At 37.8% G+C, this 144,179-nt stretch overlaps 1 protein-coding gene across 1 annotated transcript; it reads left to right on the plus strand.

The window, feature by feature from the left end:
• The first annotated feature begins 7,677 nt into the window (after positions 1 to 7,677).
• On the plus strand, positions 7,678 to 58,864 carry LOC101424515 (glutamate decarboxylase 1-like). Its single transcript, XM_004448775.3, has 15 exons — positions 7,678 to 7,731; positions 9,907 to 10,023; positions 11,015 to 11,257; positions 25,269 to 25,359; positions 28,584 to 28,696; positions 28,985 to 29,100; positions 30,644 to 30,723; positions 33,094 to 33,148; positions 33,656 to 33,772; positions 34,571 to 34,635; positions 34,734 to 34,812; positions 37,884 to 38,033; positions 54,158 to 54,265; positions 55,665 to 55,754; positions 57,683 to 58,864. The coding sequence occupies exons 1-15, from the start codon at positions 7,698 to 7,700 to the stop codon at positions 57,854 to 57,856; spliced, it is 1,632 nt and encodes a 543-aa protein (XP_004448832.2). The 5' UTR covers positions 7,678 to 7,697; the 3' UTR covers positions 57,857 to 58,864.
• The last annotated feature ends 85,315 nt before the right edge of the window (positions 58,865 to 144,179 follow it).

A 144,179-nucleotide genomic window follows, 5' to 3' on the forward strand; every position in this document is an offset into this window, starting at 1 on the left:
GTTCATATCAGTGAAAGCATGCATGACTGGCTTACTTTATTCAACACGAAGTCTTCGAGATTCATCCATGTTGTCACATGTGTTAGTATTTAATTCCTTCTTACTGAGTATTATTTCATCGTACGTATACACCACATTTTATTTATTCATTCATTCACTGATGGACACTTCGGTTGCTTCCAATTTTTGGCAATAGTGTATAATGCTGTTCTGGACATTGGTGTGCATACGTCTGTTCACATCCTGCTTTCAGTGCTTCTGGGTATATTCCTACTAGTGGGATTGCTGGATCATATGGCAATTCTATACTTACTTTCCTGAGAAATTGCCAAGCTGTCCTCTACAGTGGTACCATTCTACATTCCTACCAGCAGTGGGTGCGTGTTCCTATTCTTCCACATCCTCTCCAACACTTGTAGTTTTCTGTGTTTTTAATAGCAGCCAGTCTTAATAGGTATAAAATATCTTATTGTAGTTTTGATTTTAATTACCTTGATATCTAGTGATGTTGAGCATCTTCTCATGTGTCTTTTAGCCATTTGTGTTTCCTCTTTGGAAAAGTGTCTATTCAAATCTCTTGCCTGTTTTAAAAATGGGTTGGCTTTTTATTTTCAAGGTATAATATATCTTTATATATGCTGGTTATCAACTCTGTAATATTTTTTCTTCACTTTTTTGGCCATTTTATCTTTTTTTTGGTATTACTGGGATTATTTTCAGATTTTTTTTTTATTTGCCTAATGACCATTTTTAACTTTTGTTTCTTATTTGTAAGATTCATAGTGTCTAAGCTTTGGAGGCTTGAGAATGTTGAAAGGGACTGATTAAAAGATATTAAGAAAATTGATTTGATTACGCCCCTTCTTTCTCTCTTTCATCTGGATTACTGGATTAAGTTGTATCCTTAGACCAGTCATATTGTAATCAGCTAGGTACTAGTTTATTTCTTCTTGGTTTGCTTAAGTAGACTCATTTGACACTTGCCTTGACTTTCCAAGGCTGTAGCCAGTCAATCAGAATAGAGGCTCTGCCTCTGAGTTACCCTAAAACCTGTGAAATTCAACCTGGGATTATCTGTCCCTATCAGTCCATGTCTAGAAATCATTATTTATAATACTACCTTTGAAAAAATGTGGGAACTTTTCAGAAAAGAAATATAAATCACATAGATCACAATATATCTAGAAAAATGGATGGCAAGGCAATTTCCTCTATGTAGAGAGCCATATAGAAATGCCTCAAATAACACATTAAATTGGAAAGGGAAGAATGCGTATTGCTTTACAAATTACATTTTATGTTCAGGTGAAAATCATACATTGCCTGAAAACAATTTAAGGTATCGAATATTTGAGAGGGTCTACTAAAAAGTTAACTAGCTGGGAAGAAATGTATGTTAGGTTGTTTGGGCAAAATGAAGAGGCTAAGGTTGGAAGATCTGATATTTGTTCTGGGTCAAATCTCTGCATTGCTACTTGCTAACTGTACTTTTTAGGGTAAGCTAAATTTCCTAAGCTTTTGTGAAATAGTTTCTGTACTCTATATATTTGGTTAGAATTACATGTTTGAACCAGTGGTGATGCACCAATAGAAAATAAAACAAAACTCCTTGATCAACTTTAAAGGTTAAGGTAAGAAAAGAAAAATGTTCAGTCCTCTAGACCCCAAAATACAAAGAACAATGTATTTTTTATATGGTTGTGTTTTTTTTTCTTCTTTCAATATGGGTAAATAATAAGTTTCAAAGTGCTTATGGGAAGATTAAAGTAAAATGAAAGATGAATGAATCACATGAATTGTAAAGACTAGATAGTTCCACAAAGCTTGAGCTCTTTTCTATGTACCTTATGTATTTAGAACATCCTGCTTCATGGTATTGTTAAAAACAATTTCTCAAAGATGAAAAGAAATAATCCCAGAAGAGATTAGTGACTTATGAAAACAAATGAAGTCAAACCTTAAATATGTTTAAAGTAAATACACATTAATTTTTTTCTTGGTATTTACTGAGTTATCATATCTGTGATTATGTAATCTGTCTTCAAATTCATCTTTGCTATTTGAACCCAGATGCACAGAAAAAATAGTAAAGATGGCCTAGGTGAAAAGGATAACTTAATTCTTCCTTGGATTTTACAGTGTGACTAAGTACTGTGAAGATGTTTAAAGAATTGAATGATATTTGCCACCAGAAAAGTATATAAGGGTTTGAATAATATTTTTTCCTATCTTCAAAGTTCCTACAATCTAATTTAAGAGATAGAGTATCAATATACATAAAGTTAAAAATTAGTAAAGCAATAAAATATTACATAACAAATGTTGGCACAGTCTTATACATTTATTTCCAAATGTCTTTTAATTCATGGTCCAAATATCATTTTTTTTCAATACTCCCACTTAACAAATGTATAAATGTGGGCAAGGCACATAGGCTTTTTGTACTTCCCTTTACTCCTCTGAAAAATAATGCTATAATAGTATCTATACATGGTGTAGATTGCTAATTTTTCCCGATATCCCTTCTCCTCATCTCTGTTTTAATAAAGGCAAACCTCCCCACCACATACACTGAGTGTTAGCAAAGAAGATGTCCACCCAGCAGACTAGAATTTCTATGCTAGTTTCCCAGCAACTCTATGTGGCCATGTTGGGAATATCTGGCTACATTACTTATTTCCGGCCAGAGGGTTGTGCACATGTTCTAAATCTCATCTTTGTGTAGTATGCTAACTTTTCTCATCTCCCCTTTCCCCCTCCTTTGGATGAGAATTCTTATGCAGTGCTAGTGAGGCAGCTGTGTGGAGGAAAAGCGATGAAAGCAGTAATCCTCACCTGTGCTATCCAAGACAGTCACTAGCCACATGTGGCTACTGAGCACTTGAAATGTGCCTAGGGTGACTGCAGAGATGGCATTTTAAATTTATTTAATTTTGATGAATTGGAATTTAAAGTTAAAAATAGTAATAATTTAATTATTGGAAACAACTTGGGCATGTTAATTCACTTTAACAACTGAAAATATTGTGTATTTGAACTACAGACCAAATATTGCCAATGAAATTTAACATCCTAAATGAGATGCATTGCATATTGAAATGATAATGTTTTGGATATAATAGGTTGAATAAAATTTATTATTAAGTTAATTTCAATTGGTTATTTTTACTTTTTTCGAATAGAAAATTTAGTTTTCCACATATGACTCTCATAAATTTCTAGCAGACAGGACTGATCTACAAGATAAAAGGAATCCATGTCTTTGAATGACCTCGTGAAACCTAACAGTGTTAAGTCCCTGAACAACTTGCCAGTTCAGACTTCTAAGTCTTCTGCTTGGTGTTAGTCAATATTATTTTGGTTTCTGCAAAGCAGCCATACACTATTTTAACTAATAAACTACTTCACATAGTTGTTGGGAAGATTAAGTTAATTATGTCAAGGCCTTGAAATAGAGTATGCAACATATTCCGCCTGCCAAATGCTCAACATATGTAATTATTATTATGTGTATTACTTGAAATAAAATCTTCACTTCCTTATAATTCTATAACTTTTTATATATTTCTATTATGTAGTGCCATAATCCATTCAGTTTTCATGTATTTAAACTGCAATTCACATTGAAGAGTTTTGACAGTTGGCATATGTTCCTGTGTCTACAATTTCTTTTACTCTCAGAGACCATAAAAGAATCTTGCACAAAGGCATACTAAACACTTTCAATCACCATTCCATCATCATAACCATAAGGAAACCATGATCATGTCGCTCACTAGCTCACACCCTTCTTTGGCTTTCTATTACTTTAAGCAAAAACACAATGTGACTTTCTCATTTCCCATGATAATTTCACCCTGCTAGCTTTCTGGCTGTCCCAGACTCTGGCCTTTAATTTCCCCAATTAGTAATACTTCTTCCTACCTCATTTGTTTGAGGTAGGAAGCATTTGTTTCTGATGCATTCATTTTATTTTTCCTTGAAAGCACTTCTACTTCCTCATTGCCTAGCTCAATACTACAAATCACTGAGATTTCAGCTCACATATCAGTCTCTTTTAGGATTATGGATGGTTGTATTAGTCAGGCAAAGGGGTGCTAAAACAAAGTACCAGAACTCTATTGGCTTTTATAAAGGGTATTTATTTGAGGTAGAAGCTTGCAGTCACAAGGCCCTAAAGAGTCCAACTCATCGAAAGAGGTACTTTCTCACCCAAAGTCTGTTGCCATGTGTTGATGCAAGATGGCAGACGATGTCTGTGAAGGTTCAGCCTTCCTCTTTACTCTTAAGGCTCCATGGTCCCAGCTTCTTCCAATCTCAGCTGTAGGCTGGCATAAAGCTCTTCTCACTCCCCATGGCTTGTTTCTTTCCAGGCTCAGCTGCTCTGTTCTCTTCACAAGATCAGCTGTAGACCATCAGGTTCATCTCTCTTCCCAGGGCCTCTGCCTTGTCTAATGAGCTGTCTCTCTTCCTCTGTGTTGTTTTCTGTTTCTGTTCTCTGTGTCAACTGCCCTGTAGCAGACAAGACTATTACAGCCCACCAAGGGGGCTGGGACTCAATGCTGAGTTACACTCTAATGATGTGGTTGAATCAAAGCCCTAATCTTAACATAATTTGATCAAATGTCTCAGCTGAATTTAATACAATCATGGGATCATCACGTCCAGAGGAACAAACCAGTTTACAAACTTAATCAAAATCTCTCTTTGGAATTAATAAATAATATCAAACTGCCACAATGGCCTTTCAGACTACAGTAGATTTCCTGCTAAATGTTCTCAGAGAGCATGGCATAATCTCCCAACATGTTTTCCCATGTCCTTGCTAGAGCCATGATTATAATCTTTTTATAAAATATAGCTCTTTTCACATTATTAAAATGACACATTTCTTTCTGTCCATTAATCTCTTTTCTGGTAGATTTTAATGACCTTGAGGCAAAACTGAATGCACGTTTTGTACCTCTCACCAATATCAAGACAGAATTTCTAATAAATGTATTAAACCGCCAAATGGACTATATAAAAATTGACAAATATTTGTTATCTTAATTCAGAAGAATGGTGGAGATAAGGAAATATTTATAGAATTATTAAGATAGAATTAATTATTGTGAGCAGTTAAAAGAGTAGACTTTAGAACCAGACCAGTTGGGTTTGAATCCCAGTTCTGCAGCTTACTAGCTGTGCCTTGGTAAGTGATGTGATTCCTCTGAGCCTTAGGTTCTTCATCTGTAAAAGGGAGAAAGTAAATGGCATTGTATCTTATCAGGAAAATAATTGAGTTGTTATATGTGGACTTTGGATTAGAAGAAGGAGGAAGGAAGGCACTTAAAGTAGGTGAAATTCCTGAAATATAATGTGGGGAAGTAGGAAAAGGTAAGGTTTATAGGAGAGTGTGAACTACTTTTGAAATGCAGGCATTTTCTGTAGAGGAGTGGAAGAATGGAAGGAGGTGAGGCAAGAAAAGGGCATTCCACAATTGAGGTCTGTATTAGTTGATACATATGAAATGTTATGAGTTTTATTATAGGAATTGTTTTTTGTGGCTTTGGAGATTGGCAAGTCTGAATTCTGCAGGGTAAGCCACAAATAAGGAATCCAGTTAAGATTTCAATGAATTTCCCAGGAGAAGCTGGCCTTTTCCTGTTTGGATGAGACTTCTCTTACTGCTAAAGGCAGTCTCCTTTGTCGATTGCAGATATGATCAGCTAAATATACAATCAACCAATTAATGATTTAAATCCATGAAATATTCTCACAGTAACAATCAGAACAGTGATTGCTTGACCAAAGAGTTGGACACCATAACCTGACAAAGTTGACATACGAACTTAAATATCTCAGGGTACAACTTAAGGATTTTATAGTATAATGAATGGGAAGTCATTGAAAAGTTTTGGTTAGAGCAGTGGCGTTATCAAAACTGTATTTTTTATTTGCTTGTTTGTTTTAGAAAGGCTTGTCTGTCAGAATTGCCAGAAAAAAAAAAAAAGATTGTTTTGAATGATTTAGAGACATGATCTCTTTTGATACCATCAGCCCATGAGTAGGTGTTGGTACAGTGCTGACTCCACTGATGGAGGAACTGAGGAGAAGGGGGATATAATACAGAGCAAGAGAACAATAGCACGTCTACGAGAATTCAACATGTGCTATTTAACATATACAAAATAAGAAAATTCTCATGTGCTTTGTAGAGAAAAATTTTGAGTTGTTCTAATTTCAGTTTATGTGTGTATGAAATTAGGTTAAAATAAAAAAATAATAATTTCCCTTGGCCTTGGGAGGGTTCATTTTATGCTCAGTTGTTAAGAAAAGGTCTAAGTGTCAGAATTAGGACTTGAAGGAAAGGAATGGATGGTGGCTGGAGGGCTTATGACCCAAAATCCATTTCCTCCGAATTGGGAGTATTTGAATCCTTTTGAACACGGAATGTTAGGGTTATAATGTTGGAAAGAATAGAATGTGCAAGAATGAGGATGGGGAAGGTAGGAAATTCTGTAGGACAAGGTCCTTTGGGTGCTAAAAAGGCAGGACCTTCTACTGCTTTTCCTAACTGTGTACTAACTCACAGTTAGTACAAACAGTGGAAAATTGTGATGGATTTATTAACAGCAACGAGTGTCAGGAGGAAAAGTTCATCTTCCCTGAATGAAAATAACGGGGCTATCTTCCTTAGACATAGTGACCCCATTAGAGCAAAGAAGCTCTGCGGGCCATTGAAGGAATCAGAAAAACAGCCATGGGCTCCTTAGATCTAGTTTTCTCTTGTTTCCCACCTCTACACCACATTCACAACCATTGATCAGCCCTGCTGGAGAGCAATGAAGAAAGGAAAAGAAGACGTAGTTTTCAAATCATCAAATATATATTTTCATTTGTTTGTTAGAGGCTCTAGGAATCTTAGTGAGGAAAGTTGCAATGGCTGGCCTAAATTAGGTTCAGAAATTGTCAATGGATTTCGGTAAACCACAATAAGTTTTCTATTATTATTATTATAGTGAATTAAGTGTTATTTAATCTGGTTTTAAATCGCACCTAAACGCCTAGGATAGAGGCTAACATTGTCCTAGGTGCTTATATTAAGTGAATGGTCTTTTTTTAACTGATTAAAGCTCGTTTAATGAAGAAAAACAATAATGACCAGCACTTTACTCAGTAGTTGTAATCTCTAAGGGATAAGTTGATACTTGATGAATTCTTGAGAAAATGTGTTTCTGAAAATGGGGCTCAGAAGTGATGATCATTTTTGGATTTTTAAAATATTTTAGGTTTTCATTTCAAAAGCAAAAGTAATTCCTGTGTTACAAGGATATGAATTGTGTTATTAATATCTCCATTCATTTTTTTTTCATTTCTAACTTAGAAAAAGTATCTAATACTTTACTCTGCTGATAGAAAGTTGTCAGTTTTCAAGGGGGAAGTTGGAATGCATTTCTTTGTTTTGATTATAGCAGGTGATGTTCCAACACACATGTAACACAACCATCTCTCAGATAATTCTCCAGATGAATAAAAGCATTGTATCCCCACCCATTTTACAAATAATAGAATTGCTTCAGATTTCTAAGCCTTCAAAGGAATGACTTTTAAAAGAGTCCATATTGTAAATTACAACAGTGACAAGTCCTTCCTGGTCATGTTCTTTTCAATTGCATAAAAGCACTCTTGTCCAAATCTTTTAAAAGCAGCACATGGATTTCAGTGAGTGTGGATATAGCCTGGCAAGTAAGTTGAAATTTCACGAGAGGAAATGGGGAATGTTATTAACTGAAGAGTAGATATTCCTAAGGACTCTGAGGAGGATTTTACTACCTGTGAAAAATGTAAACTATCAAAAAACAGCAGTCTTGCTTATTCATATGATTATTAACATATTTGGACAGAATCATATTAAAAATATTTTATTTATACATTTAACACAAATACTTTATTAAGGAAATGAAAACAACATAGTTTTGAATTGTAGATTAGTGTATAAACTACTAATGGAATATAATTTTCATGGAAATATATCAAATTTGTGAGTTTCTAAAGAATGTATTTATAAATTTTCTTTAATACTACTTCACCTGTTCAGAAAAAAGAATGTTGTTAAGTAAAGGATTTTTTTGTTTTCACTTTTCTTGTGATTTTATTTCTACTGATTATTTAAAAGAAGTGATGCTACTAAACCTTTAGTCTCTTTAGTACTTATTTCATGTTTATAGTATTGAAACTTTAAAAAGACATCAGTCCTCCAGAAACAAAAATAGACAAGGGATTAATATATGTCTCCTGGTCAATGTGTAATATGGAAATTATTTTTAAATATACTGCATGATTTGCAAATCATCTTACATTTCTTTAATTTTCTCTGTCTTTGATTATATGCACATTGTTATATAGCAGGATTTTATTCTTTATGGAAAAAATTATAATAGAACATTTTTATCTATACTATATAACATTTAAAATGCTCCAAAATTATAAGTGTTTTAAAAATGAACCAAATTGATCTTGCTTCAGCCATAAAAATTGCAATTTCTTGAATATATATGTTTATATTTTAAGAAAAATTAATTTAAACTTGAAACAATATTGCAAAATTTATGAAATTAAAACTACAAAATTAAGCCAGGAATCATATCCCAGTCACTTTATGTTTTCTGTATATAGCTCTGGCTACTGTACTCATTTTAATTTAATGAATTATAGCTTTTATTTTGCTTCCCATACTTTGCTCAAACATTAAAAGATACTTAAGAATAACTTGTTTACTTTGATTACAATGTCTTGTTTACTTTTTGACTTGTCTTTCAATCACCGAGAAAGACATGAAAAGAGATTGTCACACTGAGAATTAAATGGCTAGATTACCAAATGCTTATGCTTCAGGTAAGAGTGTGATTAACAAATATGACCCCTTTATTCTTTTTAATAGATGTATTCTATATGACATCCATTTATATTGAAGAAATTACAAGTTCCTTCAGTATTTTTATTGAAGAAGACATCAGGACTTATTATTTTCAAACATTAATTTTAAAAGAGGATAACTTAATGGTCTTTGGATTCTATCAGATCTGTATATACATACATTCACATCCCAACATAATACTCTTTCTGTTAATAATGATAGACCTGCATCATAACCTTATGAGAATTGAGTGAGAATGCATGTGAAATGCTTAGAGCAGTACCTATGGTACATATCAAACGTTGGGTATTACTCTTACTTAACCCCTATAAATCTGTATAGTAGAAAAATATCTGTATTTGTATCTTTATCTGTATTGTAGAAAAATAAAGCCCTTATATTATAGGGATTAAATGTGCACCAGGTGAAATGAGTATAGAATTTCTTTTTGGGGTGATGAAAAAAGTTTTTCTAACAGGAGGTAGTAGTGGCAACACTACATTGTAAAATGTAATTAATACCACTTTAAAAACGGTTAAATGGTAAGTTTTATTATGTTTATGTGTATGTGTGTGTGTGTACTTCAATTTAAAAAACCTGTGCAAGGAACTTAGGGCTCTTAATATTATACTAAACCTTATTTTATATAGTTAACAATTAATAGCAGGTTCATATTACGTAGTAGACATTGTAATTTATAGTTAAGAATGATATTTCTTAATTATTATATTACTAACCCTGTGCACTAACTTTTTGAGAAACTAATGAATTATTCAATAATGATATATTTTGTTATCCATGTGGTTATTAAAGGAAACTTACATTACTTCAGTAGCGTTAATGTTCCTTTCCAGTTTATGCCTATCCTTTAGAGATTACGTGTGGATGGGACTTGAGTTGCAGTCATTATGAATTTTTAGAGGCATAAATTTGATTAAAGATTAGAGCAGTACATATATATTATCAGCACATTTTAATAATAAATATTTTCTTTTTATAAACAGACAAGAAACAGATGAGTAAAACATCCATTCATAATTTTCAGTCACCTGAGAAAGACATGAAAACAGATTCTCACACTGAGAATTTAATGACTAATTTAGCAAATGCTTATGCTTCAGGTACGAATGTGATTAACAAATGCTATCCCTTTAATTTTTTTAATATATGTATCTATGTGAAATATATTTTTATTGGAGAAATGACAATTTCCTTAAAGATCTAATTTTAAACTTACTTTTAGAAGTATAATAACAGGTCAGTTTTTTGGCAAGATGCAATCAAATAAGATCCAAATCTAGAAGAATTTGAAGACCTGTTGCTTCAGTGGCACTAATATACGATGGTTTATTTTTTTGGTGAAAATTATTATTGTTTCAAATTAGTTAAGTTAGATTTTAAGTGTGGTCCAGGTGGAGGTCAGGTGGGAAATCGAGAAAAATGCGTGACAAAAAATAGTTGCTCACAGGTCAGAGACAGAGAAGGGTGCCAAGGGTGGGGGTGGGCGACAGGAAGCTTGATTGCCTGAGGGGCTCAACCAATGAGTGGGGAGCACACGGAGCAGAGCAAGAGGGACCGTTGGGCTTGTGTCTTCAGTGTGACCCAGGAGAGGAGGCTAGTGGATTTTCCACAGAAATCAAGGATTAGCAAGTCTAAAGGAAATGTGTGGAACAGAGAAAGGTTCTGGGAGTCTCGGGGCTGTGGGGATGGTTTGCTTTTCATTTGGGACCAGCTGTGGGTTCTGAGTGAGGTGTGTGGGTGAAGTGGGTAGTGGGGGTGGTGGCTGCAGATGTAGGCTTGAGCTCTAGGGAGTCGAGGCCCCCGAGAAGAGAAAAGTGTTTATTAACCAGATCAAACCTCAGTGTTGAGGCAAGTGGTTTAGCCAAAGTGAAATGGATGCCATGGCAGCACACAAAAATTTTGATAGTTATGGCAGTTATCCAACGAGATCTTGAATGAAGATTATTAATAGCATTGGGGCAAATGCGACTTCATTTGCTATTTAACATGAACCTTTAATCTCTTTAGTTTCCAGGGACAATAACTCTCCCTCAGAGATTTTCTTCGCCACTCTAGATACTGGAACTGATATTTTTCACTCTTTTCCTCTAGATTTGTTGCCATCCAAGAATGGTGAAGATTTAACAAACAGATTTTTGCTACATGTGGTAGATATTCTTCTGCATTACATTAAAAAATCCTTTGATGTTAAGAGTAAAATATTGGACTTTCATCATCCTCATCAACTCCTTGAAGGTTTGGATGGGTTCAACTTAGAACTGTCTGACCACCCTGAATCTCTGGAGCAGTTACTTGTTGATTGCACAGACACCTTAAAATATGGGGTTAAAACAGGTGATTTTCAAATTGGTGTGCCTGAATTGTAGACTGACTGAATGACCTTTAAGTTAACAGGTATTGAAATAATGGAAAACATTTTATTCATTTTTATTTAAAAATTTGTTTAGTTTATCTTCAAGGTGGTGTAATCATATATGATTGGTTATTAATTACCAAAGGAAAGTAAATGAAATGGTTTTGGTTGGGAGAGTCATATTCTAATGGTAACTAAGTGTATCACTTTTATTTACCATTTGTTTTCGTTTCTCAATTTTCATTTTAACATATTCAACACTGATGCTCAAAAGGTTATATGTCTACACTAGTAAAATATATAACACCAAAATTAACCAATATAATGGGAAATAGAATTTTCAGATTAAGTTAACTTTTCTGTAACTTGCTTCCTAACCATTGAAAGCAATGATATTTCCAGGACCAAACAATATTTAAATAGGCTTTAAGAGCCCCATTTTCTAAAATCTTAAACATATACCAAAAGTTGTATTACATATGGATATCCAATTTTCCAAGCACCAATTGTTGAATAGGTTATTCTGACCCCTCTGAGCGGGTTTGACAGCCTTGTCAAAAGTCACTTGACCATAAATGCGAGGGTCTATTTCAGAAGTCTTGATTTGATTCCATTGATCAATCTGTCTATCTTTATGCCAGTGCCATGCCGTACTCGATAATATGCTTTAAAGTTTGGAAGTGAGAGTCCTCCAATTTAACTCTTCTTTTTAAAGGTATTTTTGGCTATTTGGGGGCCCTGACCCTTCCAGATAAATTTGATAATTGGCTTTCAAATTCTTCAAAGAAGGATATTGGAATTTTTATCCAGATTGTGTTAAATCTGTGGACCAGTTTGGATAGAACTGACATTTTAATGATATGTCTTCCAGTCCATGAACATGGAATATCCTTCCATTTATTTAGATCATCATTGGTTTCTTTTAGCAGTGTTTTATAGTTTTCTGAATACAGGCCCTATATGTCCTTGGTTAAATTTATTCCTAGAAATTTTATTCTTTTAGTCACTACTGTAAATGGAATTTTTTTCTGACTTCCTCCTCAGATGGCTCATCAGTAGTGTATAGAAATGCTATACATTTTTGCTTATTAATCTTGTATCCCACCACTTTGCTGAAATCGTTTATAAGTTCTAATTGTTTTGGTTTGGATTTTTTAAATATAAGATCATATCATCAATTAATAATGAAAGTTTTACTTATTCCTTTCCTATTGGGTGACTTTTATTTATTTATCTAGCCTAGCTAGATGCTCTAGTTAGAACTTATAGCACAATATTGAATAACAGTGGGGAGAATGGACATCCTTGTCTTGTTCCTGATCTCACTGGGAAAGATTTCAGTCTTTCATTATTAAGTACAATGTTAGCTGTGGGTTTTTCATATATGCACTTTATCATATTGAGAAAAGTTCCTTCTATTCCTATCTTTTGGAGGTTTTTTTTTTAACCAAGAAAAGGTGTCATATTTTGTCAAATATATTTTCTGCATCAATTGAAATGATCAGGTGGTTTTTCTTCAATTTATTAATGTGGTGGATTATACTGATTGATTTTCTTATGTTGAACTACCCTTGCATACCTGATATAAAGACCATTTGATCATGACGTATAATTTTTTTTTTTTAATTTTTTTATTTTTTATTGAATTTGTAATAATATTACATTAAAAATATATATGTGAGGTCCCATTCAACCCCACCCCCCCACCTCCCCTCCCCCCCCCCCCCCAACAACACTCGTTCCCATCATCATGACACATCCATTGGATTTGGTAAGTACATCTTTGGGCACCTCTGCACCTCATATACATTGGTTCACATCATGGCCCATACTCTCCTCTATTCCATCATGTAGGCCCTGTGAGGATTTACAATGTCCGGTGATTACCTCTGAAGCACCATCCAGGGCAGCTCCATGTCCCTAAGACGCCTCCACCTCTCATCTCTTCCTGCCTTTCCCCATACCCTTTGTCCATTATGTCCACTTTTCCCAATCCAATGCCACCTCTTCTATGTGGACACTGGATTGGTTGTGTCCATTGCACCTTTATGTCAAGAGGAGGCTCAGATTCCACCTGGATGCTGGATGCAATCCTCCCATTTTCAGTTGTAATCACTCTAGGCTCCATGGTGTGGTGGTTGTCCTTCTTCACCTCCATCTTAGCTGAGTGTGGTAAGTCCAATAAATCAGATTGTAGGTGCTGGAGTCTGTTGAGGCTCAGGATCTGGCTATCACATTGTCAGTCCAGAGATTCAAATCCCCTAAATATATCTTAAACCCCAACATTAACTGCACCTCCAGCACATTAGCATGAAAGTCTTATGAAGGGAGATCCCATCTGAGTCCAGATTCATCACACATAAACACCATTTCCAAAGAGGGGCCATCTGCCCTGGTAGTTAACCCCATCGGCCATGACCATAACTCCCATGGGTCTCTTTAGCCCTCAAAGGAACCAATATCTGGGGGTTGTATCTGCTTTATCTGTCTCTCTGACTCTGCTCAGTTGTGCATGAGGGCAAACCTTCTGCCAGCCTCCAGACTCTTTTTTAGAAACTCGTAGCCATATAAACTCATTTCTCCTTTCCATTTCCCCCTTACTTTAGGTCAAACAGCATTTTAAAGTCATGGTATTTTATGTAGACATGGATATTCTGCTGATCCGCATTGAACCTTCCATATAAGGTCATTTTCCAGTTGCATCATCAGTTGGTAGTTGATAGTGGTCCCTCGTTGCCAGGGAGGCTCATCCCCGGGTGTCATGTCCCACGCTGGGGGGAAGGCATTGCATTTACATGCTGAGTTTGGCTTCGAGACTGGCCACATTTGAGTAACATGAAGGCTGACAGAAGGGAATTCCCAGGCACAAAGTTGCTCTAGGCCTTGTTATTATTTTGGGTTTATCAGCTCACAAGCATAGTCATTAGTATCAGGGGCTCACTGTTGAACCCTCACTCCCTCCCGGTCCCCACCACTGTACCTGGGAGACTGTCGCTGCTCCCCTAGGGACCACGACAGAGCACCACTGGCCGGGAACCCAGTACCCCCCCTACTGTGGTTTTTAATTGTTGCCACTATGAGTATATCCAAACATTACCATGCACCCTGGACATATGTTCTGTACAGCTCCCTGTCAGTCATATATCATCTGTCATTGGTATCCCATACCAGTATCCCTCCATTGCCATTGTTGAAACACTCTGTGATCCAGAACTCCCCGAAATTTGAAGCCCAATATAATGTCATGGTCCCTTACTAGGGAATGGCATATAGCGATGAGTTTAAAGGATAGATAAAGAACTTGGATAAAGTTAGATAAAGAACTTAGATAAAGAATGTTGACTTGAAAAAATTCCACATCCTATTTCCCCCCCCCCCCCTAATTATTCAGCTTTTCTTCACAGGAGTCCTAGACCACAGCAATGTATATATATAATATACAGCACTCCCACACATCCACCAGAAAACCTTTTCCCTTCCACAGTGATACTCTTACGCCCTATTCATATCATATTTACTTAAAGTGATGTACAGAGTCTGAGACATTAGCTTTCTAACAAGGTGACATCTGTATTTACATTATGGTGCATACTTTAGGATACACAGTTCTTTACATTTTTAGTTATCCTATGTTTTACATTATGGTTTACATTATCAGTCTGTCATCTCCTATATGTTATGGTGTAATATTACATGTTTTATATCCATCCTTGTGTACTCTCAAGAAACTCCTCTCTTACCCCCCATTTACTTTGGTTCCACACATTTAACGTCCATTTTCCCTTCCACCTTAGTGCCCTCAGTGATAGCCAACCTCCGTTTCCTGAGGAGCCACTTCCAGAGATAGATGGAATAGTGTTCAGGGCCTAACTTGCTCAACTGCCCCAATGCCCTGGGAGCCACCCTTTCTCTCGAGGGATACAGTTCCCTCTATTGGATGGCATTAGTCCTCCCCAGGATGTGGGTCCACCCCCACTCTCACTACTTGGGTTTCTACCCCATGGTGTCACCCACTCTGGCAGAATGAGCATTTAGACATTCCCCAGGAGCCCGTCCTGCATCAGACCCTCCCCTCCGAGCATTCTAAACAGGTAACCCTCTTTATTATATTTTGATATGATTTTCTCGGCATTTTACTCTCCACCAACACCTGACCCTCTCCTGGTTCGTATGCTACCCCTCCCTCCCCCCACTTTTGGGCAACGTTACCCACCCGTCCCTCCCCAGCCACCCTCAAACCCGCAAAGCCCCAAGCAAAGGCAACCCCTTGCCCCCCTTTTATCTCTTCTTTGTGTTCATACTTACCACCATCTCGTCTTAAATTCCACCCCTGCAGACATCGGCTCATATCCTTCCTCCATCCTCCGATTTCCTGCAAGCCTATCGTTCAGTCTCTTGCTATCTAGGGCAGCTTGTTTATTTCATATCATTGAGGTCATGTAGTATTTGTCCTTCAATGTCTGGGTTGCTTCACTCAACATAAGGTTCTCAAGATTCATCCATGTTATCACATGTGTTTGTAGTGTGTTTGTTCTTACAGCCGAGTAGTATTCCATTGTGTGTATATACCACATTTTATTGATCCACTCGTCTGTTGATGGGCATTTGGGTTGATTCCAACTTTTGGCAATAGTGAACAATGCTGCTATGAACATTGGTGTACATATATTGGTTTGTGTTCTTGTTTTCAGTTCTGCTGGGTATATTCCCAGCAGTGGTATTGCTGGGTCATATGGCAAATCTATGGCTAGTTTTTTGAGAAACCGCCATACTGTTCTCCAGAATGGTTGGATCCTTCTGCATTCCCACCAGCAGTGGATGAGTGTTCCCCTTCCTTCACATCCTCTCCAGCACTTGTATTCTTCTGTTTTTTTCATAGCTGCCAATCTTATGGGTGTAAGATGGTATCTCATTGTGGTTTTGATTTGCATTTCCCTGATAGCTAGAGATTTGGAGCATTTTTTCATGTGCTTTCTTGCCATTTGTATTTCTTCTTCGGAGAAGTGTCTGTTTAAGTCTTTTTCCCATTTTTTAAATGGATTGTTTATCTTTTTATTTTCAAGATGTAGGAGTTCTTTATATATGCAAGTTATAAGTTTCTTATCAGATATATGATTGCCAAATATTTTCTCCCACTGTGTGGGCTCCCTTTTTACTTTCTTGACAAACTCCTTTGAGGTGCAGAAGGCTTTAATTTTGAGGAAGTCCCATTTATCTATTAGTTCTTTTGCTGCTCGTGCTTTTGGTGAGATATTCATAAATCCATTACCTATTACAAGGTCCTGTAGATGTTTCCCTACACTGCTTTCTAAGGTTTTTATGGTCTTGGCTCTTATATTTAGGTCTTTGATCCATCTTGAGTTGATCTTTGTATAAGGTGTGAGATGGTAATCCTCTTTCATTCTTCTACATATGGCTATCCAGTTCTCCAGACACCATTTGTTGAATAGGCCACTCTCTCCCAGTTGAGAGGGTTTGGTGGCTTTATCGAATATTATGTGGTTGTATATGTGAGGTTCTATATCAGAGCTTTCAATTCGATTCCATTGGTCAATATGTCTCTCCTTATGCCAATACCATGCTGTTTTCACCACCGTAGCTTTATAGTATGTTTTGAAGTCAGGTAGTGTGATTCCTCCAATTTCGTTTTTCTTTTTCAGTATGTCTTTGGCTATTCGGGGTCTCTTTCCTTTCCAAATAAATTTCATAGTTAGTTTTTCTAGTTCCTTAAAGAAGGCTGCATTGATTTTTATTGGGATTGCATTGAATGTGTAGATCAATTTTGGTAGGATAGACATCTTAATAATGTTCAGTCTTCCTATCCATGAACAAGGAATAGTCTTCCATTTATTTAGGTCTTCTTTGATTTCCTTGAACAATCTTGTATAGTTCTCAGTGTATAAGTTCTTTACCTCTTTAGTTAAATTTATTCCTAAGTATTTGATTTTTTTATTTACTATTGTGAATGGTATTTGTTTCTTGATTTCCTCCTGATCTTGCTCATTATTGGTGTACAGAAATGCTACTGATTTTTGCGCATTGATCTTATAACCTGCGACTTTACTAAACTCATTTATGAGTTCTAGAATCTTCGTTGTAGATCTCTCAGGGTTTTCTATGTATAGGATCATGTCATCTGCAAATAATGAAATTTTGACTTCTTCCTTTCCAATTTGAATGCCTTTTATTTCTGGTTCTTGCCTCAGTGCTCGAGCAAGTACTTCTAAGACAATGTTAAATAGGAGCGGCGACAGTGGGCATCCTTGTCTTGTTCCTGAGTTTAGAGGGAAGGAGTCTAGGATTTCTCCATTGTAAACAATATTGGCTTTAGGTTTTTCATATATACTCTTTATCATGTTCAAAAAATTTCCTTGTATTCCAATCATTTGGAGTGTTTTTATCAAGAAAGGGTGCTGTATTTTGTCAAATGCTTTTTCTGCATCAATAGATATAATCATGTGATTTTTTTCCTTCAATCTGTTTATATGGTGTATTACGTTGATTGATTTTCTTATGTTGAACCATCCTTGCATACCTGGGATGAATCCCACTTGGTCGTGGTGTATAATTCGTTTAATGTGTTGTTGAATACGATTAGCAAGTATTTTGTTAAGTATTTTTGCGTCTAGGTTCATTAGAGAAATTGGTCTGTAATTTTCCTTTCTTGTGATGTCTTTGTTTGGCTTTGGTACTAGGGTAATGTTGGCATCATAGAAGGAGTTGGGTAATGTTCTTTCTGTTTCGATGGTTTGGAATAGTTTCAGCAGGATTGGTGTCAGTTCTTTCCGGAATGTTTTATAGAATTCACCTGTGAAGCCATCTGGCCCTGGGCTCTTCTTAGTTGGGAGATTTTTAATAACTGATTCTATCTCTCTGCTTGTGATTGGTTTGTTAAGATCATCAATTTCTTCTTTTGTCAATATGGGCTGTTTATGTGTTTCTAGGAATTTGTCCATTTCCTCTAGATTGTCATTTTTGTTGGAATATAGTTTTTCAAAATATCCTCTTATGATAGTCTTTATTTCTGTGGGGTCAGTGGTGATATCGCCTTTCTCATTTCTTATTTTGTGAATTTGCATCTTCTCTCTTTTTTTCTTTGTTAGTGTTACTAAAGGTTTGTCAATTTTGTTAATCTTCTCAAAAAACCAGCTCTTGGTCTTGTTTATCTGTTCAAGTGCTTTCTTATTTTCTATTTCATTTAGTTCTGCTCTTATCTTTGTTATTTCCTTCCTTCTTCTTCCTGTTGGGTTACTTTGTTGTTGTTTTTCTAATTCCTTCAAATGTGCAGTTAGTTCTTCAATTTTTGCTCTTTCTTCTTTTTTGATATATGAATTTATGGCTATAAACTTCCCTCTCAGTACTGCTTTTGCTGCATCCCATAAATTTTGGTATGTTGTGTTATCATTATCATTTGTTTCAAGGTAGTCATTGATTTCTTTTGAGATTTCCTCTTTGACCCACTGTTTTTCTAAGAGTGTGTTGTTTAATTTCCAAATCGTGGTGTGAAATCTGGGCTTCTTTCCCTTGCAAATCTCCAGCTTGACTCCACTGTGGTCAGAGATAATGTTTTGTATGATTTCAATCTTTCTGAATTCGTTCAGCCTTTCTTTGTGGCCTAGCATATGATCTATCTTGGAGAATGATCCATGTGCGCTTGAGAAAAATGTATATCCTGCTGTGTTTGGGTGTAGCGATCTATATATGTCTATTAGATCGAGCTCCTCTAATATACTATTCAGATGTTTTGTGTCTTTGGTGATTCTCTTTTGAGATGTTCTGTCCAGAATTGATAGTGGTGTATTAAAATCCCCCACTATAATTGTAGATATATCTATTCTTTCACTTAGTTTTTCCAGCGTTTGCCTGACGTATTTAGAGGCACCCTTGTTAGGGGCATAGATATTTATGATTGTTTGATCTTCTTGACAGATTTTCCCTTTGACTAAAATGTAGTATCCTTCTTTGTCTCTCACAATTGTTTCACATTTAAAGTCTATTTTGTCTGATATTAATATAGCTACTCCTGCCTTTTTTTGGTTATTGTTAGCTTGTATGATTGTTTTCCAGCCTTTCACTTTCAATCTCCATGCGTCTCTGGGTCTAAGATGTGTCTCTTGTAGACCGCATATGGATGGGTCATATTTCCTTATCCAGTGTCCCAGTCTGAATCTTTTGATAGGTGAGTTTAATCCATTGACATTCAGTGTTATTACTATCAAGGAATTATTTGTGTTAGCCATATTTTGATTGGATTTGTGTTTGTCATATTTTGTTTGTATATTTTTTTTTGTCTTTTTTGTTGTTGTTGTTGGTCTTATACTCTCCTCCAACTTTGCCTTTCCTGTTTTTTCCTTTCTTCCTGCAGAACTCCCTTTAGAATTTCTTGAAGGGGAGGTTTCTTGTTGGTATACTCTTTCAGTTTCTGTTTGTCTGCGAATATTTTGAACTCTCCATCATGTTTGAATGCTAGTTTAGCTGGATAGAGTATTCTTGGTTGGAAATTTTTTTCCTTTAGTACCTTGACTATATCATACCACTGTCTTCTTGCCTCCATGGTTTCAGAAGAAAAATCAGCACTTAATCTAATTGAGCTTCCCTTGTATGTGATGGTTTTCTTTTCTCTTGCTGCTTTTAGGATCTTCTCTTTGTCTTGAGCATTGGATAATTTGACAAGTATATGTCTTGGGGTGGGCCTGTTGGGGTTTATGACTTGTGGAGTGCGCTGTGCTTCTTGGATATGTACATCTGTCTCTTTCAGTAGATTTGGGAAGTTTTCAGTCATTATTTCCTGCAACACTCTTTCTGACCCCTTTCCCTTCTCTTCACCTTCTGGAATGCCTATAATACGTATGTTTGAGCGTTTTGCGTTGTCATTCAGGTCCCTAAATCCTAATTGGATTTTTTCTATCTTCTTATTGACCCCTTCTACTATCTGTTTGATTTCTGATGTACTGTCTTCCACATCACTAATTCTCTGCTCTGTCTCTTCTAGTCTGCTGATATTTGCTGCAAGTGTATTTTTGATTTCTTGAACTGTGGTGTTCATTCCCATCATATCTGTTATGTTTTTGCGTATGTCTGCAATTTCCCCTCCAAGTGATGTCTTCATGTTGTTAACCTCTTTCATTACTGCATCAATTTTGTCGGTGATAAATGTTCTGAGATCTTTCATTGCTTGTGCCAAGTTTTGCTCCCCTTCGTGATTATTGGTTTGTTGATTGGATTCAGCCATGTTTTCCTGATTATTGGTTTGGTTCGTAGATTTTTGTTGCTTTCTGGTCATCTCTTTATTTTGACGAATTTAATCAGTTCCTTAGCTTCTTTGTCTGCTCTTGGAGGTTAATTAGTTGTTATTTTTGCACAGGTGTTATATCTTCTCTTTGTCACTTTTATCTTCTTATTCTAGTTACTTGTTGTTGGTTAAGTTCACTTTAGAGGAAAGTATTAGTGTTGGGGAAAGGCAATTGTGTAAGCAAGGGAAAAGTGTAAAGTTGTATTGGTGATGTATGTTAATAAAGCAGGAATATGAGATCTGGAAGGATGGAGGTTAGATTCATGTAGATTGTATAGAGTTATAGCTGTAGGTAGAGTACCTTTTATGAAGTTGATGACTGAATTTGGGAGGAATATGGTATGAACTACACAGCTATTGTTTTCATGAGAGAGGGAAAAAGAAAAGAAAGGTAATAGTTTCAAGAGTGGATAATAGACAGAAAACAGAACAAAGGTATTAGAAATTAAGAGTTAGACACTTTGTGGATCAAAGAACGGGAGGTGGGGGGTGGAATATAGGAGAGACAGTAGATGATAGTGGATATCAAGATGCAGGGGAAGGGGGATAGTGTAGGTAGCCTAAATCAGTTCACACAGAAATGAGGCAGTGGAGGATGGGAAAACCCAGCAAATGTGAGGTGTTCCCTGTAGCACCTATTGTATACTTGAATTAAAGTAAAAATAAGTGGAAGATGAGGGACAAGAGGGAAAGAGAAAACCGAAAAAAAACAAAAAAAAAAAAAACAAACTAATTATAATAGAGAAAAAAGAAAGGCAAGAAGAAATGAAGAAAGAAAAAGAGGATGGGCAAACGGTGGGGAACGGATAGGGAGAAGAGAGATACAGGTACACACGTGTCACAATTGCAACACTATCTAAAACAACAACTTCCCCCCGCTTTGCCCTAAAACCCCCCCGTCTGTCTGCCCAAATGGGTCTGCAAGCACCTCCCTTCCCACAAACCCCCAATAGGCCGCCCAGGGCCCACGAACTCCCCAGTACTGCAGATGCTCAAAAAAAAAAAAAAAAAAAAAAAAAAAAAAAAAAAAATTTAAGTAAAATTAAAAAAACAAACAAACAAACAAACAAACAAAAAAAAAAAAAAAACAAAAAAAAACAGAAACCCCTCCGCAGGCCCGGCTCCGCCCGCCGCGGAGGCTTGGACCGGCTCTGCCCGGCTCCTCACGCCGCCTTGGCCTGGCCTGGCTCCGCCCAGCTCCGCTCGCTACAGCGGCCCAGCCGGCTCCGGCATCCACCTCCCGCCACCGCGGCCTGGACCGGCCCTGCCCGGCTCCGTACCCGCCGCGGCCTGACCCAGGCCCGCCCGGCTCCAAGCGCTACCGCTGCCCGCAGCCGGGGCCTGCACCGGCCCCGCCCGGCTCCAAGCGCTACCGCGGCCCGCCGCCGGGGCCTGCACCGGCCCCGCCCGGCTCCAAGCGCTACCGCGGCCCGCCGCCGGGGCCTGCACCGGCCCCGCCCGGCTCCAAGCGCTACCGCGGCCCGCCGCCGGGGCCTGCACCGGCCCCGCCCGGCTCCAAGCGCTACCGCGGCCCGCCGCCGGGGCCTCCACCGGCCCCGCCCGGCTCCAAGCGCTACCGCGGCCCGCCGCCGGGGCCTGCACCGGCCCCGCCCGGCTCCAAGCGCTACCGCGGCCCGCCGCCGGGGCCTGCACCGGCCCCGCCCGGCTCCAAACGCTACCGCGGCCCGGCCCGGCCTGGCTCAGCCCCACCGAGCGGGGCTAGATGCCTCGTCTCCGCCTACCCAAGAAGGGAATCCTCTGCAGGTAGCTGGGATCTCCGTGTATATTTCACAGACGAATCCTCTCTGTTACCTTCCCTCCAAATCGATGTCCAGACACCTCCGGACCAGCAAAAATCCCGAAACAATCCGGTCCCAAAGAGTCTCCAACGCCACCCAGCCGATTCCCTGCAGAAGACTCTAACAGGGATGTTCACTCAGCCGCCATCTTGCCCCCCTAGTATCGTATAATTTTTTTAAGTGTGTTTTTGCATTACATTAGCAAGTATTTTGATGAGGATTTTTGCATCTATGTTCATTAAAGAAATTGATCTATAATTTTCTTTTTTCATAATATCTTTATTTGGCTTTGGTATTAGATTGATGTTAGCTTGATAGAATACGTTTGCTAGTATTCCCTACTGCTCAATTTTTTGAAAGAATTTGAGCAAGATTGGTATTAGATCTTCTTTAAATGATTAGTAGAATTCACCTGTGAAGCCATCTGGTCCTGGACTTTTCATTTTGGGGAGGTTTTTGATGACTGTTTCAAGTTCTTTTTTTTTTTTTTTTTTTTTTTAAAGATTTATTTATTTATTTAATTTCCCCCCTCCCCTGGTTGTCTGTTCTCGGTGTCTATTTGTTGCGTCTTGTTTCTTTGTCTGCTTCTGTTGTCGTCAGCGGCACGGGAAGTGTGGGCGGCACCATTCCTGGGCAGGCTGCTCTTTCTTTTCGCGCTGAGCGGCTTTCCTCACGGGCGCACTCCTTGCACGTGGGGCTCCCCCACGCGGGGGACACCCCTGTGTGGCAGGGCACTCCGTGCGCACATCAGTGCTGCGCATGGCCAGCTCCACACGGGTCAAGGAGGCCCGGGGTTTGAACCGCGGACCTCCCATATGGTAGACGGACGCCCTAACCACTGGGCCAAAGTCCGTTTCCCTGTTTCAAGTTCTTTACTTATGTTTTGCTTGAGGTCTTCTATTTCTTCTAGGGTCAATGTGGTTTGTTCATGTGTTTCCAGAAATTGTCCATTTCATCAATGTTGTCTAGTTTGTTCTCAATGGTGTATTAGAAAGAACATATTCTTTGGAAAGAGACCCAAATAAAAGAAAACAAACACAGTTCCAAATATCAGCTGTATTGCTCTGTGCTTATTATTCATTTTCATTTATTATGTGAAATACGTATTATTCTAATAATTAGATCTTATTTATGTATGATGCCTTTCCTTGTGTTTAATAGACATCAAATAAGATGACATTATTATATTGATATTTTTGGACAGCATGGCAACTTTAAATATCACCAGCATTTTATCTTCAGACCAAGCCTATCAACTAATACAATGCACAAAAACAGTATATATGAGAATGTCATCACTGCACTAACTTTAATAGCAATAAATAGAAGTATCTTTATTGTGACATTTGTCCTATATTGAATAAACTATGGATATTCTTTGGAAGAACTACTATGCAATGTGACCATATAAAGCCGTAGGAAGGCGTGGGAAAATTTCTTTTAAAATATTGATCATTATAAAAAGGTAGACAATATGCTTTATATGTTTTCAATTCTATTTTTCTATTTTTAATTCTGTGTGTATATATGTATCTTGCAAATGTATTAATTTTAAATAGGTAATTAGATAGATAAGCCGGTAGATTATCTCTGCCAAATTTGCATAGAAAATTACTGTGCTGGATACACTGTTCCATTACATGCCTTTCCATGACATGTAGTATACTTACACCAGAAAAAATATTCTTTCATAAAATAAAATAAAAAGAAAGCTTCATAAATAAAAATGTTTGAAGACTCATGTTCAACCTTACAAAGGAAATGTGAAATTAAAATAACTTTTGGTTAGAAATAAAAATAACAAAAGACAACTCTGAAAAACAGTGGGACAGATGGGAAACGCTTTCAACAGAAGTAAAAAAGGTTTTTTTCCTTCCCCTTACCAGCTGCAATTGTAGACTAAATGTATGGAGACCTCCACTTTTTCGTCTATAGATCTCAACTGCAGGAGCAACAAACAGAGGCTGTAAAAGTGGAAGTAAAGAATAGAAAGGAACACTGTGCTGTCGTAGCCCCCAAATTGCAGGCATTACATTCCATCCAATTTAATAAACATTATTCAGCCCTTCCTTATTAAGAAACCATACAGATGGGATGGGATGGGGGTGTTGAAAACGTGCATAGCATACTAGAAATTAAAGATAGAGAAAGAGTGTGTGACAGAGAGAGACAGAGAAAGGGAGAGAATCACAAGCAGCTATGATGGAATCTTCTGTGAGGTATTTTGAAAAAGAAATGCAAAGAACCCTCTGGGAGCTCAGGAGGGGCAGATTAAATTGATTTGAATATAGATTGTTCAATTTGACAACTTTATAATTCATTATAAAGGGGACCTAACAGTTCGTCCAAACACAGACTCTAAAGAGCTTTTAGGTGGTCTCCCATGTTTTTCCACCTGGTTCACTGAGGTAGTTTTCACAACCCCCCATCCGTGGTCCTACTTTAGACACGGCATGGTCCTTGCCTTCCCCTTGAGCCCACTGAGTTGAGCTTTTTCTCAACTCGTAACTTTTGCTCTTTCCTTTAAAAGCACTTCCTTAAAGATCATTGCCTCTTCCTCGTTCCCTTACTGCCTTATGTCCCTTGATAACTCACTGCTGTTTTCCTCTGTGGAGATTTTTCACAATTGTAATTAAACATGTTTGTGTCATTATTAGTTTAATATCTACTTCTTCACCATCTGTAAGATTCATATGACAGCAACATTCCATCTTGTTTACCTCTGTGTCCCCAATTCCTAGCACTCCCTGCATATGGTAGTTGCCTGATAATAGTTACTGAATGAAATTTGTTTAAGTGTGCTTAATTCATATTTTCTAACTCAGAAGTTACTATAAACTGTGATCATTTCTCAGCCCTATGTTTCTATTTTGGCCCATTTGCAATTTTATCTTTCCCTAGGACATCCTCGCTTTTTCAACCAGCTGTCCAGTGGGCTAGATGTGATTGGACTAGCAGGGGAATGGTTGACAGCCACAGCAAATGCCAATATGTGAGTATCCTTCTGCTCTTAGGAAATGTGAGAAGAGTAGACACATGTTAGCTCCAGGGAGGATGTGGAGTGCGGAAGTTACATTTTGCTGACCATGATGCTTGTTGAATCAAGAACAAATGGTTAATATCCTGAGAGAAAAATAAGGGAAGTGCTACATGTTCTCTGAGGGACATCTTTGAGTTTTCCCAATCATCTCAACATTCTCCTTTTGGAAATTTTCAGACTCTGAATCTCCTGGTGGGGTAAGAAGTAAGTCATTTAATTAGCCTAAGTCATCAGTATGCAGACTGGGAGTCAAGTTCTGGGACTGGTATCATATCAAGGCTCCCCAAAATAGCCTACCACACACAATAGTCTAAAATGCACATACAAATATATATATGATTAGTTTCCTGAATGTAAATTAGAGCCACAATGTTATTGAAGTTGAAAAAAGTAAATTTGTGAAGAAAAGTTGAACTTAAGTCCAATGTAATTCTTTTAAAATATTGACCTTTACCCCAGAAAAACTTATTGCCTAAGAAAATTAGATATATTTTTGCAGTGTTTTCAAGTAAAAGTTAATTTTAGGGCAATATTTCTCAACGTTAAAAGGGATAGGCAGCTGATCTGATTCAAAATTGCAAAGAACAGTCTGTGTCAGATGTTAATATAATTTAACTAGAAATCTAAAGAGATTGCTGGTAGAAATTTAAATATTAGAACCAAGACCTGGATATTTATGAGAAGAGACTGCTTTGCTATGTGAAAAACTGGTTTATTTTAACTGTTTAGTCATTGCTGAGATCTTAATGATGCATAAGTCATGGTTATAATCAACATTTTATGGCTATGGAAAGCAAATAAAAATGGCTTACACAGTTTACTGCTGTTTTTAATTTTTATTGCTCAATGATGGCCCTTTATTTAAACATGCATCGAGCAATACTTTAACAATCATGCCTATTGAGGCAATGTGATACATTCTATATGTTATATAAATTATTACATTTAATCAATTATAAATCATGCGTTCTTGTTTGGAATCCTCATTGTTATGAAACAATCATTCTTTATGTGAGGAAAATATAGATTTATAGATTTAAAGAAAAGAAAAAGTGGAAAGAAGATTGGGAATACAAAGAGAGGACTCAAGAGATATTGTTCACTGTGGGAGTTTCCTCATTTTTCTTTAATGAAATGAATGCCCTTTACCATGATGTGAGGATAGTGGAAAAGCATGTGCAATTGAATTAAATGGAACCACATTCAATTCCCAATTCTACCACTTTACACTTCTGTGAGTTTAGCGAGTCTCTGTCATCTGAAAATTATACCTTCTCCATGGAACTGACATAGGATTGAAAGGGCAATGTGTATAGAAGCTGAAATTGAACAGAACATTCCAGCAGAAATGGGCCTTGTTAAATGAAGGGTGTAAGACTTTTTTACCTGGTTCCTCTTAGAACTAAAATCCTAATTCTAACAGCCAGTGAGGATTTCTTAATCTGAGCCTCCGAGTTGAGCCTAAGGCAAAAGCGTTCCTGCTTTTTTAGGATATGCCCCACCAAGGAGCAGGTTGAGGGAACATAGAGTCAGCGATTGATGTCGTGGAAAGTAGGGTTCCCACAAATGACTCCCCCAGCACAGTCCATCAGGAGGGAGGAAGAGCCAAGCAGACCTCCTATTGGTCAGTTTTGCACTATGAGGTATTAACTGCCCCATTTCTACCAGTAGGTTCCATAACTTGTCATGCTTTGTGCTTCGGGGTGAAAGGGCCTGGGTGGTGCCCAGTGACCTGCAACGTGGGTGGGAGGTGAGGTGCTGCTGGGTTGCAGGCACGTCTGAGTGGACATGGCCGGAGTGGTAACTGGGCCCAAATAATGTCCAAAGGCCTTAGGGCCAGAGGAAGCTGAGAGAATTTGAAATTGTTCTTAAATGGTGCTGAGACCAGTTTCTACAAATAAGAACACTTAAAAGTGTCTTTTAAAAAAATTTGAGGGCAAATAAAAGGATCTATTGAGAATAACTGAAGCCACCCTTTGATTTCAGAACCCGTTGTAAATACTTCATTGATTTTGTACTTCATATGTAGAAAAAAGCTATCACTTCTTTTGTAGTTCCAACTTCTTCTTTCTGAGGGGCTGATGCTAATCTCAGAATGTGACTCAGGGAAGAGTCTTTTTTTTTAAAGATTTATTTATTTATTTATTTCTCTCCCCTTCCCCGCCCCAGTTGTCTGTTCTCTGTGTCTATTTGCTGCATCATCTTCTTTGTCCGCTTCTGTTGTTGCCAGAGGCACGGGAATCTGTGTTTCTTTTTGTTGTGTCAGCTCTCCATGTGTGCGGTGCCATTCCTGGGCAGGCTGCACTTTCTTTCGCGCTGGGCAGCTCTCCTTACGGGGCGCGCTTCTTGCGTGTGGGGCGCATTCCTTGCACGTGGGGCTCCTCTATGCTGGGGACACCCCTGCGTGGCACGGCACTCCTTGCATGCATCAGCACTGTGCATGGGCCAGCTCCACATGGGTCAAGGAGGCCCAGGGTTTGAACCGTGGACCTCCCATGTGGTAGAGGGACATCCTAACCACTGGGCCAAGTCTGCTTCCCAGGGAAGAGTCTTGTCTATCATGGTCCTCTCTGAATTCTCTTCCATGGTCCTACATTGTTCTTGCCTTGTGCCCTCTTCTTGCTCCCCAGCAATTCTTATTGAACACATAATATTTCTTCCTTTTTGATGTGTTTGCTCAAAGGACAATCTTTAGGAAAAGAATGTTTACCAGCCATACTTACTTTCTCTAAAAAATAGCTTTTCTCCTTCTTTCATGCTCTGCAAATCTTTGTGTCTCTAGATCTCTCTCTCTAACTTGCCTGTTAGGAAAGTATATTTTATATATATATATATATATATATATATATATATATATATATTTTTTCCCCTTGATAATTCGAATTTTCAGACCCTAACAATATCGTTTGTGTTTTGAGTATATGGGTGGCTTTCAAAATACCTTTTAGTAAGAAAGAAATTTCTAGCTACTGCACCAAACAATGGAGGCCATGATGCTTTCTTTGTACTACCGATAGTCGTATTCTGGAAGGGGCAAGTCAGTGCATATAACATTTAACATTTCTTGGAGAGTCTATTATAGAATACAAAATGTTTATAATCTTGTCTAGCACATGACTTTATTTATCCTCTTGCACGTAATATAACTCACTGAATAATTTCTATATATATTATAGGTTTACATATGAAATAGCCCCAGTATTTACTATTATGGAGACAATTCTTCTTAAAAAAATGCATGAAATTATTGGCTGGGGAGAAACAGAAGCAGATGGAATATTTTCACCTGGTAAGAAAATGCAAAAAATTATTACTATATACTAAGTGAAAGCTCTACTAGGACACACTCAAAATTTATTTCAACCAATGATAAATTTTCATAAGTCATTTTATTGTTTATAATTGAAAACAAATTTCTAGAAATCTAGAAGTGTGAATTGTGCTGTTTGATCTATCTCTCAACACTTTCAAGGAAGGATATTTTTGAAATAAAAATTTGGAACTACTTTATTGTCATGATTTCAATGAACATTTCTGATTTTGGAAATTAGATTGAGTCATTGCTTCTTTTCTATAGGTGGGAGTATATCAAATCTCTATGGTATATTAGTAGCCCGATATAAACAATACCCAGAGATCAAAACAAAAGGCATGACTGCACTTCCGTGCATTGTATTATTTGTTTCTGAACAAGTAAGTATCAAGTCCAGGCTTTTCCAATTTTTAAGAATCTTCTAAGATAACCAGATAAAGGAATTGAAAGAGTGAGAATAATAGTGTCATTCTTAGATAAATATATGTAGATAATATCTATGTCTGGATCTACATGTGAATGGGCAAAAAGCACTTTCTGACAAATTTTGGCTCTACGGATAAGCAATACAAATAATTTAGGATTAAGATTTAATTTCAACTTATAAGAAACTAACAGAAAAATGTAACCATAAATATAAAACATTCTGCTATCTCTACTAAGGCAAAGCAAAACAAAACAATAAATCAAGCTATAGAAATTTTAAGATTAAATGACCCTCTTTAACATTGCATGAAGAGAACAAGAATGTAACTAATTTTTTATCTTTCCAGTTAGGACCCAAGTTGAAATGAAAACTAAATCCTCAGCCAAATATTTCTGGTATAACGTCTATCCACTGATATCTCCTTTAGTTTTAGTATTCTAATCTTGTGCTCAGCAACTTGTTTTTTAAAAAAATCAATTCACCCCATTAATAAATCTAAATCACTTTCTTTTGCTTTATTGGTAGCATTTATGATCTTAAATTTTAATAGTAATGCCAGTGTGAAAATTCAACCTAAAGGTAACAGAGGGCTTTTTTGAAATGCCCATTTTGGCAGTAATCTTTGCTTACCAAACTCAAATGGTATTATTTATCTGTATTTATCAAGTTGGAGACCACTGCTGCATATTTAATGTAATTTACTGCAATACTTACTATAACTTAAACTTGTTTTAGTGTGGTTTCCATGATTTGGCATGCAATTTTTAAATATAATGAATAAATAGCTAAAAATTCAATAATGCACATTTTCTTTTATCATTTCTCATCTATTCTTGCTTATTCTACATTGAAATGATAAAGGGGTTAGAGGTTTTACTTCCTGTATTATTTCTTTCATATATGTGGTCAAATTTTCTTGGCAACTAAAAATAAACAATGCCAAGTTTTCTTTTTGAGCTGCTACCACCACCATCTTGCTGGTGTAATTTACATAAGGCAGAATGATACAAGGAAAAAGTAGTTTACTAGAAGACAAGAAATCAAAATTGGTGTCAAAGTCAGAACTAAGAATTACAGACATTGGAGGAATCAAATCTTTTCTCCAGGCTTTACTCTTTAAAGAAAAATCATCTGCAGTGCAAGAATTAGAGCTGTTGAGAATAAGAAAGAGTTTACGTTGAGGATTTTGTCACTGAATTTGTAAATGATGTGACTTTTATGTGTACACGGAGAACTAGAATATTCAAGCTCACCTTTCATGTGGAGTTGTACTCAATGATAGTATCTTCTTGAAAGAGGTGTTTCAACCTTCTTCATCTCAACAAATGCTATGATGAAGGTCTGTAGATATGCCTTAAGACCTGTACAGTGGGTATATACACATAAAAACGCATAAACACATCCAAAACTGTGTATATATGCCTCCAGATACCCTAGAATGAAAATGATTATTTAATGAAAACATTAATGCCTTTCTATTTTCCTTTTTGTCCAAGGGTCATTATTCAGTAAAGAAAGCTGCAGCAATCCTTGGTATTGGAACTGGTAATGTAATTGAAGTAAAATGTGATGAAAGGTATGTTTCTTAATAAATTCAGAAAAAAATTCATTATCTTTATGCTTCCTATAAAATCACATTTTCATATTGTTTGAGTTTTTAAGAAGAACACTCTTTCAGACTAATTTCATCTACATTTTAACTCTAATTATGAAAGAAGCACCAAAGTTATCTTTTTCTATTGTTAAACTTTCCTTTATTTAAATGTTTTATAGATTTTATAAAAAGGATTGCCACATATCTGGTCTCTATTTTATTTTAGTTAGAATTTTGTATTATCAATATAATGATGTTTGGACATAACAAATCAACTGGGTCAGTAAGGTACAAAGTGAAAATATTTTCCCTTTTGCCTTGAATCCCACTCTTCAATAAATAATATTATAATTATACACATATTCTGAATATATTTTTATACATATCAAATTTATTCATACATCAATTTAGTGTTGTATTTTATAACTTGGTTTTTTTTTTGGCTTTAAAATATACCTTAGAAATTGTATCCCATGAATTCATACCAACCTTCCCTATTCTTATTTAATGGTTTTCAGAGTTTTCCATTTTATAAATGTAAACTAATTTAGTGAGTCTTATTTACAAAAACATTTAAGCCTCCCCCCCCAATTTTTATATAAATGAACAATGCTTAAATGAACATAATTATACAAATATATTTAAGCATCTTTGTATGGCTCTCTCTCATATGAATTCCTAACAATGGAATTATTGACTCAAAGAATATCTGCATTTACAATCTGATAAATATTTGTACTTCAAACATTTTTGAGTTAATTGATATACCTATCTACACCATGAAACTTGAGTAATCATATTTTTATACTTGAATAATATGAGAGATAAATATGTTCTGTTGTTTGAAACAAAGTACATCTTTTAATGTGCTTACTAGCCAGTTGTGTACTACCATGTATTGTCTGTTCATATCATTTGCCCATTTTTATTATTTCTTATTGGCTTGTAAGAACTCTTTATATAATTAGAAATTCTTAAATATACATTACATGAGTATATAATATCTTACAGATACATTTTATAATTTGATTTTTCAATTCTTTATTTATTCATCTCAAGTTGTTTTGATATTTTTATATGACCTCTTGCATTTTTCTTGAAAATCCACCTCCTCAGATATTTTACATTTTTTTATTATAAATGGGATGTTTTCTATTGTATACTCACAATAATTAGTAAATAGGGACATAATTTAATTTTTAAAAAAATATTTATTTTATTTCTCTCCTCCCTCCACCCCCAGTTGTCTGCTCTCTGTGTTTATCCGATGCATGTTCTTCCTTTTCTGCTTCTGTTGTTGTCAGCGGCACAGGAATCTGTGTTTCTTTTTGTTGCATCATTTTGTTGTGTCAGTTCTCCGTGTGTGCTGCCATTCCTGGGCAGGCTGCACTTTCTTTAGCACTGGGCAGCTTTGCTTATGGGGCGCACTCCTTGCACAGGGACACGCCTGCGTAGCATAGCACTCCTTGCCTGCATCAGCACTGCTGTGCATGGGCCAGCTCCACACGAGTCAAGGAGGCCTGGGGTTTGAACTGCGGACCTCCCATGTGGTAGACGGATGCCCTAACCACTGGGCCAAGTCCACTTCCCATAATTTACTTTTGTGACCACCAAACTTGCTCAACTTTCTTATTATTTACAGAAGTTTTTCCATGGACATTGTTACGTATTCCAAGTATACAAACATATGTACTCAAAAGAAAGTTGATTTTTCCTATTTATTTCATTCATATACATATGTGTATATGTGTATATTTTCACAGATCATTTTCTCAGAGAACATAATATAACACAATATTGATGATAGTGAGCTTTATTCCTGACTTGAATAGGTACATTTCTAGTGAATCATCAATAAGCATGCTGACTTTTAGCCTGATAGCTGCATGGAGTAGAAAAATACGTATTTCATTTTTCCTCAGAACTTCGTGTGAAGAAATCTGAGGCCACTTTGATTCATGCCTCACCCCACCCCAGTTTTGAAAACTGATTTATCTACATTGATTTCAAGTGGTCCTTACTTTATAATTAGTTTAATAATGCTAAATAAATAAAGTTTATCATTCCGTGTCTTTCTTAGAAATATTAGAATCTTCTGAATCATAGATCATGCAGATTTTAAGGGGACTGAAGAGTAAACAGAGCATTCTCCAACGCATACAATATGGTATTTAACACTGGGTTCAGAGACCTGAACATTCACTCAGTACCTATTTATGCACCTACAAATGCCTCTGAGAGACACTAAAAGCCAATATTTTCTTTAGCTTACATGTCATTTTTTCCTCTGATTGGAAGAATCAGTTTGTTTATTCCCTTATGATGAATCAGATGTGTATTTGGATTTTTAAGGGGAAAGATGATTCCAGCTGAGTTAGAGAAAAATATATTACAAGCTAAAAGAAAGGTATGTTCTACAGTTTCATATTTAAATGTCTTTACTTTCTTTATCTTTTTTCATTAATGGAAAATAATTGATAGGAAAAATGGAAAGAGAAGTAAAACATTTTCCTAATCTTGGGAAATTCCTTGTAAAATGAATGTAATGATTAATACTGTCACAATATTCCCTAACAATTTTGTTTCTGCATAAAGTATCTAAAGAAAAGTTATTAGATCATTTCCTATAAAAGGGATTTTGTCAACTCTATTTTTTGCTGTCTTATTTTCTGAAAAGAACATCAGAGTAATATAATAATAAATAAAACAGATGTAGTGATATTGGTTTACCTATGAATAAGCTATTTTCTCTAGTACTCTACCTTAGAATATTTGAAATTATTTATTTCTTAAAGTCTTTAATCAAAGTTATCTAGCTTCCTGATGCCCAGATATGCAATGGTTAAGTACCCATCTTAGCATTCTTGTGTATTCTACTAGACTGTAAGAATGATTCAGCTTTTACCACCACCAGGGCCAAACTCCATTTTGTGTCAGTGCCACAGCTGGCACCACAGTGTATGGAGCCTTTGACCCTCTTCTTGACATCGCAGATATCTGTGAGAAGTACAAACTTTGGATGCATGTGGATGTAAGTCACATCCTTTAGTCTGACTTATAACACTTTTAATTACAGTATATCAATCCTATGGGCTATCTTAAAGATTCTTAGTAGGCATTGCAGGCAAGACAAACGTTTCTTTGCAATCTAATTTTTATAATGAATAAATATGGAGAAAGAAGAGTATTTACCTAAATTATTTTATAATGGCCTTAATACAGTAGGAAACATGCTACAAATGGCTCTGGTGATTTTTCAATGTTTAAACTTCTGCCAATATTCCACTAAAATTTTTGGAAAGTCAACCTGAAGAAATAGTTAAATCCAATTTGAAATTTGAAGAGATTTAGCAAATTAATCTAATATGCACTATTTTTTAATTTCTATAAAAGAAATCAAATTTTTGTTTCTAGTCACTCAGTACTAGCAATAAGACTTTTTGGCAAAGATTTCTTTGGCTGCAATTAGAGTGGGACAAATTTAAAGTTATATAAAAGATTTGAATTTTTCTGTAGCATTGCCGACTTTGATGACTAAATTTTTATTTTATCTCTCTCTGGCAATTATCCAGAAGGTGTCTGCTTGAAATAATGAGGAATCTGAAACTTTACTGTGTCATGAATAAATAGACATTGAGAAGTCATAGGAGGAAATTATAAAATGTCCTGTTCTTCTAAGTGGGATAATTACAGCCAAGTCTATAATTATCTACCACAACAAGGAAATTGTCATCAACTTTTAAAATAAATTTAATGGAGAAAAAGTAACTGGTACAATTTAAAAAGGAATAATTTCTGTAAGAACACGTGTCCTTTGTCTCTGCTGTAGGCGGCTTGGGGAGGCGGATTGCTGCTGAGCAGAAGCCACTCCTATAAGCTCCGGGGCATCGAAAGGTGGGCACGGCTTGCGAAAGCAGGAGATTGTATGTCGGCTTCTTCCTATTCTCTTCCGTTAGACTGTGAGCACTAACTGGGGCTGTTTTGTCACCTAGAGCCAACTCTGTGACCTGGAATCCACACAAACTGATGGGTGTCCCCCTCCAATGCTCTGCTATCCTGATCCGGGAAAAAGTAAATAACTTTTATTTTTAAACTGTGATGTGGTGGATAACTTAGTAATGGCTGCCTTCTTTGTGAACCTTTAAAACCAAAATAATTACAGCCTCACTGAATTAAACACACTTCAGTTCAGTACTCCCTACTGGGGTAAACTGATCCTTCCATCTGCATCTTTAAGTAGCAGCCACATGGGATTGAGGTGCGACCACAGCAAATGTCAGTAGCAGACAGGAAGAAACTCACAATATGCATAGGAGACAGTAGACAGTAATAAGATTGAGGAAACCCGCTCCTTCACATCCTACTTCTAAGAAACAACATGCCAAACGAAATACCTCTTGGGGGTCAAATTTGGCTCCCTAGCTGATTTATAATATCAGAGTGTAAGGCCAGAAATAGGGCTCATTTTAAAGGTAGACACCTAGGCATACTTATTATCTGCTTTATATGAATGTGCTTGAATATGTGCATTTTCTCTCCACCAATAGTAAACATGATCTTATACAAGGAATTAAACCCATGATTTCTCACGAAGAGTTGTACAATTATAAAGTTCAGCTGAAGAATTCTTATCTGTACTTAGCTGTCAGAAATGGAACCACATTTTATGCAGCTATTGTTTATACCTTTGGGAAGATTGTTTCCTTTCTCTCTTATTCACACACACTCCAAAAGTTATGAAAATAAAGTGTCTGTCTTCTTATTATAAACTGACTTGATTATTACCCCCTAATTACTCTGAGTATTGGTACTACTTTCCCTTCTCTAATTCTGAAAGAATCTTAATTCTCTCCCAGCCTACAACCTTCTCAGTGCTTCAGATTGGAACTATTATCTTCTGTTTCTCCTCCTGCTCAGGGAAGGCTGATGGCAGCTGTATTCTTTACATGAAATGGCGACGGCCTTGTGTTTGGAACATGCAGGGCGCAGCAAGGAAATCTTTCCTCTCCGCTCATGTTTGTCCAGTACCCAGAAATTATAACTTGGCCTTATCTTTGTCTTTAAGCAGCTTTTGAGTCCACCCCCTTCCCCTGCTAACAGGTCTATTTTCAACTTGCAGATTTCAGATACATTGATTTATGTTTAGGGTTCAAATTTTCCACCAAGTTTCCTTTCCTGCCTTTTTCTCTTATACTGAGTATGTTGAGGTAGTAAATTTGATTCTACATAAATAACTTATTATGAGTCTCTCGAAGATGTTATATTTTTGTTATATATATATATTTTTTTCTTTTCCCAAGGATAAATATAAACAGAGGTGAAGCAGAATCCCCAAACCACTAAGCTTTTGCTATTTTTAAGGTTATCTCTGGAAAATAAACCTATTTCAGTATAGCCTTAAATTAATTAGATTCTTACCTATTTAACCACTTGGATATCCAGGTTGCACAGAGACCATTTTGCTCATGCCTTTTTGAGTAGTACAAACCAATTATATTCAATATTTAATCCATATATTTTCTGATACCCAAAAGGCAACGATGTGTACATATATTTTGCTCTAATTGCCCCTAAAATATGTTTAAAACTGATGTTAAATATCTTTTTTTTTAATTGTTAAGGAGAAGAAAATACCATGTGTTTTTTACATGAAATGTTAATAACATCAACCTCTTTCATTTAGAAAGACCTTTTCATAATGCAAAATTTAAACCCAATTCAGTGGCCTATCCTTGCTTTTAGGATGGCGACTAACAGCCTGCAAACTAGATGACCAGCGCCATGGCCTGCTTTTCCACAGTCCCAGCACAGTGTATGATTGATTGTAGGTACTATCAATATCCATTGCCTTAATGACTAACTACAGCTTAATCAGCACATCAGAAGCAATTAATAAAACTAGTATTGATTATACAGTTTTAAAAGGTTTTAAATAGTCAATATTCTTCTCTAACAAAAGATTAAAAGGGGAGTTTGAGGTTGCCTAAAGAGAAAATATTCACATGGGGATAGAGAATACCCAAAATACATATGCATAAAACACCCTCCTTTCCTAGTTAATTTTGTAGACTATTTCACCTAAATACCTCAACATTCATACCACATTACAGTCCTTCCTAGATCCATAAGTCTACCTTAAAAGAGGACATGAATTTTCTTTTTTTGGAAGTTGAATTTCACAAACTCTAAGTCGAACTTCTCCTTTGTCAGCACCCAGATTTATCACTATATAGACTTATGAGCTTGAAAATTTCCTAAAGGATTAAAATTTCATTTTCTTAAATTTATAAAAGTGAGATAATAGTACCTATGTCATGGGTTTTTTCTGAGGATCAAATAATTTAACTTTTGTGAAGTATCTGGCATATAACTAAACTCATAATGCATATGTTTTATTTACTTCTCGGATAAGAAGTTATGCTTGCTGTATATTCAAATGATATCCTGTAAATTGACAAAGATTCAGTCTTTGGTATGCAAAAACAATATACACACCTTTTCAGAGAAAGCTCTCTTAGACTGAGGTAATGAAAAGCATTTCTTTTCTCTCTTGATAATTTATTAACTGATTGTTTATTAACCATCCAAGACAACCCTTTCTTCATTCTTCAACACTGAGGAGGAATGTTTTCAGTGATTTTTTTGCATGAGAGAACCAATTTTACTGTACTTGAAATGGACAGGAAAGAACAAAATTAAATGAATGGATTAGTTTATGCTCTATCTACCTTGGCCATCAGAGCAGTTTATTTGACATCTATACTATCGGTTCATAGGATAATTTAATAAACAAAGCAGACATTACACTGTACTCTCTTTATGATAGTGACATAATTTCATTAACTCCATTGCATGATAACCACATAATTTCAAAAGAGCAGCATATTCAAGGCTTTTAAGGAAAAATTAAAGATAAATAGCTGGCATTAATCCTACTATACCACCTGCCATTCCAGCTAGCTCCAAAGAACAACTGACTATATTAATTTTTTAAAGAAAATTAACTTATTTTTGATGTAAGACAAAATTCTAATAAAATATACATGTAAAGTAGAAATAATAATTAATTGGAATAAATAATTGTGGTTTTTTTTGTTGTTGAAATGCATATTTAGATGTTAGAAATGTTATTCCATTTTTAGGGTCTTCTGGAAGCATGTAATCAGATGCAAGCTGGATATCTTTTCCAGCCAGATAAACTCTACAATGTTGACTTTGACACTGGGGATAAAACCATTCAGTGTGGCCGACATGTTGATATCTTCAAGCTATGGCTAATGTGGAAAGCAAAGGTAGGAATTGCTATTTATTTTATTTACTATACTATTTTAGTGGAATAGAAACAAGGAATGAGGTTATATTAATGTACATATTTTTAAAGAGCATCACAATTTTAAAGTTTCAGAGCTCTGAGTTGATTTGAAAAAGAACAAATTTAACCAAAAAACCTGACAACTTTCATTATTTATGTAAGATTTTGACTTTTTATATTGTCAAAATCTTAAAATGATGTCAAAAGAAATCATTTACTGCTCTAAATTGAAGCATTAAAATGATTTATTGAGAGAGAAAAACTATGAGCTGGGAGATCCCAACCAGGGGAAATTGGAGTGAGAATCTCAATAGTCATCTGATCAAAGCTGCTTATAAATTTCAAGTGGGGGTATCGATGAGTAGCTGACACTGAAGTTCCTTGTTACATACATATAAAGGTCTTATGAAGCAGGGAACAGATATATTGATTAGTATGGAATGCTTGTCCATTCTGATAAACAATCTCTACTGAACCGAAACTGGCTTATCACCAGGCTTAACTTCGGTTGTGTAGGTGTGTTCTGTTTATTTGGAAATCCCCTCTGGCCATTTTTTTCTGTAAAATCCCTGTCACTTCTCAGAAAAGGAAAGTTCTTGGAAGCCCAGTGTAAGCATCCATTTTATATTATTTCATTATTTTATTTTACTAATTTGATTTTATTGGATAAGATTCATGAACTCTTAGGGTGTCGCTAAAATATGAACCAGTATATGTTGCCAGGAGACAGGCATTTACACAAATGTATGAAGTGGACAGATTGTAAGAAAAGAGAGACTAATTGAGTGGAGAGCATAGGATCAGCCTGACATACTCACATTTAAATTGGTCTGAAACAACAATGCACAGCCATATCAATGAAGCTTGCCACTTCATTCAATGAATTTTGAGCACTATTGAGCTAAGTAGCAGCTAGGTGTTAGAAATAAACTGAGCAAAAGAAAAAAGAAAAAAAAAACAAATCTCCCCCAAATATGTTGAAAATGCCTGTGCACATGTATGTTTATAGCAGCTTTATTCACGATTGCTAAAAACTGGAGGCAACAAAAATGTCCTTCAATAGATGAGTGGATACATAAACTGTGGTACATATATACAATGGAGAATTATTCAGGAATAAAAAGAAATGAGTGATCAAGATGCAGAAAGACATGAAGGAACCATAAATGCACATTGCTAAGTGAAAGAAATCAGTCTGAAAAAGCTACATGATGTATGACTCCAACTATACAACATTTGCAGAAGGCAAAACTATAGAGACAATAGAAAGATCAGTCGTTGCCAAGGGCTCAGGGAGAGGGGGAAAGTGATGAGTAAGTGGGGCACAGGGGAATTTTAGGGCTGAGATACTATTTTGGCTAACACTCTGACAGTGGATATATGACAGTGTGCATTTGTTAAAACTCATAGAACTCAAGAACATAAAGAATGAAACATAATATAAAATATGGAATTTAATAATCCATCAATGTTGATTCATCAATTGTAATAATGTACCACACTTACATAGATAACAATAATAGGGGAAATTGAGGTGCAGGGAGTAGATGAGAACTCTGTACTTCCTGTACCAGTTTTTGGTAAACCTATAATTGCTCTAAAAATTAAAGTCCTTCCTTTTCCTTCCCTTATGGAAGTTTACATTTGGGAGGGGTGAGGGGAGCTCAGTGCTGCTGACAATAATCAGGATAAGTTATAAGTAGCTAGTAATGCCAAATAGTAAACTAAAGAAGGTTAGAAAATACAGAGTGATGGACCGGTGCTACATGAAATAGGGTATTCAAAGATAGTCTTTAAGATAAGATGACATTTGAGCAGAGATATAATGAAGTGAGGGAACAAGCCATACAAACACCTGGGGTAAATTCTTTGCAGGCAGATGGAACAATGACTGCAAAATCCTTGAAGTAGGACTTTGCTTGATGAATTTAAGGAATAGCAGAGACACCTTTATGGTTAGGGAACAGTGAGTAAAGGAGCAAATGGTAGGGATGCAGTCAAAGGAATAGTTCCAAATTAGGTCATGCTGACATCATTAAACAAGATAAGGACTTTAGATACTGTTCTAAGTATAATGAAAAACCACTTGATGGTCTAGAGTAGTGGAGTGACAGACTCAGATTTATGTTTTGAAGGGAATTGCTTTGACTTCTTGTGGTAAATTGATGGCAGGGAAAAGAGCAAGAGGATCAGTTAGGAGGCTCTTTTAGTGGTCCAGGAAAAGATGATCATGGATTGGCCTAGTGTAGTAGCAATGGCGCTAATGAGAAGGAGCTGATTCCAGAGGTGTTTTGAACATAGAATCAACAGGATTTACTGACAGATTTGATCTAGGGTGAAACGCAAGAGAAGGAGTCAGGGATGTCTCTAATCATTTTATCCTAATAAGTTAAGAATAAAAGAGTTATTTCCTGAGTTGCTAAAAACTATGTTTTACTCAGGTAAAACAAGATGGTTTGGTCCAGTGAAATATCAAAGTTTCTGTTTATTACATTGCAAATATCCAATAATTAAGTGGAAATTGTTGAACAGTGACCTGGGATTCAGATGAAAAGTTGGAGAAGATGATATGAATTTGGGAATCATCTATATGCAGATAGTATTTGAAGCCATGGCACTGAATGTAGGTAGAGACGAGAGGAGGCAGAGCAGAGCATTAACCTTGAAATGTGAGACTCAGAAAGAGTACCCAAAGATATAAAGAGGAGGCCTAATAGTGTTGAGGTGTCCCTAAAGCCATGGGAAGAGAGCATTTCAGAAAACAGAGAACATTACTCTGTCAAACAGCATATCACCTGAGTAAAGTGAAAACTGAAAATTGACTGTTCAATATGGTATTGCCATTCAGTAGTGATTCTGACAAGGGGAATTTTATAGAGTGAGAATGGAAGGTGAGGAAATGGGAGACAATGGATATAGGAAAATCGTATAAGGATCGTGCCTATAAAGGGGAGCAGAGAAGCATGGTGGTAGCTAGAGGGAAATATATGTTCAAAGAAGTTTTTTGTGGTTTAAGATAGAATTTCTTGCAACATGTTAGCATGTGGGAAAGGATTATGCAAAGAGCAAGTGAAAAGCTGGAGTAGGGATGGCAAGAGGTGATGAAGGGCTGTGGTTCCAGTTGTGGTTCACAGCTGGATGGGCTCACCTTACTAAGGGTCAGGTGCAGTTCCTCCGGTGTAGCTAGAGGAAAGGCAGAGTACACAGATAGGGAGGTTGGTATACTTGACTTTATAATGGCATCTTCTGATTTTTCCTGTTTCCTCAGTGAATAAGAAGCAAGGTCATTTGTTGAAATTGTGAGGGACAGAGGGAAATTGAAGGATTGATGAGTTGGATGAAAGTATGAAAAATTACCTAGAGAATAGGATTGACCAGGGGACTCTGGTCAGATTGTGGGAAGGCACTGAAGGCCCATTTGAGATTTGTGGTCATACATTTAATGTAACACCAGCCCTCTTAATTGCTTTTCCCCAACTGTGTTCACCTGTTTAGACATAAGAACTAACTGGTTTGAGGACAGTCAATTAGTGATCCTTTCCTTAACAATTAAAGAATTCAGACAACACTTCCTTTTTCTGTTCACATTTTCAACATGTGTAACTTTGCCTCTCAAGTCTCTATGAATATTATCAAATTTAATAGTTGCCAATCCTAATGAACATAGAAGTAGAATATCATCCTTAAAGTAATTGTAGCTTGGGCATCTCTGACTCTTCACATAACTCAAGTGTAATCTGAGAAATGCCCTCCAAAAGTTGTAGTATGCAAAAGACCAAGGCAAATCATTTAAATGCTTTCAGCTTTAGGCTCCTCTTCTATAAAATCATGCTGCTCCTGACTTCTTCACACAGAGTTGTTCAGTTTAAATGAAAAATTATAAAAGGACTAGAAAACTATAATGCTGTAATTCACCACGTAAACCTAAGGGTCATCATTGTCAACTACAAGTTAACTTTAATCAAGAGGAAATGGAATAATTTTGGATTTCTGAACTTGAGGTATCTTGGTGCTTTTTTATGGTACATAATCACAAGTTTCACCTTACAAATTGAAAGCAAACATATTAACATGTTGAAAGCATATATGGTATATTCATATATGTTGTCTAAAAGATAACAACCCGAGAACTTAAACAGGAAAACTATTCAGGAACTCTACGAAACGACTAGAGATGTGGGAGGGGGCAGTAAATACTGAGAGTCAAAGTTAGTCAAAAATAATTTTGATGGTATAAAAGTTCACTAAGTATCACCAACTTTAAAAGACAGTAGAGAAAACAGCATAAAAGGATATTGTTGAACTCATCAGGACATGGGTAAAATCTAAGCATAAATAACAATAATTGTTCTCTTGCAATTTTAGCGTCAATTTTAAAAAAGTCATAACATATTCATGCCCCATGCCCAGAATATGAAAATTAATGTCAAGTCAAGAGTTCAATTATAATTAGCTCTTTATGCAGAACAAAATGATCAAAGTCACAGACTGATCTCTTAACTCATTCATATCAAAAGGTTTTGGTCACAAAGGGACATAATGCAAGTAATAATAAATGCAAGTAATAGATGGATATAATTTATATCCTACGGAATATTTGCTGGTCCTTTAAATTTTAAGCACTGCTCCAAACATATGCTTCTTTCATTGCCAATATGTTTACCTTTTTCCACTCTGTGGTTATTTAGGACCTATTTATTTGGATGCAGAATATTGACTATTCCAGCTTTTAGCACTCTATTGCCCTCAAATTAGTCCTGTTTTTTTCCTAAACATCTCTCTAGGAAAGTGCTAAAGTTCTAATTACAGATTGCAAGTTTAGATTTCTGAGGTCAAAATTTTAAGTGAGGTAGAAAAAAAATCGGCACGTCTACCAAACTGCAAGAATAAAAGTCTGCTAAGAACATAAACTTGTCTGCAGCATTTTTTAAACCTTTCTTCCTCTACAAATAAGAATTGGTAATGGGTCAAGCTTCTTCAATTCAATATTGATTCTTGAATGTGAAAGGTTATTTATTGTTGGAAAATTTGTTCAATCTACCCTAGAGTCAAGTTTCTTCATAGATAATCACACAGCAGAGGGACAAGTTCTGCGCCCTCTTCCTCCCCTTTATTTATAATTTTTAACTCAATTCATTGGCATGCTTTTAGGAAGCCATTCCCAGCACTCCCTTCCCAGTCCATAGAAAGAAGGCCATTGGGTTCTATGTCAGTGAAAGCCTTGTCATGAATTAATAGTGTTTTTAATTTACTATTGGCCCTGCTATTTAATTAAAATCAGTCATTTCTTTTGCCAGAAATCTACTAGTTCGAAACCTGAGACACCGCTTTTCATAAAATCCTTCAGCAATAACACGGTATATAGTTAACACTCTGATAAAGGAATCTGTATAATCAGTCACCCAGGGTTCCGTTTGGCCATTAGTTCATCTTGGCGGTTTCACTGACAATTTACATTATTCAAAGATATGTGTTCTGTAAGTTCTTTTCCTGAGGACTTTTAATTATCAATTTAGAAATTTGATTAAACTTGTTTTAAAAATCTTCCAAGCTCAAATTCTGTAGCCATGCTCCCTGTGTCAGTCTTTCAGACATGAATAACCCAGATGTCCCTCACTCTACTTCTGTACAGATTTTATTCATGTAAATATTTTCATGAGCCTCCCCAACTTTTAAAGAGGTTGCTAGATCTCCTCTAGCTTAGCTGCCAGTCAAAGCATATAGCTTTATTTAGCTTAAATCAAAGTATATTTACTTAGATACTTGTCATGAGGTTCAAACTTAAGCTCACAAATTCAACACTTAAAAAAACTTTTTTTTAAAATTCCCCCCCTTGTAGCTTGCTTGCTGTATGCTCTCTGTGTCCATTTGCTGCGCACTTTTCTGTGTTTTCACTTGTCTCCCTTTTTGTTGCGTCACCTTGCTGAGTCGGTTCTCTGTGTCCATTGCTACACACTTTTCTGTGCAGCAAGTTTGCCTTCACAAGGAGGCCCTGGGACGTGAACCCAGGGCCTCCCATATGGTAGACAGGAGCCCAACTAATTGAGCCACAGCCTCTTCCCTATGAAAATATTTTGAATGACATAATATACATATATGAAAGATTATCTGAAGGAACATATCCATCAATTCCTTTATACAATAAACCTGTTACATTTAAACTTTTTTTAACACAACCCACGGTATGAAATACATTGTACAATGTGACCTGCTAATACACAGACACAACACAAAAGAATTAAAACAAATGTCTTAGCAAAAACCATTAAAATGTTTGAAACTGTGATATTTTGTGTTCTACTCTATGTCATTGAAAGAAAAGCTGGTTGTGGCCCACTTAATTGATTTTATTGTCCATTAATGGGCCATGACCTACAGTTTGAAAGCTACAGATACGCAAATTTGGACTCGATTAAGCCAGACTGTCAGAGAGCAGTGTACCTGAACCACCTCGTTTGGACTGTAAAATTGACTTGACTGATGTGTTTTAAATATCGTATTTGTTATTAATCCTTAGAGCAAGCATGAGATTTCTGAATCAGAGGCAGATTGGTGTATTTACAGAATATCTTAGCATCTATTTTCACATCCTTTTTCTACCTTGGGGCTACATGATGAAGGAAAATGTCACTCTGAATGTGCAAGAGGGATTTATACTAAAGGAGAGGAAATTATGAAACTGGAAGCTTATAAGGGAACTGGCACATCCAGAAAGGGAGAGAGAGAAGAAAAAGAAGAAGGAGGAGAAGGGAGGGGGAGGAGAAGGAGAAGAGGAAAGAGGGGGTGAGAGATAAGAAAGAGGAGAGAGAGTGGACAGGTGTACCAATTTTTTTCTTTGGAATGCAAACAAATCTCCTTTTTCGGGGGTTGGGACACAGAATGCAAGCATTTAGGCCCTGGGAAGATAAGAAAGGTTTTATTACTCTTTCTAAGTGAGCAGTTGTCTCTACCATAAAGGGGACCAGCAGCTTCAGGTCTAATATCCTTAGAATGAGGAAAAACCTAGGGCTTTTAGATAAAGGAAATATTTTCCATCTTGAATTTCAAGATTCACCCATCCTTTAGACCAGATAGCCAGGAATTGGGCTCAGAAAGCCCTGACCATACAGAAACTGAAAACATTTTCCCAGTATTGATGGAACTCCTTATGGGTTTATGCTATTGATTGGTCCATATTGAGGGACATTATATAGAAAAGACCTAAAAGCAGCACTACATTTTCTGTAGGCATATCCTTCAGTACCTTGGCCTCTACATTACCCTACGCACTCTGTGGTTCGTAAGGGATTTTTCTCCAAGTGCCAGGATCAGGAATAGTTATACTTCTCCAGAACAATTCGTTAAATTTTTGTTTTGTGGGTATTAGATTCCTACTATATAAAGCAAATAGGAAAATATGCTCTGTAATATGAATCACAGAAGCAGATTCCTGACCCTCCTTTAGTTAGTGTATAATTCCCTGGCATGCATTTTCTCTTCTAACTTAAGCTCTTGCATCAACTATTTTTTCCTACCCTTATAACTACTTTGTTCACATACATGTATTCAAAACCCTACTCCTAATAGTGTATATACACTGGTAACCCACCTTAAATACTTCTACAAATAAGGCATTGAATAAAGAATACAGCAACTCAACAACAATGTATCTACCATTTGTTAAAGATCTGTTGTGGTAGTATTTTACATGTTATCTAGCTTATATCTCCCACTTCCCATAGTTCTACTGGATAAATATCATTATGTACATTAAATAGCTAAAGAAACAGATAGATGAAAAGAACTAACTCAAAGTAGTCAAACTAGTAACTCATTTAAATCCAGAATCTATTTATTTTTATTTCCACAAAGCCTCGTTGCCTTTCTCAATGTAATTCATAGCACTACAGTAATGCCAAAATTCAGATAAGATAGTGATAAGAAATTGGGCTTATCTTTTTTTGCATCTAGAGAATGTCTCAGGAAAGTGGTGTCTAAATAGATGTACAGGGAGGTAAGAAGATCAACCACCGCACCAGGGAGCCAAGAGTGCCTTCAAGTGCAAGCAGGAGAATTGCATCCATCATCCATTTGGAATCTAAGCCCCCTCTTGATGTAGATGGGGACTGGACTTAACCATTCCAGGGTCCACAGGATGGAGGAAGAGAGTATAGATTAGAGTGGACTTACTGGTGTTCTGCTGGGGAATTTTTGTGATTAGTAAAGGAAGAAATTGTAATATTGATGTGGAGAAAGTGGCCACAGTAGCTGCTGATGGTAGGGAGAGAAAAGAAGAGATATGATGTGGGTGCATTTTCAGGATTTGGAGTTGTCCTGGGTGGAGCCACAGGGACAGATACTGGACATTGTGTGTCTTTCCATGGCCTGCTGGTTGAAATGAGGGATAGTGTAGACTGCAATGTAGACCACTGTCCACGTGGTGCAGCAGTGCTCCAAAATGTATTCACCAGGTGCAGTGAATGTGCCACGATAATGGAGGGTGTTGTCGGTGTGGGAGGAATAGGGTGGGGGGATGGGGGGTATATGGGGACCTCATGCCTACAAGCTGTAGCAGCTGCAGCAATGCTAACACTAGAAGCCATAAAATTAACTTCTTGGGCAGCCTATGATTGTTCGGGTTTTGCATGCAATAGTCACAATCTTAGAAGCCAAAGGAACACACTGGCTTTCTAAAAAAGCTGCCTGGTTAAATATCAAACCCTATTATATGAAAATCCATCCATCCAACTGGAATTCATAACAATGTCCAGTTGTTTGGATAGATAGGCTACAGGTCTTTGCCAGGAACCCAGGTACTGAGTGAATTACTCTACTGTGATGCCTTGGCAATTATGGACATAAAGGTAGAACGGTTTGCTGAGATCTGAAAGTCCGAGGCTCATTGCCTCCATCAGAGCCTGCTTGAGAGAGGTGAAAGCATCTTTCTGTGGGCTTTCCCAGAGCAGGGGATCACGATCTCCTCTCTTTGTGGCTTCATGCAAAGGGTGCGTGAAGAATCCAAAATTGGGAATCCAAATGCAGCAGAATTCAGGCACTCTGAGGAATTCTCGCAACTTTCAGCGAGTTCTGGGGTCAGGGAGGCTACAGATTGCTTCTTTTCTTTCAGGTCCTAATTCACGGAGCCTCTGTGCTATTTTATAACTTAGATACCTGACCTGATGTAGGCAGATTTGGGCTTGCTTTTTAGACCCACAATAACCCTTTTGTTGCAGATGTTTTAAGAGGGCATGGGTTCCCCTAGCACAGTCTTGGTAGGTGAAACTTCCGAGGATGAGGTCATCTACATATTGAAGGAGAAAACAATTATAGCCTTCTGATTTAAAGGACTTGAGATCACTGGCCAGGGCTTGTCCAAAAATAGTGGGTGCATTTTTGAATCCCTGAGGGAGCCATGTCCTGATTAGCTGTTGCTTTTGCCGGAACTTGGATTGTCCCACATAAAGGTGAAAATTGGTTGACTCTGGGGTGCTATCTGAATGCAGAAGAAGGCATCTTTAAGATCCAGACATGAAAAGTAGACTGCTGATGAGGGTATCAAGCTGAGGAGAGTGTAAGGGTTGGGAAACACCGGGTGTAGGGTCACTACTGCTGAGTTAACTGCTTGCAAGTCCTGGACCGGGCAGTAATCCCCATCAGCCTTTTTAACTGGGAAGAGTGGGGTATTCCATGGAGACTGGCATGGCTTCAGTAGGCTTTCATTCAGCATCTCTGAATGTGTAACCAGACTTTTTCTTGTGCTTCATGTAGAACTGGATATTGCTTTATGCTCACTGGACTGGCTGTGGGCTTTATTTCAACAATAATTGGAGGAATGTCATATGCCATCCCAGTTGGGTTGCCCTCTGCCCATACTTCAGGCACATCGAAGGGTCGCTGTGTGGCCGTAGATTGGTCAGCTTTGCTAAGGCAGAACAGTCTCCATTCCTCCTGCGGAGGGAGGGTGAGTGCTATTTTCAGAGGGTTTGGTGGTCCCAGTGTTAACGTGGATTGTCCCATGGTGTCAAAATTAATCTGAGCTTGTAGTTTAGGCAGCAGGTCCCAACCCAGGTGGGGGACTGGTTATTCCAGGAGATACAGGAAGTCATGAGTGACTTCTTTACCCCCAATGTTACAGGTCCTGGCTTGGAGGAACGGCCACTCGGTGCTTTTACCAATTGCCCCCATGATAGTGGCTTGTCTTTTTGATAATGACCTGTCTGACCTTGTCATTACAGAGTGTTGAGCCCCAGTGTCGACCATCATATGTATGGTGTGGCCCCCAATTTGGACTCCGTCTATAGGGTCCATGGGGCCAAGAAAATAGGAGCCCAGTCTGTCCTAATAATCCTCATCAGAGCCCTCTATTCCTGCAAGCCCTATGAGCTGATTTGCAGGTTTTCCTTCTGAATTTTTGTGAACCCAGGGTTTAGTTTGCGATGCTCTGCTTACTCTCCTGGCTAATGCTTTGGCTGCTTTCTTGGGGGCGACAGGATCTAGGGGCCTGTTGGGGCACTCCTACTTTCAGTGCCCTTCCTCCTTGCAGTATACACAGTTATTTCACCCTAGGGGTGGGCCCCCCTCTTTGGGGCAGGGATGTCCCAGCTTACTTTCCTTGACACAGGATTGCTTCTTTTGATTATTGTTGCTGCAAGAAGGTCTGCTTTTTTTTTCATTTTCCGGTTTTCCTCTCTCCTGGTTTCTACATCATGGTTGATGTAAACCTTGGTGGCTACCTCTATAAGCTGGGAAATATACATACCAGCAAACCGATCTAACTTCTGTAGCTTTCTTCTGTCAGCATTTGATTGGGCAATGAATGCTGCCTTGACCATTATTTGGCTTTTGGCAACATCTGGGTTAAAGGGCGTGTATACATGAAATGCCTCTCACAGTCGCTCATAGAATTGAGCCGGGCTTTCATCTAGAGTCTGTAGGACTTTGGTGGTCTCTGCCATGTTTACTGCCTTTCGACTCCCATCTCTGAACCCTTCAACTAAGGCCCAATGGAAAGTTTCTTTTGGTTGAGCCTGGTCGTGTCATTGGGATCCCACTGGGGGTCCTCGACTGGGAACTGTTTGCAGGCATATTGGTTACTGTCCAGGGTTCCCTCAGGTGGGTGCTCTTTGAACCAAGTTAGAGCCCATGTGTGGCTCATGTTCTCTCCTTGAAGTTGAGTAAGGTCTTGAGGAGTTGTTGTCAGCCCAGGTGGGTTTGTGGGTTTGTGTGATGGACTGGAAGAGGTCTGTTATGGCCTGAGGCTTCTCTGATATTGTGGGGTGTAACCTTTCCAGTTAAAGAGGTCGGTGGTAGTGAAGCGTTGGTACACAAATGTTCATTTTCCTTCTTGAATCTGGCCATCAGCATTATAAATTGGAGCTTGGGTTTCTTGGAGAGGTAACTGTAGGGAGGCCCTTCTCCCTGCTCCACCTGTCCCCGGGGCTCCCCGTGGTTTGAGTTCTCATCTTTCAGGGACTCCTGACTGATGGCAGACACTACGCTGCCAGGGGCCAAGATTGGAGGAGACAGCAGTTGCAGAGGTGAAGAGGCTGCATTGTTTGGAGAAAGCAGCTGTGGGAGCAGCTGCAGGAGTGGCTGGGCCATCTTGCTTGGAGAAAGTGGCTGCAGAACCGGCTGTGGGAACGGCTATGGGAACGGCTGTGGGAGTGGCTGTGCTGTGTTGCTTGGAGAAAGCGGCTGTGGAACTGGCTGTGGGAATGGGTGTGGGAACAGCTGCAAGTCCTTGCTGCTCAGGAAGGATGGTGGCCGAGATGGCTGCAGGGGTGGTGAGGTCGTGCTGCTCAGCACTGGCACGGTAGGAGCTATCACGTAAGGCGGTGGAAGGTCACTTTCATCTGGCCCTTCTAGAATGGATGTGTCGGCACTAGATTTGGGGCTCACTTCCTCTGGACCCCTTGCAACGTGTTTGTTTGGCTTGATTCCTGGGACAGCACCCCTGGGCTTTTGTATAAGGCAAATCCTGCCTTCTTTAGTCATACATTTCCTTAACCAGGTGGACTTTGACTCACAGTGTCCTGCCAGGCATCCATGTAGGGGAACTGGTCAGGGTGCCCTGATTTTCGGTTACCATGTTGTGGACTTTACAGATGATCTGGGGGTCAAGGTACCCTCCTGGGGCCAGTCCATGCTGAAAGTTGGCCATTCTAATTCACAAAGAGTTCTAAGTTTTCCTGGCTGGAACTTTATGCTGTATACATCTCTATGGAATACCTGGGAAAAGTTTTTCAGCATACAACCTAATGGGGTCCTATTTTGTGTGTTTTCCATCTTTCCACCCTGTGTCAATGCTGCACAACACTCACTCAGCCTCTTGCTTTGTCCATCTCTGGCTGCATCCCTTGTAGGAACTTACAACACCTCTTAGCCTTAGCGGGTCAGTATAAGCCCCCAACTCAGGAGAGGGTTCCTTTGCAGGGAGACCCCCAGATCACCCTTGACCAGATGAGGCCACCATGGAACCATGGATCAGGACTCCACACTTGCCCCACAGAAGTGTGTCTCTGCATCTCACTCAGTCTCCATAATCACACACACACCAGCACCCTCCTACTTTCCTTTCTTGGACCTAGAGAAGACAGCTTCCTCCCTTCTCCTCAGGAGTACTAGGTTCTTCTTTGAGAACTGATCAGGCTCCCCTCCTTGCTTTTCAGAATTAGCTTTTCCTGCACTATCCCAGGGGTCTTACCCATCTGGTGTGTGGAACTCCTTGCTTCATTCTCAGGGTCTCTTTCGAATACTCTAGTGCCTCCAGTTTCTCCAGGAGGCTTCCAACAGAGTCCACAACCTCTTTCTGGGCTAAAAGGAGTCCAGGGGTGCCCAGGACTGGGGTTTGCCTGGGCCCTCTGGACTTCTTGGAGGCATCAGAGAAGGGCAATCAACTGTTGCCAACTCTGGCCTTCTCAGTGATCCCGGACAAGTCCCCAGAGATGATGTTGCAGAGAGAAGTTGGGGGGTCATGTTATTGAAGTCCAGGACATGAGAAATCTCAGAGAAGGAGGATTTATTAACAGCTGGCCAGGCCCAGCAGACTTCTGCCCAAAAAACTGAGCCCTGAATAGGATTTCTGGGTCTTTTTACATGGAGGATATGAGAATGGGGAGTCAAACAGTGCTTTTATGCAAAAAGGACTTTCTTTGTTAGTTTCTTAGAGTTTTAAGTTTTTGTTTGAGTACCAGATAGGTTTGAATTAGCATATCATTCACTTTTCAGGCAAGCTTGAATTAATACATGGCCCACATTTCAGATAAGCTTGAATTAACATATTGCCCACATTCTGTCTGGATGTTTGAATACACATTTAGTCTGCATCCTCCTTGAATATCCAAAGCCTATAGAGCCTTTATCACTTAATTGGCTTTCCGGAAAGTAGGCATACTTGGATATAGAATTAGATAAGTTTGAATTCATGCACAGGCCATATTAGAGCCACATCTCCTCCCCTTGATATTTTTTATTGCGAATTCAGCATGAATGAATAGATGTCACGAAGAGTTTCTATATGAAAAATACCTGTTTAGTGATAAGTTCTGTGGCAACTACTCCAACGGTCCTCAGATCCATTTCTTCAGAATCAAAAGTAGAACAACCCTCATTAATACTTTATATTAATTTTTCTGGAACATTTTCTGCTATTTCTTTTTAAGTACTTCTGATTTCCTCCTGAATCATTTTACCCTCAAAGAAAACTGTCTGGCATAATATCAAATAATGAAGTGGTTATCTCAAGAAATTAGCTCACTGATATTTAATCATTCCTATTCTCAAGCATCTCAAAGCCTAGCAACACCTTTGCCAAGTCTGTTCAAATTTATGAGAGCTGGCAGGTCTCACCATATGTTCATATAACTGAAATTTTTATGCATTTTGATTCATATAATGTGTGTGCGATATATGTTATATATGTATATATATATGTATATGTATGTGTGTGTCTGTGCATATGTATGTGTATACACTATCTCCCATGGAGAAAAATAAGGCATTGAAAAGGGCGAAGGAGTGCTAGTGGTATGCATAATTTTAAATAAGGTCTTCCTCAGTAGATGAACTTTGAGTAAAAAATCTGAAGAAATGGAAGAGGAGCCCATGCTGATACCTGGGAGAAGAGTAGCTCTAGGGAACCTCAGTTATTAAAGCCTTGAGGCAGAGGAACACTTGTGGTCCAAGGCATGATAGAGAGGCCAGCGGGCTACCCTGGAGGAGGCCTGATTCAAGGCAGTACAGGATGACTTGAGAGAGTTAATGGGTGACTAGATTGTGTGGGACCTTTAGCTTTCACTCTGAATGAGAAAGGAAGGCCTTGGTGCATTTGCGAAGGAGAGTCACTGACTTTTCTTACATTTTCATAGAATCACACACAGGCCTGGGTACATAATTCTTGTGGCTTAGTGTAAAATGAAACTATGGTACTAAAGGTACTAAAAATCAAGCTTTTTCCCTCCTCCCATGATCTCTATCAAAGATTTTCATGGTATTTTTATTTGCTACTTAGTGTTATTCTGAGGAGAGAAAAAATTTTTAAATAAATCATTAACCTGAATTTTACAGTTCATCATTTTATTATGCAATACCAGTTTTAAATGCAAATGTAAGAACATGTTACTCATATGTAGAATTACTGAAATTTCATGATTAATGTTTTGTAATTTTTGGATATATGTGTAATTCACTTTTTCCAGAGCAATAGAAATGTTGCATTAAACTAACCCAATTGTTTGTATTTCACTTTTTGATCCACACACATTCCAACAACACTCTCTACCTTTGGTTTGCTGATGAGTAAGGAAGGTCTGAGAAGACTGCTGTATCTTTTCCTCCTAATATGTTGTCATTTTCAGCATCTGTTTGGCTAGTTTACATGTGCATGATCCATTGTCCCATTGAGCTTCACTTGTGAAACACAAGTCCAAAGATAAAATTATTAAGAAATTCAAAACAGCAAGAGCAGAACTTTAAATTGAGTATAAAACCCTTGTAGGGTGGGGACCTGTGTGACTGCACAGGCTGTACACTGTGTAGACAGTCCTGAACACACAGGAATCTCCCAAATAGCACCCCCTGGTGCTTGGGCAACCTCTACCCTGCACAAGCCTCTGACACCTGGGAACAGTGTGGCCTCAGCCTGGACAATGGAAGTCAGGGTAGAAGCCAGCAGACCAGGAGGGGGACTGGGCCAGTGTAGGGCCAATGAATATGTTAAGAAATATCAGGTTCTAATGGAATTTCCCAACCTCTCAGATGTGGGGTGCGAGAAAATGGGGGGAGCAGTCAAAGATGACTTCAATTGTTTGGTCTTAGGAACTGAAGGATAGATTTTTATATATTAATGAGATTGGGAAGACTGCGAGAGGAACAAGTTTATATAATCAGGAATTCCATTTTGAGATGTTTATTAGTCATCTAAGGGGAGATTTGAGTGGGCAGGTGAATACAGGAGTCGATTTCAGAGATGACGTTTCAGCTGGAAATATAAGTGGGGAGCCTCTCCAGACTATACGTATCGCCTAAGAGCCACAAGACTAGCAGAAATCACCAAGAGAAGGAAAGTAAATGAAGACTTCCTTTCAGAGATTGGTCAAGTTTTCTGTGCTTGGGTTACCTACCCTAGGGGGTTCTTAGAAGAGTAAATGAAATCAAGTGTGTAAAGCAGTAAGCTATGTGCATGGTATATAGCAGAAACTCAACAATCATTCGTTTTTTAATGCAATATGCCAGCAAGTATGCCAAGGGATTTATTTGTAATAGTTCTCTTACTCCTCACATAGTTATATTTAATTTTTAAAATTTTGCTGTATATGCATACTAGCCAGATCAAAACCTATGAAAAATATTTAGCAATTATTTGTAGGTCCAGGCAATCAAGGCTCAGAAAGGCTCAGTAATTTGCCTCAAGTTCCACAGATAGCAAAGAGTAAAAACAGGTTCAGGCAATAGAAATAAAAATATAGTTATAATAGATAACACTTGTATTAGTAAAATAATTAACCATTTATTATTTTAATAAGGACATGTCAATAAATTTAATAAATTTCAGGAACAATTTTAGTGCTATTTAAAGGAATTTACTTGAATTGAACCTTTATTTTGATTTTGATTTTTCAACTACAGGGAACCTTTGGCTTTGAGGCACAGATAAACAGATATATGGAACTTGCAAAATACTTCTATAAAGTTTTAAAGAAAAAAGATAACTTTAAACTTGTGTTTGATGCAGAGGTAAGGACTCCTTCAGCTGTGTTTTTTTTTTTTTGAGACAGCTTAATATATTTAACTGTCTATTGAGTGTTCTTACCTGAATCTATCTAATATTTTGAGAAAATTGTAAAATATATTTAACAACTGTCATATTTTATTTTAGCTAAGTTGGATTTTGACGTCCTTTTCATTTTAGTTTTATGTCTTACAAGCTAATGTTCTGAAAGACTTAAGTTGATGATCATATTCAATCTTTTAATTTTTAAAACAAGTGAAACTATTCTATTACAATTACTTTCCTGATTTCTCTGGTAATGAATCAAGAGTAATTTAATGGTTCTTAGCTTTTTTATTGAATATTAGAGTATACAACTATGTTTCAGAAAATGATATGAGAAGATAGGTTTTAAATTATATGATCATCTTTGATAAACCATTATTAAGTAGATATTAATAAAAAACTTGAGGTGTTTGCTCGCCTTATATCCACCCCACTTTTCAAGGCCCAGTCAAGCATCAGGGTCGTGCATTGTCATGCTAACATCCATAACTACTAGGAAACAGCGCTGCTTTGTCTATCTTCTAAATTGTCTCTCCCTGACTATATTATACCCTAAACTTTGCTGGTCCTCCCCGACTTAAGTGGAACCCAAAAGTGAAGGAGGCTTTTTTTTGCTTTTGTTTTTCCATCCTCTGAAATTAGTTCTGATAATGAACTTCAGTAAAGTTGTCTTATGTTCTTTAACTATATGAAATACATCCAGTCATCCAAGGCAGAAATCCTGAATTCATCCTGAAAGCCTCGCATTGCCATCATGCCTGATTTAGCTTATCCCTTGAAGATATGGGGACTGCAAACCCTCTAATCAGTACCCCAGCCATTGCTTTTGTAAAATCCCCTCCATTCTCTCCTGAATTACTAGAGCCTTCTATCTAATCATGTTCCACTCTCTGCAATTGTGCTCATCTTTAAACAATTTCCAATCTTGAACCTGAGTGCTCTTTCTCAAATATAAACCTGGTATTATCATGTGTTGCTACATACTTTAAAAAATAATCATGGGAATGGGTGACTGGAAATCTCTCAATGAACTGATAGACCAGAGAATGGGGAAGATCATCTAATAGATATTAAAAACATCAAGAATTATGAAAGGAGAAATACTGGATAAAGACAGCAAGAGCCCATACCAGACTGGACACTCTCTGAGCCCATGCCAGACTGTATACTCTGTGAGGACAGGGGCTGTTTCTTTTATCTCTGCATCCAGCATCTGACGTGCCTAAGACCCTCAAGAGCTATTTGTTAAATATATTAAAAACTAAATCAAATATATTAAAATATTCCTAAAATAATTAAGTCACTGATGAATTCAGTAGGGGGTTAAGGATACTTTAAAAAATTTTATCTTTGATTTAGCCTGAGTTCACCAATGTCTGCTTCTGGTACTTCCCACCAAGACTGAAACATATCCCAAAAGGTTTTGAAAGAGATCAACAACTCCATAGGGTAAGTTTGGTGGCGGTGGCAGTGGTGTTTTAAATGTTAATACTGCCTTTTAAAGAATGCAACTGGTTGGTTTGGTTTGTTAGTAGGTGGCAAAGTCATGTGGTCCCAGCCACTGGTTTGAATACCTGTACAGAGCAGACTGAAATCCCAAACCGTCAGTCATTTACAAATGAATGCAGGCATTGTTTATATACTCAAAAACATGTATTGAGTACCTAATATGCATTCAGCTGAGTTTCCTCCCCTTTGATTAATTCATTTATCAATTGATATTTGCCAGGTTTTCCAATAGGAGCATGAGTAAGACAGATCCCTCTCCTGCATTAGCTAGGAGACTTAATGGGAGAGAAAACAAAAATATGAATTATTACAGTTCTGAAGAATAATAGAAGAGGTACTTAGGGATGTGTTATCAAATTTGAAATACTTACCAGAAAATCATCTGAGCAAGAATCTGAGTAACAGAGATATTATACCTTCGTAGATCCATGAACAATACTAGAAAATAAACATCCAAATGAATGTCAAAAATCGGTATTATTTCATCTTTACCTTAATGTATATTGAAGTGAAGAGGGCAGCACTGCTATTATGTTTTTTGTCACACATATTTTTTATCTATTTTAAGAATGCATCCTATATATTAATTTTATAATATCACCACAACTTTTCTAGTTATACCAATATTTATAGTTATCTTGATTAATTTGAGGTGACCTAGAGTAAGTTGAAACTATCTAATATTCAAGGTCATCAATTTTTTATATCATCAATAAATTCCCATGAGTCCTGACAGAAAGAAGAGTTTTCTCCCTGTTTTATTTTTTTGCTTTTTGCTTTTCACAATACCCCGTATTCACTTGAGGCAAATATGAAGGGAAGCCTATATTTTTTCCAAACATAGACGTGAGATCTTCCACTGTGGTAACTACCATTAGCTAAGAGTTAGTGAGGGTTATACTAAATTGACTTAGGCAGTTGGCTCCCGAGGCACGTGCAACCGACTTCCCACAAAGCTACCCCTCTCTAAGGGCTCTGCACATTTTCCCTGGCAGAGGGCAAAGGGGTGGGGATGGGGTACTCTAAAGGATTTCCCATAAAGACTACAGACAACTAATTAACTAATATCTGTTATTTTATGGTCATGTTGACTAATAAACATTTTGTATTAAATTGGGAAGAATACCAAAGGCAAAGCAATGTCTGACTACTGAATGATAGAATGATGTAAAATTATCTTGTATTTTTTTTTTGCTTCCGTACTACCATTTTTAAAAAGACTTTTGAGAAAGTGAAATAATGGTGGCATCTGAAGTATTTTAAGGTAAATTGTGTACAAAGTATCAAGGAAAGGAACCTGTTGAGTCATCACCTCTGGCTTTCCCCAGGTGTCAGTGCCATTTGTACTATAACAGAGCTTAATGATACAGTCATGTGCTACAAAGCCACATGCATGGTGTCATTTTAGGAGATGTACAAGATGGAGAGAACTTGCCTCTGTAAAACTTACAAAGAAATTCTGTTTTGCTGCAAAACAATGACCTTGCAGAAAAACTCAAGATATATTATAATAATCCAAAGGTTAAAGTACCAAAACATATTATTATTTCATTGTCTATATCATTTTAACACCTTCTTCTGTTGCCCTGTACATATAAACAAAATGCCACATGGCTTCCTTTAATGTGCTCTAGCAGACATGCTATTTTATGAGTTTGGCAAATTGTGAATCATGAAGTAACAAGAGCCGCAGTGTGAATACAAATCATGCTGCTTCTCTCTGTATTAGGCTGCTTTTAAAAAATGATCCCTGACAGCTTTAAATTGTTTGCAATTTTCTTGAAGCTAAAGATCATTATGTAGCCATCTAGAATATAGGAGAGTGTTTACTTATAAAATTTCTTTTGAATGTTTGCATTTACACGCAGATTGCTCCAAAGATTAAAGCACTGATGCTAGAAGAGGGCACAGCCATGATAAGCTACCAGCCGTGTGGGGACAAAGTAAATTTTTTTCGAATGGTCTTTTCTAATCCTGCCACCAAACAAACAGATGTTGACTATCTTCTTCATGAAATTGAAAGGCTCGGGAAGGGTTTATGATACTTCAATTTGAACTTGAACATCAAATTTACATTCCAACTTAAAAAAAAAACAATGCTAAAGATAAAAAGAAAGGAATACAGTAAGTGGTGTCTTCTCTTTTAGAACTTTCAATTCTCTTTATACTCTATTATCTAAGATGATGAAAGAGAAGCATGTTCACTGAATAGATATAGGGATAGGTTCAAATTCTTTCATGTACAGGCATATCTCAGTTCAGTTCCAGACCACTGCAATAAAGAAAATATTGCAATAAAGCCACACAAACTTTTTGATTTCCCAGTGCATGTAAAAATTATGTTTAGACTACTGTAGTCTATTAAGTGTGCAATAGCATTATGTCAAAAAACAATGCACATACCTTAATTTAAAAACACTTCATTGCTAAAACATGCTGACCATCATCTGAGTTTTCAGAGTCTTAATGTTCTTGTTTGTGGAAGGTCTTGCTTGGATGTTGCTGGCTCCTGACCGATCAAGGTCTGGTGGCTTTGGCCATTTCTTAAAGTAAGACAATGGTGATGTTGAGTGACTCTTCCTTAGAGTCCATTGTAGGGTTAGGAAGTGGCCTAACTGCAATATTTTTGTGTCTTGGGGACGAGGTAGGGCCTAGGAGTGGAGAGAGATTGGGGAATGACTGGTGGGTGGAGCGGTCAGAACACACACAACATTTATCAGTTGCATTTGCCATCTCATATGGGCAAGATTTGTGGCACCCCAAACAGTTACAATAGTAATACTAAAGGTCACTGATCAGAAATCACCATAAGAGATACAATAAAAATGAAAAACCTTGAAATATTGTGAGAATTACCAAAATGTGACACAGATAAACGAAGTGAGCACACGCTGTTGGAAAAATGGCACTGAAAGACTTGCTGGACACACGGTTGCCACAAATCTGAAGTTGGTAAAAACATGCAAAATCTGCAAAACAATAAAGCAAAATGTGATAAAGTGAGTTATGCCTGTATTTGTTATTTTCATTTATTCAATAAAAAATTGTTGACCAACTGTTAAATGTCAGGTAATTTTCTTTGTATGCTCAGGATACATCAGTAAGTAAAATAGAAAAGAATTGCTCCTCTTAAAAAGAGAGGAATAGTTTCCATTTTGGACATTCAGTACCTTAAATTAATTGAGTAAAGACTTCAGGGATTGAAATCCTTTTCAGTATCACCAGTAGAATTCTCTGTCAAAAGTTAAAAAAAATTTCATAAGACGTTTCTCTTTATGAAACTTTTAGGATGCTCACAATAATTTGTAATTTGAAGCAGAAAGAGAAAAGAATGACAGATGTTAATATATACTCTTTTAATCCTTGAATTATTTTCATTTAGAAGTGACTATAGCTTATACCAAGCTTCTGTGCATTAATTTAACTCTTTTATTCTGCAGTGCTATTTTAAAGCCCAAAGGTCAATAGCAGCAACACCTTTTATCATTCTCCAAAAGTCAATTGGTTCAGTTCACAATATGGAATCATATAGTTCCAGAATGATGATATAGCTAATATTTTTCCACTCCCTTTTTTTTGAGATAACAGCTACCCTTAACTGCATACTTACTCTGTATCAGATGTTATACAAAGCACCTTAACTTGTATGATCTCCTTTAGTTCTCAATTAATATTATGATTTAAATGAATGAGGAGACTCAGGCTTAAAATGTCTAGACATATCTGTCTTAACATCACACTGCTGATGAGTAATGAAATCAACATTTGAAGCTAGCCAGAATTTTTCTGAACTGTGCATGGCAAAGAAGCTGCCAAATGCCTTGCTATGATACTCATGCACTTCCTACCAGTTGAGTTATTGGTCAAATCATTCAACTTAAGCAGGACTCTTTCCTTCTCTTTGAAGTAGGACTACAGCAATACCTACCCCTCAGGGTTGTTGTAAGGATTAGAAAATACACATTAGGTTAAATATTTTTAAAATTGTGACTCATTCTATGTGTGCTAGATTTTCACAGTTAATTTTCAACTATGTCAAATAAAGCCAGAGATTTTAAAATAGGTAAGTAAAAGTAAAGCTCTATACCACTGGCTTCCTCTTAATTAATCATTCAGGGGACAACCAGCTATTATCACGGATCCTCATTACAGAGGAGTTTGTACATTTCTGTCTTCCAAGCTAGGTTGCATTCATTCAAGTTAAATGTATGAGAACTTCTATGTTTTAGAAAGTTAAAAATGGATTGGAATAGAGATTCTTTTCAATTATTCTTCTGCCAAATAAATGAGACATTTTATGTCTAAAGTTTTTCTCAGAGGAAACGTAAAATTGATTTTCCTACAGACTTTGATAGCCTTGTCTCTGTGAAATATAGGGAATAGTGGTTTAATTATCTAAGTGCAGTGAATCCCTCAATAAAAATTACTGTTCTGGGCAGGAGGGTTTGTTCTGAGTGTGGTCTGGATTGTCAGACTTAGAAACATAAATCTGTTTCTTCCCTATACATTAGGATGGTTGTCTATCATTACATAAAGGTTATCAAACACAGATTAAATGTTTCCTTGTCAAAAAGTGCATCTGAATTTTCTTTGTCTCCATAGTCACAATATAAGGTATTGGTCTTATTCTTTAATAAACATGTTCAAAAAAGAATATAATAAATCATAAAATTATTTTGGATATAATGTGAATATTACATGGGTTATATAAACTAGTGAAAAGAGCTCTTTCTTCCAATACCAATAAAATGAATTAATAAAGTACAATTACACTTGATGAAGTTTCTAGAAATCTACATGCTGATTTATTCAGTCATCTCCTGTTAATCCCAAGAAATTTAACAAGAGATGTTGCCTCCATTATTTTGATGTATGCAGAGTTTTCAATTATTTGGATACCTGTATTTCAGGTTGCTGAATATTTGTGATTGACTTTTAAATTACAGAAAGGATACAGTCATTAACCCGTGTCACTTCCCTCCCCACTTGAACTTGGATTCTTTTTTATTTCATGGCCAACAAAATTATTTTATTCACAGAATATTTAATCCTTGTTCCTCTGACTGTATTCTCTCCATCAAGAATCTGCCACTAGCCCTATACTACATGAAAAAAAATAAAGTGTGGTTTAGCCTTCTATAACACAGGAATTCTATAAAAAGTGTCCCTTTCTTGCTGCTACAAGACTTTTGTTTAAAATTCTCAAAGGGGTTTTGCTTAGTCCCTTTTTTATTTTGAAATTCTCCAGACCGTATTACAGTATATTTTTAACACAATGAATGACATTCATTTAACCACATGAGACACCTGTGTGGAGTGAACGGCTATATGGTGCATCACGTGAACACAGACATGCTGAGTTTGGCTTAGAAAGAGGCCACATTTGAGCAACAAGGAGGCTTTCAGGAGGTAACTTTTAGGCAGTATATAATATAGGCTAAGTTTCAATTTCACAGAAAAGGTTCATAAGTACAGTCATCAATGTTAAGGGCCTGACATAATAGTCGGTCTTCCTTTGCTAGACATTGCCCTTGCACTCGGAGGATTCTTGCAGTCCTATTAGAGAACGTAGCAGAACTCCCCAGGATGGGAGTTCAATATTCTTTCAGTTATCATGTGGATCTCCACCCGCCAAGATAATGTCCCATGAACACATATTCATATGTCTTAGAGGCATGCCCCAGGTGTACCCCTTTTCATGCATCCCCACATCACTGAAACCGTGTACAGTGGTTCTCCTCTGCTCCTGTGACCCTTCTGTGACCTCTCCAAAAAATGAAGCTGACAAAACAACCAAATAAAATTAATAAGAAAATGAAATGATAATTTAAAAAATAATCAGAAAAATACAAACATTTAGAACAATTTGAAATAAAAAACTTTCATTGTGTCTTTCATTACTGTAAGATCTGTTATCTTGTATGTACAGACACATTTTCTTCCATATATTCCCCCAGTGTCTTAATTTTTTCATTTTATTGTCAAAGGAGCTTTCAGATACAGAAAATTCCCATGGAGAATACAGAATATACCCAATGTCTTCCTCCTTTTCCCTTCTCCCTTATTAATAACATTTTACATGCAGATGTTACATTTGTTACAATTGATGTACAAATATTGAAGCATTGCTACTAACCATGGTCAATGGTTTACATTATGGTTTATATTTTGATTGCACATTTTATAGGTTTTGACAAAATTTGAAGTGGCCTGTATCCATTATTGCAAGATCATGCTGAACAATTCTAATGCCCTAAAAATGCTCTGTGTTCCATCTATTCTGTTCTTTCCTCCCCCTTCCCTCAGAACCTACGGTAATCACTAAGTTTCAATTTTTGAAGAATAAGATTCATAGTAACTTGCAATAATTTTGAGGACTTGACATATCAGTCTGGTTTATTTTAATTAGGCACTGCTTATGTTTTTGAGAGATTCTTGTCCCTCTAATTGAGAACATAGCAGGACTCCCAGGGAGGGAGTTTGATATTTTCTTGTTTATTGTGGAGGTCTTCACCCACCGATATAACACACTATAACATAATAAACACATATTCCATAGAAGTCTGCCCCAGGTGTGCCCTATCATGTATTCCCTCCTCCACCCGACACCCTATACCAGTAACCCTCTTCTGCCATATTTTCCAAAAGAACATTTCCAACATTATAAGTTTAACCACAGACCTGATAATCCCTAAAGTGCACCTACTCCTTCCCCTCACCTTCCCCCCAGTCCCATGGATAGTCCAACCCAACCACCCCACCCTATTCCCCTTCACAGACCAGCATCACTGAACCCAATCATGTCACTGAACTGCTGTCACACCCATCCACTACCCACCCACACCCTTTCTCACTTTATCATAGATTTTGCCCTTATGGACATTGGCTTACCACTCTCTACTCCCTTTCTGTCTTCTGTAAACCTATCTTCCAGACTCCAGCTCTGTGAGTCTGCTCAATTTGCTTAATTCATATAGATGAGGTCATGTAATATTTATCCTTTAATGCCTGGCTTCCTTCACACAACATAAGGCCTTCAAGATTCATCCATGTTATTCTGTGTGCTAATACTGCATCCCTTCTTACAGCTGAGTCATATTCCATTGTATGTATATAGCACAGTTTGCTTATCCATTCATCTGTGGATGGACATTTGGGTTGCTTTCAACTTTTGGCAATGGTGAATAATGCCACTATGAACATTGGTGTGCATTTATCTGTTCATGTCCCTGCTTTCAATTCTTCTGGGTATATACCAAGCAGTGGGATTGCTGGATCATTTATCTTCCTGGCTTTTGTTTATACTCAATTGGTCACTTGACTCCCTTTGACTGAAGGGCCAGATTTGTTTTGTCTTATCCCATAGGTCTGGCTTTAATGTCAGTCCTCCATCTAACTCACAACTTTTAGTGTTCCTTCCACCCTATCAGCACCTCCCCCCACCCTTTTATCTATAGTTTGCATATCTGACCATATATATATATATATATATATATATATATATGTATTTTTTTAAAGATACTTAGATTACACAAAATTTTACACACAAAAAATAAGGGATTCCCATATGCCCCACTCCCCATACCTCCCACCCTTCCCCACATTAGCAACTCTTTTCTTAGTGTGGTACATTCATTGCAATTGATGAATACATTTGGAGCATTGCCACTAAACATGAATTATAGTTTACATTATAGTTTTACACTTTCTCCCACTCAATTCTGTAAGTTATGACAGGATATATAATGGCCTGAATCAATCATTGCAATGCCACTCAGGACAATTCCAAGTCCCAAAAATGTGCCCATATTACACCTCTTTTTCTCTCTCTCTGACTTCAGTACCTCTGGTGGCCAATGTCTCAATATCCGTGATATAATTTCTTCCATTACTTGAATACCAGTAAGTCTATAGTAGAATACCAATTATTCTAGTCCTCTCCAGTCCATATTTTATTCCCCAATCCTGAGGATTCTGGGATAGCGACACCCACTCCATCTCCAAGTAAGAGGGAGCCTTAATCCTATACAGCTGATGGATGTGACTCTCTTTCTTTTAATTGTAGATTCTCTTGGTTCCTTGGTATGGTGGTTGTCCATCCTCAACTCATTGTCAGTTGTGTTGGGTGAGTCCAATGACCTGGAGTGTAGGTGTTGCAATTCCACTGAGGCTCAGGGTCTAGTAGGCACATGGACAGCCCAAAGATTCCAGTCTCTTGGACATATACCTACCAACTCAGCACCAACTATAGGTTCAAATAGAAGGGACAGAAGAGAGTCGTGAAGAGAAATCACATCTAAATCCAACTCTGTCATGCTCAGGAGCACAAACTCCAAAGTGGGGCCCACTGGTGAGGCACCAAACTCCAGCACTATCTGCCATGACCGTAGGAAGTAGGTGTCTCCAGAGCCCTCAGGAACCCCACTATTTGGGGTAGTATCTACTTTGGCAGTCTATGATGCATATCTGACTCTTAAACCAGAACCTACAGCAGGAGATTCATGATTATCAGTCCCAGGCAAATTCCATGCCTCACTTGTTAACCCTAATTGTTTGTTCTAATGTGAATGTCACCCAACTCTTCTTATCCAAAGCCTACCTCTGCTACAGAGTTCAGCCTGAAGGACCTCCTTCCTGATGGTTTTGCCTAATCCAAACTCAAGGTATAGAATGTGGGTACAGATTCAATAAATATTTTACAAGTATCTAGGAAATTATTCCTACAATTGCATGTGAGTTTTCCTATCTGTAGGTCCCCATTATAGTTTTCCTTTCACAAATACAACCTTATTGGATGTTAAATCTTTCTGAGCATCTTTTCCACATGGAATGTCCTCTCCCTTAGAAGAATTTTCTAAGAAACTCCCCTTAATAAAGTGACAATAGTGGCTATGCTGATAAGCTATTTAAATTATCTATAAGAATAGTAGAGATAACACTAAACCTTATGCATGCACTCTCAAATAATGAACTATTTATAAAGAACACTGATATGCCTAAAATTCTACAGTTCATTGGTTATTCAAGTCTTAACATCTCCCCAACATCCATTCTGTATTCTGAAATTTTCTGCTACAAATGTTTAATTTTCAAAAGCCACTTTGGTTAGTTTTGTTAAAAGTTTTCAAGTTTTTAATTGCAATATAATTAAATTGTCAATGGTTAATGAATTTTAGCAGTACTTTTTGGGACTAGAGGTTCTTGAAAAGCTATGAATATTTTTGTTATCTTTACTTTGATAAAAATAATATATTGGGGTTCTACTAATTTCTATGTTTAGATCACTGGTATATTGCATTATGAAAATCTTATTTATACTTTTGTTGAAAATGTGAAAATAACAAATAGTATCTAATCTTTGATAACTATTTTCCCATTTAAAATCACCTTAGCATAATTTATTTCATTTTAGCTAATGCTGTTTTCTAAAGAATATGGTCATAAATAGGAGAAGAAATAGAACGAAGTAGTGAAGAGCATGGAGGATGGAACCAGTCTGTCTGGTAGCGAATCCTAGTTTTGTAGGTAGGAAGTCAGCTCAAGCAAGTGCCTCAGCCTCTCTGGGTTCACTTTCCCCATTCTGGTAATAGACAGCAATAGTACTTCCTCAAGGGTGTACTGAGAATTAAATGGACTAGTTGGTATAAGTTAATTTCTTAAAATAGTTCCTGGAAAGTAGTCAGCCCTCAATGAATGTTGGTTTCATTAATATTGCAGTTTCAGAGACTACAAACACAGACTTTGAAATATTAATTAACTTTCTCCAGAATTGGATTCTTAAATTAATTTTGAGGTAGGTATTTGAACTCACTGTTCTCTGTTTCAAAGCTCACGTTATTTCTAGTCTGCATTCTGTCTTTCCAAGTGCTAAGACTTGTGTTAGAGGCAGTAAATAGAAAAAATATACCAAATATATATATAATAAAACATGAAATATATGGAATAATGTATATAATTATGACTATCACTTGATAGTGGGTTCTCGAGGTCAGTCACTTAAATAAGTCTATGTTTTGCATTATAATAAACATAAAGAAAGACATGGAGCTGTAGGCCAGATAAATTCATCTGAGCAGGGAAAACTCAGAGGCCACCGTGGAAGAAACATCATTTAAATTGGGCCTGGATGCATGAATGGAAATTTGGCAAGTGGCAGTGAAAGGAAAAGTGTTATTCAGAGCTACTTAAGCAAGAAAAATATAAAGTTTATGAATCTATTACCTAAGTGGAAAATATTTCAAATAATTCAACAAACCCAAAAGCAGTGAGTCACTTTTCAATTTTACTCTGGCTCTACCATTTTATTTCTTAAGTGCAAAGAGCATTACTCTTTGATAAAATGACCAGAATTTTTAGAAAAATGTAACAATATGGAAGAAAGAGACAGTTCCTTACCAGATCAAGAAGATTTATATGAACTTCAATCTATGTAACCTTGACCCATGGGCCATTTGCCATAAGTTCAGTGTCTACCAGGCTGAGATAAAGGTTAATTTTGTGGATTCTACCCCTCCTGGTTACCAATGTAGAGAGATATATGGAGAAATTTAGGAGAGACTAGGGCATTTTTTGAGACACGGTGAAACACTTCGCATCAAAGCAATGAACATTACATTTACTAAGGTTGGTCCTGTGTTCCCAGGCAGGTCTCATACTCCTGGCCTCAGAGACCTTGAAGGAGAAATGGTACTGGGAACTAGCCCATGATCCCCCACATTTTCTCTGGGGAGTCCTGAAATCCTCTCCAAGACCATTTTTACTATTGTGGTCCCTTGGGAATATCCTATGACACATTCAAACTTTCACAGATAGTCCACGCAGTACTTCCAAGTCTCAGTTCCCTATTCCTTTCTGCCAAATCATTTAAAGGCAAATACAAATAGAAGGGAAGTACCATGTTCCCAGGAAGACTTAATTCAAGGTAGCTTCTCCTACAGGGGAGACTAAACTGAGATTTCTGCCTCCCACAGGCTTAGCTGAGTGTTATGGACCTTATCCTGTTTATATACTGGGGCAAGCCATATCCAAATGATCCTTGGCTTAGTCAAGAGCTAAGGGCTATGACATTATTCATATTTTATGTTAATTCCCTTTGCCCACATTACATATCTCAGAGAGGAATTAGCATAATTAAAAGTGCAGTAGTCTCATTCAACACAGTTAACTCTACTCATGCACTATATTTCTGTGATATATGGATAACTTTGAAAATTAACATTACTCATCCCTTCTCAAATTGTATAGATTGATCACTGTATTATTACAGCAAATACATTCAGTAATACTGTGCTATAAATTAAAATTTCCTTTGAATAGATGATTTACTATGATGGTTCAAGAGTGCTGGATTTTTGTTACAGTGGCTCTGAACTGAAAAATGAAATGCCAGTCAGGAAGTAGGATGGCAAAGATTTCTAAGTGCCAATTGCATAGAGTAGTTTTATAGACTTATTATACTTGGTGTTTTCTTTTTCCTTTGATTCCCAAAGTGGAGAAACATTTCTGTGATTTTTTTTACTTAAGTAAGAGGAACAATTGTCAATCATTTCACTTTTAATTTTATGCCTTCCTTTCACTCCCTAAACCACAAGCTCCTTTAGGTAGAGATTTGCTTAATTGAGCTCTATGGTATTAGGGCACTGTTAGACCTGGCCTAAGGTAGGCCCCAGTAAGGATTGAAATTTTTTTATTAATTCAAACATTCAGATAATGCTCATGATCAAATGAGATCATGTACAAGTAAAAAGATGTTGGAAGGCCTGGCTACATGTTACTAATTACTTGTGACATTTAGAAGTTATTACCAATACCACAGAAACTTAAGCTCTTTCCATTTCCTAGGAAAGATACATGCTTCTCAGATTTATCTGATAAATTATTGACATAGGAAAGTATCTGTCAAAATATTGCAGGCATCATATTCAAATGAACCAATTTTTATTTATTGTTTGTTAATAACTTAAAACACTTTTTCAAAATTATCTTTGTTCAAATCAAAAGCTTGGAATCCAGATCTTCTAAAGGAAAAATTTGTATAAAGAAAGACTGACGATTTGAAAGTATATAATGATACAAGATCAATATGTAAAAATCAATTGTGTTCCTGCAACCTAACAATGAATAATCCAAAAATGACATTAAGAAAATAATCCCATTTACCATATTGTCAAAAGCAATAAAATATTTGGGAATAAATTTAACATAAGAAGTGCAAAAACTTGCATATGAAAACTACAAAGTATCATTGAAAACCTTCGTTATAATGCCTATCAAATTCCCAGTGAACATTCGTAAAGAAATTGGCAAGCCGATCCTAAAATTCATAAGTATTAGAATCTAAAATATTAATAATGGACCCATTTTAGAAGCAACGTGGATTTTAAGTACCATTTCCATTATGTTTAGGGTAAAGCAGTTCAATGGTTACTTCTATGGCTAACAATGAAATTTTACAATGATATATTATTTTACAAATATCCCTTGATCCTAGAATCATTAATGATAAGTTGTATGGAGACAAGTCACTGACCCGAAATTACTCATTAGCCATAAATGAAGGAGATAGAGGCAGATAGGGAGGGAAGGATGGAGGAAGAAAGTGAGAGAGAGAGAGATTTTATAAATATAATGTGCAAAGAGCCTCCTTATAAGAGCTTTCACTTTTACAACTAGAGTGACATGGAAAATTTCACATGTACTTTGACAGAAGAACAAAAATATGAAAATATCAGTGAGTCACAAAAATCTAGGAGAAAATCATTGTTTAATAGGATCCCATCTCATGGTCTTCTGACTGTCACAGGCAAAGGAAAATAGAAATGTTTCTATCAAAGTTTCTCTCCCTAATATTGAAAGACTGATGACTCAGTGGGTCTTCTACATTTCTTACCTTGACAAGAGAGATGTAGAACTAGAGAAACTGTTAAGTATGGTCCTTGGAAGCTTTATTACATGTTTGATAGTATGACATAGTTAATAAAAAAATGACAGGACAGCATATTGCCCCCATCAGACTCAATTTTAGGTCTCCTTGAGAGTAAGTTGTCTTCCTAACCATCCCATCAATTGTTATGGGATGTTATCCCACTATCAAACCCTGGGGAATCATTTGCCCCTGATCCCGTGACCCACATAGGCTAGGTGTTTCTTCAGATCACATAAATTTCTATAGCGTGCTCCACTGAAGAAGCTGTTGTTGTGCCCAGTGTGCAATTAGATTGGTTTGTTAGCCTTCCTGAAACTTGTTCAGCTGCAGCAGAAGAGAAAGTTCTTGCTCAACTGGCCCTTGGAGACAATTGTTAGAGTAAAGAGACTCCTATCTCTGTCATTACATATATATCCCCATTGCAAGTGTTGATGACTTGTTGAATAATTTCTCCCTTAATACTGCTACTGTTTGTATTCAGTTAGTCTATTAGCTCTGCAAGGGCTGTGTCTGTAATACCTCTTTGTATCCAGTGCCAATGACATAGGTGCCAAATATACTATTAATATTTGTTACTGACTGCTAGTACTGAGAACATACCTTGAAATGATGTGCTTGGGGAAGTGGCTTTCTCACTGAGCAGTACCCTCTTCTGGGCCACATTTGATGCCTTATTCTGTTCCTGGAAAATAATGGGAATGCAATGATGTTTAATATGTCAATTAGTATCATGTACTCAGAAGCACCAAGGTAATTGTATTAGTCAGTCAATGGGGTATTGCTGCAAAGTACTAGAACTCTGTTGGCTTTTATAAAGGGTATTTATTTGGGGTAGAAGCTTGCAGTCACAAGGCCGTTAAGAGTCCAACTCAAGGTACCATAAGAGGCACTTTCTCCCCCAAAGTCTGTTGCCATGTGTTGATGCAATATGGCAGATGCTATCTGCAAGGGTTCAACCTTCCTCTTTCCTCATAAGGTTCCATGGGCCCAGCTTCTTCCAATCTCAGCTGTAGGCTGGCATAAGGCTCTTCTCTCTCCCTGGGGCTCATTTCTTTCTGGGCTCAGCTGCTCAGGTCTCTTCACAAGGTCAGCTGTAAACTATCAGACTCATCTCTCTTCCCAGAACCTCTGCCTTGTCTAATGAGCTATCTCTTTTCCGATGTGTTGTTCTTCTCTGTGTATTTTACTTCCCAGGACTCCAGCATCAAAACTAAAACTTTCTCTTCTGCAGTGTCATTTTCTCTGTGAGTCCCCACTTACCAAGGGGGCAGAGACTCAACATACTACTGATGTGGCTGAATTAAAGCCTTAATCATAATTTGATCAAGTAAAAGTGAAGCCTCTGGATCTAATACAATCTACTATGCCCAGAGGAACAAACCAGTTTACAAACATAATCCAATATCTATTTTTGGAATTCATAAATAATGCCAAACTGCCACAGTAATTTTCAGGATTTTGATAATACTGTAGGATGGTAGAATTTAGATTTGTTTCTTAATTTTCTTTAAACAAGAAATGTATCATTTTTTGTCCTTCTGTTCACAGTGAAGAAAAGAGAGGGTAGAGAAGAAGTACAGGACAGTTTAATAGAAAGACCATGGGCTAAATAACTTATATGTTTGTATAAATTAAGCATGATCAGGAACAATTTCTGATTCTTTTACTAACTGGATATGGCCCTAAAAAAGACATGCAATCTCTTGAATTCTAAGGTTTCAGGGGGTTATATTGAAAAGGAAGCAAAACCAGAATTGTAAAATACATAGTGATCTTATCTGATTACTTTCAACACATTTTCTTCCTGAGGTTTTTATGGTATTCTTCTCTATCAAGTAGTTTTCTACTGTAATCTATTAGAGAAAGGAGTCAATGCTTTGGGAGTTCTGACCTTGCTTTGCCTTGGTAGTTCTTTGACTCTGGGTCATAACTCCTGTATTTGATCTAATCCAGTAGTTCTCTACTCTGATGTCACATCACAATTTCTGAGGAAACTTTTTAAAAAGTACCAGCACCTGAACCTCATCTCAGACAAATTAAATCAGAATTTCTGAGGGTGGAAACAGAATATTAGTAATTTTTAAAAGCATTTCAAAAATACAATTAAGGTTGAATTGGTCTATAACTCCAATCTCAAGGTAAGATTATCTCAGGGTTGCTTGGTCTCTTCCTCTGAATGGACAAAATCTCCATACATACATTCACAAACAAGTAACTTAATTTTCATTAATCAAATGTGAGATTTTAAAAATGTAAAATTTTCCTATGGTCATTAAAGATTTCATATTGCTTTGTTCTGAACTTTCCCCTCAACAATAATGACTCTTAGCTACGTCTTTATTACTTCCCAGCTTTGTCATTATAGCAGTTAAGTTAGGTTATGGTTCAGTAACAAAAATCCTCGAATTTTAGTGGCTTATAACAGCAAAGTTTTATTTCTTGCTCACAGTATATATCCTTTGCAGATTGTGTGGGTGACTGTCCTACATTGTGTTATTCTTGGACCTAGGTTGACATAGGAATCACCGTGTCTAGTGCTTTTGGTTGCTAAAGCATTAGAAGAAAGAATACATGGGCTCTTGAAGTTCCCTGGAGATGGTACGCATCATTTCTACTCATACATTTCGACCATAACAAATAGCGTAACTATGCCTAAACTCAAAGAGGAGAAATAAATATAAACCTAACATGTGACTAGAAAGGAGAGACATGGAAATATACAATAGCACATCTGCCCTCTTCGCCACCAAATATTTCACTCTATCTCACTTCATTGGGCAAATTATACCAACTCTGTCCCTAGGAAGGCAACTCAAAAGAACCTAATTCCTGTACAGGACCAAGTTCAAAGTCCAGGATCATTAGGGAATATATGGTAATTTTTACTGCAAATGGTGATAGGAACTGGCACCCCTTGATCTAAAGACAAAAGATAAGTCATCTGCCCTGAACCATTACAAAGCATAATGATGGAATGGGGACAGGACTACTACTATTAAATTCCCTTTAAGAAAGAGAAAGAAGTGGGGACACTTAGCAGTCACTGGGACATAGCAATTCTAAAATCTCATTGGGAAAATATTGTGAAGACTCTTTACCACTAGGGCAGGAAATATTCTTTTATTAGACCCCAACTTGGCTCCTTGTTTTGAATCCTGGTCCACTAGTCTCTCGGACTCTTGGTTCTGCCACTTGGAGGCTCTTCCTTTTCTATTATCTTCCTTACCAAATCCAAATTGCAGAAGTACAGAATATGCATTCCTGGGAAATGAGTAGCTTTCTCAACCCATTTGTTGTCTATAGATACTTGAGAACCCAAGTGTAATTTTAAGTGTCAAACAGTCACAATCTATGGGTAGTGCAAATTAGTTCCTCCTTTGTCAGTACACCACTCTCAAAAACTTAGGAGGCTTCATGCATATCTGATTCCAACCACTCAATATGCCAAAAGCTTCACCCACAGTTCCTTTTGAGACCTATATCTTAGATTTATGTTTCTCTTATTCTCACCTCAGTACCTTCCCATATATGTGTGTATAATATGTATGTATGTATATATTTATCTTCTGACTTAACTGTAGGTACCCAGAACTATTGTATTCAGTGAGAGAGCTACAGTTTTACTTTCTTTTCACTGAGCCATTTTGACTCATTGAAAGGATTTACTGGGAACTAATCCATTCTTAGAAGGGCTTGCTATAAAAGTGTCCTTACCATGTTTTCTATTTTCAAGATATTAAAAGTGAGTATAATTTGGAGATACCTGAAATATGTGTAATCTGTTTTTTCATAAAGGTTAAAACTCTTAAATCAGGTCTTGATTAAAATAAATATTTACATGGATTTTTTTACCCCCAAATGCTCTTGATCTCTATGTTGCTGACATGTCTAATATTTTTTTAAAAATTGAGATTATTTCACCAAATGAAGTATTGCCCTGATATTCTAAATGAGTAAAACAAACTTCCAACAAAATGGTACCTAAAACACAGAAGTATAATTTAGCATAAGGGCCAAAAGAGTCCTCAAATACAGGTCCTACAGAGATTTCTAAAATCATAATAAAATGAAAAGAACAAACTAATGCTAGTAATTCTGAAAAATTATCACCACAATTTTCTCAAGAAGTAGTAAAATAGGACAAGGTGAATAACATGGAAGGAATTGAATTAGTAACTTTGCTTCTCCACACATAGAGACAAACATCAGGGCCTTCTTAGGAGGGAGGGAGAGTAATCAGGTGGGAAATAACTTAAATGGCATTTCAACAGAATATCCATATTACTTTTATTAAAATAAAACATTAGACCAGGTAATATCTAAGGAAGTTTATTTGAGCAGTTTATGATTCATGAATCAGTTAATATTCAAACCACATGTGAAAAGGAGCTTCAAAGTGGGAGTGGAAAGGAGAAGCTTACATAGGGTAAAAGCAAAAGCAAGAGAGGAAATGTTCTGATTGGCTGATGTTAATTTTCCATTTTACATAGGGGCATCTTACAAAGTGGGGAGCAGATATCCATTGATTGGTATGTATATTAGTCAGCTAAAGGAGTGCTGATGCAAAGAACCAGAAATCTGTTGGCTTTTATAAAGGATATTTATTTGGGGTAAAAGCTTACAGTTGTAAGCTTTGTAAAGCTTTACAGCCCTAAAGAGTCCAACTCAAGCTGACTTCCTCACCAAAGTCTGCAGCCACGTGTTGAAGCAAGATGGCAGGTGGCCTCTGCCTGTCTCTCCTTTCTTCTTCCACTTAGGGCTCCGTGGGCCCAGCTTCTTCAGATCTCAACCATAGGCTGGCATAGAGCTCTTCTCTCTTCACAGGGATTTAGCTGTTTGAGCCTTCTCCTTTCTGTTACATGGCAGGACCAAAATGACCAAGTTCTCTCCTCTTCCATGTCTTCTGTGGGTCTTCTTAAGTGAGTATCTGTTTCTATCAGCCCACCAAGGGGGCAGGGACTCAATCCTGAGCTGAGTCCCATTCTACTGACGTGGTTGAATCAAAACCCTAATCTTGATTTAATCAAGTAAACATAAAACCTTTGAGTTTAATACAATCAAAGGGTATCATGCCCAGAGGAATAAACCAGTTTATAAACATAATCAATGTCTTTTTTTGGAATTGATAAATAATATCAAACTGCTACAGTACGGTATGCTTGTCCTTTGGGATAAGCTCTCTCCTATAGACACAGCTTGTTTATTAACAGGTGTTCCTTATCTGCAGTTCTATAGGCTGCATTCCATTATTCCATTTTCTCAGAAAGTCCCTGCAAGTCAATTGTTTTTGTCTTCTAGAAAATCCTTTTTTGGAAACGGGTCCCTCCCAGCAATGTCCAGTGCAGATAGCTACATTTGTTTAAATAATATTAAGAAAATATGAAAAAAAATTAAGGTTTATGTATCTGAATGTTGGGCACGATATTTTCTCTTCTATATGATTGATATATTTCACAATTTAAACTAATTAAAAGTTCATTTTATGGTAGTGCATAGAAACTAAACTGACATTCAGAAAACTTGAACTCTAATAACTCCTCACCCTTTAAATATCTGTGTAACTCAACTGGCTAGATATCTGTTTTCTCATTATAAAATAAAGCTCCAGGATAGATTTATGTCCTGCATCACCAAATGGGAATTTCCCTGGTTACTCCAACCCATGTAATTCCCAGGAATTTTACAGACTAGAAATGCTATACACCTTGAATTTTAGCTGGACTCATCAGCCAGCTTTATTTGGTCAGAGGTAACCAGTTCAGAACTCCTCTGGCTTATTCCTCTGTGGGGCCAAGTATCATACAATCAGTGTAATACACTAACTGGCTCTAAATGGTTATTTTCAATTATGTCAATTATGACAATATGCCCATAAATTCAAATAGCCCTCTGGGAATATTATAAATGTATACTGGGTTTCATCCAGAAGAATGCAGACAGAGCCTGGCAGGACTCCCGTTTTGTATTGAAAAGACAGCATTAGCTGGGTCTGCCATGGCACACTACTCCTGCTGTCCCATAGCTCTTTCCACACAGTCTTTACCACACTAGGTACAGGCAAAGCAATCAAGGCACCACCTTGTTTAATCCCAGAGATTTTACCTTTAACCCCACAGTGTCTGCTTTACATACTGCTCAGACAGAACAGTGAAAAGAAGTGATAGAAAACAAAACTTGTTATTTCAACCATTTTCTTAAGATTAGTGATCACTTGCTGTCCTCCAGGCAATTTGAAAAGTTGCTATTTCAAAGAAAACTAGCCAAAAGGCAGACTTAGAAAATAACCCATGTGAAAAAAGTAAGGATAACATGGCTACTCACTCATTATATCCATCCCAGGAATGCACTTGGTAAAGGCAATGAGGCTTCAGAATTGCATCTCCAGTTACACTTTTCAATTTGTAACTCAATGCACACCTGAATCCTCTCCAACACAGCATCTCTGTCCTTACCCCCCTCCCTTTGTAGCACTGGGCCTTTGAGAACATCACCATCTCCATTCTAAAGAGAACTGTCCTAGTTTGCTAAGACAGCTGTGCCAAAGTACCACCAACTGGATTGGTTGAAACAAAAGCAATTTATCATCTCACAGTTCTGGAGGCTGGAAATCAGAAATCAGAGTGTTGACAGGGTGTATTAGCCAGGGTTCTCTAGGGAAACAGAATCAACAAGGGATATCCATCAGTAGTAAGAGATTTATCAGAGTCTCTCACATAGCCATGGGGATGTACAAGTCCAGGTACAAGTCACAGGCAGGCTGCAACCAGGATCTTCAATGAAAATCCAATGAAGATTCTTGACAAATTCTGGGAGATCTTGGCTGTCCAAAGAAGAGCTGGGAAATTCTCTCTCTCAATGCTGGAATCACTTCCCCTTTTAAGGGATTCAGTTGATTGGGTTAAGTGTCACTCCATGCTGATGGCAGTCTCCCTGATTGATGTAATTATACCAGCTATCTATGATTTACCACTGCAGTAAAGTCAATGGTGACTAAAGTCCATAAATATCCTTGTATTACAGTTAGCCCAGTGCTTGCTTGACCATACAACTGGGCACAATTACCTGGCTGAGTTGACACAATAGCCTAACCATCACATGGGGCCATGCTCCCTGTGAAGTCTACAGGGAAGAATTTACTCCATGCCTTTACCTCTAGCTTCTGGCTGTGGCAGCAATCCTTGGCATTCCTTGGTTTGTGGTATAACTCAATCTCTGCCTTCATTGTCATATGGCCTTCTTCTTTCACTTTGTATGTCAGTGTCTCTTCTCCCCCTCTTATAAGGGCACCAATCATTTTGAGTTGAAGGTCTAACCTACTGCTGTATGACCTCATTTTACCTTGCCCTGTTCCATCTGTAATGACTATTTCCAAATAAAGTCACAGGCTGAGGTACTGGGAATTAGGATGTCAACATATCTTTGTGCAGGACACAGTTCAACCCAAAACAATTACTTCCACTGAAGCACAACTCAAGTGTTTTGCACACCACTCCCTAGTCACTTTACTCAGATTGTTATGTAAGGCCTGAAGTTCCCCACCAGAGGTTGGGTGACTGGGTGAGTAGTTCATTGATTCTGTCTTTTCCAGATTCTTTCTCTTTAACTGAGGAGGGTAAACTCAGTTCTGCTTCAAAAGATTTTCATTCCAAATCACAATTCTTATAAGTGATTTTGAATTCCTCGAGGCCACTAAAAGAAGACTGGATTAGATAATTTTCATTTAAAGGTTGCTGAGTTTTGCTCTGGCAGGCAATGAAGTTACTGGAGGATATGTCTGATCTTGACAGGCTTTGTTTTATTCTTTATTGCGGCAGATCCAGCTCAGTTTTTAACTCAGTTCTAGGGTGCACATGTTCCTCATCTTAGAACTTGGGCTTAGTTCTAAAGCCTGGCCTTTCTGGAGTCTCTACTGAATGTCCAAGGTGTTCATCAAGATCTTCTTGCTCCACTTTCACCCTGCCAGGACTGGAACTCCCATTTCTCCCTGCACCTTTTGACCTCTGTTTAGTTTCAACAACAGCTGCTCTCAACTAAGTCTCCCCCAGTTCATGCACGACCCAGCCCAGGAGGCCCATGGTGAATCCACTCAGACTTCCGGAACCTCCCCTGCACAGCTCCCTCTTCTCTGCTACGCTGCCACAAAGCCCAGGGTGGTCATCAGTCACAAACACCAGCTGTGCCTGCTCAGTTCAGCAAGACCAGTCCTGCTTGGCTCCACCTCTTGGAGTTGCAGCAGGTGATTGCCCCAGGTAGAAAGGATGATGGTCCGCACATTGTGTCTCTTCTCTTAAGGATCACAGTCTTGCACCGCCTTCTGTTCAATGCCAGAAAATCGTTGTCCCATATGTTGTTTGTCCAGTTTTACGGTTACTTATGACTGAAGGTCAAGTAGAGTAGCAGGCTGAAACTGGGAATCTGAGTGTCTTTTTCAAGGTGAGATGTTTTTTAAAAACCAGGCAAATCAGTATACTTTCATAAACATGCCAGCAGATGTCAGCAAAGACAAGGCAGTGAGATAGGAATTTTGTATGGCGATGTAAAATATTTAATTATCAAAGTTAGAATTCAGTCAAACATCTCAAGTTTCTAAACAGAATGACTCCACCTATAATTAATTCCCTTTGGGGCAGTAAGAAAGAAGAGGAACAGTGGTATGTGATCTTCCAGGGTAGCAACCATCAGTTGCTCTGACCTATTGTGTGACAATATGAATGTAAACTCAGAGAATTGTTCACAATATAATCATATATCGTGATTTACTTAGTCCCACCTTGAAAGGGCTAGGAACTATTACACCATAGATAAAACCAAGATTTACTAAACATCTCCAAGATATCCTTACATTTTTAAAGAAGTATGGTGTTTCTGAATGTGCAAGACACCATTTGTATTACTGTAGTGATGGCTGCACATATCTGTGAACATACTAAAAACCATTGATTGGACACTTTAACAGGATGAATTGTGTGGCTTGTGAATTATATCTCAAAGCTGTCATGTAAAAAGAATGGTTGGCAGCTTTTCAGAAGTGTAGTATTTCTCCACTAAATTGAAGGCTAAAGATAAAAACCAAGATTAAAGTGGATAAAGTTCACAGTTTGCTGTGTTATTTCACATTTTAAAGAGCTCCTTTGTCTGAGTAGTTTCAAATGCTTTTGGATAATTGTTCAGATAATTTAACAACTTAAAACAACACAAAACAGGAGTTGTTGTGAAAATTAAGGATGATTTTGAAATTGAGTCAGTTGATTATGCATGCTCAGGAAATAAGCACCTTTCATAAAAGTGCCCTGAGAGTGGATGTGGTTCAGGCAGTTGAGCGCCACCTCCCACATGGGAGGTCCTGGGTTTGGTTCACCGTGCCTCCTAAAGAAAAAACAAGCAGTCAATGAGCAAAAAATAACAAGCAGACAAAAAGCAAAATCAACAAGCAAACAGATTAGGAAGTCATTTTGGGGGGGCTTGCGGGGAGAGGGGAACGTGCCCTGTATTTGCTTTCACAGTTTTTAGCAATTTCTCGAAAGGGTCTTGAACTCCCAAGAACTATACCAGGGCAAAAATCGTATTTCCCTTATTAATAATTGCCAGGAGCATGTGTCTTTAAATATATATTTGCTAAAACTTACCTAAGTGAATTTTGTTGACTCCATGCTAGGAAATTGGTGTTAATTTAGGCTATCAGTCTAAACTTGGACTTTATAATAACCACTTCACAAAATTGGACACTTCCATGCATGATAAAGCCAAGGTATAGCTATTTTCTTATTATATTTTGTTCAAAGCAAACTGGAAAAAGATGTTCTCTTGCATTTCCACATTGGATCAACTTTTTAATGATTACATATTAATTTCTTCACTAGACCCTGGCATAGAGCAGAAGGTATTATTTGTGCAATTTTATATTTTATTTGAGGCTTAATAGTATAAAATAATTTTACCTTAAATCATATCATACTATATTGTAAAAACAATTTGGAGGGATTTATAGCATTCCTCCTTCTTTAATTGTCAGTGAAGACAGCACTTTTGTGATCTCTTTCAAATCCATAGCTTTTTACACACGTACATACACATATTAACACATATACACAGATAACATATATAGACAAATATATGTAATCTAAATTAGATACACCTTACTATGTAACCTTTTTTTGTGGAAGTCTTCTATATGAACACAATGAATAGAAGGCAGTTGTATTGTCCTTCAGGAAGTTTTCCATTTAAAATCTTTGAAAGTAATTGTGAAAATAATGTTTTATTATAGACTGCTGAAGCATAAACACTAATAGAAATTCATTATTCTATAGAAAGGATATTCCTATCTTATACATAAAATCTGATTTTATATATAAAATATACGTTTTTATATATTATATGTACTATATCTATATTATATATATTATATATATAGATAATATCTATATTATATTATATATAAAGTCTGATTTTATACATAAAATATATATATAATTCCTTCTTATAAAGCTTAATCAATGATAACAACCAAAAATGTCTTCCTTAGCAATGCAACCAATATAGCTTAATATTCAACTGGTATAAAAGTTTGTTTTTTTTTATGAACTCAATATTTTCTTAAATCAGTTTAAAAGTATATAGTATATGCTAAGTAATTAAAACCAAAATGTTCTCTTTGTGTGAGTGCTGTGTTCTATTCTAAGGGCCAAGAAATTGATAAGATAGTTGTGACCAATAACTGTGATAATCAGGTTAGTGTAAAATATTACTTAAAAAGGATATTTAATTCTATTTGGGTAAAAAAGGACATATCTATCAATGCAAAACCAGTCACTTCATACAGATAGCATAATAATACTTGTAGGAATAAAAATACCAGGTATAACTTGATACAGTTTAACATTTAAATTTCTACTCAATTCAATAAAATGAACTGTTCATAACTTGATGCAGTTCAACATTTAAATTTCCAGTAGTCAATTCAATAAAAAGAACTGTTCAAGCTATATTAACTTAAAATTTTAAATACCATAAAGTATTTCAAAATTCCATAGTACGTTTGATTGACCAAAGATATTGTGTACAGAGACGAATGAGGGAGGAACACATTGTTGACATTGTACAAGGTGCTTGAACTTTTAAGAGCAGGTGGAAGGTAGCTCTCCTTAAATAAAAGGGAAGGATCTTGCCTCCTCATACACATTGCAAATTCCTGGTTTAATCAACTCCTCAAAACTTATTTTACTGTGAGTTAAAATACGAAAGTATAAAACTTACAATATTAAATATGAAGGTAAGCTTGTTATTTGGATGGGTAGACGAACAAGAATTGAAGATTGCTAACAGAGCTTTAGACACATAGGTGTTTTTGCTATAAGCTTACTGATAAAATCTGATAGGTGGCTTTGAAGATTCTGGTTTAAGTTGAAGTGATAATTAAAAAACAGTTTAATACTCACCCACTCAATTGTATCAAGATCAGTCTACCCCTGAGGCTTTGGGCCCCCAGCCACTCTGCCATTTACATTCACCCAGGCTGGAGTTAAACTGTTTAGTATCAGCACACTTGTAGGAAGCACTGAAAACTAAAACACTCTAAATGCAATATTAATTTTTTTCCCCTCCTCTTCTTCTTTCCCCCTCTTCTTCCTCTCCCCTCTCCTCCCCCTCCTTCTCCTCCCCTTCTCCTCTTCTTCTTTGACACTGACATTTGAGCTTAAAATGTATGTATGATTGGGAAGCGGACTTGGCCCAGTGGCTAGGGCATCCGTCTACTACATAGGAGGTCTGCGGTTCAAACTCCGGGCCTCCTTGACCAGTGTGGAGCTGGCCCATGCGCAGTGCTGATGCGCGCAAGGAGTGCCATGCCACGCAGGGGTGTCTCCCACATAGGGGAGCCCCACGCGCAACCAGTACGCCCAGTAAGGAGAGCCGCCCAGCGCAAAAGAAAGTGCAGCCTGCCCAGGAATGGTGCCACACACAAGGAGAGCTGACACAGCAAGATGAGCAACAAAAAGAAACACAGAGTCCCATACTGCTGACAACAGAGGCTGATAAAGAAGAACACGCAGCAAATAGACACAGAGAAGAGATAAATGGGGTGGCAGAGGGAGATAGGGAAAGAAATAAAATAAATAAATCTTTTTAAAAAATGTATGTATGATTATCTTAGTTTCAAAGAAATTTAGAATTTAGTTTGAAAATTATGCAATGTACTTATTATCAATGATCTCTACTCCTGCTCTTTCAAATCTCTCATACAACCTTTTTGGTTACTGATATTTGCCTCTTTGTTTTTAGCTTTATGGAAGTAAACATGGAAACATCTTAAACTCCTATCTTCATCAAAGCCCTGCCCAGAGATCTAACTCAGGTAACATCAGGGGATCCTAGCTAAGATGAACCCCACATTGTATGAGTACTGCTGATTTATTTGAATACCAGGTGTATTAGTCAGAATTCTCTAGGGAAACAAAACCTATAGGAGATATCTATAAAGTTATGAAATTGTTATAAAAATTGTCACATGTGACTGGGAGTATGCACAAGTCCAAATTTTATAGGGCGGGCTGTACTCTGGGAACTCCAAAAAAGGTTTTTCCTTGAGTTTCCTGGAAACTGGCTGGCTGAAGTAGAGATGGAAATTCTCCCTTATGACTGCTGAAATCATCACTTCTCCTTTTCAAGCCTTCAGCTGATTGGATGAAGACTTTTCTCATTGTTGAAGGCTGTATCCGCAGTTGATTGAAGATGTAATCAGCCATCGATGCAATCAACGTACTGATTGAGTCCATGAAATGTCCTCAAAGTAACAATTGGGCTAGTGCTTTCTTGACCAAACAAATGGGCACCATAACCTGGTCAAGTCGACACATGGATTTAACCATCATAGCAGATATATTCTTTCATCCTTTGCTTTCTTGACCAAACAAATGGGCACCATAACCTGGTCAAGTCGACACATGGATTTAACCATCGTAGCAGATATATTCTTTCATCCTTTGGTTAAACATTCATTCATTCATTTGCTTGCTCATTCTTTTTTAACACTTTTAGGTAGCAAATTCCTCTCTCACTTTTGTATTTATAAATTATAGGATTCTCAAGGATTTTACAATTCTTCCATGAGAAACATATTTTCTTCTCTAGCATTTATTACAACCAACACTTACACTTTCATTAATTATCTGTAGTCATATTGGAAAAAGCTTTCAATCTATTTTCCAATTTTGAACTAGGAAAAATTGTAACCACTGAGTCAATTATAGGTAAATTTTTCTTTGCAATTTTTTTCTGCATTAAATAGGTCTCAACATAACTACTAAAAATATTCAGTTGTCTCAATGTTGATTTTCCCCATGAGAGATATAAATTCAGTTTTTCTAGTTCTAACCTAAGTAAAAGCATATTATTGATGATAGTCCTTGAAAAATCTGTGGTAGTTATAGATTATTTTATGAAATTCATTGGTGATATAGAGCTGGGCACCCAAGGAGCAAGGAATTCAGTTTATTCTATACCAACCTGTTTATTAAACTTCCCTTTGCTTAAATTTCTCCAGCATCACTAGTACAGTACAAAATACCCTTAGTTAGAGCATTTGATATCCCAGTATCAGGGAACTTGAATCCACAGCTGGGTTCAAATTGTTTTATAATCTTACATGATTGACTTTTCTACATAAATGATATTAGTTTCCTGTACCTTTCTTTAAAAAGACATTTCACAAACTGTTAAAATGTCAGAAGATCTACATCTTAATATCAGGGATATAAATTCATATTCCATTTGTCAAAATTCATTAAACTATATCCTTTATCACAGGCACTTTTCTGTATGTTTTACCTCCATTTATTAAAAGTTAAAAAAAGGAAAACACCTCCACTTTTAGTTATTATGGAGTACTAAGAACAATTAGAAAATGTGGGTAAAATACAACAAACATCTCTTTGGAGGCAGTATAGAGTTACAGAGGTTTACAGTTGATTTAACATTAAAACATTTAAAATAATGTGGCACATTTTCGTATATTGCTGATGGGAATGCAAACTGGTACAGTGGTCCTGGAGGGAATCTGGCAATACTTAACAAAAGTAGGTATACACTTTCAGTTTTTTGACTACGTGCTGTAAAGCTAATGACAAAGCACTGTATACAAATATCATACTCTAGTTAGTAATTTTTTTTTCTAATAGGGGTGTGGATTGGTAATTCTGAAACTACATACATACTAGGATTGAACAAATAGGTGAATATACTATGGTAAATGACAGTACGATTTCTCACAGTTAGAGAAAGAAGTTGCAAATAAGGAACTTCAATAAACAGTCTTTTTTCTTTAAGATTTATTTATTTTTCCCCTCCTCCCCTGCCCTGCTGTTATTTTTGTTGTTGTTGTTGTCTGTGTCCATTTACTATGTGAGCTTCTGTATTTATTTCTCTTTTTTGTCTTCTCATCTTTGTCCTCTAGGATTCAGAGGGAATTTGATCCTGGGGCCCTCTAATATGGAGAGAGGTTCCCTGTCAGTTGTACCACCTCAGTTCCTGATCTCTGCTGTGCTTCACCTTGGCCCTCCCTTTTGTCTCTCCTTTGTTGCGTCATCATCTTGTTGCGTGATGCACTTGCGCGGGCACCAGCTTGCCACGCAGGCACTGACTCACCATGTAGGCACTCGCATGGGCACTTTCCTCACCATGTGGGCTTACCACATGGGCACTTGGCTCACCACATGGGTTTACCACGTGGGCACTGGCTCACCACGCAGGCATGCTTTCTCTTCTTATTTTTCATCAGGAGATCCCAGGGATCAAACCTGGGTCCTCCCATATGGTAGGCGGAGGCCTTATCACTTGAGCCACATCTGCTTCCCACAAAGTCTTTTCTTTTGTCCAAATTCTACTTAAGCCCACTTATTCCTATTTGGTTTTGTACAAAGACAAAGTAATCACACAACTTCTTCCTCACAAAAATCATGCATCTGCTTTAAGACTGGTTTTAAAGTTATACTCTTATCTTCCTTCTTCAGGATAAATACCTATAATTCTTACAACGTTGTTCATCCCTTAATATAATATTTTATATTATATTCGTTCAACCCATTCCAGTTTTTCTACGTCTTTTTTAAAATAAAGTGACTAAAATGGGAGACCAGAGTATAATAGAATATAGTTATAAATAAATATAATACAATACTAACTCAGCCAAAAAATAAATACTTTTAAAAAAGAGAGATATCAGTCAACCATGTTACAGTCCCTTATATTAAGACAGAGGACAGGAATAGAAAATAATCACAATTTTGAACTTCCAAAAGTTACTTCTCTAGCCATGAATTTGTCATTTCCTCACTTATCAGGAGATCCCAATCTTCATAGCCATTGAAACTTTACAACCTCCTCATCTCCAGAGTCAAGAAAACTTTGCATAGGAATAACTCTTTATTCTTAGGACAGATTTACTGTGGTTATCTCCCTAGGATAGGCAGGTGGTCTTCTTGTGGAATTGAACTTATTGGCTCTCTTCTCAGTTTTATTAGACCCATTCCTGTTAATAACTTAGGCAACTGTTCAAACTGCTTCCTCTAATCCTTTATTTCCTTTACAGTCAAAGTCTCATTTTCCTGAGCTGATGGAATAAGGTTGAGCAAATTAAGCTGCAAAGCTGTGAAAGAGCCCTCTGTTTTTAAACTAAATTTAGCTTAAGACTTGTTTGTCTATAATGTGAACAAAATATTTACCTTCCTTTAAGATAATTCAGCTCCATATGTGCATTCAGAATAAGAAGAGCTTACCAAACATTTCAGAACAAGAAAGCAGGCAAAAGATATAAAAAATAGAGCTAATGAGAATAGAGGAGATAAAAGATAGGATTTAAAAAGGGGACAAACCTTAACTGGACAGCCCGCAGTCAAATGATCTGGCTGTTTCTCATTTTCCCTTCAGTAGTTTTGCAACACATTTGGCATACTTAAAATTATAATGAGGCTCTGACACACCATTGGTAGGTTAAAGAAAATTGCAAGAGGGGAAATTAACATTAAATAGATTTTGGTTATTAGAAAAAAGACAGAAAATCCAAGCAGAGATTTAGTTCAACAAGGACTACCATAGTAACTGATGGTTGTCAGTATCAGAAAAGCGTTTCCTAGAGGAGGAGGAGAAAGATCTGTACCCCTCTACCTGCCAGGGTTGTAAGAAAGACCTTGACCTTGAACAGAACAGTCTTTTGGGAGAACTTCAGATGAATAATATATACCCAATTCCTATCCGGGTTAGACAACTGAACTCAGCCTGTCTTCAATGCAGTGAATTAAAGCTAATTTCCTTTTCTTGAGAAGACAGGGGATGCTTACTTTTTGTTGTGGGTGATTTGCATACAATGGGCCTGATCTTAACTCCCCTCCCCCCAACCCATTCCTTCCTTCCCTAAATACTGTATAAATGAAAGCCAAGGGATGAGGACCTGGAGAGCCAAGACAAAGACAGATTTAAGACAATTTTGCCAACCCACTTCAAGATGGTTATATATAATAAATTTACTAATATTTCCCTATTATTCCCAGTAGAAAACAGATTCCATTAAATTAAATGAATTGAGTGTTAAAATTGAATGCTTAATTTTAACACTGTACTATGGGTTAAGCAATAAATAATTTTATTTGTATATTTAAAAACAAAAATAAAATTAAAAAATTAAAAGGGGACAAAAACTCAGAATGCAGAGACAAGGAGTAAATGGTGGTAATTAAGAGAAAGAAAAGAGAAACCTGTCTCCCAAAAAGGAGCAACAAAATGGAGGCAAAATATAATTTCATTTTGTTTGTGCTTCTTTTTAGGGACAGCAACAATGTGGTTTGCAGTTAGTTTCAGGGAACAGAGGTAAATGGATTTCAGACCATCAAGGTACATCGATGGACTTTGATTACAAAGGCTCTAGAAAATGAAGGACCAAGTCAGGAATAAATAGTCATATAAAAACTATAATTCAACAACAGTCTTCAGGTTTAGATTGGCCTTCATATCCCTCTGATAATGCACTGGTGGGAAGCTACAGGGAAGAAGAGGCTGGTAAGTTTACTTCTACCTCTTATACCTATCTGAGTCATAGCAGCAGCTAGCAAAATCCTAAGGGGCTTAAGGCCACTCCATACCCAGACCAAAATCTACCCTCACCCCACCTTGTCTGAAGGGTTTTCTTCAACTGTGGTGAGGGTAGATTTGGAAAAGCTCCTCAAATTCCAGGAAACACTTTCTGGGATCATCCTTAGATGGGAGCACTTTAAGGAAACACTTGCTCAATGACAGATTATGTCGTATGAAATTCTTCCAACCACTGCCAGGCTCACTATAATATGGAAAGTTATCACAAATCACCCGGTAATTCTCACTTAGAGTCGTTTTCTTTTTGGGTGAGCTATTAATTGCAAAAGTCATGAGACTGGCAGAATTGCACAGAGGGTTCGCATCTTTGTGCTGCAGGACTTCCATCTGGTCCAGGGTTGTGTTTGGGTGAAGGAGTGCCTTCTTGTTCCTTGTGCATTTTGTGCAACCTCAGATTTTCAGATAGCTGCTCTCATGGTAAGCAGTGGTAAGCAGTCCCTAGATGTTAGGCTGCTCTACAGCTCAGATGTCGCCCTTAGTGAAGGTGCAGATGGACAAGCCTGTCCTGAAAAACCCATCTGGCCACAGAAAGAATCTCAGGCTCTGCAGGCTGGCCGGGAAGACCTGGCCAAGCCCACAGATCTTGATTTCTAAATACCAAACTCTAATAAAAGGAACCAGCATTTCTTAGAGAAATGGCCAATTCTAGGACTTGGATTGGGAAAACACAATGTAGGCCTAGAACATCTTGTGGTGTCAGAAAAGGAAGTAGACACATCTACCCCATACTCCCCCAAAATGAAGGGGGCATGTTGAAAAGCACAGTAACCAGGAACCCTGTAAATTTATTTTAAATCAAAAGTTTGTATTAAAAAATAATGTCAGGGAGCAAATGTGGCTCAGTGGTTGAGCTCTGGCTTCATATATATGAGATCCTTGGCTCTGGTACCACAAAACAAAACAAAACAAAACAAAAAGTCAGAAGATATACAGCCAGGCAGTTTTTTTGATCCTTATGTTTATAAACACCTTATACTTCAGTGTTCTAGCCTAAAGAACAGCAAACTTTTTGTGTAAAGGGCCAGAGAGTAAATATTTTAAGCTTTAAGAGCCATATGGTCACTTTCCAAAATACTTTACTTTGCTGTCTTAATGCAAAAGCAGCCATTGGCAATATGTAAAGAAGTGGACATGACTGTGTTCCAATCAGCTTTAGTTAGGAAAACAGGTATAGGCTGTGCTTGACCCTTGGGCCATAGTTTGCCTACCCCTGTTCTAGAATAAGGTCAGAATGTGTCATTTGTATTAACAGTTTATCAAAGTCACCCCAATGTGTGTGGAAATTTCCTCTCCTAAAGCCAAGCATACCCATTAGTAATAGAGACTCACAGTTATTGTTTAAGTGTAAAACAAAGAGAAAATTTAATGTGTTCTTTAATATGCTTAACTAATGAGTTCTCTGTGTTCTTTCCCACTGGTCTGCTATTTTCCTACTTTATATTAAGCTATTTTACACCCTATTTGCTTTATTTAAATTATACTGCTCAGCACTATAATCCTTTATGTTTTTCCATAATAATATTAAATTATAACAGAAGACATAAATTGGATTTTCCTGTTACTCCTTGGGAAATTATAAAATATGACATGTTTTATTATATTTAATATTATAATAACAAAAGCATTAATTTGGTTTATGTTGCATTTCCTTCCAAGAAAATGAAAGTAAAAAGTGTATCAATTATTTACAGGAGATAATTCATTTAAGGTGGCTAAGAAGACTAAAATATAATAAAGATATTAAATTTATATTTCATTAACATCTTTGAAGAATGATGTAAACAGCTGAGAAGGACCATGTTTGTACTATACAACCATAAATAATTTTAAAACCATTCAGTCTGTACTATAGAGCATATAACTTATTATAGCTCCAAAGACTCTAAGAACAGTATTTGATTTTATCTGGAAAGTGAAAGGAATGCCTTTAGGGGAAAGGGCGTAAAACAAGGTTGGGCAGGCAGCCAATAATGGGTGCCTTGGGAAGCCACCTACCACTGCAGGTGACGGGAGTTTAATCCTGCTGAAACACCATGCTGATTGCATAATAAACCCCAGGAAAATACATGTTCTTAATCTTAATCTATTCCTGTGGTAGTGAACCTTTTTGGAGATGTTATTTTTAGTTAAGGTGCAGCTAACTAAATCCAGATGGTTCTTAATCCTAATACTTGAGGTCCTATAGAGAAGGTCACAGGGAAAAAGCCACAGGGTGCAGGTGGAAGCTGGAAGTCAGCTGACACCCAGAAGAGAAAGGAGAGGACCTCATCATTTTATGGGAAAGCCAACAAACTCAGAGGACAGCCAACCTGCCAGAAACCTGTTGACCCTGGGAGGAAGTAAGCCTCCCAGCCTTCTAAACCATAAGATAAATTCTCACTGGTTAAGCCAACCCATTGTGTGATATTTGTCGTAGCAGCCAGGAAACTTAGACACTAAGCAAGATAGTGGGAAAGTTCCAACTCCTAGACATCATCGGTGGAGGTTAATTCCTCAGCACTTCCAGCCTGCTGCACGCACCGCAAATCAAGTTCTGAGTGCTGGAGAAAGCCTGAGCAAAGAGATGCCAGAACTGGCAGTGGGTGGTGGGCCAGGAAACTTGGAGGGGAAGAGGTGGGGAATCCACAGCATTGACTGCCTTACGTTCAACAGATAAGCCTGCATGAACCTTTGATGCTTAGATACTTTTCAAAGCCCTTATGCCTATTCTTCTGGGCAGGGTAAAGAAAAAGTCTATTGAACAGAATATTTTTATTTTCCTATCACTTTAATTTTTTTTTTAGATTGTAAATTTAATGGTTGTAAACTCTGTTCACATAACAGCAAAGACCTGTCTTTAACAGGGGCACCATTTGGAGACAAAGCAGGTGTGCGTACATTGGCAAGGCAATTGGGATAGAAGAAAATATGACTTCATACCAGGTCTTTCTTACTTGGTCAGCAGAATATATTCTACTATATTTGAAGTTCTGGGAGTTTAAATATAATCCCTGTCCCAATTGCATTTTCTCTTATATCTTTCAATAGACGTGGGAGGTCACTTGTGCAGCCCATGCTTAAATTCTCTCAATAAATCAACATAGCCTCACTGGCTCTATAAGTAAGAGGGCTCAGTAAGGATCTTTGGAGAAGCCCAAGGCAAATGTATGCACACTTGCTATATCTCCAAATGGTGCCCCTGTTGAAGGCCACAACTGAAGATGCTGTTTTGCCTCTGAATGGAAAAATGAGAACTTAGTTATCTTGGAATCCCTCCAAGAGAATACTGCATCTTGTTTCTCTACTGGAGACATACACAAAAACCTGCATGGAGTGGTAAGAGACTGTAATCATTTAAACGTCTCTTTGGATGAGATATCCTCATTTTTTTCCCTGGATTCAGAGGGGATGGGAGTCAGCTTAAAGTTGCTTAGGTTTCACCCTTACCTTGAGCCTGTTTTGTCTGTGTAAAGTTCTATTCATTCAGAGGAAAGCAATAAAACCCTATATAGCATTATCTCTGAAGTACAAAGTTGGCCCTTAATCAGACTAATGCAAAAGATGACTCCTGAAAGGGATGCGGATGACTGCTAAGGAAAGTTAGGTGCTTTTTATGTTGGATACAACCCCAGTGCAGGAAAGACCAAAAACATCAGGGAACTTAAGTTATTTGGTAGCAGATTAAAAATAGAGATATCACTGATTCCAAATGGAAAACCAAAGCATAAGCTAGGAATAAGCATCCAAGGTATAAAATAGAGAAGGAAAAGGATAAATAGAGATAGGCATGATCCTTACTATAGTGCCTTTGCTAGCAATATGAGGCCAATATGAAACAAAGTAAGCAGACTATTTTAAATAAATGATTGAAGACATGCTAAATGCATGCAATAATTCCAAGAACAATGCAACTTTTTGGTTCCATAGTATCTAATTTTAGCTAACTCGGTTTTGTGTTTTTTCCTTGCTCTTTCTTCCTCTGTGGGTTCATCCCAAAGGATGGCTAATTCAGCCTTAGATATTGTATTTTCACAATACCTGCCATTCCAGTGTATTTATCCTACATAAAGGTTGATTAGTTTCACTGATCTGCTGAATGGAAAGAGCACAGAACTCAAAATGCATGTAAAATTTCCAAAATGCCACGGGCTCAGAAATCCTTCACGGTTCACCAAATAATGCATGAATTATTCTCTGGATGACAGCAAGGGAACACATAAGTCACCTTGGTGCCAAAACAGAGAAAGACAGACATTTATACTTACCACCTTATCGAATGGAAATAGAAGTAGTGAGAAGTGGACAGCCTTTTCTTGTGCCAGAAATTAAGAAAAAAATCACTTTTTAATCAATAAGATATTAGATGTAGAATTTTGGTATATGCATTTTTTAAAGTTGCAGATGTTTCCATTTATGCCAAGTTTTCTGAGAGTTTTTCTTTTTATAATTATCAGTAATGTATGTTGGAATGTCTCAAGTGCTTTTTCTGAAAATATTGGGATGATCATATAATTTAATATGTGAATATGATTATCCATATGCTGTTAATATGTATGATTGACTGGTTTTTGAATGTAACATCATTTTGCATTCCAGAGATAAATCACATTTGGTGATGAGCTATCATCTGTTTACCATGCTGTTGAGTTTGATTGCAAATTTTTAAATTCTATTATTGGATTATTACATATAATTTAAGAATTTAATGGCTGCTGTGGAATTCAAAATATACATCTTCAATGTATCACAGTTATAGCAGTTTGAAGCTTTTGTGGACTTCAGAAAATCCTGTTCTTAAAACTAATCCATTCCTGTGTGCACAAACCTATTATTGGTGGGGCTCTTTGACTAAATTATTTCAGTTAAGGGCCATTGATTACATTGCATGGCCCAGGGTGGGTCTTAATCCTCTTACTGGAGTCCTTTATAAATGGTGGAATAAAAAGCAACAGACACAGAAAAAGCAGAGAACAGAGGCAGAGAAGATCCAGGAAGCTGTGAGCAAAGACCCCGAAACCCAGAAGCTGAAATCAGTGGGAAGCAGAAGTTGAAATCAATGCAACACAGAGGCTGAGAGGAAGCGACTAGCCAGGAGCTGAAAGCAATGAGTCTGGTTGAAAGGGGAGAGAGGAGCGTATGCCATCATGTTCCTGGTCGGCCACAGCTGCAGTGTGGGAGGAAAGGATCTCGTGATCCAGCATTGATTTGAACATTTTCACAGCCTCAGAATTATAAGCTATTTACCTAATCAACTCCCATTGTAAAAGTCAACCCATTTCTGGTATATTGCCTGGTAGCCTTTAGCAATCTAAAAGAACAGTCTACTTTTAATTAATATACTACTACTTCATATGAAGAATAAGGACCTTTCAAAACTATGCTAATACCTCTTTTCCACTCTTTCTGCAATTCTTATTACATTTTACTTTATAAGTAACATATTACATTGTTGCTATTTCTGGTTTAAGCCATCAGTTGTCTTCAAATTTTAAAAATTTTATAAGTATTTTATATTCACATTACTCCAACCATTCCTAGCACTCTTCATTTTTTTAATAGATACAACTTTTTATGTGATATTATACTCATTCCTGAATAGCTTCTTTTAAATTTTCTTGTTGTGTATGCTTGATGACAATGCAATCTCTCATCATATCTGTCTGTAAAATTCTTTATTTCCCCTTCATTTTTATTTTAATAACAACTTTATTGAGAGATGATGCACATATTATAAAATTCCCCCTATAAAGTTGGACAATTCATTGTTTGCTTTTTATTAATTTATTAAAGTGTATCACACATACGTAAACACTCATAAACAACAAATGTATAATAACAGTTGTGAACCTACAAAACAAACATATATGACATCACACAGGACTCCCATAACTCACGCCACCACCAATATCTTGCATTGTGGTTAAACATTTTTTGTGTGTGGGGGGGTAATTTATTTATTTTTCTTCTTTATTTTTTTTTAAACGTTACATTAAAAAAATATGAGGTCCCCATATACCCCCCACCCCACCTACGCCACCCCTCCCACATCAACAAGCTCTTCCATCATTGTGGCACATCCACTGCACCCAGTGAATACATTCTGGAGAACTGCTGCAGTACATGGACAGTGGTCCACATTGTAGTCCACACTCTCCCCCAGTCCACCCAGGGTACCACAACAGGACACACAACGTACAGCATCCATCCTTGCAGCACCACCTAGGACAACTCCAAATCCTGAAAAATGCTCCCTCACCATATCTCTTCTTCCCTCTCCCAACCATCAGCAGCCACCGTGTCCACCCTCTCCACATCACTACTACAATTTCTTCCCTTAATGATCACGATAGTTCCCCAGCAGACACCAATAAGTCCACTCTAATCCATACTCTATTCTTCCATCTTGTGGACCTGGGATGGCTATGTCCAGTCCCCCTCTACATCAAGAGGGGGTTTAGATTCCACATGGATGATAGATGCATGTTAAACCTTTTAAACTAATGATTAAAGAGCATTGCCAAAATATTACCGCTAACCAAAGTATTTTTCCCCCAACCAACCCTATTATTATCATCTGTATATCATTTATATATGAACATACATAAACAATTAAGTGTATAGCAAAAGTTATGAACTTACAAAGCAAACATGCATAACATCATACAGGGGTCCCATACATCAACCCTCCACCAACACCTTTCATTGTCATGAGATATTTGTTACAAATTATGAAAGCATATTGTCAAAATCTTACTACTAATCATAGTCCTTATCTTTATTTGGTGTGTTTTTCCCCCAACCCACTCTATCATTTTTAAAATATATTTTTAATGACAGAAGTTGTAAACTTATAAAACAATCATGCACATGTGCAGAATTCCCCAACAACACCCCTCCATCAATACACCACAATGTGGTAGAACATTTGCTACAGATAAGATAATATCATCTGATTGTTACCATGTCCATAGTGTACATTTGGCACACATGTTCCATACTGCCTCAGTATCAACACAGTACATCTTTCACATAGATGCAAGAATATTATATTATTACTGCTAACCACAGTCCTAGGTCACTCCACCTGTATTTTTCCCATGCTTCTCCACATCCCAACACCCTGCAGTAGTGATGTACATTTGCTCTAGCTCACAAAGGACGCCCTTGCATCTGTACCATCAGGCACAATTCTCATCCACTTCTTGGTTTACTGTGCTATACAGTTCCTAGATTTTTCTCTAGCATTCTGTCAATTGCCATTTACATACCTAGACCCATTTTCAGTCACATCCCCAGCTGTTACTAGCTGTTACAGCTAGCTGTAACTAGCTGTAACTCACTATGTGTTACCATCTACTCTATACATTTCCACACTTTAACAGTAAAGCTAATTAAAACTTCTACATACATTAAACATCAGTAATCCATCTCAGTCTTCCTCTTATCTCCTTTAAGAATTCACCACCTACCACCAGGTCTTGAAGATATCTTCCTACAATTTCTTTTAGAAGTTTTATGGTTCTTGCTTTTATTTTTTGGTTTTTGATCCATTTTTAATTAATTTTTGGATAAGGTGTGAGATAGGGGCTCTCTTCCCTTCTTTTGGCTATGGATATCCAATTCTTTCAGCACCATTTGTTGAATGGACTGTTCTGCCTGAGCTGTGTGGGTTTGACAGGCTAGTCAAAAATCACTTGACCACACATGTGAGTGTCTGTTTCTGAACCATCATTTTGGTTCCATTGGTCTAAGTGTCTGTTTTTATGCCAGTACCATGCTGTTTTTGCCACTATAGCTAGGTAATATGATTTAAAGTCTGGAGATGAGGGTTTGCTTTTCCTTTTTATGATGTTTCTGGCTATTCAGGACCCCTTACCCTTCTAAATAAATTGGATGATCATGTTTTCTTTTTTTCTTTTTTAAATGCTGGTGGAATTTTTACCAGGATTGCATTGAACCTGTATATCAGTCTGAGTAGAACTGACATCCTGATGACATTTAGTCTTCCAGTCCGTGAGCATGAATGTTCTTACAGTTATTTAGGCCTTTTTATATTTCTTTTAACATTGAGTTGCAGTTTTCTGCATACAAGTGCTTTAAATCAGTTAAATTTATTCCTGACTACTTGAGTTTTATCTGTTGTATTTTATTTTCACCACTGTTTTGACACTTTTAGTTGCTTTTGGTGATACAATCTTCATTTCTAGACTCTCTTCCAGGCCCCTCTCTACTGTCTTTTCTTTTTAGGATCTAGAATGCCCTTTAGTATTTCCTGAAAATCTGGTCTCTTGCTTAGAAATTCTCTCAGTTTCTATTTATCTGTGAATAGTCTAATCTTGCCATCATTTTTGAAAGACAGTCTTGCTGGATATAAGATTCTTGGCTGGAAGTTTTTCTTTTGTAGTATCTTAAGTATATCAGACCATTGTCTTCTTGCCTTCATGGTTTCTGGTGAAAAATCAGCACTTAATCTTATTGGGTATCCTTTATATGTTATACATTGCTTTTCTCTTGTTGTTCTCAGAATTCTCTCTTTGTCTTTGGCATTTGACATTCTGATTAGTATGTATCTTGGAATTGGTCTATTTGGATTTTTTCAGATGGGAGTATGTTGTGCTTCTTGGACATGGATATCTATGTCCTTCATTAGGACTGGGAAATTTTCTACCGTTATTTCTTCAAATATTCCTTCTGCCCCTTTTCCCTTCTCTTCTCCTTTGGGGACACCCATGACATGTATGTTTGCATGTCTTTTGCTGTCTTTAAGTTCTCTGAGACCTTGCTCAATTTTTTCCATTCTTTCTTCATCTGTTCTTTGTAGGTTCACTTTCAGAGGCCCTTTCTTCACCAGTCCTTTCTTCTGCCTCCTCAAATCTGCTATTATATAATTCCAATGTTTTTTTAACATTTCATTTATTGTACTTTTCATTCCCACAAGATCTACTATTTTTCCATGTCTGCTTTCAAATTCTTCTTTGTGCTCATCCAATGTCTTCGTAGTATCCTTAATCTCTAGCCATCTCATTGATTTTTTTAAGGTGATTTGTTTGAATATTTATGATTAGTTGTCTCAACTCCTTTATGTCATCTGGAGGCTTATCTTGTTCCTTTAACTGGGTCATAACTTCCTGTTTCTTGGTGTGGATTGTAATTTTTTGTTGGTGTTTTGGCATTCAGCTTACTAGAGTATTTATTCTGGGTGCAGTTTTCTTTTTAGTTTAGGGCTTCCTGCTCTTTTTCCCTTGCTGGTTGTGCAGTAGGAGCCAAGGTTGTAATTGGTGCTATAAGCTGTGGAGGCTCAAGCTGCCCTCATTGTGCCAGTCAGTTCATTGGTTTTATTATATTCACTGAGTTGCTCAACCATCAACACTATACAGTTTTAGAACATTTTCATCATCCCCAAAAGAAAGTCTGTATCCCATAAGCAGTCATTCCTGCTCCCTCAGCCCCTGGGAAACACTAGTCTACTTTCTGATTCTATGGGTTTACCTAATGTGGACATTTCATATGTGTGTGTAACATGTGGCCTTTTGAATCTTGTCTCTTAACATGGTGTTTTCAAAGTTCACTCATTTTGTAGCATGTATCAGTATGCCATTTCTTTTTATGGCTGAATAATATTCCATTATATGGTTATACTATATTTTGTTTTTTTATCTCAGTTGATGAACATTTGGATTGTTTGTAGTTTTTGGCTATTTGATAATGCTACTATGAATATTCATATACAAATTTTTATATGGACCTATGCTTACATTTTTCTTGGTATATACCTAGGAGTGGAATTACTGGGACATACGGTAAGTCTTTGTTTAACATTTTGAGAATTTCTTAAATTGTTTTGCAAAATGATTGCACCATTTTACATTTCCACTAGCAGTGTTTGGGATTTCTAATTTCTCTACATCCTCTCTAACAATTATTATTGGCTGTGTTTTTAAATTTTAGCCATTCCAATAGTTGTGAAGTAATACATCATTGTGGTTTTCATTTACATTTTCCTAATGGCTAGTGATGTTAAACATCTTTTCATGTGCATATGGTCCATTTGCACATTTTCTTTAGAAAAGCATATATTCAAAATGCCCATTAAATTAAATGATTACCCAGTATTTTATTTGGGATATTTGGCTTTTCATTGTTGAATTCTAAAAGTTTTTTATACATTCTTGATACAAGTCTCATCATCAAATTTGAACAATAGTTTTGTTGGGCATAGAATTCTGGGCTAACAGTTTCATTTTCCTTCTTTCATACTTTGAGGATCTTTTTCGGTCTTTGAGATATATAGGTTGTGACTTTCATAATTTTTGGAAATTATTTGCTCTTATCTCTTCAAATATATCTGTCTGATTCTTTCTCCCTTTTCCAGTTGGGACTCCAATCACAAGCATGCTAGACTATTTGACCTTATCCTAGAGCTCTTGAATGCCTACCAGTTTTTCTTGGAAGCACCAAGTTAAGAAATGTGGAGCTGAAGTTGCAAGGGAGAATGAATTCCTTTGTGTTCTAAACTGAAAGGCTAGCTAGCCTGCTTTTGACTTTTAAGAAACTGAAAATATTTTATTTGATTTTTTTCTTACTCACTTTCTTCTGACTTACGTCAATGGTGAGACAATTCATTTGTCCCATGTCTCTCTATTTCCTGCTTTGTTACTTTGGGAAATTTAAATCCCTTAAGTTTAATTTTTTTTTACAAAATAACCTAAAATTTCCTAGACAGTAAATTAAATGATGCTACCTTTCAAAAAAAATCTCTTTGGATTGGCTATCGACTCTCTTAGGAATTTAATCTGCTTGGTTTTTTATGATATCAGCTCCATAATGGGCTCAATAAAAGTTATAGTTTTATAGATTATCTGGCTTTCTACTCAGTGACATGACAGAAGCAATGTTCCTTGAAACTTTCTAAATGTTAAGCAGAAGTATTCAATTTGTGATTAGTTTGTTAAGGATATTTGCACCAATTTTCAACATTGAATGCATGTATAATTTTTTTTTTTTGCAATCCAAATGACATATTTATTAAGAAAGAAAGCCATTCTTAGTGGAAGAGTTGAAATACAAGAAGAATTGAAGAATAAGGAAAATACTCAATATGTGAATAAATATAAATAAGCATTGAATATATAAGACAAACAAACACTCTTTCTTAATAAACTCTTCCAGAAAATAGCAAATGCATTCCAGCAATGAATACATCTATAGAAAAGGTAATTCTTCATGGCATATAGTGTTTTTAAAATAAGATCAATTAACCTGGTCAACCATATTTATGAAAAGGAAAAAAGTAGAAAAGATGCAGAAAAAGCCTTAATAAGACCAAGAATGCATCCAGAGTATTAATTTTTAACACACCATTATGTACCTTAATTAATAACTGATATTTCTATGTAAAAAAAAAAATAACAAAGTTCCAAGTTAATGGTGAAACACTGAAGACATTCCTTTTTTTTTTGACCTCATATTTTTTTAATGTAACATCAAAAAAACAAATAAAGACAAAAAAATTTTTTTCTTATACTCTGGTTTTGTTTCACAAATTGAGTCTAAAGCATTTCCTCTTCCTATCTCTTCTGAAAGATTTTGTGTTGTTTTTATATTTTTCCTTCACTTATTATTTGATCAACTTTACCAGTGAAGCCATCTGGGCATATTTAGTATATATTTTAATAGATATGAGGCTATTCATATTTTCAATATTCTTATGTCATTTTTAATAATATATGTATTTCAGAAACTTCATATTGCTTCATTGGCATGAAGCTGATTATAATATTCCTCTGGCAGTTTGATATTATTTCTTAATTCCAAAGAGAGATATTGATTACGTTTGTTAACTGGTCTGTTTCTCTGGGCATGGTACCCTTTGATTGTGTTAAATTCAAAGGCTTTACATTTACTTGATTAAATCAAGATTAGGGCTTTGCTTTGACCACATCACTAGGGCAGGCAGGGTTGAGTTCCCACCCCCTTGGTGGGCTATATAAATGGATGCTCAATCAGGAATACAGAAGTAGACACACAGAGAACACAGAGGAAAAGAGACAGCTCCACAGACATGGCAGATGTCCCAGGAGACAGACCAGCCTGAAAATTTGTTCTCTATTTCATGAATTATTTATTTTAATTTAAAGGTCATTTTTAAATTTTTCCTTCCCCTTCCCCACCCCCTCCCCCACTCTGCTGTTTTTGTTGTCTGTGTCCATTCACTGTGTGATCTTCTGTATCTATCTCTCTTTTTGTCTTCTCTTCTCCTCTTTCACCTCTAGGATTCACTGAGATTCAATCCTGGGGACCCCTGATGTGGAGAGAGGTTCCCTGTCAATTATGCCACCTCAGTTCCTAGTCTCTGCTGCACTTCACCTTGACTCTCTGCTTTGTCTCTCTTTTGTTGCATCATCATCTTGCTGTGTGACTCACTTGCACAGGCACTGGCTCACTGCGTGGGCACTCAGCTTATTGCATGGGCATTTTGCTCACCATGCAGGTACTCGGCTCACTGTGCGGGCACACGTGGGCACTCAGCTTGCTGTGTGGGCCCTTGGCTCACTGTGTGGGCATGCTTTCTCTTCTTCATTTACATCAGGAGGCCCCAGGGGTAAAACCCAGGCCCTCCCATATGGTAGGCAGAGGTCTTATCACTTGAGCCACTTCTACTTCCCTATTTCATGAATTATTAATGCTATCCTTATTATTTTCTTCTGTGTATTTACTTCAGATTAAATTTGCTCTTCTTTTTCTAACTTCTTCAGGTAGACACTTATTGTGTTTTTAGACCAGTCTTCTTTTCCAATAATAACATTTAAAACTATAAATTTCCCATATGTATATTGCTTTAATTTCTACCTACAAATTTGATATGTTGTGCTTTCATTATCATCTTGTTTAAAATATTTTATAATTTCCCATGTGATTTTTCTTTGTCCCATATGCTATTTAGAAGTATATTATTTAAATTCCAAATAAATAGGAGTTTTTCACATAAATTTTTATTCCAAATTTTATTTTATTTTCATAGGAGTGATACATTTTTTGATTTAAAGCTTTTCATGTTTTTGAGATGTGTTTTATGACACACAATATGGTCTGCCTTAGTGAATTTTCCAAGTGGATTTGCAATTAATATGTATTTTGCAGCTGTCGAATGGGGTGTTATGTTAGTTCCTTCTTGCTGCTATAAAAATTCACCACAAACTTAGTGACTTAAAATAATACTCATTTTTCCCCTCCTACTTCTGTAGTGCAGAAATCTGTGAGTTCTTGTATGGAGGGGCTGGGGAAAAAATCCACTTCCAAGCTCATTCAGGTTGTTAGTCGCAGGGCTGAGGTTCCCATTTCCTTGAGTTCTTAGTTCTCGGAGGCCACTCTGGTTTTTACACAATGGCTGCTTTTCCCCTGGTAATTTTTTCCCCAGGAGTCCACTTGATTGGCTATTTATTTAGCCACTCTAGTTTTCTTAAGAGTATTGAATTTATGATATTAGCCATTTCCATCATTTACTTTTAATCTAGGAGCCTCAACTTTGGCACTATTGACACTTTGGGTTGTATAATTCTTTGTTGTGGGGGGCTGTCCTGTGCATTGTATGGAATTAGAAACAACTCTGTCCTGTATCATGTAATTTTTAATTCAATGTGCATTGTAATTTAACCAACTGCAGGACTAGACTTTGAGTTTGTTTTTCAGATTTCTTAGAGATAGAGATAAAATCATAGAAACTTTCAGAATGCTTATGGGTACTTAAATACTGGGTATTTAAAGCCATAAGCTCATTATTATTTTCTTCACACTTTAGTGTTGTAGAATTTGAGAGAAGTTCAATTATTTGAGTATAGAGAGGCCAGGACTCAGGAATGATTTTGAGAAGGAAAAATGGTTTATTGATGGCCGGCCGGACTCGGGAGCTTTCTGTTTGAATCCCGAGCCCCGAACAAGATTTTCAAACGTCTTTTATACAGAGAGGAAAGGCCAAATGGTCCCTTTGTTTCAGTTCTCAATAGGCTTCAATTAGCATATATATCTTCCACATCTTAGGTAAGCTTTTAGCATGGACTCCAGATATTCTAGATAAGCTTTTAGCATATTTGTTTTTTGCATTTCCCCTAAATACTTAAAGTTTATAGCCCTTGCATTGTTAAACTGTTTCCTGGGACTGGAGCCGTTGCCATTGTCCCTAAGGGCAGGACTGCAGCCTCTTACCGTTCCACACCCACAAGTCAAACAGCTTAGGTTATCTCTGAAGAGACAAAGAGCCTTCCACCCATAGCCCACATCATTAGGGCAATTAGAAGCAAGCAAAGACTCCTTATTTTAAAGAAACCGTTCTTGGCAGTAAATACTTTTTCACTCTGAGACTTGCCTTCTATAGGAACTTGACTGCAGATGTCTACAGCTAATAAGTTAACTAATTTCTTGGCCATTTCATCATGGACTACCAGTGTCTCCTTTACAATTAGAAAAAAGTTAATTAATGCTTTTAAATCTACTTAGGTCAGAAAACCAATTTTTTTTTTTTTTAAACCCAGAAGCAATTCAGATAATACATCTTTAAGTTTCTATTCCTCTGGAGCCAAGAATGGTAACAAATTCTGATGAGTTAAGTCTCAGTAAAACAGAACACCTGTGAGTGATATAATGGATAGAATTTATGGCTTAGACTTTACATAATGTGATAGCTAGTTAAGCAGACTCTACAACACAGTAGTTCCTGCATGTGGTGCGAGGCTTGAAGTCAGCAGGGTTGTTAGAGGGAAGTGAAGAGAATAAATAGTGCAAGAGTCAAAGGAGAAACCATATTTAAAAATTAGAAAATATTTTTCAACTGGAAACTATTTTAACTAAATGATAATGAAAATATTTTTTGTCATACAGCCAGAGTTTGTGTTAGAGGTAGTTTTATAATCTCAATGCTTATGTTAGAAAAGAATGGCAAAAAAACAAAACAAAAACAAACCAAAAAAAAACAATCAATAAGCTAAGCACCCATCTCAAGTAATTAAAGAAAGAACAGAATAAGTGCAAATAAAGTGAAATGAAGGAAGCAAAATAGAATGAAAATTATGAAATAAAAATCCAATATGTAATAGAGAGGATCAAAGGTCAAGTTTTTTTCTTGGAAATGTCTAACAAGACTGATAAACACCTGGCAATACTGATCCAGAACAAGATAGAGAAATGTAAATGACAAGTGTAAACTGGGCAACTTAGATGAAGTTGACAAATCTCTAGAAAGAAAGCAGTGACCAAAACTGATTCAAGAAGATGTTAAAAAAAAAAAAAAATTAACTAGTAAAGAAATTGAATTTGTAATTTAAACATCTCCAAACAAAGCAAAATTTGGATCCAGAGAGCATCAATGGTCAATAGTAGCCACTAGTAAAAACAAAAACAAAAATAGCACCAATTTCTCACAAATTTTTTAAAAAATATGGGAGACGGACCATACCCAGTGCTGATGAAGTTGTGAAATACCAGAAATTCTCAAATATTACTAGTGGGATGCAAAGAAAAATGATCACATTGGTAACCAGTTAAGCAGTTTCTTCTCTTTTTAAATATATTTAACATACGATTTAGCAATCCCACCTCCAGATAGTTTTCCAAGTCAAAATAAATGTATATCCACAAAAAAGCCTGCATGAAAATGTTTTCAGCAGCTTTATTTATAACGCCCCAAACTGAAAATAACCTATTCATTAAGTATGAATGGATACGTAAATTGTGGTGCATCCAGATGATGGACTGAATTTCTTAAGCATTATCAGATATGAAAGAAGTCAGGCACGAAAAGCTACATTCTGTTTGATTTTATTTATACATCCTAGAAAAGGCAAAAACGATAGGAAAAAAAATCATACCAGTGGTTGCCAGGGCCTTGGGGTCATGGGAAAGGATTGACTGCAGCAAGCACAAGGAATCTTTTTGGTGAATAGAAATATACTGCTTCTCAATTGTGCTGGTGGTTACATAGCTGTGTAGACTTGTGAAAACTCATAGATGTGTATACAGAAAAAGCATGAGTTAGACTGAGTGTGAATTAAGCATCAATCAACCCAAAGTTTGAAAAAAGAATGAAGCAGAGTGTTAGGAAGTGGGTGGTCGCTCTTCTCCATTGTTGCACCTTCACCATTGGTGTCAAGGAATGGCAACAGGCTGGGCAGGACTCAGAGCAGTTGGAAACACTGCCTCAAGGCAGAGAGCAAAAGGCCCACTGACTTAAATAGCTGCAAATACCTTGCCCAAGCCAGAGCAGAAACCAGTGTCCACTCTTCCATCTATCTTCCTTTTTTTTTTAAGTTTTGTGTTTTTAACAAGATGTCATGCTTTTCCCTACTGTACCTTCATCTTGGCTGAAAAACAGTCTAGTCTGTGTCTAAATGGAGGCCAAATCAGATCTGGTGATATCTTTGTTTTAGAAAACACTTTTTTATCCCCTTATACAGGTTTAGTCGACGTAATATCAAGTAATTTAGAAATCAGTTATATCCTAACTACATGAAAATTTCAAAGCAAATAGAAGACCATGGATTTTTGTGTGCCATTTAACCAAAACCCTAATAATTTAAGATTCAAAGGGTTAATAGGGCTGGGAAGATTAATTGCTGTAGAGTGAATGCTAGATTTAAGACATAGAATTTGATTTCTCATTTTTAAAAATGAGAATATTAATATACTCCTTCCAATGTTCTCTTGTGAGAATTAACTGATATTATACATGTGAATTATATGAAGCTCAGAGAAATTAGCAGTTTGCTTAAATTTACCCTATGTAAGTGACTGCTGAGGTATCTGCTACTAATTATTAGTAGCCCTGGTTTAGATTTATGTGGGAAGAGAGATCTTAGAAACTGATATTTTTATAGGTTTAAATTCCATATGTTGCTTTAATGTGAATTCACAGAAAATTTACTATAATCCCTTTACTACTTTCCTAGCATAAAAATACGCACATTAAGTTTGTAGTATGTACGGATGTACCGAGAATCTTTCCTTGTATTTATGAAGTTGCCCACCAGATGGGGTTATTAGTCCATAAGCTGTTAAAAATTTTTGTAAGCGTTCTTATAAAACTTGACATCCTTTATTTGTGCTGAATTAAGTAAGCCTCACGTCTTATTCACATCAATGTGCCCATGTTGTTGTTATTCTTTTTTACCGTTTTCGAAGGAAACGTCACTGAAACTCCAGCATGCCACAAATCCTTTAAATTTTGTGGCAAGTCTAGTCATATTTCACACAGGTGAAAATGTTTCAGACAGCTCTATCTGGTTGAAAACTGGGACTCTTTCCATTCATCCCTAAAGGAATGTTGAGAAAGGAATTCTTACTTTGAGAATATGAAGCACTCTTACTCAGCAGGAGAGTAGGAATGAACTGGGAAAGCCTGGGTAGAGTTTTTATTCCTTCTGTTGGTTTTGAGTTCCTTTCATGTGGCCATTTACCTCTTTGTGTTTTAATTTCCTTCTGTGTAAAGTTATAAGGTTGATCTAGATGGTGATGATGTTTGATTCATAGGATTTTAAAGAAAAGCCTGGAAAAATGGTGGAAACTACTATACCTGTCCTGACTAGTAGGAATTTAGTAAATAACTATGTCTTTTATAATAAAAAGCAAATGTTTTGGATCCTGCTACATATTGAAATGATTAAGAAGGGGGCAAGGTAGTATAACAGTCCAAGCAGAAAGGATACCAAGTTCAGGAAAAGTGAGGTACAGTTAAAAATTGGAAATTGAAAGCTTGGAAGGAGCAGCCTATGTCCATATCAGGTACCTGCTAGCACATCCTCAGGACCCCCCCAAAATTAAGAGGTCCATCTAGAGCCCAAGCAAGGGTAAATAATCTCCTGGGAGGAAGATCTGCTCTGAAGGCTCACCTCTTGTACCATCACCACTACACTGACAGAGGTGCTTCACTGGAACACACATTTATTCCCACCCCTGAGTCAGGCCATGCAAGAGCTCCCATTATTCCTAACACAGAAGCCCTTTCTACAGCAGCTCTTGGAAATCATGCTAGTGGGTTTGCCCGTGGCCCAGAGAGAGGCACATCAATCAGGCAGACTGGCTAATTCAATGTACTTAGAAAGGACAGAATAGGGAAGCAGATGTGGCTCAAGCGATTTGGCTCCTGTCTACCATGTGGGAGGTCCAGAGTTTGATTCCTGGGGCCTCCTGGTAAAGGCAAGCTGGCCAGCACAGTGAGCTGGCCTGAGTGGAGAGTTGGCCCACCCAGAGTGCTGGCCTGCATGACGAGCTGGCCCAAGTGTAGTGCTGGCCTATGCAGGAGTGCTGGCCAGAGTGGCAAGCTGGCCTGAACGGAGAGCTGGCGCAGCAAGAGACATGACAAAGGTTCCTGGTGCCACCTAAAGAGAAGGCAAGAAGACACAGAAGAAGGCACAGTGAGTGGACACAGAGGGCAGACAACGGTGGGGGGTTAGAGTGGGGGGTGCTGGCAAGAAGTAAATAAATAAATAAATGCTTATTTTAAAAATTCAAAGAATAGAAACCTGTATTTTAGAGATAGTATTGTAGTGCAAGATACCAGTGAAACAGGCTAACATTACCAACTTTTACAAATGGAAAGGCAGTTCACACCAGAAGATAAGCCAAGTGTAATGAAATTGCATGACCAGTTCCAGGAGACAAGTTGACTAGAGGCAGTGAAAACACATTAAAAATACAAAATGCTAATCTTTTCTCTTTTTACTGTACCACCCATATCTCTTCTCTTTTAGTTTGAAACAAAAATAAAATCAGAATTTATTTTTCTCTAAATTAAACATCCCATGCTTTACCAGACGAAAACTGATTTTGAGATAAATTGTGTAGATTTGTATTACAACATCTATTTACAGCACACCCAGGCTTTCAACTTAAGCTAATTGATCAAAATATTATTGAATTCTTCATTTTATCAGTGTCTCTCCCATTTTCGTGTTCAATTTAAACTCCACATTTTTTTGTTTGTTAGTTAGTTTGTGAGGTTCCAGGGCTGGGATTGAATCTTGGGATCTCATATGTAGGATGTGGCCACTTGACCACTGAGCCACATTGGTTTGGACCGAAGCCAGGATGTCCCGTGTGGACATCCTTAACCACTTGAGCCACATCTATTCCCTCCACATTTAAAAAACTTTCTTAACCCTTATGTATCCCTATTAAAGTTTATTGTATTTTATTATAAATATATGATTTATGACTGTGTTCTCCACTATACCACCAACTCCAAGTACTGCCTGTTCATCATTTTGTATTTCCCAAGGCCTAGCATTCAAAAGGTAGTAATATATGTTGAATGAACAAATGAATTAATAAATGAATATTCATATTTTGAACTTCTTTCTAGGGAAAGAAATAGGAATAGGATAAAATATCAACATGAGGTTTAATAGAAAAAAAAAGGTCCCTGAGCATTGCAATTTCCAAACCTGGAGATTCACAACAATTTTTTTCTAGGGGATAGAATGATCATCAGTGAAGAAGAGTCAATAGTGTGGCCAAGTGTAAGTAATAATGCAAATAAAATATTAGAGTTTCTTTCCATTTAATTTTTGGAACCTTAAAAGCATTGCACTGAAATGGAATATAATATGTTATCTTGTGAGAGCTAACCTTAAGAGAAGTTTTTCTGGGGTGCCCAAGACTCCCATGGGGACACGTAGAGAACATGGAGAGAAGAAGTCTTTGATGGCATATTTTTCATTATTTAACTTTAGGTTAGAGTTTTCTCTTATTTTTAATATTTTTCTACCTTATATTTTTAATTATGTCTCACAATTAGTTAAATATAGCAATTTTTAGGTATTTAAAATAGTCCACTGTGATTACATTTATAGATTTGGCATCTGGCTAGGATTTTTATTTTGTCTTTTATATGTGGTTTTGCTATCATTTGGAATCGCATAGAAGGTAGGCAATGGATAAGTCTACACTGACAGAGCTCTCCTAATAAGCATTGCAGATTTTCTAGAGGCAGGCACACCATCTGTCTTCGTTTCCTAGGGCTGCTGTAACAAAGTGCCACAACTGGGTGGCTGAAAACAACAGCAGCTGACTGCCTCAGAATTCTGGAGGCCACGAGTCTGAAACTGAGGTGTCAGCAGGACCTTGCTCTCTCTCCAACTGTAGGATACAATCCTTTCTTGCCTCTTCCTAGCTTCTGGTGTTTTGCCAGCAGTCTTTGGCATGCCTTGGCTCGCAGCTGCAGCCCTTCCGTCTCGGCCTCCTGTCATCACATGACTGTGTCCTCTCTGTGTCTTTTCTGTGTTATCTCTCCTCTCCCCTTGTAAGAATACTGGCTACATTAGATAAAGGTCACACCCTACTCCAGCATGCTCACATATTAATTATGAGGAATTAACTAATTGCTCTGCAATGATCCTTTTTCCAAAGAAGGTCCCATTTGTGGGAGTGGGGGTTAGGAATGTAACGTGTCTTTTTGGGGGCCCACGATTCAACTCGTAACACAATCTTTTTCTCCTTGTAGTTAACCCAAGTGTCAAAGAAAAATGTGTATTTACATAAATGAACTATAGGTTAGCTCTTTGAAGCAAGGATGTTTGTCTACTTTATTTATTTCTTATCCTTACTGCCTAGAACTGTGCCTGGTTCTTCTTGGTTCTCCATGCACTTATTTTGTTGAATACCTGAGATGCAATTGTCATTTGTTTCAAATTCTGTTTTGAAAGAAGCATAAAATTAAGGTTGAGTCACTGGAAATTCTCAAGAAGAAAAAGGAAGCAGCCTGAAATTACATGGAAAATAGCATTTGGAGGGTCAAAACTAAAGATATTGGAGGCTACAGTTTAAAAGAAGAATGAATCTCAGATGTAGTGAATTCTAATAAAGAATGAAGATAACTGAACTGGTACAGAATTTGGTAAGGATGGTTTGGCTGAAATGAAATAGATATCTATAGAAAAGGCTCTTGACTGTTTATTCCATTTTGTTTCCCCAGTGCCTAGGCTAGAGCACAGCATTTGGTTTATGGTGAATCATTGCCTGCTGAATGAAGAGGATGGCCTCTTGAGAGGCTGCATATATATTGCAATTATTTGGCCCTTGCTCTTCTCTAGATCTTTTACTAAGGAGGGCTGGAAGACATTATTTTAAAAACAAACTATTGCATTCATAATTTGGAACTCACTGGAAAAAAGAGGAGGAGAAAGAGGCCAGCAATGAGAGGGAGAGGGTCAATGAGAATATTTTTCAAATGATAAAAGACCCATGAAGGGCATTGGTCAATGGGAAATGTCCAAAAAAGACTAAAATGGATTGTATGTAATTCTTATTTGTCATAGTTTCCTTGGATTTCTTAAAGTGCCTATAACAAAATTTTGTGTGTTTTTTTTCGTTCTTCTTTCAATATATATTAAATATTTTCCCAATTTCTTTTAGATCTGGATATATCTGATCTCTAGATTTATAATCTTTCCCCCAAAATCTACTCTGCTCTTTCTGCTGAGACCAAGGCCAAATTGTACACGCATCTTTTAAAAGGCAACAGTTCTGTAGTTGCAGAATAATTACTTTTACAACTTCCAAAATAATTTTTCTTTTAAAACACTATCTACAGTTTGAAATTGAGTAGACATCTGATGGAACTCAACACATTTATTTTTTTCCCCTCAAAAAATCATTAAGTTTGAGACACATTGAAAGCTACACTGACATTAAATAGTGCATTCTATCACTTTAAATTGTTTTTCTACCTACACATTATCTGAAGTACAAAAGCACTTCCAAATATTCCATGTTTGGAGCTGGTACATTTTAAACATACACACACACACTCATGCACACATGTCTTTGTACTACTTCAATATTAATAGATAATAGCAACACAAAGCAAAGAAAAATTGTGACATAGTTTTTACTTTGGGGGCAATTCTTTCAGCCAAACCATCCTTACCAAATTCTGCAGCAGTTCGTTAATTTCTCATCAACAGGGATGTTATTGGCGATTGAGTTTTTTGAGTGTTATTCATTTGACATTAATTTTCCAACAGAAGTGCTCAGTACATTATAATTTATTTTACCTTTTATAAGATTATCTTAATTATGTAGAAAATGTTTGTACTATGTTTGACTTTTAATTAGCATATTCCAAGAAGAGTTTAATCCAAGCAGGGATATAAAAGTAATGATTACCTGTCTTCTATGCCACAGGGTCAAGTTTAATGTGGGTACTGTTTGTATTAATATAAATTCCTAGAATGGCATTGAAATCTGTCACTATTATTGATCCTGGTTTTAAACAGCCAATGGTCATTGATTTGAGTAAATTTATTGGGATGGATTTAGCACATGCTTGCTATGACTTGTAGTCAATACCTGGCCCTATTGAGCAGACATTCATAATATTGCACTTTGTGCGTATCTATCATCCAAAAAGGTACAGCAGATGAGGCTACTGGAAGTGAATTGTAGACTATCTGTTCTTGCTGGTTATTTCCTGACGGATTGTCAGAGGAGCTCGAAAGAAATTGTGCATAGAGTGTGGGTGTGTTGTGGAGTATATGGTAACTGAAATATTGTCATGGAAGTATCTGGAATTCTTAAGAAAATTCCCAGAATATTAAGAACATTAGAGTATAAGGTACCATCTGGATTCTTATACACAATCACTGAAGTAATGATTTAATATGGGCAGGCTCTGAAAATATGGCTAGATTTGAAAATTCAACAGTCTATCTTCTATTTCTCAACAAATACAGTAGTAGATTTTATCAACTAGTTTAAAATCTCCCCGAGTTCTGAGAGTTCAGATTTAAGAACAGAGATGCCACACAGCAGAGCCCCTCAATGACACAGCTCACTTTGATTAATCCCTTCTCTAGCTAGACTTTGATATTCATCTGATACTGACCTGACCTGAGACTTCTGATTTAGGTTTTTGTCTTGTTTTTCACTAGCATATTGCATTCTATGACCTTGGAACTAGTTAATATTTCCTGCCTCTTTCCTCCTTTTTGTTGTCATTCTGTTGATCTTACACAGCTTCTCCAGGTCATGGCCTACTGGTATCCACCTGCCTTCATTGTTATCACTGACCCTGGTTCTGCACATGGCAGGGAAGGAAACTTATATTCAGCCTTGAAGAAAAGCACCTAAATGTGATTCCAGGGCAATGAGCAGACCTTATATCTTGTGCTTCATTTCCTTCATTTCCATTTCTTTTTTTCTTGAGGGCAATGTTAACTGAGAAGGAAAATGAACTAATCTCAAGCAAGTTACTCTGTCTCCTAAGATTCATATCACTAATGTATGTAATGAGGGTCTTAATTTAAATTATCTATAAAGTTCTATTAAAGTTATCCTAATCTATAGAACTCCTATTTAATTCATTTAGCAGTTCAATTAAATTTCATTATGAATTGGGATTACCAGGTTTATGGTTGTAGGCACTTTGGTGTGTATGAAGAATTTAGGTAAATGGTTGATAAATTTATGAGATTATCCTGAATCTTAATGCATCATGTTCTTAAATATTTAAGAATATTGAATTTGGTTGTTTTGGATGAATTGCACTCTCTATCCCAAATGTAATAACCTTCCTGGTTGCCTACTAAAAAAATGACCCTTCCTGTTTGAAAAAAAATCATAAGAATGTGAAGGCATCAATCAAAAGCCAGTCTCTCCAGTCAAGCTGTCTTTCTTCAACACTGAGTTCCATAACTTAGTGACTGTTGAATTTTGGCAAGTCACTTCATTTGTCTAAGGATATTTACTCATTGTTAAGTAAGATGATGAAAATAAATGGGAAGTTTTTAATGGGAAGTTTTACATATTAAGTGTGAAATAAATCTTGGTTGTTTGCCATTATTATTACTACTGATCATTATTATTATTATTTCCATCAAATTGTGATTCAAAATTAGTAAATTGGCCACAAGTCCTTAAAATTTGTTGGGAGTTTCTTAACTTTGAAATAAATTCATGCCCCAAATCACTCTGCTTTATTTTTACAATAGGAAAGAATAAAGACTCTATTTAAAACTAAACAGAGGGAAACGGACTTGGCCCAGTGGTTCGGGCATCCGTTTACCACATGGGAGGTCCGCAGTTCAAACCCTGGGCCTCCTTGACTTGTGTGGAGCTGGCCCATGCGCAGTGCTGATGTGCACAAGGAGTGCCCTGCCACGCAGGGGTGTCCCCGCGTAGGGGAGCCCCATGCGCAAGGAGTGCGCCCCGTAAGGAGAGCTGCCCAGTGCGAAGGAAAGTGCAGCCTGCCCAGGAATGGCACCGCCCACACTTCCAGTGCCGCTGATGACAACAGAAGCAGACAAAGAAACAAGATGCAGCAAATAGACACAAAGAACAGACAACCGGGGGAGGGGGGCGATTAAATAAATAAATAAATAAATCTTAAAAAAAAAAAAAAAAACTAAACAGACATTCATCAGAACAAAATAAAAACGACCTAGAAGATGACTATAAAGTTTTGTATGTGAAAGAATATGAGGGTTATATTCATTTTCTGTTGTTGCACAACAGATATATTTAGCAGCTTAAAACCACTATTTATGACCTCAGTTTCTATTGGTCAGATGTCACGCATAGAGTAAGTCTTCTGCTCAGGATTTAATGGGCTGAAATCAAGGTGTTGGCCAGGGATGTAGTTTCAACTGGAGTTCCAGGTTATCTTTCAAGCTCATTCTGGATGGCAGAATTCCGCCCCTTGTGGTTGTAGAACTAAGGTCCCCGTTTTCTTGCTTGCTCTCGACTGGGATCACCAGCAGGATAGAATTTGAGATGATGCTCATAGTTTACAACATGGCTGTTTTGCTTGCCTAGCAGGAGAGTGGCTGCTGATGTTTCTTGTCTCTTTTACTTGCTCCCCTACTTAGGTGAGGCCCAAGAGAAATAATATCTCTTTCAATGAACTCTCCATCAACTGAGTAGGGACTATCATTAAATCTGCAAAATCCCATTTACCATACTGCTCAATTTCCTGGCACCTGGCACAAATACTACGCAATGGATTGACTTAAACAATAGGCATCTATTGTCTCACGGTTTAGAGGCAGGCAAGCTTGTTCCTCCTGGGGTCAGTAGCATTTTGACAGGCTGGCAATCCTTGGGATTCCTTGGCTTTCCTTCGCATGGCGATGCCCTCTCTCCTTTGTTTTTTTCCTGGGTTCCTTTTACTTTCAGCTTCTAGCTCCTCCATGTGACTTTCTCTTCACAAAGTCTCTGGCAATGGGACTCTGGCCCAACGTCATTCAGCTGGGCCACACCTTAGCTAAACCTGCATCTTCCAAAGGTCCTATTTATATGGGTTCACACCCACAGGAATGGACTTAGACTGTGTTGTTTGGGGGGGTATTTATACTTCAACCTTTCATACTTTAAAACAGAGCATAATCCTGGAAGTGATGACCTATCATCTTGCAGACTCTATCTGCATTCAAGGGGAGGGGATTGTAGAGGGAGTGGGAAGCTGGGGGACTACTGTAAGACTTCTGTTTGGAAAACAAAGCCATTCGGGAAAGAACTGATATTGGCTGGGTTAGTCAGTAAGCTTTTCATGGAATCAAACTATCATAATGTAAGACATTGAAGTAAGCCAAGTTTAGGATTAAAGGAAATAGTAATGAGGGGATAGAGAGTAAACAAGGGTTGGAAATGGAGGTGGGTGAGGAATGAGAAAAGAGGGACAGAAATGAGACTGGCTTGCTTGGAGAAAGGCTTCCGGAAAAATAAAAGTTGGAAGACAAGGCAGAGTAGGTCTGTAAGGAGGACTTTTGGCCCAGCCAGAAAATGTCAATTCCGTAAATTTCCATGAAAGAGAAATATATTTGAGTTTCCTATATACTCTTAGCACAAAGAGGGAGTATTTGCAAATAAAAAATAACTAAAAAAATCTGAGGGGAAACTAATTGGATGATTGTTACTACACAAGAGCCTCCAAATGAAAACTGCCCTGCTGAGCCCTGATAACTTGTAGAATTATGACAGATAATCACAATAAATTACTCTTGTTGTTTCACACTAAATAAAAGAGTTGTTCACCTTTCAGCCAGGATATCTCTTGGAGCTATCCTGTTATGAGTATTGAGATCTTTATTAACATTTTTCCTAAATATCAATGTGAGAGATAACCAGTTCGCATAGAGTAGCAAGTTGTTTTTAATCCAACAACTGACCCTAAGAAAATGTATTTAAACTTTAAAAAATAATCTCTGCAGTGTGCTTACAAGTAATTTATTTAAGGCAATTTAACATTTGTAACATATAAGCAGAATTTACATTGTGTAAACACACACATATACACGTATGCACACACACAATAATATTTCCACTGTATGAGCAGATTATATAAATAATTAGTTAGGTAGATGGATGGATAAAATGTGCAAGTTCCAGATCTTATACCAGGAGGGATATATCGTTTAGAACAGTGCTGCTGACAAGACAGTCTCAGAATCCATCAACCTAGCAAAAAAAGTCAGTCCTCTGCTTAACCCATTATGTGATACTTGTCCTGTAGATGTGCACATCTTCCTACATGGGGGCCTCAATGGAATTTGAAAATTGTTGCTTTTTTTTTGGAGGTGGGGGAGTCATTTCAAAGCACTGTGTGAAGAGAAGCAGTGTATCAAATGCTTTCGTCTGCTGATCATTTGGCAGCTTTTTTTCTCCTGGGCTATGTTGCAAGTACACTAGAGTACTAGGATGCTTATTATGGGTTGGCTGACTGAGCTGCTTTGCTGGATATTAAGTTTCATGTAAGACATCAGGTCAGAAATGCCCCTTTCTGTGCTTCAGCAGCTTTATTTTTTCCAAGACCATTCATGTAATGAGAAGTTATTTCAAAGCAGCATTTTAAAAGAAAAAAGATGTGACTGCATTGTAAACAGCATTTAATTCCCTACACAAGAATAATCACTCAAAAATGGCAATTATCTAAAACACTGAAAATATCCAGCAATCATTAAACAGGTTTCAATCTTTTGAAATTTAAATAGATGGGCAGCATATAAATACCATTAGAAATAATGGAGTTTTCATAGTTGACGTAACATTTTTTTGTTGTGTCAATATCTCAAAATTCTGCACAAAATCACAAAAAATCAAAATAACAAATTATGACCAATTAAGCTTGAAAAACATGACAAAAATTATTACATATCCATAATAATGGGAATTAAAGCTGCAGTTAGTCTACATCTTTTTCATCCAACATTCTTTGTTCTCTGAACTTTTATACATCATTAAAATAATAAAGTCAAGAGCATTTCTGATTATGGCCAATAATTGCTTTAGGATTTCTAATTCTCTTGTTTTTCTTTTAAGTAAGTAAAGGAATCTGTTCTATTTCTTAAATTCTGAATGTTGTTCTCAACCATATCTATGCTACAGTGTATGCAACAAAATGTTTAGTCTTTTTATTAAAAAATGCAGGCATTTATTTTAATTTAATGTGCTGTTTCTGAATCATTTGAAATTTCCCTATAAGGGTGAACATTTTGAGAATCATTTCTGATTCTTGCTTATTACTTATTATTTTTGATCTCAAAATATATATAATAAAAGCATATATTTTAATATATATTAAATCCTGCAATGCAATCAATCATGCTATTGAAAAATTATATTTGGGTCCCAGTAATTTTTTTTTTATTTATCATTTTGAGCATCAAAAAATGCTTTGAGTTTCTGATGAAATCTTTGTGAATCTATGGGTTACTCTCCTTGATGATATACAATAAATAACAAAAATAATACAGGCATACCTTGGAGATATTGTGGGTTCAGTTTTAGACTGCCACAATAAAGTGAATATTGCAATAGAGCAAGTCACACAAACTTTTTGGTTTCCCAGTGCATATAAAAATTATGTTCACATTCAACTGTGGTTTATTAAATGTGCAATGTGCACACCTAAATTTAAGAATACTTTATTGCTAAATAATGCAACTTCAGTGAGTCTTAATCTTTTTGCTGGTGGTAGGTTTTGCCTCCATGTCGATGGCTGCTTACTGATCAGGGTGGTGGTTCTAAAGGTTGGTATGGCTGTGGTGATTTCTTGAACTAAGACAATGAAATTTGTCTTAGCTAGATCTTCTAGATAACTTGCTGTAGCTTCTACATCAGTGCTTACTGCTTCACCTTGTTCTTTTATGTTATTCAGATGGTTTCTTTCCTTAAATCTCAGGAATCAACTTCTACTAGCTTCCAATTTCTGCACTTCCTCACATTGCTGAACCTTCATAGAATTGAAAAGAGTGGGGTCCCTGCTCTGGATTAGGTTTTGGCTTAAGGGAATTTTGTGCCTGGTTTGATTTTCTATCCAATTCACTAAAACTTTCTCCATATCAGCAATAAGACTGTGACACTTTCTTACCATTCATGCGTTCACTGCAGTAGCTCTTTTAATTTCCTTTAAGAACGTTTCCTTCACAAGATACCTGGCTGTGGACCTATCTCAGTTTTCAACATGCCTTCCTCACTAAGCTTAATCATTTCTAGCTTTTGAGTTAAAACGACAGCTGTGCAACTCTCCTTTCACTTGCACCCTTAGAGGTTATTAATTGGCCTACTTCCAATACTGTTGTGACTTAGGGAATAGGGAGGCCTGAGGAGGCGAGAGGTGGGTGAAGAGCTGGCTGGAGGAACGGTCAGACGCATAGCATTTATCGATTCAGTTTGCCATCTTTTATGGGTGTAGCTCATGGTGACCCCAAACAATTACAATAGTAACATCGAAGATCACTGAGGGCAGATGACCATAACAGATACAGCAATAATGGAAAAGTTTTGAAAAATTGTGAGAATTACCAAAATTTGACAGAGACAGGAAATGAACACAGGCTGTTGGAAAACTGGCACCGATAGACTTGCTTGAAGCAGGGTTGCCAAACCTTTGTGATATCTGCAAAGTGCAATAAAACAAGGTATGTCTGTACACCCAATTTCAGGGGATCCCTGTTCTCTTCACTGAGTTGAAAAAAGGAAGGAATTCTGGCTTATTTTTCTGCCCCAGGTAGAGCAAATGGGAATTAAAAATGAGCAAATAGGAGCTGTCAAGTTTGGCAGGTGATAATGACTTACTTACCTGAACCTCAGTGTCCTGTTAGGCAAATGAGGCGATTGAATGAGATGATTTTGGAATCCATTCTACCTAGGACATTCTGTAATTACACATAACAATAATGGTGGCATTCATCTTCCACCTGTGCTCCTGAAGTCTTTGGGGTGTTAGGATGCTTAAGCACAATCCCATGGGGACCCCAGGATTGTTATCAATGAAGTAGACAGACTGCAAACCTTAACCAGAGCTGTTCCCCTTGAATTGGTTTATATATTAAGCATCTCTGTTTGCATTCTTTCATAGAGGATGGTTATATATATTGTGCTGAAAAACTGTAGACCAGCATTATTCAACAAAACTTTGTGCATTGTTGGAAAATTTTTATCTGTGCTGTACAATATGGTGGCCACATGTGGCTAAAAAGCATTTGAAATGTGACTGGTAAGACCGAGGAATTTAATTTTAAATTTTATTCATTTTAATTAATTTAAATTTAAATAACTACTTGCAACTGTTCTAAGATGTTAGATTGCACAACTATAGACATTTTTGAGCTAAGTAAACTGGCCTCAGTTTCTCCTTATTAGCGGTCTTCAAGTATCAGCTGTTTACAAGAGTTTTTTTTTTTTACTAAGTAAAAGCATTGTTTTAAAGGCAATGCAAGCATTGAAAGAATAATTGTAGTGTGTGACTAAATTCTTTTCTGTAGTTAAAATCCTGAAATTCTTTTGCTCAGGTTACACAACAAGCACAGACCTTAAATAAGATAAATCTGGTTTGAATCCCGGTCCTGCAGTTTATTAGCTGGGTGTCTAAAATGGCAGGATGAGTTACTAACATCTTTAACCCATAGCTTCTACTGTAAAGTGAGGACAATATTTCCAACCTCATACATCGCTGTGAGTATTAAAGTATAAAAGATGTATGCAGTTCTTATCGGAGGCCTGGTCCATAAGATCGATCTTTAAGAAATGTTATTTCCCCTCTCCTTTCAGTTGTAACATGTAATTGTGGCTGTGGTTTATTCATCTTTTAAAAAGTACAGGTAAAATATTTCTTAAACTAGCATCAACTTTGGGAAAAACAAAATAAAAAAACCTTTAGTGTTCCAAGCATGTCCTGATCTCCAAAAACATGAAATTTGAGCACGTCTTCCCAGGTTCTTGATGTTTTCTACTTATTCCTGATACAAGATTCCAATGCACAGGTTTTTACTATAAATCCACTTAAAAGAAAACAGTGCTTCAGAAATTTTAGTCTAGAATATATATCCCTGCCTTCCATGAAAATCCCGAATTTCCCTGTAGTTGAAAATAAGAAGCCTAACATATAATTTTGTTTAAAAATAGTTACATACTCATTTCATTGGAAAAGGTTGTTATTTCTCTATTTCTTTGGATAACTATAAAACCTAGGGTCAATTCCTGTCTTGAGACTCTTCTTTGAAACCCTATAGCGTAAAACAGGTTTGTTCAATGAATCTCAATAGAGTCAGGAGACGTTTTACCAGTGCAACAACAACAAAACAACAAAAGAATATTTTTTATTCTGGGGAAATAGTGTTTTCAGAAGACTGATAAAGGTCTGGACTTATTTTATTACTAAAGATATATTAGTAATTAGCAGCCCATTTAGAGATGCAGGCTGCCATTGATATTTGGGAAGGTGCGTCTCAGCAGACAGTTCCAAGTTGACTTCAAAATGAGAAATGGCCTCACGGTGAATTACTGAATTATAAACCTCACCTCCTTCACCGAGATGGATTTTATGTAAACATTCTAGGTGTCTTCTGAGGAGGTCTGACCTGCAGGGAACCTACCTGTCTAATTCCGATGTCCTGCAAAACTCAATAATGCAAAGCCCCTTGCTTGTTCTAAAAATAGTGAGTATAATTAATCTTGCAAATCGATGTTTCCACTCATCAGGATGACAAAATAACTTGTTAAATAGCATGCTTAATTTACAAATCCAAGAGTCAACAAATGCGTCATCTACCATTTATTCGATTATATCCTTTTAGGGGAAAAAAGGCAATTCTTTGGCCATCTGCCACTCTACAAAATATAGAAGGTAATTAGAAACATACTGTTGTCATGTTTTCACAGCAAAATACAATCTGCTTTCAGAGCAAATATGTCACTATCTTATCTGGAGTGCCTTTATTTATAATTATGATGATGTTTACACATTTATATTGGTGATTATGAGTTTAATTGCTTTAATATACAATACATAAAAACAAATATTACTCTTATTTTACAGGCATGGAGAGATTCTTTTCCCCAGAAAAAATAGGAACAACTTTTCATAGATTATATAGTTTGGAAAAGGAGAAAACAGGCTCAAGGAAATTAGGACTAACAATTCATTTCTATTCATACTTAAGCTATCAACTACGTGTGTGGAATTTTCACTATGTCTGTGATTCTGCACTAAGTTTTATAAGAAATTACAAAGAAATCACCAATCCTTTATTCTGCTTACTCTTCCAGGCATTATTAAAATTTTCTTTATATTTAAAGTGTTTTAATTCATTTGATAAAAAATTTAATTTCTGTGTTCTAAGTCTTAAGCACAAAATCAAACAGCAACAGCAACCAAAACTGAGGCTTAGAGAGGGAGACAGACATATACTTTGGCAATTGTACAATTCTGTAAAAATACTAAAATGAATATATGCATAGTTCTGGAATGAGCAAAAATTTTTATATTTATAAACTCATTTGATCATGAAAAGATAAGGTAATCAGGAGAGGTATTGTTATCACATTAATTTTATAAGGAAAAGTTAAATAACCTACCCATTGCCACGTATTTTGTAAATTATAGTAACAGACTCTATGGCCATACATTATAGTAAACCACCAAGTTAAATAAAAAACACTTGAATTGGGGTCAAAAGTAGTCATAAAACAGAGAATTTCTAGTTAAAAGTTCCCATTAAAAAATGGTCTAATACAGCTTCTCTTAATTCCACAAAAATTAAACAAGTAAGAAATGGAAAAAAGATGAAAATCAATCTAAGTGTGGCAATTAGTTATTCCAACAGCTGGGGCTGGAGAGAAATTCATTAATTTTAAGATGTGTGGATCCCAATTAACAATCACCATCAGAAGTTATCATTCATTCATTACTTTTTTACTGCTTTCACTTTATTTTTTACTATTTATTTATTTAACAAATCAATTTTATTGATGCATATTAATAAAGCATAAATTCATCCAAAGTGTACAATCAGTGGTATTCAGTATAATCACATAGTTGTGCATTCATTACGTCAATCATTTTTAGAGCACTATTATTATTCCAATAATAATAATTAAAAAACAAAACTTTTCACCTTTCAATCTCTCAATGCCTCCCCTGCTCTACATAGCTGCTACTGTTTCCTTCTCTCTAGTACATTTGTAGTTATATTTTGTAAAACAGTCTTATCTATGCTCTATCACCCATATTTGTATTTTATATGAGGTTTCACCATGTTATACAGTCCCATGTTACATTTTTTAGCTTTCTTGCTAATAATATGTATGACCTTAGGCTTATCATTTCAACCACTGCCCATGTAAGAGTTCTGCTAGTTACAAATACCATGATGTGCTTTCACCATTTCCATTCATTTCCAAAGATTTACAACCAACCTTTTTACCAATTCTGAACAGACTAACCCTCAGCTTTCCATTCCCTACCTGCCTTCTATTTTCTGACCTATATTCTAATTATTAACTCTAAGAGTTTACATAATATATTTAGTTCATAATAGCACATAATAATAATAGCACAATCATACAGTATTTGTCCTTTTGTGTCTGGCTTACTTCACTCAAATAATGTCCTCCAGGTTAATCCATGTTGTCATATGCTTCATGACTTCATTTCTTCTTACACCTGCATAATAGTGCATCATGTGTATACACAACAATTGTTTATCTATTCATCAGTTGATGGACACCTGGGTTGTTTCCAACTTTTGGCAACTGTGAATAATGCTGCTATGAACATCAGTGTTCAGATGTCTTTTCATGTCACTGCTCTCAGTTCTGGGTATATACCTAGCAATGGTACTGCTGGTCACATGGTAAGTCTAAATTCAACTTCTTTTTTTTTTTTTTTCCAAATTCTACTCAATTTATTGATTTTTAAAAAAATATTACATTAAAAAAACCCCACCGCCCCCACCCCACCAATCCCCCCACAGTAACACTCTCCCCCATCATCATGACACATCCATTGCATCTGGTGAGTACATCTCTGGGCATTGCTGCACCCCATGACCTGTGGTCCACACCATAGCCCACACTCTCCCACATTCCATCCAGTGGGCCATGGGAGGACATACAGTGTCCGGCAATTGTCCCTGCAGCACCACCCCGGACAACTCCAAGTCCCGAAAATGCCTCAACATCTCATCTCTTCCTCCCATTCCCCGCACCCAGCAGCCACCACTTTTTCCACACCAATGCCACTTTTTCTCGATTATTAACCACAATAGTTCATGAATAGAATATCATTAAGTCTACTCTAATTCTTACTGTATTCCTCCTTCCTGTGGACCTTGGCTTGGTTGTGTCCATTCCACATCTATGTCAAGCAGGGGCTTAGATTCCACGTGGATACTGGATGCAATCCTCCCACTTTCAGTTGTAGGTACTCTAGGCTCCATGGTGTGGTGGTTGACATTCTTCAACTCCATGTTAGCTGAGTGGGGTAAGTCCAATAAATCAGAGTGTAGGAGCTGAAGTCTGTTGAGGCTCAGGGCCTGGCTAGCATATTGTCAGTCCAGAGATTCAAATCCCCTAGATATATCTTAAACCCCAGCACTAACTACAATTCCAGTGAAGTAGTATGAAAGGCTTGTGAAAAGAGATCACATTTGAGTCCAGCTCCATCATGCAGAAACACCAGCTCCAAAGAAGGGCCAACTGACATGGCAGTGAATCCCATCTGCCATGACCATAGAACCTGTGGGTCTCTTTAGCCCTCAAAAGAACCAATACCTGGGGTAGTATCTACTTTATCTGTCTCTGAGACTCTGCTCAGGTGTGCATAAGATCAATCCTTCTGACAACCTCCAGACTCTTTTTTAGAGACTCATAGCCATATGAACTCATTTGTCCTTTCCATTTCCCCCTTACTTTAGGTCAAACAGTATTTTTAACTCCTGTTATTATATGTAGACAGGGATATTCTGCTGGTCCGCATTGAACCATTAATTCAAGGTCATTTTCTAGTTATGTCATCAGCTAGTACTTGGTGTGATCCCTCGGTGCCAGGGAGGCTCATCCCCAGGTGTCATGTCCCACGCTGGGGGGAAGGCATTGCGTTTACATGCTGAGTTTGGCTTCAAGACTGGCCACATTTGAGAAAGACAGAGGCTGTCAGGAGGGAACTCCTAGGCACAGTGCTGCTCTAGGCCTTGTTCTTATTTCAGGTATATAGGCTTAAAAGCATAGTCATTAGTATCAGGGGCTCACTGTTGGACCCTCTCTCCTTCCTGGTACTTGCCGTTGCACCTGGGGGACTGCCGCTGCTCCCCTAGGGACCATGATAGAGCCCCCCCCCCCCCCTGCCAGGAACCCAGTACTCCCCCAACTGTTGTTTTTAATTGTTTCCACTATGAGTATATCCAAACATTTCCATGCACCCTGGACACAAGCCCTGTATAACTCCCTGTCAACCATATGTCCCCTGTCAATAACATCCCATACCAGTATTCCTCCGCTGCCATTGTTGAAGCACTCTGTGATCCAAAACTTCCTGAAAAGTGAAGCCCAATATAATGTCAGGTTCCCTTACTAGTAAAATGGAATATAGTGATGAGTTTAAAGGTTAGATATAGAATACATATTGATTTGGAAAAATTCTACATCCTATCTTTTTCTTTTCTTTTCTCCTAAATATTGAGCTTCTCTTCACAAAAGCCATAGATCGCAGTAATTCATATATACAATATACAGTACTCCCACATATTCATTACAAAACTTTTTCCCTTCCACAGCGATAATTTTTTAACTTATTCATATCATATTTACTGAAACTGATGTACAGGTATTGAGACAATAGCTTTCAAGTAAGGTAACATTTGTGTTTACATTGTGGTTTATACTTTAGGCTATACAGTTTTCTAAATTTTTTAGTTATCCTATGTTTTACATTATGGTTTACATTATTAGTCTGTCGTCCCCTGTATGTTTTTGGTGTAATATTACATGTTTTATATCCATCCTTGTGTACTCTTGTGAAACACTTCTTTTGCCCTCACATTTACTTTGGTTCCATCTATTCAATATCTAAATCCCCCTCCCCTTGGGGCCCAGAGTGACAGTCAATCTTCATTTCTTGAGGAGCCATGTTCAGAGATACTTGCACCAGTGTTGAGGGCTTGACTTGCTCAACTGCCCTAATGCCCTGGGAGCCACCATTTCTCTTGAGAGATATAGTTCCCTCTATTTGATGGCATTAGTCCTTCCCAGGATGTGGGTCTACCTTCACTCTCATTATATGGGTCTCTATCCAATGGTATAACCCACTCTGGCAAAATGAGCATTCAGATATTCCCTAGGAGTCTGTTCTGCATCAGATTATGCCCTTTGAGTATCTTAAACAGGTAACTTTCCTAATTATATTTTGATACGGTTTTCTCACCATTATACTCTCAACCAACACCTGACAAACTCCTATGTTCATATGTTGCCCCACCCTCCCCCCAATTTCTTTGGCAATATTACCCATCCGCCCATCCCTAGCCTCCCTCAAACCTGCAAGGCCCACCCAAAGGTAACCCTATGCCCCCATTTTATCTCTTCCTTGTACACATACTTACCTCCAGCTTATCATAGATTTCACCAATGTAGATGTCAGCTTACATCCTTCCTCTACCCCCCAATTTCCTGTAAGCCTATCTTCCAGTCTCTAGCTCTCTGAGGCAGCTTGCTTATTTCATATCATTGAGGTCATGTAGTATTTGTCCTTCAATGCCTGGGTTGCTTCACTCAACATAAGGTTCTCAGGATTCATCCATGTTATCACGTGTGTTTGTAGTGTATTTGTTCTTAAAGCCAAGTAGTATTCCATTATATGTATATAACACATTTTATTGATCCACTCATCTGTTGATGGGCATTTGGGTTGATTCCAACTTTTGGAGATAGTGAACAATGCTGCTATGAACACTGGTGTGCATATATCAGTTTGTGTCCTTGTTTTCAGTTCTGCTGGGTATATACCCAGCAGCGGAATTGCTGGGTCACATGGCAAATCTATGGTTAGTTTTTTGAGAAACCGCCAAACTGTCCTCCAGAATGGTTGGATCCTTCTGCATTCTCACCAGCAGTGGATGAGTGTTCCCATTTCTTCACATCCTCTCCAACATTTGTATTCTGTTTTTTTCATAGCTGCCTATCTTATGGGAGTAAGATGGTATCTCATTGTAGTTTTGATTTGCATTTCCCTGATAGATAAAAGATTTGGAGCATTTTTTCATGTGCTTTTTAGCCATTTGTATTTCTGCTTTGGAGAAGTGTCTGTTTAAATCTTTTTTCCCATTTTTTAAATGGCTTGTTTATCTTTTTATTTTCAAGATACAGGAATTCTTTTTATATGCACGTTATAAGTCTCTTATTGGATATATGGTTGCCAAATATTTTCTCCCATTGTGTAGGTTCCCTTTTTACTTTCTTGACAAACTCCTTTGAGGTGCAGAAGGTTTTAATTTTGAGGAAGTCCCATTTATCTATTTGTTCTTTTGCTGCTTGTGCTTTTGGTGTGATGTTCATGAAGCCATTTCCTATTACAAGGTCCTGTAGATGTTTCCCTACACTGCTTTCCAAGGTCTTTATGGTCTTGGCTCTTATATTTAGGTCTTTGATCCATCTTGAGTTGATCTTTGTATAAGGTGTGAGATGGTAATCCTCTTTCATTCTTCTACATATGGATATCCAGTTCTCCAGGCACCCTTTGTTGAATAGGCCATTCTCTCCCAGTTGAGAGGGTTTGGTGGCTTTATCGAATATTATATGGCTATATATATGAGGTTCTATATCAGAACTTTCAATTCGATTCCATTGGTCTGTGTGTCTCTCCTTATGCCAATACCATGCTGTTTTCACTACTGTAGCTTTGTAGTATGTTTTGAAGTCTGGTAGTGTCATTCCTCCAATTTTGTTTTTCTTTTTTAATATGTCTTTGGCTATTCGGGGCCTTTTTCCTTTCCAAATAAATTTCGTAGTTAGTTTTTCTAGTTCCTTAAATAAGGCTGTGTTGATTTTTATTGGGATTGCATTGAATGTGTAGATCAGCTTTGGTAGGATAGACATTTTAATAATATTTAGTCTTCCTATCCATGAACACGGAATATTCTTCCATTTATTTAGATCTTCTTTGATTTCCTTGAACAGTCCTGTATAGTTCTCAGTGTATAATTGTTTTACATCTTTAGTTAAATTTATTCCTAAATATTTGATTTCTTTATTTACTATTGTGAATGTTATTTGTTTCTTGATTTCCTCCTGATCTTGCTCACTATTGATGTACAGAAATGCTACTGATTTTTGCACATTGATCTTATAACCTGCGACTTTACTAAACTCATTTATGAGTTCTAGAAGCTTTGTTGTAGACCTCTCAGGGTTTTCTATGTATAGGATCATGTCATCTGCAAATAATGAAATTTTGACTTCTTCCTTTCCAATTTGAATGCCTTTTATATCTGGTTCTTGCCTCAGTACCCAAGCAAGTACTTCTAAGACAATGTTAAATAGAAGGGGAGAGAGTGGGCATCCTTGTCTTGTTCCTGACTTTAGAGGGAAGGATTTTAGGATTTCTCCATTGTAAACAATGTTGGCTATAGGTTTTTCATATATATTCTTGATCATGTTCAAAAAATTTCCTTGTATTCCGATCTTTTGGAGTGTTTTTATCAAGAAAGGGTGCTGTGTTTTGTCAAATGCTTTTTCTGCATCTATAGATATAATCATGTGATTTTTTTCCTTCAATCTGTTTATATGGTGTATTACATTGATTGATTTTCTTATGTTGAAACATCCTTGCATACTTGGAATGAATCCCACTTGGTCGTAGTGTATAATTCATTTAATGTGTTGTTGAATACTATTAGCAAGTATTTTGTTAAGTATTTTTGCGTCATTAGAGAAATTGGTCTGTAATTTTCCTTCCTTGTGGTGTCTTTGTTTGGCTTTGGTACTAGGTAATGTTGGCATCATAGAAGGAGTTAGGCAATGTTCCTTCTATTTCGATTTTTTGGAAGAATTTCAGCAGGATTGGTGTTAATTCTTTCTGGAATGTTTTGTAGAATTCACCTGTGAAGCCGTCTGGCCCTGGGCTCTTCTTAGTTGGGAGGTTTTAGTGACTGATTCTATCTCTTTACTTGTGATTGGTTTGTTGAGATCATCAGTTTCTTCTTTCGTCAATATAGGCTGCTTATGTGTTTCTAGGAATTTGTCCATTTCCTCTGAATTGTCATTTTTGTTGGAATATAGTTTTTCAAAGTATCCTCTTATGATAGTCTTTATTTCTGTGGGGTCAGTAGTGATATCGCCTTTCTCATTTCTTATTTTGTGTGTTTGCATCTTCTCTCTTTTTTTCTTTGTTAGTCTCGCTAAAGGTTTGTCAATTTTATTGATCTTCTCAAAAAACCAGCTCTTGGTCTTGTTTGTCTTTTCAAGTGCTTTCTTATTTTCTATTTCATTTAGTTCTGCTCTTATCTTTGTTATTTCCTTCCTTCTTCTTCCTGTTGGATTACTTTGTTGTTTTTTTCTAATTCCTCCAAATGTACAGTTAGTTCTTCAATTTTTGCTCTTCTTTTTTGATGTATGAATTTATGGCTATAAATTTCCCTCTTAGTACTGCTTTTGCTGCATCTCATAAATTTTGGTATGTTGTGTTATCATTATCATTTGTTTCAAGGTAGTCATTGATTTCTTTTGCGATTTCCTCTTTGACCCACTGTTTTTCTAAGAGTGTGCTGTTTAATTTCCATATCTTGGTGTGAAATCTGGGCGTCTGGCCCCTGCAAATTTCCAGCTTCACTCCACTGTGGTCAGAGATATTATTTTGTATGATTTCGATCTTTCTGAATTCATTAAGCCTTTCTTTGTGGCCTAGCATATGGTCTATCTTGGAGAATGATCCATGTGCACTTGAGAAAAATGTATATCCTGCAGTGTTTTGTGTAATGATCTGTATATGTCTATTAAATCCAGCTCCTCTAATATACTGTTCAAATATTTCATTTCTTTAGTGACTCTCTTTTGAGATTTTCTGTCCAGAGTTGACAGTGGTGTATTAAAATCCCCCACTGTAATTGTCGATGCATCTATTCTTTCACTTAGTTTTTCCAGTGTTTGCCTCACATGTTTAGAGGCGCCCTTATTAGGAGCATAAATATTTATGATTGTTCGTTCTTTTTGACAGATTGTCCCTTTCACTAATATGTAGTATCCTTCTTTGTCTCTCACAATTGTTTCACATTTGAAGTCTATTTTGTCTGATATTAAGATAGGTATTCCTGCCTTTTTTTGGTTATTGTTTGCTTGTAAGATTGTTTTCCAACCATTCACTTTCAGCCTCCATGAATCTCTGGGTCTAAGATGTGTCTCTTGTAGACAGCATATAGATGGGTCGTATTTCCTTATCCAATGTCCCAGTCTGAATCTTTTGATAGGTGAGTTTAATCCGTTGGCATTCAGTGTTATTACTTTCAAGGAATTATTTATATTAGCCATATTTTGATTCGACTTGTGTTTGTCATATTTTGTTTGTTTGTTTGTTTTTCTTCTCTTTTTGTCTTTTTTGTTGCTCTTACACTCTCCTCCAACTCTGCCTCTCCTGTTTTTTCCTTTCTTCCTGCAGAACTCCCTTTAGAATTTCTTGAAAGGGAGGTTTCTTGTTGGCATACTCTTTCAATTTCTCTTTATCTGTGAATATTTTGAATTCTCCATCATTTTTGAATGCTAGTTTAGCTGGATAGAGTATTCTTGGTTGGAATTTTTTTTCTTTTAGTACCTTAACTATATCATACCACTGCCTTCTTGCCTCCATGGTTTCATATGAGAAATCAGCACTTAATCTTATGGAGCTTCCCTTGTATGTGATGGTTTTCTTTTCTCTTGCTGCTTTTAGAATTTTCTCTTTGTCTTGAGCTTTGGATAATTTGACAAGTATATGTCTTGGGATGGGCCTGTTGGGGTTTATGATGTTTAGGGTGTGCTGTGCTTCTTGGATATGTACATCTGTCTCTTTCAGTAGATTTGGGAAGTTTTCAGCCATTATTTCCTGCAACACTCCTTCTGACCCCTTTCCCTTCTCTTCTCCTTCTGGGATGCCTATAATATGTATGTTTGTGCATTTTGCATTGTTATTCAGGTCCCTAAGTCCTAGCTGATTTTTTTCTATCTTTTTATCGATTAATTCTACTATCTGTTTGATTCCCTATGTACTGAAAGGCCATAGTTTTGAGAGTGAATAAAACAAAGGTATTAGAAATTAGGAGTTAAGACAATTTGGGGATCAAAGAAAGAGAGGTGGAATATAGGAGAGACAGTAGATGATGGAGGATATCAAGATGTGGGGGAAAGGGGATAGTGTAGGTAGCCAAAATCAATTCACACAGAAATGAGGCAACGGAGGATGAGGAAACCCAGCAAATATCAGGTGTTCCCTGCAGCATCTATTGTATAATTAAGATAAAATAAAATAAGAAGAAAATGAGGGACAAGAGAGAAAGGAAAAAAAAAAAAAAAAAAAGACCTTGAGGGATACAATGGGAGAAAAGACTAGGAGATAATGCAATGTTAGCCATCAGGACAATTAAAAATTAAAAATTAAAAAAACAAAAGAAAAAAGAAAAAATGCAAACGTTGAGGGCTAGGACATTCAGTGACCTCAGATGGACCTCAGGGCATGGTGGATTCAGGGATGGAAAGTCTGTGATATTGCAGACTCAAGAGGTGTGAGTCTTTGGGGTGTGGGCCACCAGGGTTTAGGGGACACAGACCTGGCAACCTCAAATCTGGTTAACAGGGAGTGGGAGCACCGTAGTGCAACACAGCCTTCAGGGATCCCCGGAGCTGGGTGCCAGCCCTATGGGGGAGGTCACATCCACAAACTCTGACCTATGTGTCAGAACCCCATAATTCACCCTCTCACTTGTGTCTCCTCTGTGGCTGTATCACCAATTCGACTTCAGGACAGCTCCGGCCCTGCAATTACCCAAAACAGCCACCTGGGGGCGCCTCTACACTGCAGCCAATTTAATGATGCTGCAGATCAGCAGCCAAGCCCAGGGGGCGGGGCTCCAGCTGGAAGCACCGATATCAGTGTCCGAACCCGATATTCTCATGCTTCACAAAATATTCCCCTAATCAGCTTCCAGATGTCTCCCACCCTGCCAGCTCCTGAAACAGTCTCCTGGTGACGTCTCTTTATTGTGAGTGATTTAAGGCCGCTGCAGATCAGCCACCGGCCTTGGGGGCAAGGCTCTAGCCAGAAGCGCTATTATTTGTGTCAGAAATTAAAAATTTCCCCACCTCACACAAAACTCCCATCTGTCTCCCCAAATTGGTCTGCAAAGGCCTCCTGCCCTGTTAGCCCCCCAGTAGCCTGCTCAGGGCTTATGAATTCCCCAGTACCACAGAGCCTCCAGGAATCGCCGCTGCGGTTCCCATGGCACGGCTCCCCCACCCCAAGAGGGAGCGTCCCATGCGCAGCCCCCACCTCCGTGTAAGAGAGCCTCAATTTTAACTTATACAGGAATTTTCTCTGTTACCTTCCCACCAAATCGATGTCCAGACACCTCTTGCCCTGCAAAATCCTGAAACAGCCTGGTCCCGAAGAATTTCCAATGGTGCCTAGCTGCTTCTTTGCAGGAGAGACACTCAGGTGTGCTCACTCAGCCACCATCTTGCCCCACCCCCTAAATTCAACTTCTTTAGGAACTTCCAAACAGTCCTCCACAGTGGCTATACTATTCTACATTCCCACCAACAGTAAATAAGTTGCTTATTGCTATCTCTTCATATTTTTCCAACATTTACAGTTTTCTGACTTTTTAATAGTGACCAAGTGTTAAATGATAACTCTTCATAGTTTTGTTTTGCATTTCAATAATCATTGGAGATGCTGAACATTTCTTCATTTTTTTTTCATTTGTATTCCTTCTTTGGACAATTGTTTTTTCAAACCTTTTTATTGTTTTTCTTTTTATTGTTGAGTTGTATGATCTCTTTGTTTATCATAGATATTAAACCCTTATTGGATGTGTGATTACCAAATATTTTCTCCCATTGAGTGGGCTGCATTTTCATCCTTTTGACAAAGTCCTTTGAGGTGCAAAAGGGTTTAATTTTGAGGGTGTCACATTAATCTACTTTTTCTTTTGTTTCTTGTGCTTTGGGTATAAGATTTATGAAACGACTGCTTACCACTGTGGTAGCAGAGAGAAGTCGGGTGTACGTGGCATTGAAGGCCAGGATGCAAGAAGCAGAAAAGGAAGAGTTACTAACAGCTGGCTGAGCTTGGTGAATGCCTGTCCTAAAAAAAACTGAGTAATGAATAGAATTTTTGGGTCCCTTTTATACAGAAGATGTAGGAGTGGGGAGTCAAACAGTGCTTGTATGCAAAAGGACCTTTTTTTGTTGTTGTTAGTTTCTTGAGTTCCAAGTGTTTTATCTGAGTACCAGATAGGTCTTAAATTAACACATATCCCACACATTCCAGGTAAGCTTGAATTAACACATTTAGTTTGCATCCTTCCTGAATATCCAAAGCCTATAGAGCTTATACCTCTCAATTAGCTTCCCGGGAACTAAGTATGTATAAAGAGCCATGAGATGGGCAGCTGTCTGTGTTTTTACTCTACCATTTATTAGGGCATGTATCCTGTTTATGATGAAAGGGAGGAAGTATGGTACATCCTCCTATGAGGAAGACAATTATTCCCAACAGAAGCCTGAAATTGCCTGCTATTGACTGCCAGTTTCCAAAGATATTGCTTAAATTCTGACCATTCCAGGTTTGCACTGGAACATGAGCAATTTTTACCATTTTGTTTATAATTTCATCAATAACCTTTCCAGTGCTGTCTAGTTGAAGGCAGCAATTAGAGAGATGGAATTTTCTGCAAACTCCCTCTTCAGCTGCCAGGAGATAAGTCTAAGGTGAGACAATTTTGATAGATAGCATTTCTGAATTTAGTTTGCTGTTGGGTAAGTTTAGAGCATGGGTGGTTTCATTAGTTATTATTTCTACCATGGCTTGTAAGTGGATGATTTGGTTTAGCATATAGATAGGGGTTCAATAACCCCACATGCCATCCTCTGCCCAAGTTGCTGGCTCTTAGTACTGGATTATACACTCAGGGGGTCATTCTTCATCTCCCCAGGTAATGACAGCCCTTTTTCTCTTATGTTTTGAAATACTGGTTGGCTTATCTTTTCCCCTTCTGTGAAGGGAATGAGGAAGAAGGAGGGTTTTATTGTATCAAGCATGCAAGTACCACACCAGTTTTGGGGAAGTTCTTGGAATGCAACTTTTCCACAAATCCAGTACAGACCATTTGAGGAAGTAAAGAGGCCCTTTGCAGTGGAGTTTCACACTGTGATTAATTTGGAGAAAGTACTGTTTATGAGAATGAGGTCAGATTCATTCCACGTTCCATAAGGCTCAATTGTACTGGTGGTGTAATTTTGGAATTTTCCCACCGTACATTTTGGGTTTTAACAGATATAGAGGAGTTTAGGTATACACTTGAAGCACAATATTTTCATATGACAAAAGTTGCAAGGGCCACATACTATCTTGGGGGATGGCTTGGAGTCAAGTTTCTTTATATCATTGGTTGTAATGTATTCTTTAGTTTCCCAGGGCCATTGGTCTCTCATATTAGTATTTCCACATACATAGCATGAGGAGACATTTAAGGCTGCCCCTACCACTTCAGCTAGGTTTATAAAGAGGTTTTTTGCTGCTGTGGAATGGAAAAGGGCTTGTCCATTTCTTCATAAAAGGAGTGGAACATAGAATGGACTTTACTTGTGAGTGGGTGTTTCCAATACCCAACCCAGATGTAGGCTCCCGGGTGTAGTCCTTTACCGTCAATGCAGAGGCCCATTTGGACTCTCTGAGTCTGCCAAGATTCTGGGTTTAGGATGGTGAGGTTTAAGGGGTTACATTGACCATGTGGACAGTTAGTTGGGCCATTCCTTTGGTGAAGACAGCTGTTTGTTTAGTTGTATCTGTTCCAGGTGGCCCAGGCGACACAGGACCAGAAGGGGCAGTAGTATGCACCTATTTATTTGCACCAGAAACTCCCTCCTTGGGCTGCACTCTTCATTTCTGTAGCACACAAATACTTATTGTTAAGAGTATATTCCTGCTCCCAGCTGAGCCCTCCACATTTGGTATTCCATGGTATCCTGGAGTCTATAACTTGACATGCATCAAATAGGAGGGCCACTCATTGGTTCTGGCTAGTGACCAGGGTGGGGTTAAGTAGCTCTCTATCTTGATTAGACACTCTTATTTCCCATTTATGAGAGACTGTTGGGGGTTTGGGGTCATAGCAGGTTATTTGGCTGGATACAGTACAGACACAATAGAAGATTCCCTGAAACTGGCAGGTAAAGTTATGTGGCCCTTGCTGGTATAACAGCTACAATATATTAATGTGGTATTGACATGGGCACCTGTTTGCACTACTTGGATACATGGTTTACACTCTGTGGTGCCTACTGGGACCAGAGGAGGGCCAGGTCTAGAGTAGTGAAAATAACTGAAGGGGCATTGTAACTGAGATTAAACAGGATTCCTACTCTTTGGCTATGCGTAGACCAATTAGCATCTGGGCTGTGATTGGAGCAGAGCTCAGTGTTCCATCCTCAATCTTCAGCCATGTGTAAGTCAGCTACTGGGGTGTGACTGAAGCAGGGCTTGGTGTTTTGTTCTTTAGCAAGATGATTTTGGTGAGTTGTGGGTAGCTGGAATACAGGTCCAGAACTCTGGAGCAGCTCACTTGACCCAGCTATGGTGTATCCATGGGGTGATTTCAGCTACTTTAACTGCATTGGGGGTGGATAAAAAGACAAGATAGGGTCCTCAACATTGAGAGGTTAGTGGAGCTGATTTCCATTCTTTGACCCAGCCTGCATTTCCTGGCTTGTGTGGGTGTATGGAACTGCTTAAGGTAATGGAGACCCTTTCTTGGACCCAGTGGTGCAGGTTTTATAGGGTTTTTCTTAAGATGAACATTTGTTGAGCTATTGGTAAGTTTTCTCTTTCTCTGAGAGCCCCTTCTGTATTTCAGATTAAGGTGGGGGCCTCCCAAAGAGGATTTCATAAGGGGTTAGGCTTAGCTTCTGCTTGGGCTGGCCTGAACTTGGAGGAGGGCATTCAGGAGTACTTGTACCCCTGTTAGTCCAGTTTCTTGGCAAATCTTGGCAATATTTTGTTTATATTGTACAGTTCATTCACTCTACTATTCCTGAGCTTTGAGGATGGTGAGTGGTGTGCAGTTTCCATTGGATGCGCGGTGCTTTGGCAATGTTTTGAGTGATATCAGAGACTAAGGTGGATCCGTTGTTGGAGCCACTTGAGAGGGGTAGCCCATATCAAGGAATAATTTCCCTAAGGAGAACTTTGGCCACTTCTTCAGCCTTTTTGGTTTGAGTGGGAAAGGCTTCCACCCAACCGGAAAAGGTGCAAACTAGGACTAGGAGGTATTTGTAGCTTCCAGATCATGACATTTCAGTGAAATCAACTATTAGATCATCAAGAGGCATATTGCCGATTCTTTGGACTCCTGGGGCTCCCATGGGTCCTTGGCAAGGGTTATTCCTCCGCATGTCATGCACCGCTAGCATATGGCATGAGTGATAGTGGCTAGAATTGGGATGTAGAAGAATCTTTCTAACACTTCTTTAGGATGAGTTTTTCCCAAGTGTGTGTTTTCATGGTGGTCCTGAACTATGGTTGTGGCTAATATTTGAGGCACGACTATTCTGTGGTCGGGCAATGCCCACCACCCATTTGCTCCTTGTGTCCCACTCTTAGAGAGTATCTATTCTCTTTTGGCTTGAGTATATTGTGGCTTCTGGTGATTTAGAGGCTGCAGGATGAAAGCAAGCAGTGTATATTGGAGTTTCTGATAATTAAGAGGTTGAGGAATGAGGGCAGCAGACAGATTTTCAGATAGGGTCCTTTCTGTGCCACTCTTTTTGCTTCAGCATCTGCCCTCTGATTTCTTTGCCTGACAGGGCTTTGCCTTGTCTGGTGTCCCTTGCAGTGCACCACAGCCACTTTGATGGGCTCCCAAACTGCTTGAAGTGGTTCCAGATTCTGTGTGCCACATTTAATGCTCTTTTCTCCAGAGTTAATGAGTCCTTTTTGTTTGTATAAGGCTCCCTGCACATGCAGGGTAAGGAAGGCATATTTGGATTCTGTGTAGATGTTAACCTTGGCCTCAGCTGCAAGTTGTAGGGCTTGGGTAAGAGCAATGAGTTCAACTTTTTGTGCTGAGGTGTTATCTGGGAGGTGCTGTGCTGAGACCAGCTCAGCAATGGATTTGCATGAAGGGAAGGTGATGCAGAACTGAAGAAATAAAATAAAGATGGAACCAGGGGACTCACAGCATCTTAAACTGAGAGCCTCAACCCTGGTTTCCACATCATATTTATTCAGGAACTAACAAGCAGCTGTTTGTTATTTTCTATAATAAGGGGTAGGTGCAATATTTATGATAATAAGGTACAGGTCATACATAGTTCAAATGGCTCTTCAGGCAAAAATTTTTTCATGCTGACCAGATGGCATTCCATCTAGTCAAGATCTGGTGTTCCTAAGCCCACACTTTTTGTCTGCATTCTGGAAACATTTCAGCTTCAAACCATGTTCCTTACTGTTTTCCCACAACAATTCCCCCTTTTTGTTTTTGCAAAGCAATAATGACACATGTGGCAATTTCTTGCTGTTTTGTACCCTGGAGGGTTTGTTGCATGCATCTGAGGAAGTTGCTCTTACTATGGCAAGCATATCTACCAGCAAATTCGGAGCAGTAACTAGCAATTTCTCCTTTTCCAACTGTTGTTCAGTTTCTTGACTAGACATTTAATTTGCCCGTGTGGGGGGTGAAGTTGCTCTGGTCTTCAGAGTGGGACCCAGGCAGGTAGTTTCCAGTGTCAATCTCTCCATCTGCATGACTGGATGTTCTGGGTCCCACAGGAACTTTCGTCATCTTTTGGCGTTCATGATATGGTTTTATTCAATGAGCTGGTATCCACACAGAACATTCTTCATCTCCTGGGGAAACACAAGCATACCCTCATCCCCAAGTTAATAGCTTCCCTATTGACCATTCATTAGTCAGTGGATCATTCCACCAAATTAAAGGTTTTTCAAACAGAGTTTGGGTTTGAGTTTTTGAATTATTTTGGAAATGCCTTTCAGCTGCTGTCCCTTCCAGGGTGGTTCCACAGTGCTTTATGTAACAGCACCTGTGGTGTTTCCTTGTTTCCCCCTTTTTGTTTTTATAACACGAGTTTAAGGATTTGATTTGCTCGCTCCACAATAGCTTGCCCTTGAGGGTTATACAGAAGTCCTGTAATATGTGAAATACTCCAATATCTAGAAATCTTTTAAGGGAAACACTGGTATAAGCAGGAGCATTATCTGTTTTTAGAGACTGGGGAAGTCCCATTACAGCAAAGCAAGCTAACAGATGCTGTCTTACATGTCAAGCAGTTTCTCACATCTCAGCTGTAGCCCAAATGAATCCTGAATAAGTATCTACAGAGACATAAACAAACATAATTTTCCAAAGGAGGAGATATGAGTTACATCCATTTGCCATGGTGAATTAGCAGTTAAACCATGGGGATTTACTTCAGGTTCCAGTTGTTTGGGGTTATTAAGAATTTGACGGAGGGACAAGTCTGAACAATGTCCCTAGCTTGTGTCCATGTTAAAGGAAAATGAGTTTTGAGGCCAGCTGCATTTATATGGATTAGATTATGAAAATGAATAGCTTCTTGTAAAACAGGAGTGACTAATTTATCAGTGACATTATTGCCTTGAAATAATGGTCCAGGTAAATTTGAATGAGATTGAATGTGAGTGATAAAAAATGGACTTTTTATATTTCTAATTAGCTGTTGAAGTTTGTGAAAAAGCTTATAAAGAATCTGATCTATGTTAGGTTTGATAAGAGCTGTTTCAATCAATTGAGTAACCTGGATGACATACACTGAGTCTGAAAGGATGTTTATGGACTCTGGTATTTCTTGCAAAGCAGTAAGTACTGCTATTAATTCAGTTTGCTGAGTTGAAAATCCAGGAGTAGGAATTTTCTTAGTTATATACCCAGTATACCCAGCTGTGCCATTTCCAGACCCATCAGTAAAAATTGTAGGGGCATCAAGTATTGGTTGAAACTTAGTTATGCTAGGTAAAATCCATTGAGTGCTTTTAATGAATTGTAATATATGATTGTTAGGGTAATGATTATCTATCTTTCCAATATAATCAGCAAAGGCTATTTGCCATTGTAAGTGATTTTGTAGGCAAGCCCCAACTTCCTTGTGCAACAGTGGAAAAAATGATATGAGAAGGGTCCTGTCTGTGAAGGGCATGAGTGTGTTCATGGCCTTTAAGTATAATTTGGACCATAAAATCCACATAAGGAGAGAAAGTTTTAACAATACTGTTAGGTAAAAATATCCATTCTACAATATGATCTTGTTGCATAAGGATTCCCATTGGGGAGTGTAAGGAAGGCAAGATAATCAATTGCAGTGGCTGTTCTGGATTAATGTGCTCAACTTGGGCATTTTGAATTTTTTTCCCTATTAGTTTTAATTCCTATTCTGCCTCTCTCATTAGAACCCAGGGGCTGTTTAATTGAGGATCTCCTCATAATAGGGAAAAAAGATTAGACAGTTCATATGTGGAAATGCCCAATTTGGGCCTCAGCCAATTTATATCTCCTAATAATTTCTGCAGATCATTCAAAGTTTTAATAGAGTCCCTATGAATCTGAGCCTTCTGAGGCTTAATTGTGATTTTATCAACAATAGCCCCAAGATAAGAAACAGGAGTAAACTTTTTAATTTTCTCAGGTGCAAGTTTTAACCCTGCTGCAGTTAAGCTCTTTTCTAAGGCCTGATATGCTAAAAACTAGAGTCTGGGAAGAGGGAGCAATGCACAATATATCATCCATGTAATGTGTACTATAACATGAAGGAAAAGCTACTATGACTGGATTTAAGGCTTTAGCTACAAAATTTTGACATATGGTGGGGCTGTGAAGCATTCCTTAAGGAAGATATTTCCATTGAAACCATTTCACGCGTTCTTTGTTATTGAAAGAAGGTCCTGAGAATGCAAATTTCTCACAGTCTTGGGGAGCCAAAAGTATAGTAAAGAAACAATCCTTTAAATCAATAATGACTAGTGGCCAGCTAGGAAGGATCATGGCTGGTGTGGGTAAACCTGGCTGCAGTGCACCCATAGGTTGAATGACTGCTTTTACTGCCTGGAGGTCTGTTAAAAGCCTCCATTTGCCTGATTTTTTTCTTAACAGGAATCATCGGAGAGTTCTAAGGACTAAAAGATTCTTCAATATGCCCCTTATCTAACTATTCCTTAACTAATTTATGGAATGCCTCCAATTTTTCTTGGATTAATGGCTACTGTTCAACCCAAACCAGAGAGGCTATAGTCCATTTAAGAGGAATGGGTTTGGGTGGTTCAAGGAGGCTAGACTGAGCAGTGGCCATTTTAGAAAAGGTGAATATGCTAATCCTTTACAATTACCTTGAGCTGTGGGATCTATTGGTTTAACAATTCCCTGGTGGGGCTTACCCAATCCTAACCCTGGAACATGCCCTTGTTTCCTCATTAATTGTTGACTTTGTTTACTATATTGGATAACCTGGGGAATATAACTTTCAGCCTGCCATTGTTCTAATAGATCACATCCCCAGAGATTGATAGGTAAGTCTGCAATATATGGCTGGAGGGTGGCATGTTGCCCATCAGGTCCCAGACAATGAAAAATTTGCACACTCTGTTTTAAACCTCTGGGAGTGCCAAATCCCACAACAGAAATAGATGCATCTTGTAATGGCCAAGCAGAGGGTCAATGGTTAGAACTAATGATAGAAATGTCAGCTCCAGTATCAGTAAGTCCTTTAAACCATTTGTTCCAAATGGTTACTTTCAAACAGGACAAGATTCTAAAATTTTTTCAGTTAAGAATACTCCTGTTATTCCTATACTTCCAAAACCATTTTTCCCTCAGACTTTCTCACTAGCTCCTATAGGAACATAAGGGAGCAACAATAACTGCACTACATGATCTCCAATATCAGCTTTCCATGGTACTGAGGTGGACATGATAACTTGAATCTCTCCTTGATAGTCACAGTCAATTACTCCTGTATGCACTCTAACTCCCTGGTAGGTGAGACTGCTCCTCCCGAGGAGAAGTCAGACCATGCCAATTGGTAAAGGTCTCCTTATTCCCATTTTTACAGAGGTGGGGGTATCCTGTGAAAGCAAGATAACAGGTTCTGCCATAGGGATATCTACAGCTGCACTTCCTGCTGTGGTGGGGGATAAGTCAACAGCACTGCGGAGTATCAGGGAGTGCCGGGATTGCTCTGCTGAACCAGGAAAGCTCCCTTTTGGAATGGGGCTAGGAGTGGCCCCACTGGAAGTTTCCCAACAAGGGAGTGCCATTCTTATGATAATTAGACTGACATTGGCTAAACCAATGATTTCCTTTACCACAGCAGGGGCACAGCTCAAATGGTTTCTGAGTAGAAATATTCTGTCTGTGTGGCATTGTTTTTCCCTCAGACTTTTTCTGACAATCTTTTATCATGTGACCAATTTTTCCACAATTGAAACATTTTCCAGAGAACCTCTTGTTGATTTTCATTCCTGCCATAGCCTGAGCCATCATATTAGCATGGTGGCCCTCCGTCCCTACATCCTGGCACAATTTAATATATCCAGTCAAATCCACTTTACCTTTCATAGTCTCAATAGCTTTCTGACAATCCTGATAAGCATTTTCATAAGCCATTAGCTGCAAAACAGTAACAGTGTTTCTAAATTATTGACTTGTTTTTTGATAGCCTTTTGTAACAGAGCGATAAAGTCAGGGTAAGGTTTTTTTAGGTCCTTGTAATATTTTTTGAAATGACACCAGAAGCTGGCTTTTAGCCTCAATTTTTTCCCAGGCCCTTAAGCAACAGTGACAGAATTTTGTGATGGCTTGATCATTCATTATTAATTGCTGATTTATACCTGCCCAATTCCCCACCCCCACTAACTGATCCAAGGAAATGGGGATATTGTGTACTCTATTATGAGCAGCCTGAGTCTCTCCATGATCTGTCCACCAGGTTTTGAGTTGGAAAAACTCTCCAGACCCTAGGGTGATGCATGCTAATGCAGACCAGTCAGCTGGGATCAGCCTAGAGCCTTCAGCAAGTCCCTGCACTGTTCCATAGGTAAAAGGAGAATTTGGACCATATTGTTGCACTGCTGCTTTTAACTTTTCCAAAATTTTAAATGGGAAGGGTTCATGACTGAACTTGTAAACTCCATTCAGATTTTGAGGCTCCAGGGGCTACTCTTTCTCATATGGTGACCAGAAAGGCCATTTGAAGTACCTTCAATTCACCCACCCTTCTAGCCTGTAAAATGCCTTGTTGTAAAGCTGACAATTTTGGCTGAGTAACTCCAGGCATAGAGGGGGGAGGAGGTGTCAGCAGGGGGGAAGGTGACTTTCTAAAGTCAGTTAATGAAGGAGGCAAAGGCAAAATAACTTTAGATTTAGTATCATCAAAAAATTCAGGGGGAGGAACTTCCTCACTTTCTCTATTTTCATTTTTCTCTTCCACATCTTCTGTTTGCAGAAATTCCAAAACGGATTTAATAATCGTCCAAATGGACCAAATAGAAACAGGGAGTGGAATGCCTTGTACATGTAATTTTTCTAATTCTTTTTCTACTCTTTCCCAGTCTTCTAATTCTAAACTTCCTACTGCTGGGAACCATGAGCAATATTTTTCTATAATCCGTAAAATTTCTAAAATATTAGACTCACTGGCTTCGGCTTCTCCTGCCTTGAGGAGTTGTTTGAGGATACAGACATATGGGCGATATTTTGTCGAACTGTCTCCATTTCCCATCCTAACCCTGCTAGAATACCCGAGTGTGTCCTTACTCACTGAGGACTTGGAAGGTCTTCTAAAGCACTGGGGCTCTATGCTGTGACAACACCTTTAATTTTGCTTGAGGTGATTCTTTTTCCCTTTGTGCCCCACTTTGGGCACCAGTTGCTGAGACCAGCTCAGCAATGGATTTGTGTGAAGGAAAGATGATGCAGAACTGAAGAAATAAAAGGACAGAAAGAAAGACACAAAAGAGGAAATAAAGATGGGACTAGGGGACTCACAGTTTCTGAAACTGAGAGCCTCAACCCTATTTTCTACATCCTATTTATTTAGAAGCTAACAAGCAGCTGTTTGTTGTTTACTATAATAAGGGACAGGTGCAACATTTACAATAATAAGATACAGGTCATACAAAGTTCAAATGGCTCCTCATACAAACATTTTTTTCATGCTGACCAGATGGCTTTCCATCCAATTGAGACCTGGTATTCCTAAGCCCGCGCTTTTTGTCTGCATTATGGAAACGTTTCAACTTCAAACCATGTTTCTTACTGTTTTCCCACAACAGTGCTGGGCCTCCACTGTGGTTTTGGAGGTCACCACAGTGTATCCCACTTGACAGTCACTGCCCTGAATAAAGCTACTCCCATTCATGAAGAAGTCCATGACAGGATTTGGTAGTGGCTGGTCTTGGAGGTCCAGCCAGTTGGAATACACTTCTTCAATGTTTTCAGGCAGTTATGGTTTGGAACCCCCAGCTCAACAAGTAGCAGGGTAGTATGAGTCAGAGTTTTTATGAGTTCCAGTTGGATGAATGGATTTTCACATAATAAGGTTTGATATTTAACCAGTGTGTTCCTTTGGCTTCTAAGGTTGTGATTACCGCATGCAGAACCTGAACAATTATAGGCTGCCCAAGAGTTAATTTTATGGCTTCTAGTGTTAATATTGCTGCAGCTACTACAACTTGCAGGCATGAGGGCCATCCCTGGGCTATTGTGTCTAGTTGTTTGGATAGATAGGCTATGGTCTTTGCCAGGAACTCAGGTATTGAGTGAGTACTCCTACTGCAATTATAAATCGCCTTGGCAATTATGAACATTTAGGTAGAACAGTTTACTGAGATCTGGAAGCCCAAGGCTCAGTGCTTCCATCAGAGCCTGCTTGAGAGTGGTGAAAGTGTCTTTCTGTGGGCTTTCCCAGAGCAGGGGATCACTATCTCCCTCCTTTTTGGTTTCATACAAAAGGTATGTGAGGACCCCAAAATTGGGGCTCCAAATGCAGCAGAGTCCAGCCACTCTGAGGAATTTTCACAACTTTTGGTGAGTGCTGGGTTCAGGGAGGCTACAGATTGCCTCCTTTCTTTCAAGTCCCAATTCACGGAACCCCTGTGCTATTTTATAACCTAGATATTTGACTTGAGGTAGGCAGATTTGGGCTTTTCTCTTGGACACCCAATATCCCTTTTGTTTCAATGTTTTAAGAAAGCATGGGTTCTGCTAGCACAATCTTGGTAGGAGGTCATCTACATACTGGAGGAAAAAACAATTTTGGCTTTCTGGTTTAAAGGATTTGAGGGCTTGTCCAAAAATAGTGGGTGCATTTTTAAATCTCTGAGGGAGCTGTGTCCTGGTTAGCTGTTTCTTTTTGCCAGAGTTTGGATTGTTCTACATAAAGGCAAAAATTCATAGACTCTGAGGCACTATCCAAATGCAGAAAAAGGCATCTTTTAGATCCAGGCATGAAATGTAGACTGCTGATGAGGGTATCAAGCTGAGGAGAGTGTAAGGGTTGGGGACCGCCGGGTGTAGGGTCACTACTGCTGAGTTGACTGCTTGCAAGTCCTGGACTGGGCAGTAATCCCCATCAGCCTTTTTAACTGGGAAGAGTGGGGTATTCCATGGAGACTGGCATGGCTTCAGTATGCCTTCATTCAGCAATCTCTGAATATGTAACCAGATTTTTTCTTGTGCTTCATGTAGAACTGGATATTGCTTTATGCTCACTGGACTGGCTGTGGGCTTTATTTCAACAATAATTGGAGGAATGTCATGTGCCATCCCCGTTGGTTTGCCCCCTGCCCATACATTGGGTACATCTTTTTTTTTTTAACTGCCTTATTAAATTTATTAATTTTTTGCTCCTTAGTTTTTTAATATTACATTTAAAAAATATGAGGTCCCCATATACCCCTCACCACCCTCACCCCACTCCTCCCCCCATAAAAACAACCTCCTCCATCATCATGAGACATTTGTTGCACTTGGTGAATACATCTCTGAGCACCACTGCACCTCATGGTCAATGGTCCACACCATAGCCCACACTCAGTCCACCCATTGGGCCATGGGAGGACACACAATGCCCAGCAACTGTCCCTGCAGCACCACCCAGGGCAACTCCAAATCCCAAAAACACCCCCACATAACATCTCTTCCTCCCATTCCCTACCCCCAGAAGCCACCATGGCCACTTTCTCCACACCAATGCCACATTTTCTTTGATTACTAATCACAATAGTTCATGAATAGAATATCAGTAAGTCCACTGTAATCCATACTCTATTCCTCCATCCCGTGGGCCTTAGAATGGTTGTGGCCACTCCACATCTATATCAAGAGGGGGCTAAGATTCCACATGGATGCTGGATGCAATGCTCCTGCTTTCAGTTGTAGGTACTCTTGGCTCCCTGGTATGGTGGTTGACCTTCTTCACCTCCCATTGGGTACATCTTTGAAGGGGAGCTGTGTGGCCATAGATTGGCCAGCTTCACTGAGGCAGAACAGTCTCCATTCCTGCAGAGGGTTAGAACTATTTTTGGAGGGTTTGGTGGTCTCGGTGTTAATGTAGATTGCCCTGTGGTGTTAAAGGTAATTTGAGCCTGTAGTTTAGACAGCAGGTCCCAACCCAGGAGGGGGACATGGAATTCTGGAAGATACAGGAACTCATGAGTGACTTCTTTAACCCCAATGTTACAGGTCCCAGCTTGGAGGAAGGGTTGCTGGGTACTTTTACCAGTTGTTCCTATGATAGTGGCTTGTCTTTTTGATAGTGGCCCAACCAGCTTGGTCATTACAGAGTGTTGAGCCCCAATATCAACCATCATATGTATGGTGCAGCTCCCAATTTGGCTTCTGACCATAGGTTCTATGGGGCCAAGTGAATAGGAACCTGGTCTGTCCTAATAATCTCCATCAGAGTCCTCTATTCCCACAAGTCCAATGTGCTGACTTACAGGTTTTCCTTTTGACTTTTTGTGAACCCAAGGTTTAGTTTGTGATGCTCTGCTTGCTCTCCTGGTTAATGCTTTAGCTGCTTTCTTGGGGGTGACAGGGTTGAGGGGTCTGTTGGGGCACTCCTGCTTCCAGTGCCCCTCCTCCTTGCAATACATGCACTGATTTTGCCCTTCCTTCTTGAGTATGTGCAGTAATTTCACCCTAGGGGTGGAACCCCCTCCTTGAGGCAGGAAAATCCCAGTTTATTTTCCTTGACACAGTATTGCTTCTTTCAACTATTGCTGCTGAAAGAAGGTCTGCTTTCTTTCCATTTTCTGGTTTTCTTCTCTCCTGGTTTCTACATTGGGGTTGACATAAACCTTGGTGGCTACCTCCATGAGCTGGAAAATATTCATACCAGCAAACCCTTCTAACTTCTGTAGCTTTCTTCAGATATCAGCCTATTATTGGGCAACACATGCTGCATTGACCATTGCTTGACTTTCAAGAGCATCTGGGTTAAAGGGCTTGTATACACAAAATGCCTTGCACAATCTCTCATAGAACTGAGCCAGACTTTCATCGAGAGTCTGTAGGACTTGGGTGGTCTTTGCCATGTTTACTGCTTTTTGGCTCCTAGCTCTGAACACTTCAGTTAAGGCCTCTGGAAAGTTTCTAGTCAGTTGAGCTCAGTCGTGTCATTGGGATCCTGTTGGGGGTCCTCGTCTGGGAACTGTGTGTGGGCATATTGGTCACTGTCCAGGTTTCTCTCAAGTGGGTGCTCTTTGTGCCAGTTTATAGCCCCTTCTGTGACTCGCATTCTCTCCTCAAAGTTGAGTAAGGTCTTGAGGAGTTGTTTACAATCAGCCTAGGTGGATTTCTGGGTCTGTATGATGGACTGGAAGAGGTCCATCATGAGGCTTTTCCAAGTATGGTGGGGTGTGGCTTTTCCAGTTAAAGAGGTCAGTGGTAGTGAAAGGCTGGTATATGTATGTTCGGTTTCCTCCTCGAATCTGGCCATCTATATCATAATAAATTGGAGCTCAGGCTTCTCGGAGAGGTAACTGTAGAGTGGCCCTTCTCCCTGCTCCACCTGTCCCCAGGGCTCCCCACAGTCTGAGTTGTCATCTTTCAGGTACTCCTTCTTGGCTTATGGCCAGCACTTTGCTGCTACAGCTGGGATGCACTTCCCAGTGCAGATGGCAGCAAAGACAGCTACTGGGATGGTGTGGATGCACTTCCCAGTGTGGATGGTGGCAAAATAGCTGCTGGGATGGTGTGGATGCACTTCCTAGGGGTGATAGCAATGGAGGAGTCCTGCTCAGGGAAATTGGCTCATCCCCATTCCTCAGCACTGGTGTGGTAGGAGAAATCACATAATGCAGTGGGAGGTCATTTTCATCTGGCCCTTCGAGAATGGGTGGGTCAGCACTAGATATGGAGCTCACTTCCTCTTGACCTTTTGCAAGGTGCTTGTTTGGCCTCATTCTTGGGGTAGCACTTCTGGGCTTTTGTATCAGGCAAATCCTGGCTTCTCTAGGCATACATTTCCCTAACCAGAATAGACTTTGACTCACAGCATCATGCCAGGAATCGATGTAGGGGAACTGGTCAGGGTGCCCTGGTTATCTGGTTACTATGTCATGGGCTTTCTGGATGATCCAGGGGTCAAATGTGCCCTCCTGGGGCCAACCCATGCCAAAAGTCAGCCATTCTAATTCACAAAACATTCTAAGGTTTCCTGGCTGGAACTTTATGCCATATACATCTCCATGGAATGCTCTGGGAAAGTTTATCAACCTAACGGGGTCCTACTTTGTGTGTTTCCCATCTTTCCACCCTGTGTCTATGCTGCACAACACTCACTTAGTCTTTTGCTTCATCCATTTCCGGCATGTCCCTTGCCGGAGCTTACAGTGCCTCTTAGCTTTAGTGGGTCAGTATAAGCCACCAACTCAGAAGAGGGTCCCTTTGCATTGAAGCTCTCCAGACCACACTTGCCCAGATGAGGTCACCATGGAACCACAGCTTGGGACTCTGCACTCAGCCCACAGAAGTGTCTCTGCATCTCATTCAGTCTCCACAATCACATGCAACAACCACCCTTCTTCCTTTCCTTTCTTGTACCTAGAGAAGATGGCTTCCTCCCTTCTCCTCAGGAGTACTGGGATCTTCTTTGAGAGATGATCAGGCTCCCCTCCTTATTTTTCAGAATTAAGCTTTTCCTGCATTATGGCCCCAAGAGGTCTTACCTGTCTGGTGTGTGGAGCTCCTTGCTTCATTCTCAGGGTCTCTTTTCAACCCTCCAGTGCCTCTGGTTTCTCTAGGAGGTCTCTGGCCGAGTCCACAACCTCTTTCTGGACTAAAGAGAGTGCAGGGACACCCAGGGCTGACGTTCATCCAGGCCCTCCTGGCCTTCTTGGAGATATTCAGGAGAGGGAATCAACTCTTGCCACTTCTGGCCTTCTCAGCATAACCCAGATGAGCCCCCAGAGATGTTATAGCAGAAAAAAGTTGGGTGTACACGGTATTGAAGGCCAGGATGTGCGAAGCTGAGAAGGAAGAGTTATTAGCAGCTGGCAGGTCTCAGTGGGCTCCTGTCCTAATAAAAAAGCTGAGGCCTGAATAGGATATTTAGATCCTTTTTATACAGAGGATGTAGGAGTAAGGAGTCAAATGGTGCTTATATGCAAAAGGACATTTTTTAAAATTAGTTTCTTAGAGTTTTAGGTGTTTTATCTGAGTACCAGATAGGTCTTGAATTAACACATACCCCACACATTCTAGGTAAGCTTGAATTAACACATTTAGTTTGCATCCTCCCTGAATATCCAAAGCCTATAGAGCTTATACCTCTCAATTGGCTTTCTGGGA

Source organism: Dasypus novemcinctus, chromosome 16, assembly GCF_030445035.2.
Source record: "Dasypus novemcinctus isolate mDasNov1 chromosome 16, mDasNov1.1.hap2, whole genome shotgun sequence".
Lineage (NCBI taxonomy): Eukaryota > Metazoa > Chordata > Mammalia > Cingulata > Dasypodidae > Dasypus > Dasypus novemcinctus.

Bases quoted from the DNA above. Each gene is read 5' to 3' on its own strand.
- LOC101424515 (XM_004448775.3), top strand. From the start codon at position 7,698: ATGGATTTCAGTGAGTGTGGATATAGCCTGGCAA. The intron at 11,258-25,268 runs GTGATTTTCAAA...ATCTTTCCCTAG, and splicing joins AAAATATGGGGTTAAAACAG to GACATCCTCGCTTTTTCAAC. The intron at 54,266-55,664 runs GTAAGGACTCCT...TCTTTGATTTAG, and splicing joins AACTTGTGTTTGATGCAGAG to CCTGAGTTCACCAATGTCTG.